Raw genomic sequence first — 140,727 nt, 5'->3', positions numbered from 1 at the left:
CCTCTGTCGTCCCCTTCTCCTTGTGCCCTCCATCTTTCCCAACATCAGGGTCGCTTCCAGGGAGTCTTCTCTTCTCCTGAGGTGGCCAAAGTCTTGGAGCCTCAGCTTCACGATCTGTCCTTCCAGTGAGCACTCAGGGCTGATTTCCTTAAGAATGGATCGGTTGGATCTTCTTGCAGTCCATGGGACTCTCAAGAGTCTCCTCCAGCACCATAATTCAAAAGCGTCAATTCTTCGGCGATCAGCCTTCTTTATGGTCCAGCTCTCACTTCCATACATCACTACTGGGAAAACCATAGCTTTGACTATACGGACCTTTGTTGGCAAGGTGATGTCTTTGCTAGCCATATTTGCTAGCCGAGGTGATATGCTAGCCATATTTTAATATCCGAAGGTCATTCCGTGGATGATGGAGGGGAGGCCTGTTTGCTGTCTGGTCCAGAGGGTAGGACCACAGATTCAAAAGGCAAGGAAGGGAAATACAGTGAGTATCTGGGAAAGCAGCGCCCTCAAATTAATACCTGGACTTTGTCTTGACTAAGTTCCGCAAAATAAATCGGGGCATGAGAATGTCAGATAAAGAGAAAAATAGAGAAGAGGAATCAAGAAAGAAACAGTTGACTGAGTTTACAACCGGACCCACGCTGAGGATGAAGGAAGTCAAATAGAAATGAACAAGAACTGAAATAGGGATGTATCTATAACATCTGCTTTGCACTTGTAGCTGTAGTATCTTTTTGTTGGTTTGTTTTGTGAGTCTATGTTGGTGTCGGTATAATAAATCAATAATAAAAAAAAGATTATTTTTTTAAAAAAAGGCAAGGAAGGAGATCTCAACTCCACATTGCGGAGAACTTTTTAACAGCCTTCAATGGCAGAACGGAGGCCTTGGGAAAGTGGAGGAGGTTTTTAAAGAGAGGTTGGACGGCTGTCTGCCAGGGATGCCTTCGTTGTGATTCGCGCATTGCAGAGGGCTGAACTCTTCCAACTCTATGATTCTACTCAATGAAAACCATAGACCGAGTCATCTCCAGAAAATGTTGCTCACCACATGTATCCACAGTGTTAATGAACCACATTATCCCGAACTCCCTGGAACTCTGCCTCTGCAACCCTGAAGCCCAGATGTTTTCTACTACAACTCCCATCAGCCCCAGTCAGCACAATCATGGGACTTGTAGTCCAGAACATGTGTGCTATTCCGACACACTGGCCCTTTAAGAACAGGCCAGCCTCTCAGCTGGTCCCGATCCTCCCTGCTGCAGGCCTGTTTTTGGTGCACCTGTGGGAGAATCGTATAAGACCGCATAAATTTAATAATAATAATAATAATTTATTTATTTATACCCCATCCATCTGACTGGGTTTCCATAGCCACTCAGGGCAGCTTCCAACAAAGTATTAAAATACAGAGGTCTGTTAAATATTAAAAGCTTCCCTAGACAGGGCTGCCTTCAGATGTCTTCTAAAAGTTTGGTAGTTGTTCTTCTCTTTGACATCTGGTGGGAGGGCGTTCCACAGGGCGGGAGCCACCACTGAGAAGGCCCTCTGCCTCGTTCCCTGTAACTTGGCTTCTCGCAGGGAGGGAACCGCCAGAAGGCCCTCGGAGCTGGACCTCAGTGTCCGGGCAGAACGATGGAGGTGGAGACGCTCCTTCAGGGATACTGGGCCAAGGCTGTTTGGGGCTTTAAAGGTCAACACCAACACTTTGAATTGTGCTCGGAAACGTACTGGGAGCCAATGTAGATCTTTCAAGACCAGTGTTATGTGGTCTTGGTGGCCGCTCCCAGTCCCAGTCCCCTACCACATTCAGTATTAGTTGTAGTTTCCGGGTCACCTTCAAAGGTAGCCCCACGTAGAGCGCATTGCAGTAGTCCAAGCGGGAGATAACCAGAGCATGCACCACTCTGGTGAGACAGTCTGCGGGCAGGGAGGGTCTCATCCTGCGTACCAAATGGAGCTGGGAGACAGATGCCCTGGACATAGAACTGACCTGCGCCTCCATGGACAGCTGTGAGTCCAAAATGACAATAGTAAAATACAACAGTCTATTAAACATTAAAAACTTCTCTAAACAGGGCTGCTTTCAGATGTCTTCTAAAAGACATTCCCGGGCAGTCCGTGGGGTGGACTGAAAAGGCGATTGGGCCGCATCCGGCCCCTGGGTCTTAGGTTGCCCACCCCTGATCTAGCCTCTTCTGGGCAGGTCTTCCTGTCTTCTCCAAGAAACAGAGAAGGTTCTTCAAAAAGGGATGTGACTTATGAGAAGTTGGGTGGGTGGTTTAGGCAAAAATGAAAGGAGAAGGGAAGGAGCTCAGGATGGTTTCATCTTCCTGAGGATTCAGGTCTCATGCTGCCTGCTTCCTGTGGAAAGATGAGCCAGGTTGGTTTTCTGGGGGTGCAGTTTCTCCCAGAAACTGATCTCCTTCCAGGAATCGGCTCCAGCGGTGGGAGAGGTTTCTCCCGACGTCTTAATGGAGCACATTGAGTCTGCCTCTGGCTACTGGGGAAACCCCTGGCACTGAGCGTTGTGCAGAGAGGCTGGGCCAAGCCAGTCTGGAAATACCCTTTTGGGAGGGAGGCAGCGCAATGCTCCCTCGGCAGGCCTGCAACATGTGCTTTCCGGGTGTCAAGGAAGCAGGGAGTGTTTTAGAAGGGGATTGCCTGCTCTGCTTCGGTCGGATGTCGCAAGGAGATGGTTTATGGCACAACAGAGCCGGGGGGGGGGGGGAGAGGAGGGAGGAGAAAAAAACCCTCCAGCTGGTGCCTGTTTGCTATGACTGACCATTTCCACAACCCAAAAAGACAGCGGTTGCCAGGATGGTTTCCCTAGGTGGCGGAAGGCAGGAAAAGGAAAACAAATCTGGTCTTGGAAAGGCGCCAGGCTGCTGGGTTGATTAAATTTCAGCGCCTTTGCAAGGGCTGAAATATCGACGCAGGCGCCTTTCAGAGATCTGGAGATATTAAGGACACCGTCACTTAAACAATGCCATAAGCAACAGGCGGCCGCCAATTAAATAGCCAGAGTTGGTCAATCGTCTGCCTAAGGAGTAATTAAAATTAAAACCGCCTTGGACATTGCTTGTGTGATGGGAATTTTGAGCTCTTAGTTATATGTTAAATGTTCATAAGTGTACCGACCAAGATCAGCACAGGAAGACTGACCTGGAACCATTTTTGATTCCCAAACTGTCCCAATGTCAAGGTCAAAGGAAAATGGAAAAGACTCCCCATTGTCTTTTCCTTCACAAAATCCTGTTTTAAGGGTATGTCTGCGTTTGAATAGGGTGTGAGCCTGTGACCTGGCTCAGGAACTAAGTATTTGTCATTACAAAAGACTGGCCAGGCTCCCCAGGGTATCCAATCAAGTGAGCATTAATAGGTAACCTGCCAGACAGGAGATAAACAACGCACTCAGATTTCTGCTGTAGACCGCCCTTTTCTGTGATGTAGGTATGATGTATCTGGGGGGTATGATGTATCTGGGGGATGTATCTTGAGCTACCCCCCTTCTGTGGGGAGTGGTCTTGGACTCCAGGGCGGGCAATTTAAAATGTCTATTTAAGGACAAGCACACCTTTGTTCTGGGTCCTGCTCCTTTCCTGCGTGTGAGGGGAGCACCCTGTTGCAACAGTTAATAAAGATCAGGCTTACTAGCTGCTTTGCTTCTCAGTATTCTCTGGTTGGCCTCTGTTATTTTCCCCGACTGATGGAGAACCTACAAAGGACTCTATAAGGGCTCTTGTGTCCCCCATAAGGGAAGAAGGGCAGATTTTTGTTTATTACAGATAGATAGATAGATAGATAGATAGATAGATAGATAGATGATAGGGTTTTTTTCAGGTGGGCACCATTGCCATTGTAAGAGAATGGGGCGGGGCATTCATGGTGAGTTCTGGTCCCTCTTTTTCTAAAAAAAATAGCACCGAATAGATATAATCATTACCGTATTTTTTGCTCTATAAGACTCACTTTTTCCCTCCTAAAAAGTAAGGGGAAATGTGTGTGCGTCTTATGGAGCGAATGCAGGCTGCGCAGCTATCCCAGAAGCCAGAACAGCAAGAGGGATCGCTGCTTTCACTGCGCAGCGATCCCTCTTGCTGTTCTGGCTTCTGGCATTCAGAATATTTTTATTCTTGTTTTCCTCCTCCAAAAACTAGGTGCGTCTTGTGGTCTGGTGTGTCTTATAGAGCGAAAAATACAGTATATAATGAGTCTGGCTGGGGCAACCCAGTGAGGTGGCCAGCTTGTAAATCATAAAATTATGCTGTTGTTGTTGTTGTTGTTGTTGTTGTTGTTGTTGTTGTTGTTGTTGTTGTTGTTAACCTGCCAATCCACTGTGCTCAGCAATACCAGTTTCATCTTCCAAACCACTTAACAGCACTCATAACTGGTGTCGCAGAGCATAGCTATGAAAGTTTGCAAAGAAATTCAAGACTGGGGAGGGGAGTCTGGAGGTTTCCCGTCGATCCGCTTCCGTTGGAGCGGGGCCATCCTAGTGACACGTTTCCAGCAGTGGCGTAGCGTGGGTTGCGCCCCCTAACCCGTGGATTTGCGCCCCCTAACCCTAACCCCCAGGTGTTGCACACGGTGCGGCCGGCCCCCCCTGCACCCCCCACGCTATGCCACTGGTTTCCAGGGGCGCAGGAGAAGGTGCCGTGGGCACCCTGGCCGCCCTTGCGACACTGCCAGAGGTCTCCCAGCCCACGCTTCCGGAACGGCGCACCGCGTCACTGGTGCCCTGAAAAACAAGGACACCTCTAATAGCCCCTCGTGGTGCTGGGCTGCTGGCCTTGAGCGGGCGGGGGTGATACCGAGAGCGAAACCCTCTGCATGATGACCAGTGACCCTTCTGCATTGCCGCTGCGTCTAAAGATAGGGCAGCGTGTTTGCTAAGGGTTTACACATTGACAGAACTCCAGGCGGGCGCAGAAAAACCAGCCGTGAAGTTGTGAGTAAGCGCCGCAGTACCGAAACCCTTATGACCCCCCCTGGTTATTCACCGTCTGAACCTGACTGTCTGTCTGCAAGCAGCAGCTGCTGTGTCTTTTACCCATTCCTAGTCCTGAGTCTTTCGGCAAATGTTCTTTTATTTTTTAAACCACAAACAGGATCTGGGACGTCCGGGGGCCGGGAAACATGGAGGCGGGCACAAGATAAGGGTTCGGCTGCTGGGAAATTATGATCTTGCTTCTTGTTATCCAGTGTCCTTGGGTTGGGACAGGTTTGTAGTCAAAATAGGGGGGTGGGAATATAAGAAAAACCACAGACTGAGCTTTGCTGTTGCTCTGTGCTTGCTAGGATGGGGTAAACAGAAGGATTCTGGGAAGTGAGAGGCCATATTGTCATGTTTGGGCCTGGTCTATGGCTGAGAAGGCCCCAGAGGATTCTGGGAAGTGAGAGGCCATATTGTCATGCTTGGGGCTGGTCTGTGGCTGAGCAGGCCCCAGAGGATTCTGGGAATTGAAGCCATATTGTCATGTTTGGGCCTGGTCTATGGCTGAGCAGGCCCCAGAGGATTCTGGGAAGTGAGAGGCCATATTGTCATGTTTGGGCCTGGTCTATGGCTGAGCAGGCCCCAGAGGATTCTGGGAAGTGAGAGGCCGTATTGTCATGTTTGGGCCTGGTCTATGGCTGAGCAGGCCCTGGAGGATTCTGGGCATTGAGGCCATATTGTCATGTTTGGGTCTGGTCTATGGCTGAGCAGGCCCCAGAGGATTCTGGGAAGTGAGAGGCCGTATTTTCATGTTTGGGTCTGGTCTATAACTGAGCAGGCCCCGGAGGATTCTGGGAAGTGAGAGGCCATATTGTCATGTTTGGGTCTGGTCTACGGCTGAGCAGGCCCCAGAGGATTCTGGGAAGTGAGAGGCCATATTGTCATGTTTGGGCCTGGTCTATGGCTGAGCAGGCCCTGGAGGATTCTGGGAAGTGAGAGGTCATATTGTCATGTTTGGGTCTGGTCCATGGCTGAGCAGGCCCCAAAGGATTCTGGGAAACGAGAAGCCACATTGTCATGTTTGGGTCTGGTCTATGGCTGAGCAGGCCCTGGAGGATTCTGGGAAATGAGAGGCCGTATTGTCATGTTTGGGTCTGGTCTGTGGCTGAGCAGGCCCCAGAGGATTCTGGGAATTGAAGCCATATTGTCATGTTTGGGCCTGGTCTATGGCTGAGCAGGCCCCAGAGGATTCTAGGAAATGAGAAGCAATATTGTCATGTTTGGGTCTGCTCTATGGCTGAGCAGGCCCCAGAGGATTCTGGGAAGTGAGAGGCCATATTGTCATGTTTGGGTCTGGTCCATGGCTGAGCAGGCCCCAAAGGATTCTGGGAAACAAGAAGCCACATTGTCATGTTTGGGTCTGGTCTATGGCTGAGCAGGCCCCAGAGGATTCTGGGAAGTGAGAGGCCATATTGTCATGTTTGGGTCTGGTCTATAACTGAACAGGCCCCGGAGGATTCTGGGAATTGAGGCCATATTGTCATGCTTGGATCTGGTCCATGGCTGAGCAGGCCCCAGAGGATTCTGGGAAATGAGAAGCAATATTGTCATGTTTGGGTCTGGTCTGTGGCTGAGCAGGCCCCAGAGGCTTCTGGGAAATGAGAAGCAACCTTAATAGTCACAAAGAATCATGGGAAAGGAAAAAGCCCTGCTGGCGACCAGGAAACGGACCCTTTCAGTTCCTTTGTGAATCCGGGCTCAGTTCTCCTTTCTGGGCACTTGCATAACGTCTTCTCAAATGTCAGCGCGGAGAGTTAGGCGAGTGGAGGAGGGAATCTCCCACAAAAGAAGTTGTTGACTTCCTCTCCGCGCTGGGAGAGGAACTTGGTCATGCGCACAGGAAATTGCGCTCGCCGCATGTGTGAGTGTGTGTGTGTGTTGTTGCCTTCAAACTTCTGCCGAATTTCAGCCACTCCCAAGCAAAACAAAACAAAACAAACAGCCCCGGAGAAGAAGTTGCGGGCAGAGTGCGCACAAGATGGGGGAGATACCGGGTTCAGATCTTACCGCTGACGCTCGCTCGCTCGGTGGCGTCAAGGCAGTTGGGCCACGCAGTCAAAACGGCACGCATGACCCCCTCAGAGCAGACCCTACAGCTGCCTGGTGCCCCCTGGACTACAACTCCCATCTTCAGCCCCCTCCTGGTTGCTGATCACCATGACAGCTAAAGAATATGCAATCGTTAACCTGTGGAACTCCCTGCCACAAGAGGGAGGCAGCGATGGCTTTAAATGAGGCTCTGTGTGAAGTAGGGAAACCAGTAGAATTAAAATAATATAACTGGAAAATGCAAGAAATTTACTGGATAATAATATCAAAATGAATTAAAAATGTATATTAGGGTTATTATTGAAGAATATTTGTAAATGAATATAGACAGGCAGCAAGAATTTGTATATATAGAAAGATTTATTTGTTTACAGACATTTAATGGGAAAAATGAAGAAGAACAGTCTTGTGGAAAATGGAGCAAGACAATGCGAAAAGTCAAAGAGGACACAAAAAAGCCAGAAGAAGGAAGGAGGGAAGTCAGCTCAGGAGAGCAAGAACAAAGGTGAAAGATAATGTATGTGTATGTACAGTATGTAACTAAAAATTTCAATAAAGATCATCTGGAAAAAATAAAAATAAAATAAAAAATGTGCATATTCCAGATTGGGGAACAGTGCTGTTATTTCTCCTTCGAAACTGAAGTGGTCAATATGGGGTGGGATTGTAATGAATTTTTTAAAAAACTGGGAAATGATATACAATGAATTTAAGAAAATGTTCCATCTAACATTTGTTTAAAAGCCTGAAGCATTTCTGTTAGGGATTGTAGGAAAAGACCTGCCAAGGAAGATGAAAAATATCTTCATGTATGCGACAACGGCGGCGAGAGTCTTAATAGCACAAGGATGGAAGAACGAGGAAAACCCGACTAAAGAACTATGGCAAGAGAAACTGATGGACTGTTCAGAACTGGCGAAATTGACACATAAACTAGGGGACAAGGATAACTGTGACTTTAAAGATGAATGGGAACCTTTTACAAAGTATTTAAAGAAGGAACAAAGTGAACTGGACTCCTTGGCAGGCTTTGAATAAACACAAACTTTTTATTGGTAATATCCAGTCAGATAAATTAAGGATTTATACGGTTTTATAACATGCAGAGAATAGCATCTAGAGAGAAACCAGAGATCAGAACTGAGGGAAGTCAGTTAAGGATGATATGTCTTAAGATAGCATGTTTTGTTTAAAGGTAAAGGTAAAGGTTCCCCTGCCCATACGGGCCAGTCTTGACAGACTCTAGGGTTGTGCGCCCATCTCACTCAAGAGGCCGGGGGCCAGCGCTGTCCGGAGACACTTCCGGGTCACGTGGCCAGCGTGACGAAGCTGCTCTGGCAAGCCAGAGCCGCACACGGAAACGCCGTTTACCTTCCCGCTGGTAAGCGGTCCCTATTTATCTACTTGCACCCGAGAGTGCTTTCGAACTGCTAGATTGGCAGGCGCTGGGACCGAACAACGGGAGCGCACCCCGCCGCAGGGATTCGAACCGCCGACCTTTCGATCGGCAAGCCCTAGGCGCTGAGGCTTTTACCCACAGCGCCACCCGCGTCCCTTCCATGTTTTGTTTAAATTCCTTCCATGTTTTGTTTAAATTCCTAATAAAAAATATTTTAAAAAAGAAAAGAAACTGAAGCGGTCAACTTCCGCACACCTTCTTAAAAATGTGGATAATGGCGATTACAGAAATAACCGGCTAGATCTGTGGAGGAGGGCAGAGGTCTCCTCAAGATGACCTTCGAAGCATGTATTCATGAACTGGGCTCAGCTCTACCTCTCTTTCAAATCAGAACCAGTGAAGGCGGTGAAGGTCCTGTGTGAGTGCCTGGAGGCAGTTGGAGGATGGATGGCGGCTTAAAGATTGAGGTTGAATCCTGACAAGACAGAAGGACTGTTTTGGGGGGACAAGGGGAGGGCGGGTGAGGGGGACTCCCTGGTCCTGAATGGGGTAATTCTGCCCCTGAAGGACCAGGTGCGCAGCCTGGGAGTCATTTTGGACTCACAGCTGTCCATGGAGGCACAGGTTAATTCTGTGTCCAGGGCAGCTTTCTACCAGCTCCATCTGGTACGCAGGATGAGACCCTACCTGCCTGCAGACTGTCTCGCCAGAGTGGTGCATGCTCTGGTTATCTCCCGCTTGGACTACTGCAATGCACTCTACATGGGGCAACCTTTGAAGGTGACCTGGAAACTGCAATTAATCCAGAATGCAGCAGCTAGACTGGGGACTGGGAGCGGCTGCCGAGACCCCATAACACCAGTCCTGAAAGACCTACATTGTCTCCCAGTCCGTTTCCGAGCACAATTCAAAGGGTTGCTGCTGACCTTGAAAGCCCTAAACGGCCTCAAAGGCCCAGTATAGCTAAAGGAGCGTCTCCACCCCCATCGTTCTGCCTGGACATTGAGGTCCAGCTCCGAGGGCCTTCTGGCAGTTCCCTCACTGCGAGAAGCCAAGTTACAGGGAACCAGGCAGAGGGCCTTCTTGGTGGTGGCACCCGCCCTGTGGAACGCCCTCCCATCAGATGTCAAAGAGATGAACAACTACCAGACTTTTAGAAGACATCTGAAGGCAGCCCTGTTTAGGGAAGCTTTTAATGTTTGATGCATTACGGTATTTTAATATTTTTTTGGAAGCCGCCCAGAGTGGCTGGGGAAGCCCAACCAGATGGGCGGGGTATAAATAATAAATTGTTGTTGTTGTTGTTGTTGTTGTTGTTGTTGTTGTTGTTGTCTTGGACAGATGCAACCCCACTCTCATGAACTGTTTGCACCTGCGAAAGTTTCGGAGGGCGGACACGATGCTCCGTTTCCAACCACGGCATGCCCCGTAACTTCCTGCTGCAACCGGGCAACTTTTTACTTACCACAAATGCTCTGAGATATTTCTGGCTTCTCTTCCGTTGTGCCACAGCGCGAGGGTGCCCCTCAGGGCGGCAATAGCACAGTTGTGTTGGGGGAACAGCACGGAACAAGAGGAACGACGTGTGGATGGTCTGGTATAAATTCTCCAGCTATGCGCTTTTATTGCACACATGGCCTGATGCAGAAGGCACCCACAGACCTCCTCCAGCACCCTGAAATCTGGAGGGTCCCTTCTATGCAGCCGGGTCCTGGGCTGGCACAGTCCGGGCTTTGGACACAGGGGGTCTCCAGCTCAAGAACAGATTACTCAGCAACTGAACTTGGCCATCGGGCCTCTTGTTTCCCAGAGTCCTCCAGGGCCCGCTCAGCCACAAGCCAGATTATACAGCCGACGCAGCTCTCTTATTCGGATTTTCAAAGATTTAGGGAATCTCTGGGTTTAGAGAGGGGAAACTGTGGGGTGGCAGTACAGTGGTACCTCAGGTTACATACGCTTCAGGTTACAGACTCTGCTAACCCAGAAATAGTGCGGGAAGCCCCATTAGCTAAAGTGGTGCTTCAGGTTAAGAACAGTTTCAGGTTAAGTACGGACCTCTGGAACGAATTAAGTACTTAACCTGAGGTACCACTGTGGTTGGAGGAGAACGCCACTTGGGCGAGGGGGAAACTAATGGAGGCACACTGGGGTTCGCAAATCACATGAAGACGAGGTGTGGACAAGCCCCTAATGGACATCATCATCATCTAATTTATTATTTATACCCCGCCCATCTGACTGGGTCTCCCCAGCCACTCTGGGCGGCTTCCAAACAAATATCAGAAACAATACAGCGTCAGACATTAAAAACTTCCCTAAACAGGTGTCTTTTAAAAGTAAAATAGTTGTTTATTGCCTTGACATCTGGTGGGAGGGTGTTCCACAGGGCGGGTGCCACCACCAAAAAGGCCCTCTGCCTGGTTCTCTGTAACCCCACTTCTCGCAGTGAGGGAACCGCCAGAAGGCCCTCGGAGCTGGACCTCAGTGTCCAGGCTGAACAATGGGGGTGGAGACACTCCCTCAGGTCTACTGGGCCTTTGAGGCCATTTAGGGCTTTCAAGGTCAGCACCAACACTTTGAATTGTGCTCGGAAACATAACTGGGAGCCAATGAAGATCTCTCAGGACCGGTGTTATATGGTCTCAGAGGCCGCCCCCAGTCCCCAGTCTAGCTGCCGCATTCTGGATTAGTTGTAGTTTCCGGGTCACCTTCAAAGGTAGCCCCACAGAGAGCGCATTGCAGTAGTCCAAGCGGGAGATAACCAGAGCATGCACCACTCTGGCATAAGAACTGGGGGGGGTGGAAAGAGAGAGAGAGAGAGAGACAGCCCCAAGTTCAGGCAAAGGAGAAGAAGTTAGGGCAAGACTGCAGAGGGACGGATGGATGTGGCTCTCCTGAAATCTATGTGATGCTGCCTGGGCGCTCCTTTGTCTAGCTGAACTCCTCCTTCTCTCAGACATTATCTGGAAGCGCTCTTCCCACACCCACAGGTCTCTCCGCGATGGGAAAGCACCCCTGCCGTGCAGATGCCAGTGTCTGGCCCTATGTGAGACATACACATCTGACTCATCCCATCCTGCTTGGCTGGGGTGACACAGGGCCAGGGCAGCCTGGGGAATTGTTTGGGGACTGTTCTGCAGATGCGCTCGGATGAGAACAAAACTGGGTGGCGGGAGGCAGAGGGAGCCAAGTTTTGGCTTTTCTAGATCCTGAAGCTGAGGCTCCAAGACTTTGGCCACCTCAGGAGAAGAGAAGACTCCCTGGAAAAGACCCTGATGTTGGGTTCCAAGTTGTTTGAGTCCCAAGGCGTTTGAGCAGGCGCAGGCAAACTCCGGCCCTCCAGATGTTTTGGAACTACAATTCCCATCCTCCCTAGCTAACAGGACCAGTGGTCAGGGATGATAGGGGTTGTAGTCTCAAAACATCTGGAGGGCCGGAGTTTGCCTATGCCTGCTTTTGAGAACGAAGGTACCACTGTATGCATTCAAGGCAAAGCCTTATATTTAAATGCAGACCCTTATATTTGCAGAGCAGTGGCAAACCTAGACAGCATCTTAAAAAGCAGAGACATCACCTTGCCAACAAAGGCCCGTATAGTCAAACCTATGGTTTTCCCAGTAGTGATGTATGGAAGTGAGAGCTAGACCTGATCGCCAAAGAATGGATGCTTTTGAATTCTGGTGCTGGAGGAGACTCTGGAGAGTCCCATGGACTGCAAGAAGATCCAACCTATCCATTCTGAAGGAAATCAGCCCTGAGTGCTCACTGGAAGGACAGATCCTGAAGCTGAGGCTACAGTACTTTGGCCACCTCATGAGAAGAGAAGACTCCCTGGAAAATACCTTGATGCTGGGAAAGATGGAGGGCAGAAGGAGAAGGGGATGACAGAGGACCAGATGGTGGGACGGTGTCCTCGAAGCTACCAGCATGAGTTTGACCAAACTGCGGGAGGCAGTGGAAGACAGGAGGGCCTGGCATGCTCTGGTCCAGGGGGTCACGAAGAGGCGGACACGACTAAACGACTCAACAACAACAACACCCCTCCGAAGGAGCCTTGGCAAGAAAACACACACATCAGAGTTGTTAAAGCCAGAGCGGACAGGAATGTGACAATCCGGGAGTAGTGCCAAGTCTCCACCATGGCCTCGAGCTAAAGTCAGGACGATGAGCCTGACCATTCCCCAATACCATACGCAATTCTTCTTCGGCGATCACTTGTAGCCGAGTTTTAACATGGTTTTAACAATGAGTCCATAAGTGACTGTGGAGGCCAATTCTGGACCCACACGTCCTTCCACAGTGGGGACATTGGTTTCCGGGTGGGAGTTGATCACAGTGTGGATTTGCCAAGCGTGCCTTCCTCTTAGCACGTTTCTCCCTTGCGTCCTGAGTTCGAGTGTCTTCAAAGCCCATGACACCTTTGGTCAAGGCTGTTCTCCAACTGGAGCGCTCGCAGGCCAGTGTTTCCCAGTTGTCAGTGTTTATACTACATTTTTAAAGATTTGCCTTGAGACAGTCTTTTAAAAAGAGTAAAAGCTTAAACACGTTGCAGGATCCCCCAAAATAGACCAGAGGCAATATTTCATCCAGCAGAGCTTTACTGAAGGCAAATGAGCATAATGGTCACAAATCCAGTGCTATCAGGATTGGCCCTGTCCATAAAAAATCCCGTTGCAGCAGACTTAAATTAAACTTACAATAACTTATAATAAGTCTAGAACCTTAACACTATATACAGAACACCAGAACAAAAGAGATATAGAAAGCGAAAGAGGGTGAGACTCAGGCTCTTTCTGGCCCTACTCTTATAGTCAGCATGACTTGCAGAAGAGATAACAGAACCAGTTTAAACCAACTGTACTAACTTCCCAGAAGGTACAACCCATGGGTAGGCAAACTAAGGCCAAGGGGCCAGATCCGGCCCAATCGCCTTCTAAATCCGGCCCATGGATCAGCATGTTTTTACATGAGTAGAATGTGTCCTTTTATTTAAAATTCATCTCTGGGTTATTTGTGGGGCATAGCAATTCGTTCATTTTTTTTTTCTTTTCAAAATATAGTTCGGCCCCCCACAAAGTCTGAGCGACAGTCGACCGGCCCCCTGCTGGAAAAGTTTGCTGACCCAAACAATCATGAACTTTCTGCTTCTTTCTCACACAGAAGCTTCCAGAACCCTCTTGAATTAATCAGAATAGGAAAGACCTCTACACATCAGATCAATACTTTCTGCACTAAGAAATGCAAACTGGCACTTCAAAGGTGTCAGGAAATAGGGGTGATTGATAGGGCTTTCAAGGTCAGCACCAACACTTTGAATTGTGCCTGGGAGCGTCCTGGGAGCCAATGTAGGTCTTTCAAGACCGGTGTTATATGGTCTCGGCGGCCGCCCCCAGTCACCAGTCTAGCTGCCGCATTCTGGATTAGTTGTACTTTCCGGGTCACCTTCAAAGGTAGCCCCACGTAGAGCGCATTGCAGTAGTCCAAGCGGGAGATAACCAGAGCATGCACCACTCTGGTGAGACAGTCTGCGGGCAGGGAGGGTCTCATCCTGTGTACCAGATGGAGCTGGTAGACAGCAGCCCTGGACACAGAATGGACCTGCGCCTCCATGGACAGCTGTGAGTCCAAAATGACTCCCAGGTTTAGCTGGGAATCTCCCTTCTTGTTGTTTGAAGCCACTGATTCGGGTCCTGCCCTCTGGAGCAGCAGAAAGCAGTGTATCTTAATGCACACACAATTCTGCCCGGACGCTGAGGTCCAGCTCCGAGGGCCTTCTGGCGGTTCCCTCCCTGCGAGAAGCCAAGCTACAGGGAACCAGGCAGAGGGCCTTCTCGGTGGTGGCGCCCTCCCTGTGGAACACCCTCCCACTAGATGTCAAGGAAATAAACAACTACCTGACATTTAGAAGACATCTGAAGGCAGCCCTGTTCAGGGAATTTTTTAATGTGTGACATTTTAAAGTATTTTTAATCTTTGTTGGAAGCCACCCAGAGTGGCTGGGGAAACTCATCCAGATGGGTACAAATTAATAATAATAATAATAATAATAATAATAATAATAATAATAATAGTTTTATTAAAGCAGCAATAACAGTCTGCCGTGAGATTGCAAGCTCCATGGGGGCAGAGCGCTGTGCTTTGCTCTCAGTGGACACTTCTACGGCAACGTTCGCCAACCCGGTGCCCTCCAGGTTGCCTGATCCAAGCGCCACCCCAATGGGGCTGCTGTGGCGAGGCCTGGGTTTCTGCAGCCCAAGGTGCGTCGAACCCTGTGCACAGAGCGTATTCGACACCAGCAACTCACGTTCCTGCGGAGACCGTGACTCGCCGGTGTGTGTGTGTGTATTTGCGCCCGCTGTCTTTGTGCTTGCGGAGGGGTGGAAAGGAGGGGTTGACTCATCCCAGCTGCTCTGAAGAACCAAACAAAGCAAAAACCGAACCTGGAATGTGCTGAGAACAGGATAAGGGTGTGCGCTTGCGGGTGACTCATAAGCGCAGAGACGTCAGGCCTGGGAAGCAGGGGTGTGCCTCTGCCAGTGTGTGCAGAAAGCACAGAGTTTGTGCAGAAAGCACCGAGTTTGCTTTTCGCAAGCTGGGATCGCCAAGCACCTTGGTTCCACCCCCCCATCCTCCGCAAATCATCTCAGAAGCAGCGCCTAATTCCCAAAATTAGGTTCCCAAGGCTCAGAGACATGGCATGTTATCATTGCTTGGTAGGTATTAGAGCTCAGCCCTGGCAGGAAAAAGAACAAGGTCAATGGATGTCAATAGTGGCTTCTGGCTTTTTAGGACACCCCCTTGGGGTCATTTGAAGTGGATTATAGTGAGAGTGTAGTTTGCTAGACCATCCACCCAGTGGAAGAAGCAGTCTGAATCTCGTCACTGACGGTTCCAGATTTGCCAGGCTCGCGACGCAAAGGTGGGTTGTCTTGAAAACGATGGCCCCAGTTTTGTATGTGTAATAAAGGAATGCTAAATCATAGGCAGGGACGCGGGTGGCGCTGTGGGTTAAAGCCTCAGTGCCTAGGGCTTGCCAATCGAAAGGTCGGCGGTTCGAATCCCTGTGGCAGGGTGCGCTCCCGCTGTTCGGTCCCAGCGCCTGCCAACCTAGCAGTTTGAAAGCACCCCCAGGTGCAAGTAGATAAATAGGGACCGCTTACCAGCGGGAAGGTCAACGGCGTTTCCGTGTGCGGCTCTGGCTTGCCAGAGCAGCGATGTCACGCTGGCCACGTGACCCAGAAGTGTCTTCGGACAGCGCTGGCCCTTGGCCTCCTTGAGTGAGATGGGCACACAACCCTAGAGTCTGGCAAGACTGGCCCGTACGGGCAGGGGTACCTTTACCTTTACCTTTAAATCATAGGCAGGAAGTGTCTGGGGTTTCCAGTCCCTGTCGAAATCTCAAATGGGGCGCAATCGTCACTATTACAGCTTTGCCCCGGGGTGAGCGGTGCCAAGCACACAGTGTGAGATTTCGGGCTGTTTCGCATGTGCTGCATTTGCTATGGCATGGCTCTGTCTTCTGAGCTGTGAGAAGCATCCAGGATTCCTACTGACCCCTTTCCTGCTTAGGTCAAACCACAGAGGCCTTTCCGAAAACAGCAACCAAACGCGAAGCCCCGACTCTCACGCCTGGCGCTGGGTTATCACTTCCCTTTCCTGACTCAGGCGTGAGTTCCCAGCACACCACTGAATCGCCAGGCTTCATTGAGCCATCGCATGCCGTAAAGGCGCATGGCAAGAGTACCTCTGAGCATGTCCACAGCCAGCACTCGGTCCTTCCAGGGCGAGGGGAGCCGGCAAAACGTCAGGCGGGAGGCCCACACATTTGGAAACGATTTGTATTTTGTAACTTAAAGGATGTCTAAATTAACCACCGCAGGAAACTCGCACCCATGTAGACACGGCGGCAAAAGCTGCCTCTCCGGTTCTGGAAAACAGCCCTCTCTAGATTATGTTATTAAGCGCGAGGATTATTATTGCTAATGGCATGTTATTAAACTGCTAATTGCCGCCGTCTTTGTCTGCGGCGCTTACATAACGGGGGCACCGGGTTCACCTTGAGAACGTGATTTCGGCCCCGGCTCTCCCACGCTGACGCATCGTGCAATCAGATCATATTAGTTGGTGTGGTTTTCTTAATCAGGAAATACAAGAGAGAAAGAACCTAGTGCCCTTTCCGTGCCACGGGCAGCACTCTCTGCACTTACTGGAACCTGTGCCAAAGGCTCCATCTGGCTAACATGCAGATCACCCATCTTTTTCTGCATGGGTGATGCAGAAAAAGATTGGAAGAAATTTAAAGACTATTTACAGAAATACTATAAAATTAATGAATGTTAGAAGGATGTTGGATTGAGGTTAAGGGATTTTTAGTAATAACGGTATGAAGGAATATGTAAAAATGGAATGTTAACAGGTTAAAATTTAGAGGTATAATATATTAAGATCAAGATAAGGATAAAGTAAAGAGGGAAAGGATTTGCTGAATAAATAAACTGAAGTGGAATACAAAGAGGGGAGGTGTGGGGAGGTCTGGGAAACAAGCAAATGCAAGATATGTTATAAAAAATTGAATTGCTTTTAATTGGGGTTGTTTTTTTTGTTTACTATTTTTGTATTTTTCCTTTTTTTCTTTTCTGATGCTATGGGAAATCTTAATAAAATATTATTTAAAAAACAAAAAAACAAAAACATGCAGATCACCCATGGGGGAGAAGCTTGCCCCATATGCAGAGTTACTACTGAGTAGACACAGATGCCTCTAGCTGCACCCTCCTTTTTAGATACGAGTGCTGCAAAACCGTGGGAAGAGAGAGGAGGAATCAGGCCCAGCACAGCCTATTCCTCACTGAGGGACGGAGGTCCATTTCCAGAGTTAAAAGTGGTTTGAGTTCTTCTGCATGCAAGAACGTTGCATCCCTCTCCTCCACCACCTTACAAGGGGACCTGTGCTGCAAATGGCTGCAAATATAGGCAGTAACACAGCAGGTGAAGCACGCTTGCTGTAGCAAGAGTCAAATACAGCAACCTTTTTCAGCTGTGGGCTGGTCCACCGTCCCTCAGACCATGTGGGGGGGCCAGACTATATTTTTTTTGGGGGGGGGGGAATGAACAAATTCCTATGCCCCACAAATAACCCAGAGATGCAGGTTAAATAAAAGAACACATTCTACTCATGTAAAAACACGCTGATTCCTGGACAGTTGGCGGGCCGGATTTAGGTGATTGGGCCGCATCTGGCCCCTGGGCCTTAGGTTGCCTAAAGGTAAAGGACCCCTGACCGTTAGGTCCAGTCGTGGCCGACTCTGGGGTTGTGGTGCTCATCTCGCTTTATCGGCTGAGGGAGCCAGCATACAGCTTCCGGGTCATGTGGCCAGCATGACTAAGCCGCTTCTAGCGAACCAGAGCAGCGCACGGAAACGCCGTTTACCTTCCCGCCGGAGTGGTACCTATTTATCTACTTGCACTTTGACGTGCTTTCGAACTGCTAGGTTGGCAGGAACTGTGACCGAGCAACGGGAGCTCACCTCGTCACGGGGATTCGAACTGCAACCTTCTGATCGGCAAGTTCTAGGCTCTGTGGTTTAACCCACAGTGCCACCCGCATCCCATTCCTGGACAGTTGGCGGGCTGGATTTAGAAGGCAACTGGGCCACATCCAGCCCCCGGGCCTTAGGTTGCCTACCCCAGGTCTAATATCTATGAATCTAAGATAAACTCTGCTGGTTCAGAGCAAATCTGCAGTCTGAGACAGGCTGACCAGGAAGGCAAAGGCCCCATTTATATACCATGAAAATGGGGGTGTCCTATTAATAATAATAATAATAATAATAATAATAACAATAATACCCTGCTCATCGGACAGGGTTGCCCCAGACATAAAAACATAATAAACATCAAACATGTGTTACAAGAATTTAAGGTTTCAAATATATAAATTAAATGTTCATAAATTTACAACGCAAACACATACACATAAGTATGTAAAGCACGTGTCTGAAATAGTACGGGAGAACAATCCTGAAACCATTTCGACTCTCCTAAATTGACCTCAAATGTTTCTCTGCAAGGAGGAAGGACATGGGAAAAGCTCTCCATTGTCTTTAGGGCATCTTTTTGTATGAATAGGGTGAGCCTGTGACCTGGATTCAGGAACCACAAGTATTTACCATCACAAAAGAATGGCCAGGCTGCCCAGGTAAAGCAATCAGTGACCATTATCAGGTATCCTGGCAAAGCAGGATTTCTGCTGTAGACCGCCTCCTTCTGTGATGTATTAATGAGGTTTTTGGGGGTGGTCTTGAGCTACAGGCTGGGCAATTTCAAGAGTCTATATAAGGGCTTGCGCACCATTGTTCTGGGTTCTCTCCTCCCTCCTGCGTATGGAGGGAGCACCCTGTTGCAACAGTTTAATAAACATCCAATGAGCATCAGAAGACAGGTTTTTTTTACCTTGTATTTTAACCCCCTCCCCGAGATCTGGTGATGAACAGCGGTATATAAATTTAATAAGTAAATAAAGAAATGGCCACCAACTGGGATGGCTTTTAAATTGTTGTTGTTTAGTCATTTAGTCGTGTCCGCCTCTTCGTGACCCCCTGGACCAGAGCATGCCAGGCACTCCTGTCTTCCACTGCCTCCCGCAGTTTGGTCAAACTCATGTTCATAGCTTCGAGAACACTGTCCCACCATCTCGTCCGCTGTCGTCCCCTTCTCCTTGTGCCCTCCATCTTTCCCAACATCAGGGTCTTTTCCAGGGAGTCTTCTCTTCTCATGAGGTGGCCAAAGTCTTGGAGTCTCAGCTTCAGGATCTGTCCTTCCAGTGAGCACTCAGGGCTGATTCCCTTCAGAATGGATCAGTTTGATCTTCTTGCAGTCCATGGGACTCTCAAGAGTCTCCTCCAGCACCATAATTCAAAAGCATCCATTCTTCAGCGATCAGCCTTCTTTATGGTCCAGCTCTCACTTCCATACATCACTACTGGGGAAACCATAGCTTTAACTATAAGGACCTTTGTTGGCAAGGGCTTTTAAATAGGATTAGAGAAATTAACGTAGGATGAAAGGGCTATTGATGGCTGCTAACTGTGATCCCACTGGATTGTGAGCGAAGGAGAAAAATATCTCTTTGCAAACTTAAAAGAGATTTCTCTCCAGGCTTCGCACTGTGAGAGCTTGTCCCCAGACTAAATAACTGGAAGAAATAAATACATAGCCCATGCTACAGGTTGGGAGCTCAGCCTTGCAGAAAACTGGCTGATTTATGAGCCACTTTTCTGGGAATTGCATACCCAAAAAGGAGCGTGTGTTATTGACGCTCAAAATAAACCGAAGACATTGTATTATTCCAAGTGCCTCCAGCTGCAAGTTCTCTGCTGGCGATGGGAGGAGTGTAAAGGAGACTTATGTGTGAGGAAAAGGAGAATCTCCTCCGAACATCTCCCAAGATGCAGAGGAAGATCATTGAGAAGAACACAAAGACACACAAAGTCACACACACACACACAGGAGAAACACAGCCAGCTCAGCACTGCCCCCTTCAGGTCAAGAGGGTACAGCAGCCTTTTTCTGGGTCAACCTGGACGGTGTGCCAGGTTCACTTCCCAGAATCCTTCGGGGCGATCAAGCCTCTTTTATTTCCCAGAATCCTTCAGGACTTGCTCAGTCAGAGACTAGGACTGAACTTTGCATGGGATATAAAAGGAAACTCTTTTCCTGTTAATCATAAACCAGACAATATTCCTACACGTTGAGACTATTAAGCTCCCGGTGATGGATATCAAGAAGATAAGCCGAGGCTGAACGAACCGTACGCTTTGAAGGTTAAACTTGTACGTGCAGCACAACACAAGTGTGCATTGCACAAGGGCGTTGCTGTATTTGCACGGGGCTCACTTACAAAACGTATCACGGCACGTAAGACCCTCCAAGTGTCCCTATTTTCCAGGGACAGCCCTGGATTCACAGAAAAACCGTCCTGGTTTCTGATTTGATCCTGTAACCTGCTTTTCCTTAGGGCAGGTACTATTTCTGGGTTAGCAGAGTCTGTAACCTGAAGCGTATGTAACCCGAGGTACCACTGTACAGCGGACTCTCGTGTCGCAAATGTGATATGTGCGGGAGGCACGTTCACAACCCGCAGCGTTCACAACCCGCACCGAGTCTGCGAATGCGCAGGTAGCAATCCGGCCCTTCTGCGCATGCGCAAAGCGCGATTTAGTGGCTCTGCGCATGCATGAGTGCCAGAACCTGGAAGTAACCATTCCAGTACTTCTGGGTTCAGCGCGGTGCGCAACCCGAAAACGCGCAACCTGAAGCACCTGTAATCCGAGGTATGACTGTATGCATAAAAACAGACATCAATTAATTAAAATACATCTTAAAATTAATTCAGACAAGTTAAAATCTGGGCAGGTGGCAATTACAGTGGTACTTCGGGTTACAGATGCTTCAGGTTACAGACGCTTCAGGTTACAGACTCCGCTAACCCAGAAATAGTATCTTGGGTTAAGAACTTTGCTTCAGGATGAGAACAGAAATCGTGCTCCGGCGGCACAGCAGGAGGCCCCATTAGCTAAAGTGGTGCTTCAGGTTAAGAACAGTTTCAGGTTAAGAACGGACCTCCAGAATGAATTAAGTTCTTAACCCGAGGTACCACTGTATCAGACTGGAGTTGAGAGTGGTTAATACTTGCCAGGACCAACTGTTTCCACTGAGCGTACAAGGACCTGTGAGCAGGTTGGGGGCCTCCTTTGGGCTTGTTTTATACAAAGGAAAGTAAGTCAAACTGCATCTTGCCCAAAGGCCTGGCAGAACAGCTCCGTCTTGCAGGCCCTGCGGAAAGATGTCAGATCCTGCAGGGCCCTAGTCTCTTGTGGGAGAGCGTTCCACCAGGTCGGGGCCATGGCCGAAAAGGCCCTGGCTCTGGTCGAGGCCAGTCTAATTTCCCTGGGGCCTGGATCTTCAAACTGTTGTTGTTAGCAGATCGTTAAGGTCCTCTGTGGGACATACCAGAAGGTCCTGTAGGTATGAGGGTTCTAGGCCAGGGGTCAGCAAACTTACCGTGCCTCGGGCCGGTTTCTCCAGCGCAGATTACGCGGCAGGCCGGAGAGCGCATGCCCAATACGTGTGCGCACGTGCTATTTCCGGCGCTCTTGCGGGTCAGAGGAGCACTGGAAATAGCTTGTGCGCATGTGCATGGGCCTCCTCCGACCCGGATGTGCACCGGAAATAGCATGTGCGCATGCGCAAATAATGCGTAAAGGTAAAGGGACCCCTGACCACTAGCTCCAGTCGCGGACGACTCTGGGGTTGCGGCGCTCATCTCGCTTTACTGGCCAAGGGAGCCGGCGTACAGCTTCCGGGTCATGTGGCCAGCAGGACTAAACCGCTTCTGGCGAACCAGAGCAGTGCACGGAAACGCCGTTTACCTTCCTGCCGGAGCGGTATCTATTTATCTAATTGCACTTTGACGTGCTTTCGAACTGCTAGGTTGGCAGGAGCAGGGACCGAGCAACGGGAGCTCACCCCATTGCGGGGATTCGAACCGCCGACCTTCTGATCGGCAAGCCCTAGGCTCAGGGGTTTAACCCACAGCACCACCCGCGTCCCTAAATAACGCTTGCGCTTGTGCACAAGCTATTTCTCGAGCTTCTCCGACCTGGAAGTGGGCAGCTTTGTGGTGCAGTGCAGCGCCGGTAAGAGCAGGCGGTGGCAGCGGGCGGCAGGGGTCACCGAGGGCCGGATAAACAAGTCCCTCAGGCCTCATCCGGCCCGCAGACCTTAGTTTGGGGACCCCTGGTTCTAGGCCGTATAGGGTTTTAAAAGCCCTCCTGAACAGCCGTCTTTTTACTGACCACGGTGGATCCCAAACAGCCCTAGAGTGGACTGACAGCAGGCTTTAATCTGGGCAGGCTCCTTTGCCCCCGTGCCAACTTGGCCGGCGATCTCGGAAGCCGCGTTTGGCACCATTTCGGGAACGAGCCGTCGGAAAGCCCAAACCAGGCTCTTTTCCCAGCTTGCTGACACAGCTCTGGCCCTGTGGCTTGGCAAGAGGTGCCTTTTTCCAATAGCTCACAGGCGCTTTTGGCTCGCGGGCCCAACGAGCTCGAAAAGGGGAGGCCAGGAAACAGGCTGAAGAGGTGCAGCCGAGCCGTTTGGGGACAAGCTGTTCCCTTGCGGTTTCCTCTGCAACCCGCGGCCAGAGACGGGTGTTGGTGGCGCAGAAGGGTGTGAGGTGGGTGGGTGGAGGAATGAGACATCACTGCAACCAGGGGGAAGGACCCAGGAGACGGCTGGCAGGCTGGACCATTTTGTCTCTTAGCAGCAAGAGGCTTTCCTTCTTGAAATATATATATATATAAAGGATCATCCAGCTGTGATGCAACAGCTGCTTTTCCGGCCACAGCTCCTGGGACTGAACGTCCCTTCTTGCTCTGCCTGCCTGCCTGGAAAAAAACTATTGCAAAACCTTCCTCCTGGGGAACTCAAAGATGGACTGGGTGGGGCAGTGAGAGCAGAGAACAGCAGAAAAGACTGTTGGAAGCTCAGCATCCTCGTTTTTCCACAAAGCAGTTGGTCCCTTACCTTTCCCGCCTTGACCTGGCCACAGTGATCCATGCGACGGTCACCTCCAGGCTTGACTACTGTAATTCGCTCTACGCAGGGCTGCCCTTGAAGCTGTCCCAGAAACTCCAGCGGGTACAGAATGCTGCAGCGAGGCTCCTTACGGGGTCTCTGCCATGGGAGCATATTCACCCAGTGCTTTTCAAGCTGCACTGGCTCCCGGGGGAGCACAGGATCAGGTTTAAGGTGCTGGTTTTGACCTTTAAAGCCCTTCACGGCCTAGGACCCTTGTACCTATGGGAATGCCTCTCCCGGTGTGCCCCACGGAGGACCTTAAGGTCCATAAATAGCAATGCCCTAGAGGTCCCGGGCCCTAAGGAAGTCAGATTAGCCTCAACCAGAGCCAGGGCCTTTTCAGTGATGGCTCTGGCCTGGTGGAACGCTCTGCCTCATGAGACCAGGGCCCTGCAGGATCTGATTTCTTTCTGCAGGGCCTGTAAGACAGAGTTGTTCCGCCTAGCCTTTGGCTTGGAATCAACTTGATCCCCTTCCCCTCTATCCTTTCTCCTTCTGTGATGGAATTCCCATTTGGGGACTTCCCTGGTTTTTTTCTGGCCCACGTAGGACCAGTCTGGATAGTTAGCCTTGGTGAAGACTTGACGTTTTCATCCCCGGAAAAGGTTTTTGATTTGAGTTTCTACTGAAATGAGGCTGCATTTTAATGTTTTAATGTTGTATTTTAATCTTGTTTTTAAGTTGCATTTCAATCAATTTGTTTTTATATAGGGTGTTAGCCGCCCTGAGCCCGGTCTTGGCTGGGGAGGGCGGGGTATAAATAAAATTTATTATTATTATTCTCCCCATGGCCAAATACCACTAAGAACTTACAAGTTCTGATAGACTCCCTCTGGACCTAGAGGTTCCATGAGAACCTAAAGAAGCTGAGGTTTGGGAACGGAAATGTGGACCTTGATGTGTAATAAGGGATGTGGAGCTCGGAATTCCCCTTCCCACCTCTCCCCTGGTCAAATACCTCAAAGAACAGGCACAGGCAAACTCGGCTCTCCAGATGTTTTGGGACTACAACTCCCATCATCCCTGGCTAACAGGACCAGTGGTCAGGGATGATGGGAATTGTAGTCTCAAAAAACATCTGGAGGGCCAAGTTTGCCTACGCCTGTCGAAGAACCTACAAGTTCAGATAGACTGCCTCTGGACCTGGAGGTTCCATAAGGACATAAGAGCCTTCTGGTTCAGGCCAGTGGCCCACCAAGTCCTGCATCCTTCATTCTCACTGTGGCCAAGCACCCCTAAGAACCTCCGGATGCAGATAGACTGCCTCAGGACCTGGAGGTTCCATAAGAGGAGTCTTGCTGCCAGATTAGGCCAGTGACCCATCTAAGGCCAGTGACCATGGCCAACTGGCTGGCCTGGGAAACCCGCAAGCAGGATTCTAACACAGGAGCCCTCTCCCGCCCTGCAACTTCCAGCAGCTGGCATTCAGAACCATTGCTGCATCAGGCTGTGTAGACAGAGCACAGCTATTGTGGCTCGCAGCCATTGATAGACTTGACTCAGGTAGGAAGCCGTGTTCGTCTGATGCAGTCGAAATATATTTTAAAAATGTCCAATAGGACCTTAGAGACCAAAGAAGTTTGTTCTGGGTATAAGCTTTGGTGTGCATGCACACTTCTTCAGATACGAATATTTTTTTTATTATTGATAGACTGAGTTAGTTGAGGTTTGGGAACAGAAATGTGGGGCTTGAAACTCCCCTTCCCACCTCTCCCCCTCTTTTTACTGCTTCAGAACATTGGCCAGACCAGCTAAATGGAACCTCCATGGACGGCAGCAGTCTACCAGGTGGAAGCCATCCCCGTCATTTGCTGCTTGTGAACTTCGGCGGTGGGTGGGTGTATCCCAGCCATTCGCTGCTGGAAACGTTAAAACAGAGGTAAATGCAGTTTGGTTTCATCCCATGAGGGCACCTGTCTCGAGAGACAATGGAGTGCGCCTCCGGGGGTGAAGTCAAATGGCTGTGTTAGCATCACAGAAGTGACCTCCCCGGGTGCAAGCTTGGGCACTGTGTAGGGAGGTATTGGGCTGCCCAGAAGACAAGACACCCCCTCCCTCGTCCTCGCTGATGTGGTCGAAAGGAAAGCAGAGCGAGACAGAACCTGACAGAGCTTGTCTTTTGCATGTAGGGGAATTCCATAACTCATCGAGGATCTGAGATGCATGGCGGCTAACAGATTGAGGTTGAATCCTGACAAGACAAAAGGACTCTTTTTGGGGTACAGGAGGCGGGCAGGTGTGAAGGACTCCCTGAATGGGGCAACTGTGCCCCTGAAGGACCAGGTGCGCAGCCTGGGAGTCATTCTGGACTCACAGCTGTCCATGGAGGCGCAGGTCCATTCTGTGTCCAGGGCAGCTGTCTCCCAGCTCCATCTGGTACGCAGGATGAGACCATATCTGCCCGCAGACTGTCTCGCCAGAGTGGTGCATGCTCTGGTTTTCTCCTGCTTGGACTACTGCCATGCGCTCTACGTGGGGCTACCTTTGAAGCTGACCCGGAAACTGCAACTAATCCAGAAGGCGGCAGCTGGACTGGTGACTGGGAGCGGCCGCCGAGACCATATAACACCGGTCCTGAAAGACCTACATTGGCTCCCAGTACGTTTCGGAGCACAATTCAAAGTGTTGGCGCTGACCTTGAAAGCTCTAAACGGCCTCAAAGGCCCAGTATCCCTGAAGGAGCGTCTCCACCCCTATCGTTCAGCCTGGACACTGAGGGCCAGCTCCGAGGGTCTTCTGCCGGTTCCCTCGCTGCGAGAAGTGTGGTTGAAGGGAACCAGGCAGAGGGCCTGCTCGGTGGTGGCGCCCGCCCTGTGGAACACCCTCCCACCAGATGTCAAAGAGAAAAACAACTCCCAGACTTTTAGAAGACATCTGAAGGCTGACCATCCCAGGGCACTCAGCCACTGCCACAATCTCCTTTCTGCTATCAGATCAAAATGAGCAGATAACAGCAAAGGTCGCTGGGTTCATAGCAGGGGCAATCAGAGTAAGGGCCACTAACTGACGACTGATTCAGGACTTTAAATTGTGCTCTTATATCAAATTCCCTTCTCTGCGTATACTGTAATGTTTTACTGTTGCTATGGCCATTGGCTAATGCGAATAAGGTTTTATCTGTCCCTATAACCCTGTGAGGTAGGTCAGGTTGAGAGGCAGCGATTGTCCAGGGTCATAGCTTCATGGCCAAGTGGAGAGTTGAACCCCAGTCTCCCAGGTCCTAGCCCAACGCTCTAACCACTATGCCACACTGGTTCTCATCAAGAAACTGGCTCTCAGCCTTGTTGAGAAATGCCTAGAGTTCCACCGGTTCCCCTGCTCTGATCTAAACAAAAGCAACTGAGCTGGGAATTAAGAGAAGCAAAATGAACACCTTTATTATTATTATTAGGAGCAAAATGAATTGAGGAAATAAATCACAAAGGAATCCTTTTCTGCTGTACAAAGTAACAGAACTGCCTTGCCTTGGTCACCAAGACTGGCAGCGTGGAAGAGAACGAAGCTCTTTGAAAAGGTTAATGGGTTGGATCCGGACCTAGTCTTACTTAGAGTAGGCCCACTGAAATCAATGGAATGTAAGCTGGTTCCGGCAAGCTTACTCTTTTTCCGCCAGGGGGTCTTCAAAGCACGACAGCTAGCGCAGAAGAGTGAACTCAGAAGGAAGTCCCACTGAAACCAGCAGGACTTACGCCCAGGTAAACCTGTGGAGGACTGCAGCCTGATGTCTGGACCCAATGCCTTTAACTTATCCTGATAACCATAAAAGGGGACACACTAGAAAACTAAAGACAGTAACTGAGAAAGTCTTCCACAACAGGGGACAGGCCAGGTCTTCTCTGCGGTGGCAAATTCTCCTTCTTGCACGAAAACAGGGAGCAAAACCAACGAGAAATGGAAAAGGACACACTCCCCCAGGGCAGAAAAAAATAAAATGGGGAGCAGAGAGAATGCAGCAATGAAAACCCAACAAGATTGCAGTCCCTCCTGGATTCATGGTGGGAGGTGTGTGAAGAAATAACTTAATCCTGCCAGGGTCACCCAATTTATGGACAGCAGGGTAGAGACAGGTTGAACTAAGGCTACTGGGTCAGATTTCTCCTTTTGTAATCGTTAGGAAAGGAAATCCACAGGCGGGAGGCCTGCACAGGAAGTCTCCTTTGCAGAATTATGCATTTGATCAATCTACAAACTTACACACACATTCGCACAGGCCCGTCTTCCAGAAAAAAAGTCAGGGTGCGAGATTTAAAGGAGGAAATCAAAAGGGACCCACAGATCCTTTCTGGGAGGGAGGTTTCTTTGTGGAGAGGACACTGGAATGGCAGGCGGAAAGGTTTGGCTAAGGAACCTGCAGAACTGTGGGGGGGTTAGGCTTGCAGATTTGCTTCTTATGAGTGGTCCTCAAGCATCTCTCTCCCGAAAGGAAGAAAAAAAGAGCAAAAATATTGACTGGCCAGCTCCAAAAAATGACCCGCAGATTGCGAGGCCCCATAGATCAGGAGAATTTACTTCCACAGCATCCTTCTCTGACAAGAGAACTATTTGTAGGCGAAAAGGTTTTTGTGCATCTGAGTTGAGCTCCTGGCGTTTCGGTTAGAAGTTTTGGAAGATGTGAAACCATCGCGGACCCAGATGGAGAAAAGTCCTCTCGGGAACCGGAACAGAGGACTCAACGTGAAGACCTGGGCAGACTGGGAGGACTTTGCAAAGGAAGGAAGGAAGGAAGCAGAAGAGGGAGGACAAGGAGGCTCCCTGCTCCTTGTCTGTCTGTGTTGACAGCACTGCCTCCTTCTGGTCATGCCGGGAACTGACTCTGGCCCAGCGGTCCAAACCAAAACGTCCGGCAGGAAGAGTTTGCAGGCGGCCCTATAGGACGCCCTGGGAGGGGGCCTTTCCCGTGATCTTGTTGGAGCACTCCAGGAGGGCGTTGTGGATGTCTTTGGCGCAAGAGATCTGGGACTTGATCATGCTGAGGTACTGGGTGTAGGGCAGGCTCTCGGCCTGGACCGCGTCCGGCTTGGTGGCCGTCGGCACCAGGGTCGGGGAGTGCTTGGCGCTGTCAAAGCTCTGGGAGAGGCACTCGTAGGCCAGGCGCTGAGGAAGGGGAGGCGGATGGGAAGGAGAGAGAGTTAGGAACTTGGCCTCGCCGGGCTGGGCTGGGTATTCCAGCAGCCTTTGTCCCCGAAACGGTGACCCAAGCAATAAAGCTTTCCCCTTGATGCCGGTCCCTGGCACTTGCTACCCAGCGGTAGACTGCCTCTGTACAGTGGTGCCCCGCAAGACGAATGCCTCGCAAGACGGAAAACCCGCTAGACGAAAGGGTTTTCCGTTTTTCGATGCGCTTCACAGGACGAATTTCCCTATGGGCTTGCTTTGCAATACGAAAATGTCTTGCGAGTCTTGAGATTTTTTTCCGCTCCCCACCCCCTTTTTCTAAGCCGCTAAACCGCTAATAGCCTTTTAGCAGCTAATCCGCTAATCCCTTAAGCCTTTAATAGCCGCTAATAGCCTTTTAGCAGCTAATCCGCTAATCCCCTAAGCCTTTAATAGCCACTAATAGCCGCTAAACTGCTAATAGCGCTAATCCGCTAAGAGGGTGGCTTCGCAAGACGAAAAAACCGCTAGACGAAGAGACTCGCGGAACGAATTAATTTTGTCTTGAGAGGCACCACTGTAGTTGGAAGACCCATTTAGTACTCAAGGATAATAGCAGCCAATCAGTCTCTCTGTCTAACCAGGGACCCAGGGGCTTCATTTAGACGGTGAGAAAAAGGTCTGGGGAAAAGCTGGGCTTTTAAGTTTTCAAAAAATGGGTAAGAACATCGCGTCAAATACCCCACAGGAATATTGGTGTGGCTGCAGGAGCAGGGAGACGTTTCCCCGCTTATGGTGGGAATGTCCCCCCCCCCGGCGTTTTGGAAGAAATATATACAGTCATACTTCGGGCTACGGACGCTTCAGGTTGTGTTTTTTTTGGGTTACGGATGTGCCGAAACCCGGAAGTACCGGAACGGGCTACTTCTGGGTTTCGGCGGTCGCGCCTGCGATCATGTTTGCAACCCAAGCGTCCACTGTAAACACATTCCCCATTCAAGCCTCCCCACAACTTTCCCTTTTGAATCAGAGAATTTTAGTGTAAGGAGGACCCCCAAAGGCCATCTAGTCCAACCCCCTGGAATGCAATTAAATTTGCGGGGCAATCAAACAGCAGCTTTCCAACCTAAGAAACTTCTTAACGTGGCTGCAACGAGTACCTTTTTGGCCCAGAAATGGAAAGCACTACAGGACTTAAAACCTCTTGCTGCGGTACGAGAACATGTAGACTCTGGCTGCTGCAGAGAAAACAACTTGCACAGAACACTCTTATGTTGCTTATGGGATCTTATTTCCTATGTGCCCAATGCAGATATGCAAAACTCTCCTGGGCCATCATGACGTTTCTTGCTCCTCTTATTTTTGCTCCTTTTATCTGCTCTCTGTTTATTTGAAAAACACAACCTCTGTACGGCTCCTCTGTTTTGTAACCTCAATTGTGGGGTCTATTTGTGCTTCTGAATTTACATCAATACAGAACTGCACAAAATAAATAAACCCAAGTCACAACCTGCAGCACCAAGCAGAGATGGATTCCGTCTCCCATCTCAGAGCCAAATCCAGACTTCAGGGCTGAAATCCAAAGCCGGATTTTTGCGCCCCACTCCCAACCCTGCTGCTTCTTTGCCTGACAAAAGAGATCTGGAGGACTTGGAAAGCCTGCTCGCTATTTTCCGGCATTGGGGTTGCTCCTAATGGCGACGCTGCCCAGCTGTGAATTTGGGATTTAATTTCTTACTGCCTGACCTTTGCTTTGTACGTGCCTGTTTGTTTGTCTTCCAGTGCTCCCGAGCGAATGAACTTGCGGCGGCGAATCTCGCCAATTAATGATGTGCCGTGCAAAAGAAAAAGGAGGGAGCGTTTCATAAGGCCTGATCCTGCTGCCAATAAGGGACATTCTTGGGACACTCACCAGGCACAACTCCAGCTGGTCACACAAGGCGTAGAATTCCTCGAGGCTCTTGTCCACTCTCTGGACGGGGCCGTCGTTGCTTTTCCTGGAAGGAGAGGAAAGCCGATCTTTGATTTGCATTTGGGGAGAGGGTGAGGAGGGGAGGGGAGGAAGAAGCAGGGCAAGGGGGTAGGGGCAAAAACTCACTGTCCGCTGTCGATGTTGGTGTTCTGGACGAAGTTCTGGGCAGCCACTTTCATCAAACTCTGCAAACGGAAGAGGCAGAGAGTACAGTATATCGGCTTACAAATCGGGGGCGATACGACAGCTGTGGCAGGAAGAGGGCACATCTACCAAAGACCCACACGCGCACCCCTCTGGAGCCTGGCCAAGTCTGCAAATATCATCGTACCATACGCTGGTGATTTCTTAAAACGGTGCAAAGTTTTGGTTTCAGCATGAAGCAAACAAACACGTTTTCAAGACCAAATGCCTGATCTGGGCTCGAAAGGGCAGTTTGCCTGGCAACTTTTCAGCGGCTCTGTGATGCTGGGAATCAAGACGGTTAGATAACCAAACCGTTAATTGGGAATGAATTAAGGCTGTGGGCCTAGCCACCTGCTCAGTGGCTCTGTGAGAGCAGCCTGAGAGGGTGTTTATTGGAATAAAGAGTGGCTATTTTGGCTGGACCCCCAACACCCAGCGTGGCCAATGGCATGGGTGGATGGGAGCAACATCTAGAGGGCCACAGGTTCTCAGCAGCGCCCCTGGACTCCCAGGTAGGGTCTGACAAGAGCAGAATAGAGCAGTGTGTTGACTTTATTATTATTATTTACTCTGTATACTGCCCTTCATCCATAGATCTCAGGGCAGTTCACAACATTTAAATACGATAAGACACCCATTAATCTGGACACTAGACTTCTGCTGATGCAGCCTAGAATTGCGTTTCCTTTTTATCTCTACTGCATCACAGTGTTGGTTCATGCTAAGTGTGTGATCTACTAAGGCCATCCCCCTGGCTAATCCTTTGGCAAGCCCTGCTGCCAAGCCAGTTGTCCCCCATCCTTTCATTTGGGCACCTGCTTATTCCTTTTGGATATCTTTTTATTATATGTATGTGACAATAGTAACATGGATGCTACTAGCCCAGAGGGGAATGGTAAACCATACTGATAGACTATGCTGAAATGGCAAAACTGACCGGAAAGCTCAGGGACCAAGAAGACAAAAACTTCCAAGAAAGAATGAGAAAAGTTTCTAATTTATTTAGGAGGCCACTGTAAGCAGTTGAAAACACGAGCAGGGTTTTAATCTCGCGCGTAATGGGACCCGGGTGGCGCTGTGGGTTAAAGCCTCAGTGCCTAGGGCTTGCCGATCGAAAGGTCGGCGGTTCGAATCCCCGCGGCGGGGTGCGCTCCCGTTGTTCGGTCCCAGTGCCTGCCAACCTAGCAGTTCGAAAGCACTCCCGGGTGCAAGTAGATAAATAGGGACCGCTTACTAGCGGGAAGGTAAACAGCGTTTCCGTGTGCGGCTCTAGCTCGCCAGATGCAGCTTCGTCATGCTGGCCACGTGACCCGGAAGTGTCTCCGGACAGCGCTGGCCCCCGGCCTCTTGAGTGAGATGGGCGCACAACCCTAGAGTCTGTCAAGACTGGCCCGTACGGGCAGGGGTACCTTTACCTTTACCTTTAATGTAACTATGGACAATATGGATAGATATAAAATATAGATTACGAAATAATATGCAGTCGAAAATGTTGACACTAGGACGCAAGGAGCGGATGGGGGGAAGTCTGGAGATTGTACTCTGAATCTTCAGGTTACAGACGCTTCAGTTTACAGACTCCGCTAACCCAGAAATAGTACCTCGGGTTAAGAACTTTGCTTCAGGATGAGAACAGAGATTGTGTGGCCCCATTAGCTAAAGTGGTGCTTCAGGTTAAGAGCAGTTTCAGGTTAAGAATGGATCTCCGGAATGAATTAAGTTCTTAACCCGAGGTACCACTGTAATCTCTTTATACGGATGTGTATTTGGTACGGTTATAAATTTATATTTGTAAAACCAAATAAAAAAAAATGTTTGTAAAAGGAAATATTTTTATTATTACGCAGCTTCCTATTATGTTCCACAGAAACCGAGCCCCAGGGCACATTAAATTCTACCCCAAGGCCACAGCGAGTCAGAAATAGCTGGCTGGGAGCAAGCCGCGATTCCGAGAGCTGCGGTTTCGTTTCCAGGACTTCGCAAGGTCAGGAAACGCGAGGGCAAGCTCAAAGGTATCAAAACAAAACACACAAAAAACCACCCAATCCTGGAAACCTGCCTGCCGACGCCTTCGGGTCCAAGGCGAAGCCTGTTCCGTTTCTCGTTCTAGGGATATTGACACAGGGATAAAGGTGCCCTCACCCCACCCCCGGGGGCTCATCCTGCCATGCTGATTCATTTACCAGAAGCCTTGGACACGAGCCCTGGGGGCGGTGAAGCATCCATTCCCCACCACGGGACTCTGGCTCTCTTCGCCCCCACGCCACACAGACCAAAGGAGGGGAGGGAAAAAAGTGACCGCTTCAGCAGTTCATCTATTTGGGCCAAGGACTGACGCTTCATTCTTTCGGAAAGAGCCAAGAGCCGTTTCAAAACGCGGGGATAAAAATAAAAATAAAAAAAGTCTGACTCGGCAAAGGGCTTTCCGGGAAAAACAAAGCCAAAAACGAAACCACACGTTTGCGAAACAGAAAGGGAAGGGAGGGCTGTGGAAGAGAGACCGGAGCAGGGGAGGCAGGAGGAGTGATGCCTAGGGGTTAGAGCTGCGGTTTCTCAAAGGTGGGCAGCTAGATGCTCTGCAGCTTAGGTTTGGCAGAGCAGATGTAGGAAGTTAGCTTTGGACCTGGGGAGGGAGAATTGAAAGGCCTTGCTGGGCTACCAGCTCACAACAGCTTCCGAAAGGGCCACTGCATTTCACGCTGCCCTACTTGCCCCACATTTGAAGAACCAGTGTGGTGCGATGGACTCAGGAGAGGGCTCAAATCCCCCACTAAGCAATGAAGATGACTGGGAGTGACCGGGAGTCACTGCCCCTCTCTGGCTAGCCAGAGATTCCATCAATGGTGTCTCCAAAAAATTTGACACGTCACTTGGGAAGACAGGCAAACTAATACCAGTGTACAGTGGTACCTCGGGTTACATATGCTTCAGGTTACATACGCTTCAGGTTACAGACTCTGCTAACCCAGAAATAGTACCTCGGGTTAAGAACTTTGCTTCAGGATGAGAACAGAAATCGTGCTCCGGCGGCGCAGTAGCAGCGGGAGGCCCCATTAGCTAAAGTAGTGCTTCAGGTTAAGAACAGTTTCAGGATAAGAACAGACCTCCGGAATGAATTAAGTTCTTAACCTGAGGTACCACTGTACTGGAAGAAGCAAAGATCACGAGTGTTGAAGCAATGATTATTCAGCATCAACTTCGTTGGACTGGTCATGTTGTGCGGATGCCTGATGATCGCCTTCCAAAGCAACTACTCTATTCCAAACTTAAAAATGGAAAGCGTAATGCTGGTGGTCAACAAAAGAGGTTTAAAGACTGTCTCAAGGCAAATCTTTAAAAATGTAGTATAAACACCAACAATTGGGAAACACTGGCCTCTGAGTGCTCCAGTTGGAGAACAGCCTTGACCAAAGGTGTCCTGGGCTTTGAAGACACTCGAACTCAGGACGCAAGGGAGAAACGTGCTAAGAGGAAGGCACGCTTGGCAAATCCACACTGTGAACAACTCCCACCCGGAAATCAATGTCTCCACCGTGGAAAGACGTGTGGGTCCAGAATTGGCCTCCACAGTCACTTAAGGACTCCTTGTTAAAACCGTGTTTATGGAAGACAATCTTACTCGGCTATGGGGGGATCACCAAAGAAGAAGAAGATGCCGCAGGGTTGTTGTGAGAATGAAACATTATGTGTGCCAGCTGGAGCAACGGAGGAACAGTGGGATATAAATGTATAATAAATAATTATAATAATGCAGCTACAGCCTGTCATACTTTTTAAAAAGTCTAAAGAACAAACCAACAGCTATTTCAGACACAGCACAGCCACCAGGCTGCCTCAGTGGGAGGAGGAGGAGGAAGCAGAAGGCTCACGCCACAAGCTTTGCCAAAAGCCTGGCTCCATCAGGCACCTCCATGCCCCCTGAACTGTGCCAGCTGGCTGTGATAAGAGCTGATTAAATCTGAGTTTGCTTTTTCCGTCCCCCGTCCCTGTGTGCCGTATTTTGCTCTTAGATTGTAAGCCATTTTGCTGTATGTAAGCCACTCAAGGAAAGCCGAAACGAGCCAGATATGAATGTTTTATATATATATATATATATATATATATATATATATATGCATATGGCAAGATTTCTCTCTCTCTCTTTTACTTGTCTAGATTTACTCTCTTGTCTCCTTTCGCTCTGACATCTCACCCGCAATTGTCAGGGCCACAGAGTAGGAGCAAAGAATGAGATGGCAAGCGGCCTTGGGAGTGAAGGAAGGTGAGGACAGGTGACCTCACCTAGGCCCAAAGTCACCCGCCACCAAAGCAGGCTCAAAGCTTCTCAAAACTTTTCAAAATCATTTTCTCAGCAGCTAAAAGGCATTAGCTAAGCATCAGAAACATTCTGCTCTGCTGTACAAAGGTAGAGAACAGTCCATTGTTTCTCAGGCCTTTCTCATGTCTTCTGGCCTTGCTAAAGAACCACATTGCAACTTGCTTTCTGTCCGGGAACCATGACAGAACAAGAGACTGAAACATATCTGAACACTCTGAAACCCCTTTCCTGGGAAGGGTGGCAAGAGTCCACAATAGTCCCAAGACAGCTTTCTGTTCATGCTCAGAGGAACTCCTGAGGGAGGAGGAAGGGGGGGGGACTGGAAAGGGGTATATATGCTTGCGCACATGATTGTGAACTTCGTGCATGCTTTTTGTGACTTATCACACTTGCTCCTTCTACCAGTTCATGGATGGTAGAAATAAAAGCCTTTTCTCCGAAAACTATTCCTTGAGTGTCTGTTGACTCCCACTTCCCTTTCCCGGGCGCAATATTTTTCCCACCCGAGGGCAAAGCCTCATAAGGCTACAGGAGGAGGATTAAAATGTTGAAAAAGCTTACTGGATGTGGCACACCAAGGACTAAATGAGTTGAGGGGAATTGCATCAGCCCTTAGAGGGCACATTCAATGGGGGCGGATGGTGGGAGTTGTAGTTCACCTAGAGCTGGAGGGCCACAGGGTTCCCCTCACCCAGACTAAACTCACTGTGCCATTGAGAGCGTGCTCACTTATGGCTTATGTGTGTGGTACGGAAGCTGTACTACCCAGGACAGGATGGGGTTGTGCAGGGTTGTGAAGGCAGCAGAGAGCATTGTTGGCTGCCCACTCTCCACCTTAGAGCAGATTTATGCCACAAGGTGTCATAGGAAGGCACTGGACATAGTAAAAGATCCATCGCATCCTGGTCACTGTCTCTTCGAGCTCTTGCCGTCGGGACGGAGATACAGGACGATGAAGACAAGAACGAGCCGTCTTAAGAACAGCTTCTTCTCCAGAGCGATCTCGGCCCTGAATGGGAAGCCCGGACTTTGAAAGCCATCTAATCTCCCTTGCTGTATTATACTGTATTGTTTAATTAGTGTTTTTATGGAGCAGTCAAGTAATTTCGTTGTCCCCGAAGGGGGCAATGACAATAAAGATATTATTATTATTATTATTATTAAACTTGGGGTCCCAGCTGTTGTTGGACGACGACTCCCATCATCCCTGACCACTGGTCCTGCTGGCTAGGCATATAAATTTAAAATACAGTGGTACCTCGGGTTAAGTACTTAATTCGTTCCGGAGGTCCGTTCTTAACCTGAAACTGTACTTAACCTGAAGCACCACTTTAGCTAATGGGGCCTCCCGCTGCCGCCGCGCAATTTCTGTTCTCATCCTGAAGCAAAGTTCTTAACCCGAGGTAATATTTCTGGGTTAGTGGAGTCTGTAACCTGAAGCGTATGTAACCCGAGGTACCACTGTACTGTACTATAAAATAAATAAGACAGTATTGTAGATGAGAGAAATAAAAATATAAATAAACACGCCACAATAAACAAACAGAAACAGAAAATAAAACTTAAACATAGAAATAAGGCTGTGACCAAAACATCCTAAAATGTTTATGATCAAACAGGCTTTGAAGATGAAACAGGAAGGGAGGGCAAAAGGTACGAGAGGCTATCATATGTGGTAGCAATGTCAAGTTATTAAGAAGGCCTGGGAAGTGACACATAAAGATTTGAAGAGAATGTTCAAAATGATTTTTGTTAAAAAAAAGCCCCAGAAGCTATGATTTTGAAAGGTACAGAACTTAATGGTGCTGGACTAAAAGAGCTGGCTCCTGTATGTGAGAGTGGATGCCAGGCCCAGACCAGTCCATCCCTACAGATTTTTTAAAAAAGGGAAATGTTTAATGCATATTTTTAAAGAGTTGTGGATAGATTTCTACATTAGTAAAACTTTTATAAGTCACTTGTATAAAGATGAATAAGGTTTCAAAATCGGATATAAAATATAAGGCTTTACATAAATAAGCATAGAACAAAAGGCTGCATCCTAATGTTTTAATGTTGTATTTTAATCCTTTTTTAAATTGTTTTTTTACGCAAGTTCTTTTTATTATTGGTTGTTAGCCGCCCTGAGCCCGGTCTTGGCTGGGGAAGGCGGGGTATAAATAAAAATTTATTATTATTATAATGGAACCATTATACGCCAGGAAGGGAAGTCCATTGGGTTAAGATTTATGATTTGAATTTTGTTATTATAAAATTAATAAATTGTATTAAAATACAGTAAAAAAAAAAAAAGTTTCCCCTCTTAGGGACTAGAAACCCACTTAAGTAAACGCACTGAGCTTAAGCCCCGCCCACCCCTTTGCCCCGAACTCCGTCTCCACGGAAACGGCCCGGCAGCCCCGCCCCTTTCTCCTGGCCCCGCCCCTCACCTGCAGGCTTTCCTTGAGCTGCGGCAGCAGGAGGCGAAAGCGCTGCACCGGGTCGAAGTCCTGCGCCTGCGCGGGAGGCTGGAGCCCGCCGGGAGCCTGGCCGACCGCTAGAGAAGCCGCTCCGGCCGCGGCCTGCGCCGAGCCGGGGTGCCCTCCTCCCGCCGCCGCTCCGCCGCCCGAGGGAGGCCCCACCTGCGCCTGCAGGAGCGTCAGCTGCGCCGCCTGCGCTTGAGGCGGCTGCTGAGGCGCCGCCATCTTGACTCCGTAGTTCCTCTCGACTACCTCTCCCGGCATGCAGCGCGGGGCGCAGGCGCGGGAGGGGTGGATCCCGGCATGCATTGCGCAGAGAGCTCTCCTGATTGGCGGCGGCGGGTGCTATATCCCCCACAGTGCATTGCGGCCAGGACTCCATTTCCCGACATGCCTTTCGGGACGGCTTCTTTCTGTGTGAGGGAAGGGCGGCTATTTCGCGCTATGGCAGTTCCCCTCACACCTGTAGGTGCCAAACAATGGATTTCCCGCGCGCATAAGCAACCTGCGACGTTTTTTCCCTCTTACCGGAAGTGGCTTGACGTAGCAGCCCGAACTACATTTCCCAGCGGGCTTCGCGGCGGAAAAGGCGGGGGTTATTAAGCCCCGCCCCCCGTTGATTGGCATAGCCTGTTGCTCCTGAGGGGGGTTCGCGATGGCGCCAACTATCCAGACTCAGGCGCAGCGGGAAGAGCCCGGGCACAGGTAGGGGTGACGTCACTGCCCTCTCCCGGACGCCTGGGTCCCCTGGGGGAGGGAAGTGGGGAGGGGTCTCCTGCTCCCTCTCCCCCCCCCGCCCCCCAAGCAGTTCTCCCCAAAGGGTCCTCAGAGGGGGAGGGGCTGAGCCCGGACTCCTGGGTCCCTCTGCCAGGCGCCTTGTTGCTCACAGTTCTTAAGTCCCTTTGAGTCGCTTCCGTTAAAAACTGAGAATTAAAGTGAGGAATAAATCAGTAAACAGAAAGTAATAGTACTTATTGTTTTAACTCGTCATAAAAACTGCTTTTAATGCTGTGTTTTGATGCTGAAAACCCCCTTGGGACCTTGGGGTAAGAGACAGGTAAGGAACAATGCCCCTCATAATATGGACAAGCTGGAAGGTGGGCAGAGAGGGGCGACCAAGACGATCAAGGGTCTGGAAACCAAGCCTGATGAGGAACGGTCGAAGGAGCTGGGTAGGTTTAGCTTAGAAAAGAGGAGATTGAGGGGAGATATTATGGCCATCTTCAAATACTCGAAAAATTAGAATATCGTGGAAAAGTTCATTGATTTCATCAGCTGTACGCCATAATCATCACAGTTATAACAAATAAAGGCTTGACATATCTCGCTTTGCATGTCATGAGTCTATCTCGTATATTAGTTTCACCTTTTAAGTTGAATTACTGAAATAAATGAACTTTTTTTACAATATTCCAATTTTTCGAGTTTCACCTGTATCTTAAGGTCTGACACCGGGAAGGTGGTGCAAACTTGTTTCCTCCTGCTTGGGGGGGGGGGAGCTAGGGCATGAACCAATGAATTTAAAAGGAGATTCTGACTAAACCGTTCCACCAAATCTCATTTCTTAGGCGCTGGCATCTCTGTACTAAAGTATCAGTAACCCCACCTCTCTGTCTCTTTTCCTTCAGGCCCAACTCCCACCGGACTCTTCCTGAGAGGTAAGGCTCGCCCCCTCGCCACCCCTCACCTCTTGCTTGGAGCGTGGCAAGTGGCCTCACCTCTCTCCTTTCCCTTTGCAGGTCAGGGGTGGTGTGTCGCGTCAAATATTGCAACAGTCTCCCCGATATCCCCTTTGACCCCAAGTTCATCACATACCCATTTGACCAGAACAGGTGAGCAGGGAGCAGATGTGGGGCTGTCATTTTCTGCATATTAGCACATCCACAGTGGATCCTCCGGGGTCTTAAACAGACCAGACTGACTTTTCTGCAGCGCATGGCGAGATAATTCGGGAGTTATATCTGCAGGATATCAGGCTGCAAAGCGTCGAATGGTTATGACCTCTTAAATCTGCATGTAAAAATAGATCATAGAAGAGTGTGGTGGAGTCTCCTTCTGTGGAGGTCTTTAAGCAGAGGCTTGACAACCATATGTCAGGAGTGCTCTGATGGTGTTTCCTGCTTGGCAGGGGGTTGGACTCGATGGCCCTTGTGGTCTATTCCAACTCTATGATTCTATTCTATGATTCTAAGTGCAATGCTTATGTGAAAAGTTACACGGAGGAAACAAAAGTGAATGGGCAATCATTTGTTGCTGAAATAGTCTTTTTATTCTACAAAAACTCTTTTAAGTTGGCGCTGTTTTATCTGCTCACATTTTTATATTGCCTTGTTTTATTCTTTTTCTATTAGTTTACTGATAGCTGCTTTAGGCATCATTTATGGGAAGCCAAGACCCGTTCAGCATTTTTGAAAGGTGTCCCCAATAAATTGGGTTGCAGATTTAAGGACTGATTATTTTTGTGGAAACTGCACATTGCCAGTTCATATTCTCTCCTGTGCCAGAGAGAAAGGTGAATGCCCCCACTAATCTCTTTCAGCTTCTGCCTTCTGGAAGAAGGTACAGGGTTATAAAGACTAGGACTAGCCACCTGAGAAACAGTTTCTATCCAAATGCGATTTTGGTTTTAAACGCAGTGTAAGATAGTCTCTATGGGAGTATATTGTATTTAATTATGGGGTATCAGAGTTTTTAGGGGGTCAACCAGGCTGGGATAGCAGGCTTGTTGGTTTCTGAATGTCTGATGTAGATTTTTTCAGTTTCGTTGTTCTGTATGGGACAATGACAATAAAGATTATCGTATTGTAAATTAGTGTTCAGAAGCACATTTCTGCAGATTAAAACTCATAATTAGAACTGCCCTTTAGCAGGAGAACAGTGCAGGCATTTTTTTATGACATACCCATGCAAAATTGGAAAATGCTTGTCATAAATTTTGAAATAATTTTCGTCCTTTGAAATTCGGCTTATGCTTTTTCTACTGCTTGACCTGCCTCTTGCTTCTGCCACCTTCCAGGTTTGTACAGTACAAAGCCACCTCTCTTGAGAAGCAGCACAAACATGACCTCCTGACGGAGCCCGACCTGGGGGTCACCATAGATCTAATCAACCCCGATACATACCGCATCGACCCCAACGGTGAGAGGAGTCGCGGGACCAGGAAATCTTAATAACCGTGCGGGACGCGGGTGGCGCTGTCGTCTAAACCACACAGCCTCTTGGGCTTGCTGATCAGAAGGTTGGCGATTCGAATCCCTGTGATGGTGTGAGCTCCCATTGCTGTTTCCCAGCTCCTGCCAACCTAGCAGTTCTAAAGCACGCCAGTGCAAGTAGATAAATAGGTTCTGCTGTGGCAGAAAGGTAAACGGTGTTTCCGTGCGCTCTGCTTTCCGTCACGGTGTCCCGTTGCTCCGGAAGTGGTTTAGTCCTGCTGGCTACATGACTTAGAAAGCTATTTGCGGACAAATGCCGGCTCCCTCAGCCTGAAAGTGAAACGAGCGCTGCAACACCATAGTCGCCTTTCACTGGACTTAACCATCCAGGGGTCCTTTACTTTTTTTACCTTTTTAATAACTGTGCACACAGGCTGCGGGTTCTGATGGTGGAGATGTGACTGATACATTTTGGATCCCCATTGCACAACCAGCTTGATGTCACACACAAATACTTTGTGTTGGCCTCCATCTGTTTCGGGAGGCAATAGAGGAGTGTGTCTTTGGGGGTGAAGTCAAAACCGTTCGAGAGTTACCTACAGCACCTAATTGGCTGTAGAGACCGAAACGGGAGAGACATGTTTTGTTGCAGCTGGGGCTGACAAAGGCATCCAGATGCACCAAAGAGTTTATTCTCTCTTTGCTTCTTCCAGCTGTCATTTCTCCTATGGTCATTACATGAGCTGACTGTCTCCAGTCACTGAGGTTGTCTGCAAGGAATTCCCAGAAGGCCTGGGTTGATGTCCATGGCAAAAAAAGCTCGCTTTAATTGCCTACGATTGGTACATCTTAATGTGACCGTGTATCAGGCTGTCATGGATGTGCTGAAGACAATCGGAACTCCAGGAAGTCTGGCCAGAGACAGCTGCCAGGGATGTGTCTGAAATAGCTAGACCAGGCTAGGTGTGTAAATAAGGGGTAACAATCTGCAGCCTCTAACCACTGCTGCACCTTCTTTGGCTTCTTGCAGTTCTTCTAGATCCCGCAGACGAGAAGTTGCTGGAGGAAGAGATCCAAGCGCCAACCAGTTCCAAGAGGTAATGATTTCACCTGGGCCGGGATTTTAAACCCCAAAGCATTCCTCCGACTGCAGACAACCCTTTTCTGCTCTCCATTGTGTCCCAGGACCCCAAATTTCCCTCGCCCTCTTGAATCTTCAGGCCGCTGTCATCTCCCTTGGGTTACTGCTCTCCTCCTTCCTCCTTCTTTGCCTTTGTATCCCACCTTGTTCTCCAAGGGACGCGGGTGGCGCTGTGGGTTAAACCACAGAGCCTAGGACTTGCTGATCAGAAGGTCAGCGGTTCGAATCCCTGCAACGGGGTGAGCTCCTGTTAGTCTGTCCCAGCTCCTGCCAACCTAGCAGTTCGAAAGCACGTCAAAGTGCAAGTAGATAAATAGGTACCACTCCGGCGGGAAGGTAAACGGCGTTTCCGTGCGCTGCTCTGGTTCACCAGAAGCGGCTCAGTCATGCTGGCCATGTGACCCGGAAGCTGTACGCCAGCTCCCTCGACCACTAAAACGAGATAAGCGCCGCAACCCCAGAGTCGGCCATGACTTGGACCTAATGGTCAGGGGTCCCTTTACCTTTACCTTGTTCTCCAAGGAGCTCAAGGTAGCTCAAGGTGGTTCTCCCCTTCCTCACAACAACCCTGCAAGGTAGGTGAGGCCGAGAGGCAGTGAGTGACCCCAGGGTCCCCCGGTGAGCTTGGCCAAGTGGCCATTTGAGCCCTGATCTCTCCCAGGTCTTGCGCCGATGCTCTTGCTAGCACACCGGCCAACCCGTTCCCTGTTTCAGGAGCATCTCTCCCATGTTTCTCCCAAGCTTTCCTGCTTTGGAGCTACCTTCCTGAAATGTCCTTCTCCTCAGCTTCCCTTTCCCTCCTCTGGGGGCTGCACAGCTCTTCTGCCCTCCAACATTTTGTGCTGTTCATCAGTTATGGGTTGGCCCCTCTCCTCCCCAGTTCCAGAGCCTCTGCCCATGTAAATGCAGATCAGTGCAGTGGGCCTCATGTTCTGAAAAGCACATTGGCACTAAGTACATTTTAAATAATGCCTGTTTTGAAGCAGGAGTCAGTATTTGGAACTTACCGTATTTTTTGCTCCATAAGACGCACCTAGTTTTTAGAGGAGGAAAACAAGAAAAAAAAATTCTGAACGAAACAGTGGATGTATGATTTTTGTGGTTTAGGCTGTGGCCACAAACATGTGATCTGATGGTGAGTTTGGGGTAGGCCAATGCAAAAATCCTGAGGATCCATGTGGATCCGTGCTTTGTAACCACGTTTTTGTGCCATTGCGGCCTCAGGAAACAGTGGGTGCTTGATTTTTTTGGTGCAGGCTGTAGCCCTGGACATGCTATGTGATCTGATGGTGAATTTGGGGTGACGCAATGCAAACATCCTGAGGCTCCATGGGCTTTTACCTCCCCCGTCCCAGGAAGCCTCCTTTATCGGTAGCATCCCTTATCTTTCTTCCGATCCCACCGATCAGCTGCTTCCTTTCAACACTCCCTTCCCTCTTGTTTGCCTTAGTGTCTTTTCCTTAGCTGGGGCAGTTTTTTGCTCCTCCTTTTCTTCTAATTTCTCTCCTCGTTGATTTAGTCTTCCTGTCTCCACCCCTTGCAAGTTTGCTGTCTTTACCTCCCCCCCTCCCAGGCAGCCTCTTTTATTGCTAGCGCCCCTTATCTTGCTTCCGATCGCTTGTGATCAGTGGCTTTGTTTCAACACCCACTTCCCTCTTTCAAAAAAAACCACAAAAACATGATCTGCTTTTCTCCCCTGGGCAATTCAGCTCCAGGGACCACACATTTGCTCCATAAGACGCACAGACATTTCCCCTTACTTCTTAGGAAGAAAAAAGTGTGTCTTATGGAGCGAAAAATACGGTATATGTTAGGTGGGGGAAATACTCTTATAGAATTCTAGAGTTGGAAGGGACCTCTGAAGGTCATCTGGCTCAACCCCCTGCAATGCAGGAATTCTGGCTGCAGGCATCCCTGGGTGGGCTTCAACCACCAACCTTCTGGTTAACAGCCAGTTGCACTGACCCGTTGCAGAGCAGGAGGGCTCTTCACTGCCAATAATAATAGTAATAATAATAATAATAAATTTTATTTATACCCCGCCCTCCCCGGCCAGAGCCAGGCTCAGGGTGGCTAACACCAGTAAAATTACAGTAAAAACGTAATAGGAAAAAAACCCAATTTAAAATACAGGTTAAAATACAATTTAAAATACAGCCCTATTTTAATAGTAGCCCATAGATCAAGACCATAAGGGGAGGGAAACATAAGGGTCCGACTGAGCCCAAACCAAAGACCAGGTGGAACAGCTCTGTCTTGCAGGCCCTGCGGAAAGATGTCAAGTCCTGCAGGACCCTAGTCTCTTGTGACAGAGTGTTCCACCAAGTCGGGGCCAGTACAGTGGTGCCCCGCAAGACGAATGCCTCGCAAGACGGAAAACCCGCTAGACGAAAGAGTTTTCTGTTTTGGAGATGCTTCACAAAACGAATTTGCTATGGGCTTGCTTCGCAAGACGAAAATGTCTTGCGAGTTGCTGCGATTTTTTTCCGCTCCCCACCCCCTTTTTCTAAGGCACTAAGCTGCTAATAGCCTTTTAGCAGCTAATCCGCTAATCCCTTAAGCCTTTAATAGCCGCTAATAGCGCTAATCGGGTTGCTTCGCAAGACGAAAAAACCGCTAGACGAAGAGACTCACGGAACGGATTCTTTTCGCCTTGCGAGGCACCACTGTACTGAAAAAGTCCTATGAAGTAGCTCAGTGATTGAAATGAAGCAACTTGTACGTTTCTGTTGCCAGTAGGAGTAGCCATGGATAACCCGGCAGCTTTTCCTTCCTAGGTCTTTCTCACAGGTGTTGCAGACTATCTTGAGGGCTAGGAACGTGGCTGTGGGAATTGGGAGGATTGCAGTACTCAGAAATGCCTCTGGAGGGAGACCCACGTGGATTCTCCCTAAAAAAAAAAAAAATCTCTCTTTGCAGATCCCAGCAGCATGCCAAGGTGGTGCCGTGGATGAGGAAGACGGAATACATCTCGACAGAGTTCAACCGTTATGGCGTCTCCAATGAGAAGCCGGAGGTTAAGTGAGTAGAAATTAAACGTATTTTTTAAAGCTGCTGTTTCAAAAAACAATAGTGATGAACGTGCTAAATCTTTGAGTTTCTAGAGCAGGCCTTCAAAGCCCCCAGAGAGATCTGTTTCAGCCAGTTTCCCAAAGCTGTTACCTGGCTAAATGACTCCTTTCTGATACATACTTCTTTCCTGATTCTCAATCAGGATTGGCGTGTCTGTCAAGCAACAGTTCACAGAGGAAGAGATCTACAAGGACAGAGATAGCCAGATTGCGGCCATCGAGAAGACCTTTGAGGATGCTCAGAAGTCGGTGAGCTGCCCGGAGTGGTACCTTTTTTTTGGGAAATGAAACCGCTGTCCTCTCACTGTTGCACTTTTGAAAAGGGGGTGGTGATGATGATTGATGGATTCACTCTGAGGTTCCAGGGCAGGTTAAGCATTAAAACACAATGAGTAAAGGTAAAGGGACCCCTGACCATTAGGTTCAGTCACGGACGACTCTGGGGTTGCGGCGCTCATCTTGCTTTATTGGCCAAGGGAGTACAGCTTCTGGGTCCTGTGGCCAGCATGACTAAGCCGCTTCTGGCGAACCAGAGCAGCGCACGAAACGCCGTTTACCTTCCCGCCAGAGCGGTACCTATTTATCTACTTGCACTTGACATGCTTTCGAACTGCTAGGTTGACAGGAGCAGGGACCGAGCAACGGGAGCTCACCCCATCGCGGGGATTCGAACCGCCGACCTTCTGATCAGCAAGCCCAAGAGGCTCTGTGGTTTAACCCACAGCGGCACTCGAATCCCTTTAATTAAAACACAATACTCAGAGCTTAAAGCTGCCCACCTGGCCAGGAAATGCAGAGGTGGGCAGCAGCATAAATATATTTGCTCTGTCCCTTTGGGAGGACAATGCTTTTCGGGGATTTGGGGGCGCAGTTCTGAGAAGCTTATTGGTGTCCTTGCCTCCGCTGGCCTCACCCACATTTCTCACTTCCAAATTCTGCCTCCAGATCGCTCAGCACTACAGCAAGCCTCGGGTCACGCCGGTGGAGGTCATGCCTGTCTTCCCTGACTTCAAGGTGAGATCGAGGGAAGGAGCAGTTGGATTTTTATTTTTATTTATTTTGATTATTATTATTCTTTATAATCACTCTTTCCTCCAGGGACGTCAAATAACTTACAAAAAAATCATTCAGTCGAAATTCTAAGTATAACGTACATCAAAACCATCCTCCTATTAGTTATGCATAACACTATATTATTTTGCCCCTACTCACTTATCCTATTTTTTCCCCTTCCTCCCTCCCCTTTACCCCCCCCAAATTGTTCTCTCTTCAAATCTTTAACCATGTGCACAGATTATTCATTCTAATTCTTGCTCTTTTCTTTCTGTTTTACTATTCCCCAGTATTCCTGAGATAAGCATTTCTCTATTGACTTCTGTCTTAACTTGAAATACATCAGAAATAACCTTTATAATCTTCTGCCAATATTCCTTTACACAAATACACTCCCACCACATATGTGCATATACCCCTAACTCTTGATTTCAGTGCCAGCACTTAGGCCTCAATCCTTTATGTATGGAGGCAGTTGGATCTAAGATGTTTGGGGCTTTGTATACAGCAGCCCGGCTCTCGCCACTAGGCCTCTCTCCACCTGCTCGGTTCCTATGGTTTTTCGACTGCGAAAATTCCTGGTTATTTGCGAAGGGTCCGTAGGCAGGGAGAGCGAGATTAGAGAGGTGGTGGGCTCTTGGCAAAGGTGGATGAACCACTGAGCGAAACAACCACTTCAAGGGAAGGGGGGAAGCCACAGAAATTTTCCATGGCCGGATTTTTAACATTTAGTGGTCACAAATTGCTCAGCTTGGCGTTCCTTTTCTCAGCCAAAGTATATTAAAAACCCCAACAGAACAACAAGGCAACAAGGCAGGCGGAATGCTTATCTCCTTTAAGTATAGAAGCAGATGGTTTTGAGGATCTGATCAAAGACTTGTGCAGTTGGAAAAAGCAGGAGAAAACTTTTCGAATACAAATAAAGCGGAAGTACACGTGTACCTTGGTTATCATACAGAATGTGTCCCGGGAGTCTTGTTTGATTTCCGGAACTGTTCGAAAACCAAGACGTGGCTTCTTGCATCCTGCAGCCAATCAGAAGCCACGCCGGACGTTCGGCTTCTGAAAATCATTCGAAAACCGGAACGCTCACTTCCGGTTTTCGATCATTCGGGAGCTGAAATGTACGAGTTCCAAGGCGTCCGGCAACCAAGGTACAACTGTATACAAAAACATTATTTTCCATGTTACTGTAGGTTTTGTCTCGTTTCGAAAAATAAAATTTTATCTTGTGGTTTATAATTGCGTATATTTTAGATTAGATATATATATGGGGGCACCAAAATATTTTAAGTGCTCAGGGCCTCTAAAGGTCTTAATCCGGGCCTCTCTGTCTAAGAGGAGAGTAAGACTCAGGGGGTGGAGTAGTGGTCGCAGAGCCCCTTCGCCCTGATCTCACACCCACTCCCTGTTTTTGCACGCAGAAGCCCCTCATTTATTCTCCTCGGATTGCACAGTCAGGCCCATTTGGGGCGAATCCTGGAGCATAGCTGTCAACTTTTCCCTTTTCTTGCGAGGAATCCTATTCGGAATAAGGGAAGTTCCCTTAAAAAATGGGAAACGTTGACAGCTATGTTGTGGAGGGGTGGGGATGAGGCACTTCTAAGGAGGCCCTGCCAGCTGTGTGCCATTTCTGGAGGGTTCTTGCCGTGCCGTAAGCTGTTCTTCCGCCCTCCGCCAGATGTGGATCAACCCCTGCGCCCAGGTCATCTTCGACTCCGACCCAGCGCCCAAGGACACCAGTGGGTCAGCCGCCCTCGAGATGATGTCCCAGGCCATGATTAGGTACGGAAATGCAGTTCTCTTTGTGGGAGATGGGAATTCTTCCAAGCCTCACTTTGAGAAGCTGTGCTGGGGGTTGACCCTGAGGCCTTCTGCATGCTGGGCAGGTGTCCTGCCACCAAACCATAGCTGTCAACTGTCCCTTATTTGGCGGGAAACTCCCTTATCCCAGCGCCGTGTCCCGCTGCTGTCCCTTATTGATGATGTCCCTTAAATTTCCCGGGTTTCAAAGGAAGCAGCTCCTCTCCCTCCCTCCCTGCCGGCCAGGGAGGAGGGAGGCTCCAACTGTGTTGCTTGGCTGCGTTGCTCACCCAATAAGGAGTCTAAGAACGACTGGGGGGTGGAGCTTGCATGCCTTGTGCCGATCAAATCGGCCGCGTTGCCTGGGGACTCGCCTTTGCTCAGCGCTTCCCAGCGGAGAGGTGACGGTGGTTTTCCTTGCTGCGTCCCCTTTGCCGGGTTGCTGCGCTGTGGGAACCACCGCTTGAGGCTTCATCTGGCTGCTGGCTGGGCTTTCTGCCTTTGGCTCGGAGGGGCTCAGAAGTTGAACATACCTGTGCTCAGAAAACCCCTTATTTTGGCTGCTGATCCCTTATTTTTGAGGCTGCTGGTTCCTTATTTTTAAATCTGGAAGTTGACAGCTATGCACCAAACTCCAGTCTCTCCATGACAAGCTGGTTTGCTACTGGATTCCATGCAAGATATAACCTTCCTCTTCCTCTTTCTCTCTCTCTCTCTCTCTCCCCCCAAATTCCAGGGGCATGATGGACGAAGAAGGGAACCAGTTTGTGGCCTACTTCCTCCCTGTGGACGACACGATGCGCAAACGCAAACGGGACCAAGACGAAGAGATGGACTACGCTCCTGAGGATGTGTACGTGTGCCAACTGGGAGGGCGTGCGGGTTGTCTGGTTAAGAAAGCAAAACTTTACGGGGAGACCTTTTATTTTAAAGAATCCCCGCACTTGGAAAACCAAAACGTCAGGCGTGTTTCCTGCCCAAGCCGTCTCCCTGACACACTACCTTTCTGCACGCGGGGACTTGTTTTCTCCTGCTCCGAAGGGCAGGGCTCAAACCCAGCGGCTTCAAGTTTAAGAAAGGAAATCCCGAATAAACATTTGGGGAGGACTTTATTTCTTTCTTTTTTTTGCGATTTTAATCCAAGTCCTTTATTATGAAAATTAACACAGCTTGCTCAAAATTCAGCTTAAAAAGAGATAAGCCTGTTTACATATTATAAGGGAGAGGGAAGATCAGTTATATATTTCATCCAAAGTGGCCAGGAAGTCTAGAGTGAACTGCAGGGTATCGTAGCTCCATGAAATGGAAGGCTCTTTTGCAGGTACAGAGATTGTGCTTGCAAATCTGTCAGAGGCATTTTCAAATACCACCAGAGGAACTCCAGTCAGGGGCGTGTGGCTCAGCCTGTGATCTTCGGGAACTTCAAAAGTCTAAAGGATCATAGGAAAAGAGCTTCTCCTTTTCTGGATAGTCTTCAGGAACCATGCTGCTGCTTTCAACTCTGTTTGCAGTTTCAGTAGCCTTTTTCATAGAAGACTTTTTTTCCCTTTGGGAAGTTTCTCTTTGTTGTTAAAGGCCTATTCAAATTTCCTAGAACCTCCCTGACAGACTGGGATGCTGCTGGATTTATGTCAGCTGTCCTTCTGACAAGTGGAGTCTTGGAGCAAGACCTTTCAGCAAAACTCTTTGACGGTGCAGATACCAATTGCACCCGACCCTTAGAAGAAGCAACCACGCCAATTTCATCATTCTCTTTTTCTATGTACCATATTTTTCTCTCTATACCAGACCATAAGACGCACCTAGTTTTTTGAGGAGGAAAACAAGAAAAAAAATATTCTGAATCTCAGAAGCCAGAACAACAAGAGGGATTACTGTGCAGTGAAAGCAGCAATCCCTCTTGCTGTTCTGGCTTCTGGGATAGCTGCGCAGCCTGCATTTGCTCCATAAGACGCACACACATTTCCCCTTACCTTTTAGGAGGGAAAAAGTGAGCCTTATAGAGCAAAAAAGACGGTCAGTTTGTGCTGCCATCACTTTGACACCCAAGGATTGCTGCCTAAAGGAATCAAAGAACACTAAAAACGATAACACCACCAACCTTGGGGAGGACCTTATGACAGCAAGGGCTGTTCAGCAGAAGAACGGCCTCCGATTCGCCTTCTTGGAGGTTTTTAAACTGAAGTTGGAGGGCCATCTGTCAGGGATTCAGTTGTGATTCCCGCATTGGACCAGATGACAGTTCTGTGCTTATATTTTGAAGGAGCCTGGCTAGAACCGCTTGCCCTCTCAGCTGATGGGATTATTGGAGGGGGACAGGAGAACACCTCGGAATGAATATGGGGGTGCCGCAAAGCCCTCACTCTTTTCTTTCTATCCCTTTCCTCCAGGTACGAGTACAAGATCGCCCGGGAGTACAACTGGAACGTCAAGAACAAAGCCAGCAAGGGCTATGAGGAAAACTACTTCTTCATCTTCCGGGAGGGCGACGGGGTCTATTACAACGAACTGGAGACCAGGTGAGGCGGAGGGAGAAGGTGAAGCCTTTGGGGGGGGGGGAGTGTTAAAGGGTCTGGGGCAATTGGGGGCACGGTGTTGGTGGTGGTGTCAGAGCCGGCTGGATCCGCCCAGCCCTTTTCCTTTCTCCACTGAGCACATGGTTAACCTGTGGAACTCCCTGCCACAGGAGACAGGGATGGCCACCAACGAAGACGGCTTTAAAAGAGGATTAGTCACTTTTATTTATGTATTTTTTGTCTTGTTTGCTCCCTTTGTATACTGCCTTTCACCTGAAGATGAAAGTTTGCGGTGTAAAAATGCAAAACAGAAGCACAAAATACGTAACGAAAACAAAGACAAAAGCAAAACAAAAACAAATTATGAAGGAAGAGAAAGATATCAGTGGCTACTTGCCATGATAGCTATAATAATAATAATAATAATAATAATAATAATAATAATAATAATAATAAATTTTATTTATATCCCGCCCTCCCCAGCTGAAGCCGGGCTCAGAGCGGCTAACAACAATAAAAGTAACACAACAGTCTAAAATCAATTTGTTTTAAAATCAATTCAGAGTCAAATTAATGGCAACCATTGGGCTAGAGTTCTGTGAAGAATTACCAAAGGAGGGGGTCAGGCTGTGCCTTGGCCCAAGGCCTGGTGGAACAGCTCCGCCTTGCAGGCCCTGCGGAAAGATGTCAAGTCCCACAGGGCCCTGGTCTCTTGTGACAGAGCATTCCACCAAGTCGGGGCCAGTACTGAGAAGGCCCTGGCTCTGGTTGAGGTCAGCCTAACCTCCCTGTGGCCCAGGACCTCCAAGATGTTTTTGTTTGAAGTCCGTAAGCTCCTCCATGGGACATACCAGGAGAGGCGGTCCTGTAGGTACGAGGGTCCTGGGCTGTATAGGGCCTCTGCCACCCTGGTCAGATAAATGCTTCTGAACGCCAGTTTCTGGAAACGGCAGGAGGGAAGAGTTGCTCCTGTACTCAAATCCTGCTTACGGGTTTCCCATCATGGGCACGTTAGGATCTCATGGAACCTCCAGGTCCAGAGGCAGTCTATCTAGACTCCTAGGTTATTTGGGGTATTTGGCCACTGTGAGACTAGCAGCCTCTTCCTATGTCCCCCCACCTTCCCTACCTGAGTCCTTTCCCCCTGTCACATTTTGGATCCGAGCTACAAGTCCTGCGTCGCAGGGGTGGGCTGGATAATAATAATAATAATAATAATAATAATAATAATAATAATAATAATTTATTTATATCCCGCACTCCCCGACCGAAGCCGGGCTCAGGGCAGCTAACAACAATAAATAGTACAACATTCTAAAATTGTTTCATTATAAAATTAATTCAACTCAAATTGATGGTAACCATTAGGCTAAAGTTCTGTAAAGATTGCTAAAGGAGGGAGTCAGGCTGTGCCCTGACCAAAGGCCAGGTGGAACAGCTCTGTCTTGCAGGCCCTGTGGAAAGATGTCAAGTCCTGCAGGGCCCTGGTCTCTTGTGACAGAGCATTCCACCAAGTTGGGGCCAGTACTGAAAAGGCCCTGGCCCTGGTTGAGGCCAGCCTAACCTCCCTGTGGCCCGGGACCTCCAAAACGTTTTTATTTGAAGACCGTAAGGTCCTCCGCGGGGCATACCAAGAGAGGTGGTCCCGTAGGTACGAGGGTCCTGGGCCTTTTAGGGCTTTAAAGGTTAAAAGCAGCACCTTAAACCTGATCCTGTACCCCACCGGGAGCCAGTGCAGCTGGTAAAGCACTGGGTGACCTTTGGGGGTCCCTTCCAATACTTTGAATTTATGAAATAAGGGCCTCCCCAGAGATACCCCATTGTGTTCCCTCTGCTGGCCACCACTGTGACCCCGCTAAGCGGCGCAGGCGGTCCTGGCATGCAACCAGCCCCTCGCCACCCCCAATTTTGTGCAACATGCCACCGGCACTCGAGGGCTGTATCCTGCCGCCAGGGCATGTGTGAATGCGCAGAGTCGGAGTCGGGCCCCTGCTCCCTCCTTAACCTCTCCCTCCCCGTCGCAGAGTGCGGCTGAGCAAGCGGCGAGCCAAGGCCGGGGTGCAGTCGGGAACCAACGCCGTTCTGGTGGTGAAGCACCGAGATATGAACGAGAAGGAGCTGGAGGCACAGGTAAGGCTGGTGTGGAGGAAGCCAGGGGACCCAGGAATCCTGGCTCTGAGCTTTCACCCAATCTCTTTTTTCTTATTTTTTTTAAATAAATTTTTAATTAATTTTTCAACATAATCATTTCCAACAATAACTAAACGTACTTTTACACCTTATACTTTTTTTTTTTACTTCCATCAATCACGTCTGAAAATTTTCCAATCTATTCATTTAATTTACATTTCTTATTTTCACTATTACATTTAGGTCTCATAACTAATATCTCTCTCCTTTCTCTTCTTTGCAATATTTCATATATTTCTCCTTACAAAACTTCTTGTAGTTCTACTAGCGTCATTTGTTGGATTACAGTTGCTCTTCAAATAATTCGTATATTTCTTCCAATCTTCTGCAAATCTCTGGTCCCGCAGGTTTCGAATCCTTCCTGTCATTTTATCCAATTCTGTGTAGCCCATTAATTTCGTCTGCCATTCTTCTTTCGTCGGAATTTCTTTTTGTTTCCATTTCTGGGCTAACAACACTCTTGCCGCAGTTGTTGCATATAAAAACAATTTAACATCTTGCCTATTAATGTCCTGACCTATAATACCAAGTAAAAATGCTTCTGGTTTTTTTAGAAATGTATATTCCAACATCTTTTTCAACTCATATATCATTTCCCAGAGGTTTTTTACTTTCTTACACTCCCACCACATATGATAAAATGTTCCTTCGAGTTTCTACCCCATCTCACTGCCCCGCTCTGGCCATTGGAGCTGGACGGATGCTGACTGGAAGCGAGGATCATTGACGGAATTAGAACCTATTCTTAGAGAGAGGAGAAGCAAACCACTGCCTATCAGCCACCACTTGTTGCTGTTTAGTCGTTTAGTCATGTCCGACTCTTCGTGACCCCCTGGACCAGAGCACGCCAGGCACTCCTGTCTTCCACTGCCTCCCGCAGTTTGGTCAAACTCATGCTGGTCTCTTCGAGAACACTGTCCCACCATCTTGTCCTCTGTCGTCCCCTTCTCCTTGTGCCCTCCATCTTTCCCAACATCAGGGTCTTTTCCAGGGAGTCTTCTCTTCTCATTAGGTGGCCAAAGTCTTGGAGCCTCAGCTTCAGGATCTGTCCTTCCAGGGAGCACTCAGGGCTGATTTCCTTCAGAATGGAGAGGTTTGATCTTCTTGCAGTCCATGGGACTCTCAAGAGTCTCCTCCAGCACCAGAATTCAAAAGCATCCATTCTTCGGTGATCAGCCTTCTTTATGGTCCAGCTCTCACTTCCATACATCACGACTGGGAAAACCAGAGCTTGAACTATACATAGCTTTAACCATAGCTTTAACTATATCGGCCAGCACTAGGGATACGGAAATCCAGTTCGGTCCTTGGCATCTGGGGCCTGGTGTACCTCAATCTCTGAAAGCCAGGCCTTCTCTTCCGGTTGAAATTCTCTGGAAAGGAGGACTTGGGGTGGTAGACGGAAGACAAAAGTCTGCCCCCTGGGAAGGAGGGTGCTTCTGCTCACTGGTACCTTTGGGGTTCCTAAGTTCCTAGAACAATTTTGGCCATGGCAGTTCCGTTGAGCCTCCATGTTCCGAAGCAGTCTATACCTTGTGGGCGGGGGGGGTCAGGAGAGAACAAGGCTTTTCCCACCTTGCTTGATAGATAGGTTCTCAGGGGCATCCCATCAGCCGCTTTTGAGGGGGCAGAGGGCTCGACCCTTCAGCTGGTCTTGGACGGGTTAGGCTAAGTCAGGGGTTGGCAAGGTTTAAATTGCCTGGGCCGGTTCACTCCAGCGTCTATCCCTCTGGGCTGGATTGCGTGTGCGCATGAGCGCGCACGCGATTTCCAAAGTCTGCGCAGATGTGATTTCCAGCGTCTTCGTCTGCGCAGACGCAATTTCTGCTGACACAAGTTCCTGCGCCATGCTGTGCCGGTTTGGCGCAGTGCGCAGGGACTCGCCGAGTAGGTAGCTTGGTTTGGGGGCGGCTCGTGGGCCAGTTAAACGACCCCCATGGGCCTTAGGTTGCTGACCCCTGGGCTAAGTGAACCCAGGACCTGGGGAAGTGTCATAATAGTAATATAACAATAATTTATTATTTATACCCCGCTCATCGGGCTGGGTTTTCCCAGCCACTCTGGGCGGCTCCCAACAGAATATTAAAAATAGAATCAAACATTAAAAGCTTCCCTAAACAGGGCTGCCTTCAGATGTCTTCTAAAAGTTTGGTACTTATTTTTCTCTTTGACATCAGGTGGGAGGGCGTTCCACAGGGCGGGTGCCACCACCGAGAAGGCCCTCTGCCTGGTTCCCTGTAACCTCACTTCTCGCAGGGAGAGAACTGCCAGAAGGCTCTCGGCGCTGGACCTCAGTGTCTGGGCAGAACGATGGGGGTGGAGACTGACTGGATGACAAGGAGTGGTGGGAGGCACCAGCCGGGGAACCCCCAAAGGAGGTCCCAGAGGAGGAAGGCTCTGAACCCCAGGGGTTGACGGAGCGGTCAGAGGGAGATTGGAAGGGGATGCTGGATACAGACGGGACAACAGGGTTTAGTGAGCCGGAGGAACCTGTGACAGGGAGCAGCTCAGACTCTGAGGCTGAAGCAGAGGAAGGGGGTCTAAAATGCTGAATTATCCAGGGTTATCTCCCTCTCCTGTTGCAAAAGTTCCTCTTTCCCCTGATCTCCAAGAACATGCAAGATAATGAGGGCAGAACAGAAGCCAGAGGTGTGCAGGTGCAACTTGAGACTGCTTGGGAAACATCTGGGAGAGGAGAAGACTTAGGTGGAAGGCCCTGCCTCTTTGTTCTGACCTGCCTCTGACTCCAGCCCTGGCAGGAATGCCAGTGGAGTTGCTGGAAGTCAGCTGGGGGCGGTTTCTCCTTCCCCAAATGCCCCCTAACTCGCGGCTCTGTCCCCTGCAGGAAGCCCGCAAAGCCCAGCTGGAGAACCACGAGCCGGAAGAGGAGGAGGAGGAGGAGATGGACCTGGGCAAAGAGGCCCAAGGCTCAGGTAGGTGCCGGCTTGGCAAAATCTCTCCCTGGTGCCCCCTCTGCTCGCTGCTGAAGATGCCTGTGTGGCCAGGCGGCCACATTGCGAAATTTGCAGCCTCTGCTTTAAAGAACTCCCCCTGCATTTTGGCACCTGGTGGAACACTCCAAAGCAGCTCCATCGCTGTTGCCTCATTGGCTGGCGCAGCGGCATACATGTTTCTTAAAGTCCTGCCTTCTATCGTGACCCTCTTCGTTTAAAGGGATGGGAACCGTATACAGTCATACCTTGAGTTACAGATGCTTCAGGGTGCGTTTTTTGGGGGGTTACGGACCGCCGAAACCCAGAAGTACCGGAACCGGTTACTTCCGGGTTTCGGCGGTCGCGCATGTGCAGAAGCGCTAAATCGCACTTTGCACATGCGCAGAAGCACCAAATTGCACTTTGTACATGTGCAGAGGCGCCAAATCACAACGCGCGTGCGCAGACGCGCCGCTGCGGGTTGCGAACGTGCATCCTGCACGGATCACGTTCGCAACCCGAACATCTGCTGCATGTTGTGTTTACAGAAATATTGTGAAGAAGTGGACTCACTAGCAGGGTTTGAGTAAACACCTAACAATTAAGAAAACAAGGAGGAAAGTCAAGATGTAACAATAGGGAAATGATAAAGGGCAAGATGTAATACGGAAAAGTACGGTACAAAAGCGCTAAGATTATAACAATATCAAATTAAAAGATTATACAGTGGTGCCTCGCAAGACGAAAAGAATCCGTTCCACGGGTCTTTTCGTCTTGCGGTTTTTTCGTCTTGCGAAGCAAGCCCATTGACGGAGAAGCGCTATTAGCGCTATTGGCTAAAAAAGGGCTAAAAACGGCTTTTTAACACTTGGGAGATTAGCGGTTTTGCTGCTAAAATGCTTTTAGCAGCTTAGCGATTCAAAATAAGGGGTTTTGGAGCGAAAAAAAATTTCCAATTTTGTTCGTCATTTTTCGTCTTGCGAAGCAAGCCCATAGGGAAATTCATCTTGCGAAGCGCCTCTGCAGACGGAAAACCCTTTCGTCTTGCAGGTTTTCCGTCTTGCGGGGCACCACTGTAAAATTAATGTAGAATAAAACAGGCAGGAGAAGTAAATAAGGAACCAGAAGAGGAAGTTGAGGGAAGTCATGGGTGAGGGGGATAGGGATTTATATATACTTTTTGTGATAAAAATGAGTGTGTTGAGTATAAAACCGTGCAACTTAATAAAAAACTATTTAAAAGATAATGAACGGATGGCCCTGGCCCGTCCTCCCGCTTTAGGGTCCCCAGATGTTGTTGGACTACAACTCCCATCATCCCTGAGCTCTGGCCTTGCTAGCTAGGGGTGATGGGAGTTGTAGTTCCACAACATCTGGGGACCCACAGGTTGAGAAAGGCTGAGCTAGAGCATTGGGCAGGGTTCAAATTCTCCCAGTTGCCCATGAAGCTTACCCTGTGGCCCCCGCGGGGGGGGGGGGAGTAGCCACTGCCTCTCTCTGCCCTTACCCTACCTCAAAGGGTTGTTGTTGTGGGATTAAATGAGGGGGAAGAGTGACGTACTGCCACCTTGAGCTCCTTCGAAAGAAACGCAATCGGTCCCCCTGAAAAGCCAAGCTTTCCCCCGTTTCCCCCCTGCCCTCCATGTGCTCACCTCTCTCTCTTTCCCGCTCGCCCTAGACGAGGAGCCGGAGAAAGGCAGCGAGAGCGAGAAGGAGGCCAGCGAGGCGGAGGAGGGCGAGGAGGAGGAGGAAGGGCGCTCGGCCAGCGAGAGCGAGCGGGAGGCCAGCGAAGGCGAGGGGGCTCCGGCCGAGGAGAGCGAGGAGGACGAGCGGGCGGCCCGAGACAAGGAGGAGATCTTCGGCAGCGACGACGACGAGGACGAGGACTCGGAGCAGGAGGGCGGCCAGCGCGAAGAAGGCGAGAGCGGCAGCGAGGAGGAGGACGACGACGAGGAGGATGAGGAAGGGGGCGGCCGGCGACAGCAGCGCCGCGCCAGCAGCCAGAGCCCCCTCCACAGCGGCAGCGAGGACCGCTCCAACCACGAGGAGGAGGAGGAGGAGGAAGGGGAGGCCAGCGCCAGCGAGGCCCCGTCCGAGTCCAGCGAGGAGGGCAGCGACAGCGACTGAGCAGGCCCTTTCGGAAGTCGGCTTCACCCATCTCCTGCGGGGAGCACACCTGGGAACGGACGGTTCTTACCTTGGTTGGCTGGCTGCTTTGTCCCAGTTAAGCCCAGAGGATTCTGGGAATTTTCTTTCCTCCCGGCAAAAGAGGCGGATCAGAGGGCTGCCTCCCCGCCACCCGTTTCTGCCAATCTTCCGCCTCCGCCAGCGAACTCTTTGCTGCAAACCTTCTGCAGAAACGACTGGCGTTTGGCGTGTGTGGTAGGACACGGACTCGCACATGTTTGGTTCTTCGGCTCCCCTTCTTGTGTTGTTCTCCCCCCTTTCCCGCTGTACATAATGCGCCACACGGCAGCTCTCTCTCTCACCCAGCCCAAAATAAAGTTTTTTGCTTCTTGAATCTCCACTCTCTCATTAATCAGGGCCACTTGGAACACCGTTGCAGCAAGTGTACTTATTTACAGCCATGCCTCATGTTACGTTTGCTTCAGGTTGAGCATTTTCAGGTTGCATCCCACGACGACCCGGAAGTACCGGAAAGGGTTACTTCCGGGTTTCGCCGCTCGCGCAAAATGACGTCACATGCGTGCGCAGAAGCGGCGAATCGTGACGCGCAGATGCGGACTGCGTTCTATTCAGGTTGCGAACGGGCCTCCGGAACGGATCCCGTTCGCAACCAGAGGTACCACACTATTTCGGAAAATAATTGCCTACCGCTTTTTCGTAAAAATTCATCAAATTGCGACACAGGAATAAAACCATCCTCTAAAACAGGCATCCCCAACCTGCGGCCCTCCAGATGTTTTGGGACTACAACTCCCATGATCCCTAGCTAACAGGACCAGTGGTCAGGGATGATGGGAGTTGTAGTCCCAAAACCTCTGGAGGGCCGAAGTTTGGGGATGCCTGCTCTAAAGTCATAAAAAGTTAAAATGCAGACAATCAGAAAACCATCGTGGAATAGAAAGGCATTCATCAGGTGTTTTAACAGTTGGCGCTGAAGGCAACTGCTGAATCTCCAGTGGCAGGGAGTTCCACAGGCCTGGGCCAACAGCACCAAAGGGTTTCTTCTTGATGTCAAGGGACTCTCGCGAACTTGGGGAATGCAAACAACACTCCTGTGGATCTCTGTGATTGAGATGGGATCTATAAGGGTTTGGGCGATCCCTGAGCACCCTGGACCTAGGTTGTTCAGGGCTTTGTAAACTTGGATGAAGGAGGGGAGGGTTGGTTGTCAAGCTTGCCCAATGGCACCGATCGGAGAGGGAGAGCTGGGAGGACTCGGGAACAGCATTCGAGATTCTTTGGGCAGGATTGGAGAACCCAGAACAAAACTTGTGGCTTCAGCTGAAATCGGTGCAAAGTTCTGCATTTGCGCTGGAAGAGTCTTGGTAGCAGCACTTGTGGAAATGATCTAGGGCAGGGGTTCTCAAAGGGTGGGGCAGGAGAGGATGGCAATGGGGCAGGAAGATTCAAGGATAATCAAGGAAACATTCAAGCATTTCCATGTTACGTGGTATAAAAATATATATATTTTCCTTTGCAGAATATGGATAGGTACTGTTTCAAAATGAAAGCAAGAGCAGGAAGTGATACTGAGGACAGCCCTAGATGAGTTTTCCAATGTATTTTCCATGAAAAAAAAATATGGTGCAAATTTTAATTCTGAAAGTTTGGCCCAGAGGGGGGAAAGTTTGAAGAACACTGATCTAGGGGTTGTTTTTTTAGAAGAGCACAATCTGAACAGGAGGAAGCAGTGTAATGCAACTAATTTCTCCGCTCTGCAAGGCCTGTATTGCATATTTTGCAAATAGCTGGAGATGTTTTGGGAACAGCTGAAGAATATTCAGAACCTGGCATTTTGGGGAAGACTTGGAAAGGGGCGAGGAGAACCAGATGGTTTCTGGCTCTATCCAGGTTCAAGTAAATATGGCTGTGTTCCTTTGACGGTGAAGACAGTCCTAGCTTTTAAGAAATTTGGTTGATTCACCTATTTACACCTTCCGTCTGCATGGAAGGAGTCCTGACGTTGCAGCCTGGTCGTTTCAAGAACTGCTTGTCCCCGCAGCAGGGCAACCCTGGAGTCCGAGGCATCTCTCCCAATTTTCCCTATGGACGATTTTGTCCGTCTTCTTTGTAAACCGCTTTGAGGGCTTTTGAATTCTATGAAATAAAAGTAAAAAATAAATCCCGCATGGGCGTGGTCTCATTTCCAGTTTTACCCTCTCCCGTCCTCTTTGTGTCTCTGCCCCGCTCTGCCATCGCAAAGAACCCCAAGGCTATGGCGCGTCGGCCTTTTGCGCTTCATGGAAAGAAAAGGTGGCGCGCGTTAAGAAGGAAGGAATTTTAAAAGGTGGTGGGTGGGGAGCAAACTGGGGATCGGGTCTCCCCCCCCCCCGGGACGGGCACGCGCCTTGGAGAGAGCCCTCGCCCCGCCCAGGCAGCCCAGAAGGACCCAGGAGTCCGGGCTGGCGGGGGACCCTTTTGGAACGCAGAGCGGCTGGACCAATTCTTGCGCCATCATCTTGGAAAGGCAGTCCGAGAAAGCGGGCTTTCCGTAGCTCAAGATGATGGCGCAAGAATTGGTCCAGCCGCTCTGCGTTCTCAAAGCGTCCCCCGCGAGCCCGGACTCCTGGGTCCTTCTGGGCTGTGTGGGCGGGGCGAGTGCGCTCTCCGAGGCGCGTGCCCGCCCGAGGTTTCTCCTGCGTCTCCTCCGGCGGCAGGTGGCGGCGCTGCGCCAGGCAGGCAGGCAGGCGGCTCTCGCTGCCTTCGCGTCTCTCGTCGCTTCCCGGACGCCACCCAGGAAGCGGTCTCGATCGGGGCAGGGCGAGCGCGCCTGGAGGCGCGGGGCTTCCGGGGAGCCGGAGATCCAGCGGCCTGGGGAGGCGGAGAGGTTCCGGGGCTCTCCGTGCGCCTCCAGAATCTCGGAAAGGAAGGAGGTTTCCGGGGTCGCCGGCCGGTAAGGGGCGCGCAGCAGAGCGCACGGTGCGCCTTGGAGAGGCCTGGGAGGTGGATGGAGGCGCGGGGGTTCCCTTTTGGGTGCGCGAGCGAGCGGGCTCTGAGCATGTGCAGAGTGCCTCCCACGGGCGAGGCCCTTGGGTGGATGGAGCGGTGAGGCGGAGATGAGGAATGCGGGGTGTGAGCAGGAAGGTGCGTCGGGTTTCGGGGTGCGCCTCTGGGGCGCCCTGCGCCAAGCCTCGCTGCTGCATTTGAAGCGCCGATCCCAGCTGCGGAAAGGCGGAGAGGGTCCGGCGCTCTGCACACGCCCAGGGGCCCGCAGGTGAGCTGCTTCCCCCAGCCTCACTCAGGTACCCTAAAGAAAGGAGTTCTGCGGCATGGAGGTTAAAGTTTCGGGTTAGGACGTCGGAGGAACCAGGGTTAAAATCCCCCCCCCTTGCCCACGGAGCTCCCTGGAAGATTTTGAGTGCCAGTCCCCCCTCGCAACCTCACAGGGTCTTTGCGGGGATAAAATGAGTGGGAGAACCGCGTTTGCTGCCTTGCGGTCCTTGGAAGAAAAGGTGTCAAATAAGGCAGCACCTGAGTTCGTTTATCCTCCCCTGTTATTTGCCTTTCCTAGCAGACCTAGAAAGCAGCCTCTTGTGAAGGCAAAAGGGGGCGAAAATCTAAGAAAGGTGGCAGGAAGGTGGTCTATAAATGGAGTGTTGAGGAGGTGGGGACACTTCCACCTGTTGCTGTCTCTTTGTTCCCAAACTGCGGTCTTCTTTCTGTCCTGCTCAGGTGCTCCGTGCGAGGAAGAAGACGCCTTTACCTGCTTCCAACACCTGGTTAATGGATGAGCCGAACAGGACAAGGAACTCCATTTGCAACCGTAAGCTCACCCCAAGTTGGGATGGTCTGATGGGGAGTAGGGGGCTGCGATGGGCAGCAGAGGGATTTCATCTCTGTTGCATTTATACCCTACCTTTCCTCCGTGGTTCTCCCCTTCCTTCCTTTAATCCCACGACGACGACCCTGTGAGGTAGGTGAGGTTGAGAAGCAACGGCTGGCCCCCAAAGTCACACCCAGTGAGTTTCATGGCTCTCCCAGGCCCTAGACCGATACTCTAAAGGTAAAGGTAAAGGGACCCTGACCATTAGGTCCAGTCATGACTGACTCTGGGGTTGCAGCGCTCATCTCGCTTTATTGGCTGAGGGAGCCGGCATACAGCTTCGGGGTCATGTGGCCAGCATGACTAAGCCGCTTCTGGCGAACCAGAGCAGCACACGGAAATGCCATTTACCTTCCCGCCGGAGCGGTACCTATTTATCTACTTGCACTTTGACATGCTTTCAAACTGCTAGGTGGCAGGAGCAGGGACCAAGCAATGGGAGCTCACACCGTCGCAGGGATTCGAACCGCTGACCTTCTGATCGGCAAGTCCTAGGCTCTGTGGTTTAACCCACAGAGCCACCTGCATCCCTAGTCCGATACTCTAGTTCCATCAAAATAAATAAATTGTCCAGTAGCACCTTAGAGACCAACTCAGTTTGTTCTTGGTATAAGCTTTTGTGTGCATGCACACTTTTTCAGATACTCTAGCCCAGGTGTAGGCAAACTCTGGCCCTCCAGATGTTGTGAGACTACAATTCCCATCATCCCTGTCCTGTTAGCTAGAGATGATGGGAATTGTAGTTCCAAAACATCTGGAGGGCAAGAGTTTGCCTATGCCTGCTCTAGCCCCGTGTTTCTCAAACATGGTTCCCCAACTGGTCTTGGACTACAGCTCCCATCATCTCTAGCTGGCAGGGCCAGCGGTCAGGGATGATGGGCATTGTAGTCCAACATCATTTGAAAACCCACACCCACTACACAATGCTGACTCTTTGGTGCAGGGAGCGGGCAGTGTTGAAATAAGCTTGAGCCGGAGAAGTTGGCAGAGGGGGAACGAAATGTGGGGCAGAAGAGAGAGAGAGACAGGTGAGCTTGTAGTTTGCATGTGTGAAGGGAAGCTGGACTCCAGCTGTGGGCTAAGGCAGCAACACCAGCCTCCTTTCAGTTGGTTGGCATGCTAGCTTTGGGTCCTGATGGGACCTGGACTCCCAACGTTGTAACAAGAGCCCTGCAGGATCCAGCCCGTGGCCCCATTTAGTCCAGCATCCTGTTTTCACAGTGTCAGTGCTGGATTAAACCCTGTGCACCAGAGATTTACAGAAGATTGGAAGAAGTATATGAACTATCTGAAGAGCAACTGCAACCAAGAAATTATGCTAGTAGGACTGCAAGAAGTTTTGTAAGGAGGAATATACAAAGTGTTGCCAAGTAGAAAAAGATAGAGATATTGGCTATGAGTTTTAAATGTAATAGGGAAAGTAAGAAATGCATACTAAGAGATTAGATTGGAAAATTTTCAGACAGGACTGATGGAAGTCAAAAATTGAATGGCCTTCTCTGTGGTGGCTCCTAAGTGGTAGGACTCCCTCCCCAGAGAGATGCACCGGGCACCTTCATTGCACAGCTTCCAGAGGATGCTGAAAGCACACCTTTTTACCCTGGCTTTTCCACCCTCAAATTGGTTGCACACTGTCTTAAACGGTTCAAAACGCAGCAGTTTTTAATGACCTTATGGTGGAGGTCAATCAATCAACTCTATCAATCGATAGGGGTCCTAGCTGACTTAATGTGGCACCAATGACCTCATGACCTCTCCAGCGTCCGAAATTCCCCAGGCGCATATCGCTACTGGCACAGGTTGTTACAACTACGTGGAGGTCTCTCTGCAATTAAAAAACCTCTGCCTTAGTCTGTAGTTAATGCCATGTCCAGTTCCACTGTGTGCTTCTCCTTCTTGCTTATTGGGAGACGTGAACTATTGTAAGAGTGAGCGACAGTCGAGCAATGCGGTTGAGAGCACAATATCACAGAATCGTAGTGTTGGAAGGCATCCTGGGAGTCATTTAGTCCAACCCGCTGGCGAATAGACATTTGTGGTGTTGTGGCGACTGTAAACTAGGTTTAAGTTTACAAGGAACCAGGCAGAGGGCCTTCTCGGTGGTGGCACCCACCCTGTGGAACGCCCTCCCACCAGATATCAAAGAGATAAACAACTACCAGACTTTTAGAAGACATCTGAAGGCAGCCCTGTTTAGGGAAGCTTTTAATGTTTGATGCATTACGGCATTTTAATATTTTGTTGGAAGCCGCCCAGAGTGGCTGGGGAAGCCCAGCCATATGGGCGGGGTATAAATAATAAATTATTATTATTATTATTATTATTATTATTATTATTATTATTAGGGTTGCCTAGCTTATATTACCCGAGTTTCTAACACAGGCTCTCTCTTCCCTTGCCCAGGTCCCGCTTCCCACATCGACGCCACCACCATGTACTTCCCTTGGCGCATCCGTGTCCACATCTCTGTGCGCCTGCAAGATGCTCCTTCCCTCTAGCTCCTCCCCCCGTGGGGCCATGTCGCAGGAGGGGGGCGCCCGGCCAAAAGCCAAGCAAGATGCGGCTCCCGGCGCCCGTCCCGCCGGCCGCTGGAGAGCCCGAGCGAGCCGATCCCTGGAGAGGCAGAGCCTTTCGCCGCCAGAAGCGGAAACAGACGGAGGAGGCTCCTCGGGGTCGCCGGAGCCCGTCAGCAAAGCGGTGGGCCGCTCCTTGCGCCAGAAGCTGCAGGCGGCCGTGGGGCAGTGCTTCCCTCTCAAGAGCGCCTCCCGCTCGCCGGACCTCTCTGCGCAGCGCAAGATCCACCTGCGGGAGCTGATGCTCGACACCTGCCCCTTCCCTCCCGGCTCGGAGCTTGCGCGCACCTGGAACCTCATCAAGCAGCACACGGCGCCCGTCTCGGAGCAAGAGGCCCTGGCGGCGCCGGCGCCGCGCTCCGACGACGAGGACGACCGCCTGCGGGAGCGGCGGCGCATCAGCATCGAGCAAGGCGTCGAGCCGCCGCCGGACGCCCTGATCCACACCTTTGAGGTGACGGCGCAGGTCAACAACCCCCTCTACAAACTGGGGCCCAAGCTGGCGCACGGCATGAGCGAGCTGGCCGGCGCCGGGTGGGCGGCGCTGGCGGCAGCGGACGAGGAGGACGAGGAGGAGGAGGAAGAGGAGGCAGCCGCGGGCTCCTCTTCCTGCGCCGCGGGGCTGCCGCCCGACGTGCGCATCCACACCCAGATCGACTACATCCACTGCCTCGTTCCGGACTTGCTGCAGCTGACGCAGCTGCCCTGCTACTGGGGCGTGATGGACCGCTACGAAGCGGAGGCTCTGCTGGACGGGAAGCCCGAGGGCACGTTCCTGCTGCGGGACTCGGCGCAGGAGGACTACCTGTTCTCAGTGAGCTTCCGCCGCTACGGCCGCTCGCTGCACGCCCGCATCGAGCAGTGGAACCACAACTTCAGCTTCGACGTGCACGACCCCAGCGTCTTCCACGCGCCCACCGTGACCGGGCTCCTGGAGCACTACAAAGACCCCAGCGTCTGCATGTTCTTCGAGCCGCTGCTCTCCGTCCCCGTCAACCGGACCTTCCCCTTCGGGCTGCAACACCTCTGCCGCGCCGTCGTCACCTGCTGCACCACCTACGACGGCATCGGCCGCCTGCCCATCCCCAGCACCCTCAAGGCCTATCTCAAGGAGTACCACTACAAACAGAGGGTGCGCGTCCGGAGGCTGGACGCCTGGTGGAGCTGACCGGGGAGCCCGTGGCTCCCATTTCCAGCTGGTTAGCTCTCTCTCTCTCTCTCCCACCACTGCCCGTTTGACTCGGATACTTCTGCCCCCCGCAGACATTTTAATCCATCCCGCTCCAGGGTTGTGAGCGTGGGCGCTTTCCTCCACGAACCGGGTTTCGTTCCCGCCGCCAAATTGCATGGCTCGAGAGATCTGGGAACCTACGGGGAGGACATCTCTTGTATCTGCAGAGGAGTGGAGAAGCCGGACTTGGGTGGCGCCGCTGCCAGCAGCTAGGAAGGGACCTTGGAAGCAGCCTTATAGAGTCTACACTGACGGCAGCAGTGGCCGGCCGAGGTTTTGGGCAGGGGGTGCTCTGAGCTGGACATAAAGGTGCCGCTTGGGATCAAACCTTCTGCAGGCAAAGCAGGTGTCCTGGCAGCTGGAGGACCCCTGCCTCCCCACCCCCGGCCTGTTCTGGCCCAAGCACCCACCCACCCTGCCCCCCAGTTTGGGTGCTGCTTTGGCGCTGGCCAGAGGTCAGTCCTTTTGCCGTTTCCTACTCCACCAAGTGTTTGTGTGTCTGTCAAGTGCATTAACCGGGTTCTGGGTGCGAACTTTGCCTTTCAAGAAACTTCCAGTCAAACACCTCCTCTTTCCCCGGGAAGCTGCGGTTCCTGCATCGCTGCGGGTTGGGCTAGATGACCCTCAGGTGTCCCTTCCACGGTTCTGTGACCCAGTTGTCTTACGCACATTCTTCTTCCCGAGCTCACACCACTGCCGAATGGGAACCGGGTGGGGTGGGTTTGAGTCAGCGACCGACCGTTGTGGGTGGCAGGGGATAAATAAAAAAAGCACAAAACTTGAAACACGAGTTGCTTCTTCCAACACAGGCTTTCGAACAAATTCCACGCAGGAGGGGAATGGACCAAGACTCTTTTATTTGGCACGAGTCCTCCTCAAGACTTGTCTTTAATCCATCCCCACAAGCCCGAATCCTGGGCTGCTGCCTTTGCCCCCAAAGTGAGGGGGGCAGAGGGGCTGAGGAATTTGGAGGTGCTGCTCTCAGGTCTTCTTTGCAGGGCCAAGGCAGCAGCTTTTGGCAAATCCAGCCAATTTGCCAGTGGATGTTTCCTCCTGCCAATGTGGATCAGCTGAGTGGCGATGCTTTTAGAAGAATGGACTGCCCAGGTGGTATTTTTTGGGTGGAGGGGCAGGTTGAATGAAATCTAGGTCTTGCACTCCCCTCTACTGCCAGAAAAGGACTGCTGCTACATTTCAATGCATTTTTAATCTTTGTTGGAAGCCGCCCAGAGTGGCTGCGGAGACGCAGCCAGATGGGCGGGGTACAAATAATAAAATTATTATTATTATTATCCAGTTGGGCATCCTGTTCCCATGGCGGGCAACCAGGTGCTGCTTCTGGGAAATCTGCGAACAGGATCCGAGCCCAAGGGAGATTCTCCCCTTCTGTGGTTTCCAGCGACTGGTACTCGGAAGCATTGCCACCTCAGACTGCATAGGCAGGGCAGAGCCATCCTGGCTAGCAGGCTGTGATGGCCCTCTCCATGAATTTGTTGGTCCCTATCACTGGGGACGCGGGTGGCGCTGTGGGTAAAAGCCTCAGCGCCTAGGGCTTGCCGATCGAAAGGTCGGCGGTTCGAATCCCCGCGGCGGGGTGCACTCCCATCGTTCGGTCCCAGCGCCTGCCAACCTAGCAGTTCGAAAGCACATCAAAGTGCAAGTAGATAAATAGGGACCGCTTACTGGCGGGAAGGTAAACGGCGTTCCGTGTGCTGCGCTGGCTCGCCAGATGCGGCTTTGTCACGCTGGCCACGTGACCCGGAAGTGTCTCCGGACAGCGCTGGCTCCCGGCCTATAGAGTGAGATGAGCGCACAACCCTAGAGTCTGGCAAGACTGGCCCGTACGGGCAGGGGTACCTTTACCTTTATCACTGTGGGAGGGAGTTCCATAGACTGTGCCAAAGCTGGGACACAGCATCTTGCAGGGAAAAGGCACCAGTGAAGGCGGTGAAGGTCCAGTGTGAGTGTCTGGAGGCGGTTGGAGGATTGATGGCGGCTAACAGATTGAGGTTGAATCCTGACAAGACAGAAGTATTGTTTTGGGGGACAGGAGGCGGGCAGGTGTGGAGGATTCCCTGGTCCTGAATGGGGTAACTGTGCCCCTGAAGGACCAGGTGCGCAGCCTGGGAGTCATTTTGGACTCACAGCTGTCCATGGAGGCACAGGTCAAATCTGTATCCAGGGCAGCTGTTTACCAGCTCCATCTGGTACGCAGGATGAGACCCTCCCTGCCCGCCGACTGTCTCGCCAGAGTGGTGCATGCTCTGGTTATCTCCCCCTTGGACTACTGCAATGCGCTCTACGTGGGGCTACCTTTGAAGGTGACCCGGAAACTACAACTAATCCAGAATGCGGCAGCTAGACTGGTGACTGGGAGCGGCCGCGGCGGCCATATAACACCGGTCTTGAAAGACCTACATTGGCTCCCAGTACGTTTCCGAGCACAATTCAAAGTGTTGGTGCTGACCTTTAAAGCCCTAAACGGCCTCGGTCCAGTATATCTGAAGGAGCGTCTCCACCCCCATCGTTCTGCCCGGACACTGAGGTCCAGCTCTGAGGGCCTTCTGGTGGTTCCCTCATTGCGAGAAGCAAAGCTACAGGGAACCAGGCAGAGGGCCTTCTCGGTAGTGGCGCCCGCCCTGTGGAACGCCCTCCCATCAGATGTCAAAGCGATAAACTACCACCTGACTTTCAGAAGACATCTGAAGGCAGCCCTGTTCAGGGAAGTTTTTAATATGTGACATTTTAGTGTATTTTTCATCTTTGTTGGAAGCCGCCCAGAGTGGCTGGGGAAACCCAGCCAGATGGGCGGGGTACAAATAATAAATTATTATTATTATTACTTGAAATGGATGCTAGAACCAACACACGCCCTGCTCTGCAGCTGTTTTAGACCCGAAGAGACCAGCTGCAGTCCTAAACATCTGGGTGGGGGGCAGCGGCTGGCAAAGGGACATGGAAGGGAAGGGGTGCTGGGGTGGAGAACAGGGGAGCATGCCAGACAGCACAGTGGCTGCCTTTGGAGCAATGGCGGGAGATGGAGAGGGCAGGCTTGGTGCGCAGAGTTTGGCGCATGGGCTCTTGCGCTTTACACGGAGTCAGAGCCTTGGCCCGGCCAGCTCAGTGCCGTCTACGCTGATTGGCAGTAGGATTTCAAGCCAGGAGTCTCTTGTTGACTCTTAACTGGAGGCACTGTCGTGGACTGAATCGGGAGCCTTCTGCAAGCTGGTCCGATGCTCCGGCGCTGAGCTGTGCCCCTCCTGCCCCATGCGTCTGTGCCAGGCTATGAAAAGACCTTGCCGGGCAAGCAAGCGTTTGAGGGCACCGTGAAGTCGCAGGGGGAGGATGAGAAGAGATGGGTTACCGTGGGGCTCTGAAGCGGCACCTGATCCGGAGGAAGCCCAGAAGCTCCCAGGCTCACGGCTCTCACAGGTGAATCAAAGGTGCACCCAAAAACCCTTTGCCCCTGTTGTGGGCGAGTCTGGAGAAGGCTGAGCACGGATGTGAGTGCCACCTCCAAACATCTGAAGGGTTGTCGCATGCAGCAAGCTTAGGACCATGAGGGTCATCCATTCCAACCCCTGCAATGCAGGAATCTGGAGCTTGAACCCACAACTCAGAGATTATGATTCTCATGCTCTACGGACAGAGCTGTTTTGATCTCTTCTGCTCCAGAGGGGAGGAACCGAACCAGTGGATTCAAGTGGCAAGGAAGGAGATTCTGACTAGCCGAATGGTTGCCATTAATTTCATAGAATCCTAGAGTTGGAAGAGACCACAAGGGCCATCGAGTCCAACCCCCTGCCAAGCAGGAAACACCGTCAGAGCAGTCCTGACATATGGTTGTCAAGCCTCTGCTTAAAGACCTCCAAAGAAGGAGACTCCACCACACTCCTTGGCAGCAAATTCCACTGTCAAACAGCTCTTACTGTCAGGAAGTTCTTCCTAATGTTTAGGTGGAATCTTCTTTCTTGTAGTTTGGATCCATTGCTCCGTGTCCGCTTCTCTGGAGCAGCAAAAACAACCTTTCTCCCTCCTCTATGTGACATCCTTTTATATATTTGAACACGGCTATCATATCGCCCCTTAACCTCCTCTTCTCCAGGCTAAACATGCCCAGCTCCCTTAGCCGTTCCTCATAAGGCATCGTTTCCAGGCCTTTGACCATTTTGGTTGCCCTCCTCTGGACACGTTCCAGTTTGTCAGTGTCCTTCTTGAACTGTGGTGCCCAGAACTGGACACAGTACTCCAGGTGAGGTCTGACCAGAGCAGAATACAGTGGCACTATTACTTCCCTTGATCTAGATGCTATACTCCTATTGATGCAGCCCAGAATTGCTTTGATTCTGATTTGATTCTGAATTGATTTTTAGAATGAATTGATTTTAGAATGTACTGTATTTTTCACTCTATAAGACGCACCAGGCCATGACGCACCTAGTTTTTGGAGGAAAACAAGAAAAAAAATATTCTGAATCCCAGAAGCCAGAACAGCAAAAGCGATCACTACGCAGTGAAAGTAGCGATCCCTCTTGCTGTTCTGGCTTCTGGGATAGCTGTGCAGCCTGCATTCGCTCCATAAGACGCACACGCATTTCCTCTTACTTTTTAGGAGGGGGAAAAGTGAGTCTTATAGAGCAAAAAATACGGTATTTCAATTAACGTGATTGTGATTTTACATAAATTGTTACTTTTACGGTTGTTAGCTGCTCTGAGCCCGGCTTCGGCTGGGGAGGGCAGGATATAAATAAAATGTTATTTTATTATTAACAGTGGAGCGCACTTCTCGGAAGGTGAACTGTTCTCTGTTGGAGGTTTTCAAGGCAGAGATGGAATTATTTGATTCCTGCATTGCAGCGGGTGGACTGGATGACTCTAGGGGCCCCTTCAATCTCTGCAATTCTGTGACTGGTGTTTTGTTCCTGATCCCACCAAGATACCTGCTGAGTTTGAGGACGCTTTGCCCCTCCACCCCCAACAACCGAACGAGAAGGTTCATTGCAACAGCATTTGCTGCTCAAACCAAGAGAAATTCTGGAGTGCGGAAGGAAACGCCGATAGTCCCTTTGACTGGGTTTTGCCCCCTTGTGAGGAGACACAGCTGCCGAGAACCAAGGGGGGAAACCCAGCCAGTTCACTCAAGTCCGTCTTCCTCCTAGAACAGCGGTTCTCAACCTGTGGGTCCCCAGACGTTGTTGGACTACAACTCCCATCATCCCTGAGCTCTGGCCTTCCTAGCTAGGGGTGATGGGAGTTGTAGTCCAACAACATCTGGGGACCCACAGGTTTAGAGACCCGCTGTCTGGAGCACGGGTAGGCCCGGGGGCCGGATCCAGCCCAATCCCCTTCTAAATCCGGCCCATGGATGGTCCAGGAATCAGTGTGTGTTTACATGAGTAGAATGTGTCCTTTTATTTAAAATGCATCTCTGGATTATTTGTGGGGCCCGCCTGGTGTTTTTACATGAGTAGAATATACGCTTTTATTTAAAATGCACCTCTGGGTTATTTGTGGGGCATAGGAATTCGTTCATTGCTATTATTTTTTCAAAATATAGACCGGCCCCTCACAAGGTCTGAGGGACAGTGGGCCGGCCCCCTGCTGAAAAAGTTTGCTGACCCCTGTTCTAGAGGGTGTGCAACCCAGCAGGAAGACCTCCCAATTTACAGGGGGTTGGAAGTCCTATCCAATCCTACGATTCCCACGAGGTCCGTTGACTATGAACGAATAGGAGTTGTGCGGATCAGGGCTGCAAGCCTTCAAGAGCCTCTGGTCGTAAGTTCTCCCAAGGGGTCTTTAAGAAGGAAGGTGTGTTTGCCTGCGTAGCCCAGCAACCCCCTCCCCAGCCTCTTCCATAGGTGCAATATGGTGCTTGGAACCCCCCCCCCCTCTTTTGACATGAACTCAACTGCAATGGTTTTAACCCTTCACCCCCGGGTCGGTGAAAAAGGCTTTGATAGTCCTGCTACCCATAAGAAGAAATTCGGGTGCCCACGCCCCCTTCCCATGTCGACCTGTCAACCCGCCGCCCTCCCCACACAAAAAAACCCCCCAAACCAAAATAAAAATAAAAAACCCAAACGTTTTAAAAGAAATTAATACAAAATAAGCACAGCTTTATCATAGAGGTTAATAAAAAAAGGGCTAATACTTAAATTCTGTATGCCTTTTACAAAGCAAAAAACTGGAAGAAGGGAAAAAAGCGGTAAAGGAGTCCAACAAAGCAATCTAAAGTCAGAATTTGGATTTTTTTTTTTGTAAAACATTTTGTGGTTTTTTTTTTTAAATAACGTATTCATGGTTACCAGCCATAGTCATAACAAAAGTTATTCATAATAAAATGTATCTAAAATAACATTTCTATCTGAAACAGGAACCTTGTCTCTCTAATTTTTTTGTTGTTTTTTTTTAAAGAAATAGTTCTCTCAGGTCTGCTCTTCTGGGTTTTTCTGTATGCTACTGTTCGGTATACTTTTTTGGGGGGGGTAGGGAGGGAAAGGCCCTTTTCCCCAATATTTAAAACAGTTCTCGGAGGGCGAGAGGGGGGAGAGGAAGAGGAGAACGATGGAAAAGGTCCTCTGTGCCTAAGAGCCTGCCAAGGTCAGCTTTTGGAGAACGGGGAAAGAGGTTGGGGTTTGGGGTTTTTTTGCCCATCATGCGAAAAACAGTGGCTTTGGGGGAGAAAGGCACACTCACACACCCAACTCGCATGCACACGCACAAACAAAGTCGGGGCGCAAGGGAAACTAGCAAGGCGACACTCCCACAGAAACACCCCCCCCCACCTGACAAGCTGCCTTGGGCATCCCGCACCTTGGAAGAGACCCCCCCTCTCTCAGCGCCAAGCGTGGATGGGGGTCTTGAAAATGCTTAGGACGTCTGTTTCACCCTCCGCCTGCATAGAAAGGCCTCCCATTAGTCGTTTTCTTATTTTAAAAAAAGAACAGCCAGCGTCTCAGAGCCTCCGAGGGCGGCGAAAATCACCCCCCCCCCCCCAGTTTTGCAGCCGTTTTGATGCAGAACGCTGACCCCAAAGGGCTGGTGGTGGGAGGTTTGGAGGTCCGGAGGGTCCCGACGCAGCCGTTTGCCCACCTGTAGTGTTTTGTGTAAATGCCAGCACAGAGGAACCGTCCACCCGCCTGGATTTAAAAAGGAGAAGCCTTCTGGTCCCGTTGGGATTCCTGCCCAGGAGGTTTTTCTGCTCCCCAACCCTGTTGGAAAGGGTGGCGGTGGGGATCTCTCAGATCCCTCAGCCGCCAATGGCCTCCCGGATCAGCGGGGGCAAGGATCTCGGCTTGGCTCCTGCAAATTCATCAGCACCGTGAACCCAACCGCCTGCACCCAGGAGTGCCGCCAGTCACTCGTAAGCACCAGAAAACCGCCGCAGTGGTCAGGGACCCACCATGGCTTTTGCTGTGACCCACTCAATCTTCCCACCCCGCCCCCCACATAAACCCGTCTCAGGGAAGACAGACAAGACCACTGTGCACCCCCAAAATGTTAGGAAAACGAACGGCCGAGCTTTCGAGACCTGCCAACAGAACTGCTCCCCCTTGTCCTCCTCTTCCACCAGCCTTCTGACATTCCCCCCCGCCTTGCAATTATGGGAGGGAGAAGAGAAAATTCACCTTGCGCCGGACACAAGGAACCCATAGCAGCTGAACCCAGAAAAGAACTTTGATCCTAAACCACGAAACTGCCGGCTGACCCCCCCAAACCCATTTGAACTGCTTCAACGCAACTAGGTCCGGCTCCCCAACCAACGCTCTGCACACCCGAGAGGCGGCCAAAGGGGTGCAAAACCCCAGCGCCCAAAGGGCCACGGCGCTCTCAATCTAGGGGTGGCGGTGGGGCGGCCCATACGTCTCTCCTCAACTGCCACCTGCTACTCTCCTGCCCAGTTCCCCAAAGACCGTCTTCTCCAACCAAGTGCGCCCTCTCGACCCGTTTCGGACGACAACTCGCGTCGGGTCGAGAGAGGGCACTTGGGTCCGGGGAAGGCCGCCCTAAGAGGTAGCATATGGACATCGTTTCAATTATATATCTATATATATATTTATATGTATGTATGTATAAAAAGAACCAGGGACAAGCCTGCAAAGCTGAGCACTCTGGTGTGGGGCTGCGCCGCCCCCCCCCCCCGCTGCATCTTGCCCTTCTTCACCTGCTCTCGGGAAAGGGGTGGGGGGAGCATTAGAGGCACTTAAAAAAACTGTGTCAGTCACCTGCAGCACCAATGCCTTCCTTCCCTCCCCACTAAGACTCTTCCTCCTCCTCCTCTTCCTCCTCCTCCAATGCCAGGTACGGAAAGCTGTCAGCTGGGTTAGCTCAGACGGAAACCAGCTCGCCCAGGTAACCCCACGATGCCCCTCCCGTGCCCTGGCCGCTGATGGGGCAGGCATCAAAAACAGCCCAAATCCAGATAGCAGGAGAGGACCAGTCTCATCACCTTGGCTGGTGAGGAGGAGAGGAAGGAGGAAGAGGAGGAAGAAGGAGAGGCGGTCGGAGGGGGGCGGGGGAGACGAGGGAAAGAGAAAACGAGAAAAACCCCAAAGGGGAAGGGGGAGACATGACCCAAATTCAGCCTCCTCCGCCCTCCTGCCAGTTAAACTTCTAGGAGCCTCCTGCCCACCTGCTCCCTTGTGCACGTTGACGTATTAAAAACCAATAGCTGAAGTTATAATAATAATAAAAAGTAGGGGGGGAAAGAATATTAGAACACAGTAAGACAGTGAGATTGTAGTGACAGCTTTTTCTCCCCCTCCGTCTCCCTTCCGGCGGCTGGGAACTGCTGGAGGTGGTTTCGTGGGGGAAGGGGTTCGCCCCCCCCCCACAGCAAACACACCCCTGGGAGATGAGGGGCTTATAACAAAAAACAAAAACAAGGGGTGGGGAAGGGGGAAAAAAATAAACAGCCACCCTAAAGCTTCTCAGGAACATCAGCAGATGCAGCTTCTTTCAAATGGTGGAAGTCTTGTCGGTGCCATCTGCAGAGAGAGACGGAAAGAGAGTGCAGAATTATAGCAGGTGGAGGAATAGATGGGAAAGTACATTGGTTCCCAGTTTCCGAGCACAATTCAAAGTGTTGGTGCTGACCTAGAAAGCCGTAAATGGCCTCAAATGCCCAGTATACCTGAAGGAGCGTCTCCACCCCCATCGTTCTGCCCGGACACTGAGGTCCAGCACCAAGGGCCTTCTGGCGGTTCCCTCACTGCGAGAGGGAACCAGGCAGAGGGCCTTCTTGGTGGTGGTGCCCGCCCTGTGGAACGCCCTCCCATCAAGGAAATAAACAACTAGAAGACATCTGGAGGCAGCCCTATTTAGGGGAGATTTTTAATGTTTGAGGTTTTATTTTAGTATTTCTAAAATACTTTAATATTAACTGTCTCAAACTATGTAAAAGGAAAGGCAAGAATCTGGATGTATTAAAAGCAGGAGCTGGTGTGGTGCAGCAGTTACCAGGGATCAGCAAACTTTTTCAGCAGGGGGCCAGTCCACTGTCCCTCAGACCTTGTGGGGGGCTCGACCATATTTAGAAAATAAATAAATAATGAATTCCTATGCCCCACAAATAACCCAGAGATGCATTTTAAATAAAAGGACACACTCTACTCATGTAAAAACATGCTGATTCCTGGACCGTCTGTGGGCTGGATTTAGAAGGGGATTGGGCCGGATCCAGCCCCCGGGCCTTAGTTTGCCTACCCATGGGTTAGAGTATTAGATCGGAGCCTGGGAGACCAGCATTCGAATCCCGCCCCCCTTGGCCATGAAGTGCCCCCTGGGTGACCTTAGAGGCGAGTCGCTGCCTCTCAGCCTAGCCTGCCCCACAGGGTTGCTGTGGGGATTGAATGAGGCATAAGCCGCCTTGAGCTCGCTGGAGAAAAAGGTGGGCTAGAAATGCAGTGAATAAATGAATGAAAGTAGAAGAAGCCCCTCACCGCCGAGTGCGTGCTCCGTCATGCTGAGACACAGGGACTCCAGCGTAGGGTTGATCTCCAGGTCTGTTCCAGGGAGCTGGCAATCTGGAGGGGGGAAACGCAATCGCAGGCGGTCATTGCCCATTCTGACCCAGGTTCACAGAATCAAAGAGTCGTAGAGCTGGGAGGGACCACGAGGGTCATCTAGCCCAACCCCCAGCAACGCAGGGATCTTTTGCCCAAAGCGGGGCTTGAACCCACAACCCTGTGATTAAGAGTCTCACGCTCAACCCCGACTCAGCTATCCAGTCTTGTTTGCTTGGTCAATGGGGAAGTCAGGGGGCAGGGATGGTGCTCCCCCTCGTATCCACAAAGATTTAAGTCAGGGGTCAGCAACCTTTTTCAGCAGGGGGCTGGACTTTATTTTGAAAAAGAAAATGAACAAATTCCTATGCCCCATAAATCACCCAGAGATGCATTTTAAAGAAAAGCACACATTCTACTCATGTAAAAACACGCTGATTCCCGGACCGTCTGCAGGCTGGATTGAGAAGGCGATTGGGCCGGATCCGGCCCCCGGGCCTTAGTTTGCCTACCCATGGTTTAAGTCCTGCAGTGAGATCTCGCAGCAGCTGCTCTATGAGCCGCCGGTAGTTACCCAGAAGCAAGGGAAAAGCACTCTGCACGTGCCCGGTGGCACTCATTGCCTGCGTTCCAGCGCTGTGCCTGTTTTGTTTGCAGCTAAATGTTTCTGAGAAGAACCAAATGGCCAAGCAAATGCCCCTTTCCTGACACTGAAGGCAAGAATCTGGCTGACTCACCCTGGGGGAACATGAGGATGGCCTGGGGGGATGTGTGGACGGGGAGCGAATGGGTCCGCTGGACAGAACTGCGACTCTGGCCCGGCATGCTGTTGCTGCCCCCGGGGTTGGCAAACCACAGGTTCTTGGAGGGAAAAAGAGAATTTGATTTAAACAGGGGGGCAAACCAGAGAAACAACACACACACAAACACACACCAAAAATCGCCCCTCCCAGTAGGTGAGTTACTGCCATGGAGCCGAGGGAGAGGGGTGAAGCCTGGCATGTCCCAAAGAAGTCTCGCCTGCAGGTTTCTGTTTCGGGCACCCAGCTGGCCAGTGCAACCCGGCTGGGCACTTCTTCTGATCTGACCACAGTGATCCACGCGACGGTCACCTCCAGGCTTGATTATTGTAACTCGCTCTACGTGGGGCTGCCCTTGAAGCTGACCCAGAAACTCCAGCGGGTGCAGAATGCCGTGGCGGGGCTCCTTATGGTGTCCTTGCCACAGGATCACATTCATCCAGTGCTTTACCAACTGCACTGGCTCCCGGTGGAGCACAGGGTCAGGTTTAAGGTGCTGGTTTTGACCTTTAAAGCCCTATATGGCCAAGGACCCTCGTACCTACGGGACCGCCTCTCCTGGTATGTCCCATGGAGGACCTTACGGTCTTCAAATAAAAACATCTTGGAGGTCCCGGGCCACAGGGAGGTTAGGCTGGCCTCAACCAGAGCCAGGGCTTTTTTGGCCGTGGCCCCGATCTGGTGGAACGCTCTGTCACAAGAGACCAGGGCCCTGCTGGACTTGACATCTTTCCGCAGGGCCTGCAAGACAGAGCTGCTCCGCCTGGCCTTTGGTTTGGACTCAGTCTGACCCTTATGTTTCCCTCCCCTTACGGTTTTGATCTATGGGCTACTTCTAAAATGAGGCTGCATTTTAAACTGTATTTTTAACCTGTATTTAATTTTTTATATATATATTTTTGTTTCTCTCCCCCCCACCCCATTGTTTTTATTGTAATTTTACTGGTGTTAGCCGTCCTAAGCCTGGCTCTGGCCCGGGTATAAATAAATAAATAAATTATTATTATTATTATTATTATTATTATTATTATTATTATTATTATTATTATCTGAAGCCACCGTCTGCACAGAATACAGTGGTGCCCCGCAAGACGAATGCCTCGCAAGACGGAAAACCCGCTAGACGAAAGGGTTTTCCGTTTTGGAGGTGCTTCGCAAAACGAATTTGCTATGGGCTTGCTTCGCAAGACGAAAATGTCTTGCGATTCCTGGGTTTTTTTCCCCCCTCTCCCCCTTTTTCCCAAGCCCCTAAGCCGCTTAACAGCTGATCGCTAAGCCGCTTAACAGCTGATCGCTAAGCCGCTTAACAGCTGATCTAAGCCGCTTATCAGCTGATCTAAGGCGCTAATAGCCTTTTAGCAGCTAATCCGCTAATCCCTTAAGCCTTTAATAGCCGCTAAACCGCTAATCCGCTAATCCGCTAATGGGCTTGCTTCGCAAGACGAAAAAAAAACGCAAGACGAAGAGACTCGCGGAACGGATTCTTTTCGTCTTGCGAGGCACCACTGTATGTAGCAATGCGAATATGGGGGCTTCTCCATCTCCCTCGTCTCTACAACGCAGCCTTCGGCAACCTGGTGCCCTCTAGGTGTCTGGGGCTACAGCTGCCGCCCGCGGGGCCACAGATAGGAAGGAGGCGAGTTGTAGTCCAAAATACCTGGGGGGCACTTGGCTAGCCACCCCTGCGATAGGCTGTCAGCCAAGCCCCTGGGGTTCCACCGGAGTGCAACACAGTCGAGGCCTTCCTTCCACAAAAATCTTTTCCGCAAGGTGCTGTCAGCAAAAGGCAACTTCACACATTTTGCTCACTGCTTATGTCCCTGTAAGATTATTTCCACAACAGAGCACGTCGCATGTCCCTGGTAAGGAATCCCGTTCTCAAAACACACCAAGCAGCACAAGTAAGGCGGCTTAGAATGTCCCCTTCTGAAGGAGCCCTCTTGGGTTAATGGAGAGGTGGCCAGGCTGCCTTTCAGAGGCATCCTGTTACCTTAAGTAAAGGTAAAGGGGCCCCTGACCATTAGGTCCAGTTGTGGCCGACTCTGGGGTTGCGGCGCTCATCTCGCCTTACTGGCCGAGGGAGCCGGCGTCCAGCTTCCGGGTCATGTGGCCAGCATGACTAAGCCGCTTCTGGCGAACCAGAGCAGCGTGCGGAAACGCCGTTTACCTTCCTGCCGGAGCGGTACCTATTTATCTACTTGCACTTTGACGTGCTTTTGAATTGCTAGGTTGGCAGGAGCAGGGACCAAGCAACAGGAGCTCACCCCGTCGTGGGGATTCGAACCAACGACCTTCTGATCGGCAAGTCCTAGGCTCTGTGGTTTAACCCACAGCGCCACCGCGTCCCTTCCTGTTACCTTAGCGCAGAGCTATAAAGGGAAGCCTCCCTCCCTCCCATCCCTTTCTTACCTGCCGCCCTTGGCTCCCAAGGTTCGGGCTGGTGAGGGCATGCCGAGGGGAGACTCCGCTGATCCCCACGGGGCTCAGGATCCCCAGGCGGCTGGGAGGAATGGCGCGGGGGGGCATCTGGAACTGCCGCTGTCCTCTGCGAGCCACCCCCACCCCCACAGATCCAGCTATGGGGAGAGAATTGGAACCAAAGGCCCATCTAGAAGGGAACCAAAGCAGGGAGTGGGGGAAAGAGAGAGAGAGACGTCAGTACCATCACTTGTGACTACAGGTAGCATTTCACAATAAGGCTGCTGTGACCCCAATCCAGGCCACAGGCTGACCACCCATACCTTAGCTTTAGTGGTCCCCAAATGTTTTCTGGCCACTAGCCAGCCCCCTTTGTTCCAGAAAATCACCCTGAGGGCCGCCTACCCCACCCTAGAAAAAGCATCATTCAGAATAGCGGTTCACATGACCCACTGATAACAACACAATAAAATTCAAAACGCTAACCATTAATTGCATATTTATTCAATACAGTGGTACCTCGGATCAAGAACTTAATTCGTTCCGGAGGTCCGTTCTTAACCCAAAATGGTTCTTAAACTGAAGCACCACTTTAGCTAATGGGGCCTCCCGCTGAGGCCGCACCACCGGAGCACGATTTCTGTTCTCATCCTGAAGCAAAGTTCTTAACCCGAGGTACTATTTCTGGGTAGCGGAGTCTGTAACCTAAAGCGTCTGTAACCCGAGGTACCACTGTACCTGATTCAAACCATTTAGTTTAATTAATTCAACAAAACTGATGAACCTGATCCAGTGATAAAAACTTCAAATCTGATCGTCATTTGCACCCCCAGTGCCTCCCTGCCTTGCAGGCCTAAGGTGGCAGGGCCCGGACCGACTCCAGCTACAAAAGCTGAGGCTGCTGAACAGACTCTCTTGGGTTGGGGTTTTCGTTGGGGAGCCAGTTGCTGCTGTTTTTTATATTATTTTTTTTGTATCTGTATTTCAAACCTTACTACGAATTATGTGGAAATTGTTTCATTTGGTTGTACACCTTCTGATGTTTCATTTATTGCAATATTGTTAGGATTGTTAGTTATTGTTTAGGAGCGCTTTTGATAGGTTTGCAATTATGTAAATCTTGTTCATGCTGTAAGCTGCCTTGAGCGTGGTTTTGTCTAAGGAAAGGCGGCATACAAACAAAATTATGTATGGATGTACCACCCACTTCGAGAACCACTGCTGTGGTATAAAGCAGCCCAGGGCACCCTGGGGAAGGGACATAGCTGAGAGGTAGAGCATCTGCCTTGCATGCAGAAGGACATGGGTTCAATCCCAGGCACCTCTTCTGGTAGGCCTGGGATAATAATAAAATAAAGTAATTCATTATTTATTATTTATACCCCGCCCATCTGGCTGGGTCTCCCCAGCCACTCTAGACTGCTCCCAACAGAATATTAAATACACGATAAAACATCAAACATTAAAAACTTCCCTAAACACGGCTGCCTTCAAATGTCCTCTATAAGTCAGATAGTTGTTTATTTCCTTGACATCTGATGGGAGGGTGTTCCACAGCGTGGGTGCCACTACCGAGAAGGCCCTCTGCCTGGTTCCCTGTAACCTCACTTCTCGCAGGGAGGGAACCACCAGAAGGCCCTCGGAGCTGGACCTCAGTGTCTGGGCTGGACGATGGGGGTGGAGACGCTCCTTCAGGGATACTGGGCCTTTGAGGCCATTTAGGGGTTTAACAGGACAGCACCAACACTTTGAATTGTGTTCGGAAACGTCCTGGGAGCCAATGTAGATCTTTCAGGACCAGTGTTATGGGGTCTCGGCGGCTGCTCCCAGTTACCAGTCTAGCTGCCGCATTCTGGATTATTTGTAGTTTCCGGGTCACCTTCAAAGGTAGCCCCACGTAGAGCGCATTGCAGCAGTCCAAGCGGGAGATAACCAGAGCATGCACCACTCTGGCGAGACAGTCTGGGAGAGACTCTCTTGCCTGAAACCCTGGAAAACCACCGCCAGTCAGTGTGGACAATACTGAGCTCAATGGACCAATGGTCTGACTCAGTTTTGTTGAGTCCTTTAGTCGTGTCCGCCTCTTCGTGACCCCCTGGACCAGAGCACGCCAGGCACTCCTGTCTTCCACTGCCTCCCGCAGTTTGGTCAAACTCATGCTGGTAGCTTTGAGAACACTGTCCCACCATCTCGTCCTCTGTCATCCCCTTCTCCTTGCACCCTCCATCTTTCCCAACATCAGGGTCTTTTCCAGGGAGTCTTCTCTTCTCATGAGGTGGCCAAAGTCTTGGAGCCTCAGCTTCAGGATCTGTCCTGACTCAGTACAAGGTCGCTTTCTTTGCTCCTCTGCTTCAACAGGCTCTCATAGTTGGGTGTGAAGAAGCACCTGTGTGGCCTGAAGAAGCCGTCTTGGATGTCTGGCTGGCTGCCCCCCTCCCACAGGAGCTGCATGATGGTCACTACGTCTCACCTGGATGGAGCTGAACATATTTCAGGGGCCTGCACCACCTGACAGGGAAGGGGTGGTGGAGTTCTGACTTAAACACGGAAACCTTCTCAAAAGGGGGAGCCCGGCGTGCCCAACGTCTTCTCGCTGCACAAAGGCTTCCTTTGGTTTGGACTCAGTCTGACCCTTCTGTTTCCCTCCCCTTACGGTTTTGATTTATGGGCTACTTTTAAAATTAGGCAGCATTTTAAATTGCATTTTAACCTGCATTTTAAATTGGTTTTTTTCCCCTATTATGTTTTTACAGTAATTTTACTGGTATTAGCCACTCTGAGCCAGGGAGGGTGGGGTATAAAAAATTTATTACTATTATTATTATTATCCCCACTCCTCACACAGACCAGAAACACACAACCCGCGCAAAAGGAAAACCGCACTCCCAAAAGACGAGCAGGCCCCAGGAGGCAGCAGAAAGCAAGCCCACGCAAACCACTCTCCTGTGTTTTGAGTAGGGTTGTCAACCGATCAATGGCTTTGATCAAAACTGTTAAAGAGCCAGGCAGTTCAGATTTACATATTGCCAACTCCACAATAGGGGATTGCTTTCATAGGATGCTGACTTAAGCGACGACAGTTTCCCTTAAACGTGAAAGGAATAATTTGACGAGATGTTGCCCCTCCTTTTCAGGCAAGGTGGAAAGTCATTTGTATTGTTTCAGAGGATTCATTAAGCGACAATGCCCCAACCCTTTTAAGCGTTCCCGAACTTCGGCAGCTGCTTCCAAGACAGCTCTGACAGTGTTGTGGCTCTATTTTCATCAGCAAGCAAGAGAAAGGTGTGTTTTGTCATAATAGCAGTTAGTACCTCAGCTGCTTGCAAGGCATTAAAGGAAAGTCATCTAAGAATTGTTTCCTTGAAGCACAAGCAGGTGACTTTCCAGGTCAGTGGAATGTTTCATACGCATTGCAGGTTACCCCTAGGGTCCCCACCAACTCTGCAATTCTGTGATTGTATGTTACATTCCTGTTCCACTTTGCCCTTCCCAAAGTTGCCAAGTAGACCTGAAGGAGCGTCTACACCCCCATCGTTCTGCCCAGACACTGAGGTCCAGCTCCGAGGGCCTTCTGGCGGTTGCCTCCCTGCGAGAAGCAAAGCTACAGGGAAGCAGGCAGAGGGCCTTCTCAGTGGTGGCACCCGCCCTGTGGAACGCCCTCCCACCAGATATCAAAGAGAAAAACAACTACCAGACTTTTAGAAGACATCTGAAGGCAGCCCTGTTTAGGGAAGCTTTTAATGTTTAACAGACCATTGTATTTTAATATTTTGTTGGAAGCCGCCCAGAGTGGCTGGGGAAGCCAAGCCAGATGGGTGGGGTATAAATAATGAATTATTATTACAGTCATACCTTGTTACATTTGCTTCAGGTTAAATATTTTCAGGTTGCGTCCCTCGGCGACCCAGAAGTACCGGAAAGGGTTACTTCCGGGTTTCGCCGCACGCACTCAAAATGACGTCATGCGCATGCACAGAAGCGGTGAAGCGTGACCCGCACATGCGCAGATTGCGTTCTGCTCATGTTGCGAACGGGGCTCCGGAACGGATCCCTTTCACAACCAGAGGTACCACTGTATTATTATTCTTATTACCGTATTTTTCGCTCTATAAGACGCACCAGACCATAAGACGCACCTAGTTTTTGGAGGAGGAAAACAAGAAAAAATAATATTCCGAATCTCAGAAGCCAGAACAGCAAGAGGGATCGCTGCGCAGTGAAAGCAGCAATCTCTCTTGCTGTTCTGGCTTCTGGGATAGCTGCGCAGCCTGCATTCGCTCCATAAGACGCACACACATTTCCCCTTACTTTTTAGGAGGGAAAAAGTGAGTCTTATAGAGCAAAAAATACGGTATGCAAGAAACAGTTTTAAAAAATAAAATTCCTGACGGGTTACATGAAGAGAACTTAACACAGAGTCAGACTACCAGTTCAGCAAGGCTCATACTGTCAACTCTGACTGCCAGCGGATCCCTAGGGCTCCTCAAGGGGAGAAAGTTTTTTCCAAGCACCTGGAGGTGCCAGGGGGTTCAATCTTGAGCCTGCCACACACACACACTACCCCCCAGGCAGACTCCCTCCCCTTCATGCCAGCTGCTTCAATCCAGAAACCTGCTCTCATAGTCACAGTCAGGCACCACCCAGCGCTTGCAGACCCAGCTTTTCCCCTTTTTTAAAGTATTATTTTAAAAGCTTCATTAGGCAATCAAAATGTTTTACATCGAGCCAAAACCAAAAACCGAGTGGTAACTAGAGATTAATTGAGAATATAAGCAGCAACAGGGGTTCGATATTGGACGTGTAAGAAGAGTGGGAAGCCAGTTTTGGAAAACTGTATTAAACTGACTTAATTCGGCAATGATTTGGAATAATTTGGAATATCAATAAAAAATAATTGGTAAATAAAACCTCAAGAAGCAACCCAAACACTGGGCGACTCGCTGGTAAAAATCCACAATGCATAGCTTCATATTGTATTGGAAGGCAGAGACAGCTAAGGGAGTCCAGAGACAGGTTAGATCCAGACAAAAATCAAGAAAATGAAATTATTCCACTGTAACAAGGATGGCAAAGAAAAAGTGACTTGTCAATCTGCAGACAGTACCAGATAAAATCAAATTTGGTGGGAACCTGCCAGCCACCAGTACGCTTCTTGATATAGGTCAAGAACATCCACCACGTAGTCAGAATTCAGTGGCCAGGTTTGAGCATGCAATATCAAGCCTGCCTCCACTGCATAGGCTGCCCATTAGGTTTTTCTGGGCCCAATTCAAAGTCCTGGTTTTGACCAAAACGCCTTAAATGGCTCGGGATCGCAATACCTCAAGGACCCCCTCTTTCCATATGAACCTACCTGAACCCTGAGATTCTCATTTGAGGTCCTTCTCCATGTGCCTCCTTCGTGCGAGGTCCAGGAGGTGGCAACATGAGAACGGGGCCTTTTCTGTAGTGGCTCCTTATTTGCTGAAGGCTCTCTCCAGGGAGCCTTCCCAGGCACCATCGTTATATGTACATGTCTAGGCACTGGGCAAAACTTTCCTCTTTCCCTCTTGTGTTTTTTTTTAATAGATTATTTTAATGGGTTTTTACAGTACTTTAATTTTACTGGTGTTAGCCGCCCTGAATTAAAAAATGTAACTATGTTTGTTTCTCTTCGTTTGCTTGCAAGCTGCTTTGAGTTGCCTTTGGCAAGAAAGAGCAACCAATAAATTTAGTAAATAGTAAGATAATAACGATGCTTTGGAATTACGGTGATATTATGGTGATTTGAATTAATAATAAAGATGCTTTTGAATTCTGGTGCTGGAGGAGACTCTTGAGAGTCCCATGGACTGCAAGAAGATCAAACCTCTCCATTCTGAAGGAAATCAGCCCTGAGTGCTCACGGGAAGGACAGATCCTGAAGCTGAGGCTCCAAGACTTTGGTCACCTCATGAGAAGAGAAGACTCACTGGAAAAGACCCTGATGTTGGGAAAGATGGAGGGCCCAAGGAGAAGGGGACAACAGAGGACGAGATGGTGGGACAGTGTTCTCGAAGGTACGAGCATGAGTTTGACCGAACTGCGGGAGGCAGTGGAAGACAGGAGTGTTGTTTTCATTATTGGTTGTTAGCCGCCCTGAGCCCGGTCTTGGCTGGGGAGGGCGGGGTAGAAATAAATAAATTATTATTATTATTATTATTATTATTATTATTATTATGTGCTCTGGTCCACAGGGTCACAAAGATTCGGACACGACTAAACAACAACAACAAGATAATCACAACAGCCGCATAAAACCCTAGCTTCCAGTCTTAGAACCCTTTGTGGCAGGGGGCTGCCCTGCCTAACCCAGGACCCTCCTGGCCTAATCCTATCCCTCAAACTCCTTGCTCCTGCCAAGACTCACCCTTTCTGCGGACGGTAGCCTTGCATGTCCAGCACGGCCTTCCTGGGGAACGTCCGGAGCAACTTTAGCACCTGCTGCTTCCAGGACAGGAGCCTCTTCTTCTGCGTCTCTGTGAAAGCCTGGAGGGAGGGCACAGGAGGGCAGGCATGAGTTGGGATGGGCAAAGCGGGCGGACATGGGGCCCGAACCCTCTCCAGGAAGCCCAGTGCCTACCTCGTGCATCAGGCATTTCTCTATCAGCTGAAGGTAGCTGGTGATGTTCTCCTCGTCCGGTCGGGAGACCAGCAACTGCGTACACACTGCAGGGGAAAGTGGAAGAAAGGAAGTGAAAACAAAACCGCTGCCGCCGTAACGGCGTTTACACAGATCTACAGGGCAACCACAACTGGAAAACTGTGTGCGGCTGCGGTCGCCTCGCCTCAAAAAGGATACTGCAGTCAGAAAAAGGTTCAGTGATCCATGTGACAGTCACCTCCAGACTGGATTACTGTAACTCACTCCACATGGGGCTGCCCTTGAGACTGACCCAGAAACTCCAGCGGGTGCAGAATGCCGCGGCAAGGCTACTTACGGGGTCCTTGCCACAGGATCACATTCATCCAGTGCTTTACCAGCTGCACTGGCTCCCCGTGGAGTACAGGGTCAGGTTTAAGGGGCTGGTTTTAACCTTTAAAGCCCTATACGGCCTAGGACCCTCGTACCTACAGGACCGCCTCTCCTGGTATGTCCCATGGAGGACCTTACAGTCATCAAATAAAAACATCTTGGAGGCTTGACAACCATATGTCAGGAGTGCTCTGATGGTGTTTCCTGCTTGGCAGGGGGTTGGACTCGATGGCCCTTGTGGTCTCTTCCAACTCTATGATTCTAGGTCCCGGGCCACAGGGATGTTAGGCTGCCTCGACCAGAGCCAGGGCTTTTTTGGCCGTGGCCCCGATCTGGTGGAACACTCTGTCACAAGAGACTAGGGCCCTGCGGGATTTGACATCTTTCCGCTGTTTTTGTTTTTGTTTTGTTTGCACCTTAAACCTGATCCTGTACTCCACCGGGAGCCAGTGCAGCTGGTATAGCACCAGGTGAATGTGATCCTGTGGCAAGGACCCCGTAAGGTGTCTAGCTGCGGCATTCTGCACCCGCTGAAGTTTCTGGGTCAGTCTCAAGGGCAGCCCCACGTAGAGCGAGTTACAATAATCCAGTCTGGAGGTGACTGTTGCGTGGATCACAGTGGCTAGGTCAGGACGAGAGAGGTAAGGAGCCCTGCTGCTAAGTTTCAGATCGCCCACCCATCGCACAGGTGGCCGCCCCCTTGGTCTTTGGAAACCGGAGGGGTCTGCATGTCCATTTAAACTTCAGGGGCCCTGGGGCAAGAGGCCCTGCAGGCCGACGGACTAAAGCAGTGTTAGCACGGAGACCCGGCCATTTCAAAAGACCAACCCTAGCCATAAACCTAAGAGGGACCGTGAGGTGGTAAGAGGGTTCACTGGGCGGCGCAAATCCTACCACTTCAGACCTGGCGGCAACCTGGAGCCCTCACCTTTGCCCATCACCCGGGTGAACTGCCCTGCAATGTCCCCCTCGGCGATGGGTGCTGCCCCCGACTCCCCGTCGCAAGGGGAGCCTGTCGGGGGCAGGAAGGTGTCGGTGGCCGGGTCCTTGTCCTCGGAGGGGTTGCCGCTCTTGTCCAGACACAGCTTGGTGGCTCCGCGCTGCTCCGCAGGCAGCTGCTGCTGCTGCTGGCTCTCCTTGGAGGCTGCCATGGCCTGCAGGGCGTGGAAGGCCTTGATGGGGGTGATGATGATCTGCTGCAGCTCCTGGAGGGCGTTCCACAAGTTCCCACCTTCCAAGATGTCCTGGGGGGGGTGAGAGAGGGAGGAGGAGGAGAGGAAAAGGAGAACTTGAAGAGGGGAATTTTTCCGCAGCTCAAGACTTGGCGGGGGAGATGGAGGAGGAGCGGCTGGAAGCATTAAGGGAAATGAGCTTTTGTCGAAGTTAATTTGAATTTTCGTACTTGTGGACTAGAGTATTGCTTAGGGACTTTTGTTGGGAAGCATATTGTTTATTAGTGTGTATACATTCGTATTGTTATTTATTGTTTTTAATATGTTTTCATTATTTTTATTATGTAGTTTGTGCTTTGAATAATGTTTATTATGTATTTTGTGCTTCATATATTGTAACTTTATGTCGTGAACCACCCTGAGACCTACCGGTATATACAAATTATTATTAGTGCTTTTTTTCTGAAACAAATGTTTAGGAGTGCTCATATTGAAATACTGCCCCCTCAATGAGGCCAAACTTAGATTCACAAAATGTTGAGGGGTATGTGTACCCCTGTATACCCCGTAAAAATCACTGATGACGGTGACGATGATTATTTTGTTACACTGTTATTCTAAATCATATTTTGGACACACTTAGCTCCTATTTTAGACACCCTGTCTTGCCCACAGCTTCAGGATACTCAAATGACAATTCTGTTCCATTTAATACAGGAAATTTGCATCCTATGAGGGGGGTTACGTTCTGGGGATGGCACATACACACAGGACCACCCCTTGGAAGAACCCCATAGCCACAAGCAAGACAGAGAGCTATTAGGGGAAAACCCTGTGCAAAAAGAGCTTTTCAGTTCTCCGCCTTCTATGCATTTAAATCTGCGTGATTTCAACCACATCAAGTTGAAATCACACGGGTTAAAATGTGCATCGGCTGTGAGTTACTGGTACCGTTAAACTTATGAGATCCTCGGAAGCCCAGCCCTGCCTCTCAGCAGCAAAGCCTCCACCTTCAACTGGCTCTCTTACCTTCTCCAGAGACTTCAGGACGCTCTGCCTTTCCCGCAGCTTCTGGATGCTCAAGGCGATTTTGTGCCTCGCTCCTTTGGTGACGTTCTGGTCAGGGAAAAGAGGGACAGCTGAAATACCCACCAGCAGAGGCAGCTGCCGCCCAGCCCTCGGAGGAAGAAGCGTGTTTGAAAATGCGCAGCAGCCCCCCAAGAATGGATGGTCTCAAGCGATATCCGCCTTTACAAAACAGCCACAGAAGCTCTAAGCATGCGTGAGCATAACAATGTCATGTTGCATGAAAAACTCCTAAGCCTCTAAGCTTTCCTTTGGGGGTGGCAGTCCTCAAAGTTGCAAGGAAAGGCTTAAAGGCATGCGGATAGTGTTTTGAACCGCCCTGAGACCTGTGGGTATGGGAAGTTATACAAATTTAATAAATAATAGTAATAATAATAATAATAATGGCTTCTCAGAAACCCAAAGGGCCCCTAGTAAGAGGTCTTCCAACAGCCTGGTGGCACAGGATCAACTCTAGACATACAGTGGTGCCCCGCAAGACGAATGCCTCGCAAGACGGAAAACCCGCTAGACGAAAGGGTTTTCCATTTTGGAGGTGCTTCGCAAATCGAATTTGCTATGGGCTTGCTTTGCAAGACGAAAATGTCTTGCGAGTTCTGCGGGGTTCCCCCCCCCCCTTTCCCCAGCCCCTAAGTCGCTTAACAGCTGTTCGCTAAGCCGCTTAACAGCTGATCTAAGCCGCTTATCAGCTCATCCACTAAGCCGCTAATAGCCTTTTAGCAGCTAATCCGCTAATCCCTTAATAGCCGCTAATCCCTTAATAGCCGCTAATAGCGCTAATCCGCTAATGGGCTTGCTTCGCAAGACGAAAAGAACGGCAAGACGAAGAGACTCGCGGAACGGATTCTTTTCGTCTTGTGAGGCACCACTGTACTTTCTTTCCCCAGTCTCCCCTGCTTGCAAAGCAGTCGCCCCCAGCTGCCCCCAGGACTCTGGTTTAAGCACCTTGTGCAGTACCTGCGACTCCAGATGTTGCTCTGTGAGGGTCATCATCTCTTCGTAGGTCATCTGGGAGAAGAGGGCTGCATATTTGTGGAGGCGAAGACTCTTCAGCCACGAGGGGACATCTGTGGAGAGCGGTCGAGAGGTAAGACACCTTTGGGGGACAGCCTTGTGAGTGAGCCAATGTCACGGAGTGTGGAATCTAGGCAAACTGTATTTGGTCAGGCCCTTGCGGCGCAACAGAAGAGAAGTTGCCTGAACCATGTGTATTAATAAAACTTATAGACCATGCCGTTTTATGTTGATTGAAAACGGAAATGTTTTTAAAATATTTTAAGGTCTTTTGGGGGGTGTTTTCTTGTGCTGAAAGCCATCTTGGTCTCCCTTTTGGGAGGAGGAGTAGAATAAACTCCCACAGGCCTCATCCTGCACGGTCAATGGTCAGGGATGACGAGACACCTGAAGGGCAACAAGTTGGGGAAGGCTGTCCAGCACAGCCGAAGAGTAGTAAAAAACTGAGTGCCAGGGAACTGTCCCAGCAATGAGACATCTCAGAATGGGGAGTGTTCTTACCGCCCTTGGTCAGGACTATGTCTATTAGCGGTGTCTTTTAAACAAAAGGACGTTTCCCAGGTAACAGGGTCTACAGGAGGGGCCAAGGCTAAGCATATGTTTGTGACTCCCATTGGGACCATCAAGTCTCTGACTACTGCAGACTCAGCTGCCTCGACCTGGGGCTGAACAGGCAAGAGGTGTGTCTGTATTGAACTCACACACACAAACGTACAGGCCAGGCAAGTGATTCCTCCAGAGCTTCCTGGGCATGAGAACATGGCAAGAGGGACTGAAGAGAATGGGCATTTGTGCCATTTTACAAAGTTTGAGGGGGGTAGGGAATGGACTGCTCCAAGATGCAGCTACACACACATGTCTGAGGACTCCTTTTGCAGAATCCTCAAATCCCATTATCAGGGCTGGTGCTCAGCAGCTCTCTCCGATATTCTGAATTACTATAACTGCATTGTTTTGATGATTTCGTGAGAATTGTTGAATTGTAGAGCTGGAAGGGACTGCAAGGGTCATTCAGTCCAACCCCCTGCAATGCAGAAGTCCTTTGCCCAACGCGGGGCTCAAACCCACGAGCCTGAGTGTCTCATGCTCTACCGGTTTGACTCTATTTCTATGTTCCTGTGTTTGATATTACAGCGGCTGCAATGTTTTTAATGCTACGGTGATTGTTGTGAGCCGCTTTGAGCTCAACATTTGCTGTTGGGAAAGCAGAATACAAATACAGTGGTGCTTCGCAAGACGAAATTAATTCGTTCCGCGAGTCTCTTCGTCTAGCGGTTTTTGCGTCTTGCGAAGCAACCCTATTAGCGGCTTAGCGGATTAGCGCTATTAGCGGTTTAGCGGCTATTAAAGGCTTAAGGGATTAGCTGCTAAAAGGCTATTAGCGGTTTAGCGGCTTAGAAAAAGGGGTTGGGGAGCGAAAAAAAATCTCAAGACTCGCAAGACATTTTCGTCTTGCGAAGCAAGCCCATAGGGAAATTCGTCCTGCGAAGCGCATCGAAAAACGGAAAACCCTTTCGTCTAGCGGGTTTTCCGTCTTGCGAGGCACCACTGTATTAAATCAAATCAAGCCGATTTGGTAGAATTGGGTTTCCTGCAGTTTGGGGACCGGCATTCATCTTTGAGACCAGTCTCTGACCCAGGAGGACAGAACCGCAGTCCACCAAAGCGGCTGTCGAGTCCAGCCGCACCCTCCCCCTCCCAAAGTACCTTTCATGCCGCTGCCCTCCTCCTGGAAGGTGTTTCGGCTGCCAGACTGCTCCTCCGTCTGCTCGCTGCCCGATGAGGCCACGCTGCTCTGGGGCGAGAGGGGAGCGTGCTCCCCGCCGGGGATGAAGGCTGGCCGGGTGCCCATCTCGTCCACGCTCATCCACTCGCTGGGGACCTGCTGGCTGGTGGGGATGAGGGACATGGAGCGCTTCAGCGGGCTGGGGTGGATTTGGCAGGGGAGAGCTGGAAGGAGGGAGAGACGGTTAGGACCTGTCGACACTGGCCCCACACTCGGCTGCAAAATCACCAGGAAGGCTTCAGCAGCTTAGGAGAGATTTCAGGATGAAGGAAAGTTTACAGATGCCGAACCTGTCGAGTGGCTGTACTACCCAGAACGTAGGTACTACCCAGAACCTGACCGGAAGGAAGTTTTAGCAGGAATACACCGAGAACCACCAATTTGTCTTCTGAGGTCCTTCTTCGTGTGCGCCCTATACGGGAGGTTCGGAGGGTGGCAGCAGCTTTTCAGTGGTGGCTCCCCATTTGTGGAATGCTCTCCCCAGGGATGCTCACCCGGCACCATCAATGTATGTCAAGCACATTGTTGGTGCTGACCTTGAAAGCCGTAAACGGCTTCAGCCCTGTATATCTGAAGGAGCGTCTCCACCCCATCATCCAGCATGGACACTGAGGTGAGGTTATGGGGAACCAGACAGAGGGCCTTCTCGGCAGTGGTGCCCTCCTGCCAGATGTCAGAGACAAACAACTATACATCTTTCAGAAGACATCTGAAGGCAGACCTGTATAGGGAAGTTTTTAATGTCTGATGTTTTATTATGTTTTCATATCTGTTGCAAGCCACCCAGATGGGTGGGGTATAATAATAATAATAATAATAATAATAATAATAATAATAATAATGTATTGAGGCACCAGGCAAATTCATTACTTTTTAACCAGGCCTTTGGTTTTTAACTGTCTATGGTCTTTTAGAGTAGGTGGAATGTTTTCATGTACAGTGGTGCCTCGCAAGACGAAAAGAATCCGTTCCGCGAGTCTTTTCGTCTTGCGGTTTCTTCGTCTTGCGAAGCAAGCCCATTAGCGGATTAGCGCTATTAGCGCTATTGACAGTTTAAGGGCTAAAAACGGCTTTTTAAGGCTTAAGGGATTAGCGGTTTTGCTGCTAAAATGCTTTTAGCAGCTTAGCGCTTCAGAAAAAGGGGTTTTGGAGCGGAAAAAAACCTCAAAAATTTTCGTCAATTTTCGTCTTGCGAAGCAAGCCCATAGGGAAATTCGTCTTGCGAAGCGCCTTTGCAAACGGAAAACCCTTTCGTCTTTCGGGTTTTCCGTCTTGCGAGGCATTCATCTTGCGGGGCACCACTGTATTTTCTTTTCTGGTAAGTTGCTTAGAGTTGACATGGCAAAACAAGCAAATAATACATACAACAACAACAACAACAACAATAATATTCAGGCAAGGAACTGGAAGAACCCAACTGGCTGACTAGGCCTCAAAGATCACCCAACCAAAGAAGTTTCGCACAGATGAGAGAGCACCCTCTGGCTCGAGACAGATAGCTCAGTTTATTTCCAAGCCGTTTCACCAAAAACTGGGAAATACTATGGTTAATTTCCAAGCTAATCAGAATTGGTTAACTCCTTTTAGAGCAGCAGAGATATTCAGAAAGGCTGATCCTAAGGGAACTGCTGCGGTGGGGCAAAAAGCTACCTTAGTGAATTGGGAAGGTCTTCTATGTCCCAAGACATAGATTTTAATTTTTTTGCAGGAAAACACCCCCACCACCACCCTCCCAAGCAAGATGGCGCCTGTTTCACAGACCCTCCTCACCCCTCCGCCCTGCCTTCCGCACCTGTGTTTGCGTTGCTCCCGATACTGTTGATGGCCGACGGCACGGATCCAGAGGAATGGAAGGACATGTGCCCGTTTTCCCGCGGCGGCTTCTCCTGCCAGCCGTGCCCCAGGTCTCCGAGGCCCGTGTCCACGGGGCCCTGCCACTCGTCCGAGCCCTGGCGCGAGTGGTAGGCCGTGTCGGGCCGCCCCCTGCCCTGGCCGGAGTAGCCGCTGGAGAGGCGCTCCTCCAGGTGGTTGAGCCACAGGGCCAGGGAGTTGCGGTCGTCCAGCGTGGTGGCCGGGTGGATGAGGGCGTAGGAGAGGAGCTGCCGGCTCTCCTCGATGAAGAGGTTGCTCTCGATGGAGTAGGCCAGCACCTTCTGCAAGAGCTTCATGTACTCGGACTTGGCGTCCGTGTTGCCAGGCTGGAGGAGAGGCAGGTGGGAGAGGAGCAGGGAGACGACTTTGTCCTTGGGCTCTTGGTGCCACTGACTGATGACAGCTGGTGGGGTAAGAGAGAGAGGCAAGTCAAGAGAATATCTGGTGCTGCTGGGCATGATTGATTGATTTCGGCTGATTTGATTGACATCCTAAAGGTAAAGGTACCCCTGCCCGTACGGGCCAGTCTTGACAGACTCTAGGGTTGTGCGCCCATCTCACTCAAGCGGCCGGGGGCCAGCGCTGTCCGAAGACACTTCCGGGTCACGTGGCCAGCGTGACATCGCTGCTCTGGCAAGCCAGAGCCGCACACGGAAATGCCGTTTACCTTCCCGCTAGTAAGCGGTCCCTATTTATCTACTTGCACCCGGGGGTGCTTTTGAACTGCTAGGTTGGCAGGCGCTGGGACCGAACAACAGGAGCGGACCCCGCCGCGGGGATTTGAGCCGCTGACCTTTCGATCGGCAAGCCCTAGGCGCTGAGGCTTTTACCCACAGCGCCACCCGCGTCTGTATTGACATCCTATGCCCTCTTAAAATGTGTTGGGGGGGTCATTGCTGTTTTCATTTTGATTATGTGCTTTGTTCCATTTTATTTATTTATTTATGCATACATACATACAGTGGTACCTCGGGTTACATACACTTCAGGTTACATACACTTCAGGTTACAGACTCTGCTAACCCAGAAATAGTGCTTCAGGTTAAGAACTTTGCTTCAGGACGAGAACAGAAATCGTGCTCCGGCGGTGCGGCAGCAGTGGGAGGCCCCATTACCTAAAGTGGTGCTTCAGGTTAAGAACAGTTTCAGGTTAGGTACGGACCTCCGGAACGAATTAAGTACTTAACCCGAGGTACCACTGTACATACATACATACATACTTTTCAAGTTTATACATTTCGCTAATTTTGACATTTCAAAACTTGACTTCCATCCCCCCCTTTCTGCGGTTCCTTAAACTTGTTTTTATTATCTTCTGCATATCCAAATTAACTTAATTTACTCATTGATTCATCTCCTTTAAATATATACTCTTATAAAGTTGCAGGTTGTTACAATGACCCTGTCAATGTTTTTATCTGTTTCTAATTTATCTGTAAATATTCAATAAACCATTTCCATTATTTTATTAAAATATTGTTATCTTGATTTTCCGGTAACTTTCTCTATTTCTGCATATTTCCATTGTATCCATTCTTCCTTTACGGGGACTTCTGCTTCTTTCCATTTTGGGGCCAGTAACAGTCTTGCTGCTGTAGTTGCATACATGAATAAGTTTCTGCAAATTTCTATACATTTTAGGTAGTTCTGTCCCTATAATTCCCAAAAGAAAAGCTTCTGGTTGTTGTTTTTTTAACAAAGGTTACTTTAAACATCCTTTTCATTTCTATATATCAGTTCCCAGAAATGAATTGATTGTGTACTTTGTGGTTTTATATTCAGATTTTAGCTTTCTTTATCTCCTGCCCTCGGGCAGAAGATATAGAAGCAGGATTAGTCGCACCAACAGGGTAAAGAACAGCTTCTACAGTGGTGCCTCGCAAGACGAAATTCATTTGTTCCGCGAGTTCTTTTGTTGAGCGAGTTTTTTCGTCTTGCGAAGCACCACTGCAGTTAAACACTAAGAACGGCGGGGAGGGGCAGGGAGAAGCAGGGCAGCTGCCGCAGCTGGTAGCTCGGACTCACCCGCGCCTTGTGGCCACCGCGCGACGCGGCTGCTGGAGGGCGGCGGGGCTCAGGAGCGCGACTCCGGCTGCAACGCTGGCTGCTGGCGGCAGCAGCTCTCAGAGGAGCGCACGAGGGTGGTGGGCAGCGGCGCGAGGCAGCCGGAAGGTCGGAGGGAGCTGGAGGAGTTGTCAGCCGGAAGGTGGGAGGGAGCCGGAGGAGCGGGGAAGCGAGCGTGCGTACGTGCAGTGACTGTCGCCATGACAGGAGAGGCAGGGCTGTTTCGTCTAGCGAAGCAAGCCCTTAGGAAAATCTGTCTTGCGAATCACCTCAAAAAACGAAAAACCCTTTCGTCTAGCGAGTTTTTCGTCTTCCGAGGCATTCGTCTTGCGGGGTACCACTGTATCTGTGGGCTGTTAGGCTGCTGAATGAAAAGAAAACAACAAGGCAACTGACTTTCGGGTTTGGTGGGTGTGCGTCAGTAAACGAGGGGAATTAAGACTAAGAGAGCTGCGGGAGAAGGAGACTGAGCAACAGTTGCTCTAGGACTAAGGAGAAACTGTGAAGCGCCCTTATTATTTTTTGCTACTGAATTCTGCACGTTGTTTAATCATTCCGATTACATTTAAGGTACAGTGGTACCTCCAGTTGCGGACGGGATCCGTTCCGGAGCTCTGGCCAGATCCCGAGGTTTCCGCAACCGGAGGGACTGCTTCTGCACATGCGCGGGGTAGAGCGCTTCTGCACATGCGCACGTGGCGAAACCCGGAAAAATACTTCCGGGTTAGCCATGTTCACATCCTGAAGGATACGCAACCGGAGGTGTGCATATCCAGAGGTACCACTGTACTGAAATGTGGGGTTTTTTAAAGTTATTATATTTTTGTTTTGCTGTGTGTAAACTTGGTTATTATTGTAATTTTGTGTTGTGAACTGCCCTGAGAAGGGTAGCATACAAATTTAATAAAGAAAACCATAATAATACAGGCAGCCCCCTGTTTACGCAGGGGTTATGTTCCGAGGCACCGAGCACGTCGGTAAAATTGTGTATAACTGAAAGCCACTGAAAAAGCCTGCAAACACCCCGTTCCGCACCCTCCCTTTCAGCGACATCTTTATGATGTTTTCGGGTCACGTCTGGGTTTGGCACAATACACACAATCACAATCATATTGAATGTGCGTAAACAAGTGGCTGCCTGTAATAAGTTTTCGTAGTGTTTGAATCATAGAATCCTAGAGTTGGAAGAGACCACAAGGGCCATCGAGTCCAACCCCCTGCCAAGCAGGAAACACCATCAGAGCACTCCTGACATATGGTTGTCAAGCCTCTGCTTAAAGACCTCCAAAGAAGGAGACTCCACCACACTCCTTGGCAGCAAATTCCACTGTCAAACAGTGTTTGTTTGAAATGCATTCCTGTTTTTTTTTTGTTGTAAGCTGCTTTGAGCACGATTTTTTTGTGTGTGGAAAGGCAGCATACAAATAAAACGAACGAATGAATCAATTTACATAGTACCACTGTGGTGTTTTTCAGATGATGCTGGGAGCCACAGGTCAGGAAAGAGCGCTTGGGTACCTGCCAGCGTGCTCCCCAATGGGGCCACTGTGAGAACAGGATGCTGAACTAGTTAGGCCATTGGCCTGATCCTGCAGGCTCATCTTACATCCTGATATTTGAACGAAAGCACCTTCAATTGTTTCTGGAGTGTGTAGACCAGGCATCCCCAAACTCAGCCCTCCAGATGTTTTGGGACTACATCATCCCTGACCACTGGTCCTGTTAGCTAGGGATGATGGGACTTGTAGTCCCGAAACATCTGGAGGGCTGAGTTTGGGGATGCCTGGTGTAGACAGAGATGCAGTTCCACAGAATAGGAGCAGCTACAGTAAAAGCCCTGTTCTCTCTCTCTCTCTTTTTAAAATAATTTTTATTAACAAACCAATCAAATCACATTACAGTGGTGCCTCGCAAGACAAAATTAATTCGTTCCGCGAGTCTCTTTGTCTAGCGGTTTTTTCGTCTTGCGAAGCAACCCTATTAGCGGCTTAGTGTATTAGCGCTATAGTGGCTATTAGCAGCTATTAAAGGCTTAAGGGATTAGCGGATTAGCTGCTAAAAGGCTATTAGCGGTTTAGCGGCTTAGAAAAGGGGGGTGGGGAGCGAAAAAAAATCTCAAGACTCGCAAGACATTTTCGTCTTGAGAAGCAAGCCCACAGGGAAATTCGTCCTGCGAAGCCCATTGAAAAACGGAAAATCCTTTCGTCTAGCGGGTTTTTCGTCTTGCGGGGCACCACTGTAGTTCCAAATTACAAAACCGAATTTTAAATTTTTATTGGGGGTACCCTCAGAAAGGGATCCCTTTATCTCTTGCTGCTGCCTTGATATTACAGTTCTGTCCAAATCGTGTTCACAATTCTGTCCACTCCTCTCTTTGTTGTTTTCCTCATCTCTTCTTGTTGTTATCGTATATTTTTCCTTTCATTGCGACCTCTGATAGTCTCCACAAGCGAGTTGAAAACAAGCACAAAAGCCCTGCTCTCAGTTACTTTGGAGCAGGCTTCTGAGATTTCCAGAACTTGAAAGCAGGCTCTTCTTAGGACCACCTTCCCCAAGTTGAAGCCCTCCAAATGTTTCCGACTACGGCTCCCAGCAGCCACCTGGCTGGGGCTGCTGGGAGTTGTAGTCCAAAGCATCTGGAGGGCTTTATCTTGGGGGGCAGGGGGAAGGTTGATTGAGGGTGCTCCGAATTGTCTCCTGGCTTTACGTCAGCAGCCTCCAAAAGAGATTCAGTGAATTCAACCTCGTTTCTCCCTTTCGCCTTAATCTTGGGATACACTATTATTAGAGAGCTGTAGGAGTTGCCTTTTGCCTCACAGATAAAAGGGAGGCCCTTGTGTGTGTCAGTTGCAAGGGTGGGGGTGGTGAAGGGGGTGCGTGTGCTTGGGGAATGGAGCTTAACTGAGTGGCATGGCGTTCTCACAGCTTAGCAAGATCCAGCCGAACTTGTGAGGACACTTGGTCCTTATCAGGCGTTCGGCAAAAGGAGGCAGATGCCACGGGCTGATCGCCCCCAAAGTGCATGCATTATGCACTCCTAATCTGCAAATTATCCGAGATTAGTTATAGGAGGTCTACTTTTCCTCAGTGTTCAGTCACGAGTAAACTGAGTGGGGGGGAGCTCCTTGACCCATTTGCAATTTTTCAGCGAGCACTTAAATGCAAAGTGTGAATCAGGGAGAACGTGCATTTGCAAACATGTGTACCGGAGAGGCCCACTCACAGAGCCGGAATTAGCTGCAGCTAAACCATATGCTCTGGGCAAACGCAGGTCTTCTATCTATCACAGTGTGCGAAGTGGTGCGAGGGGATGAATCACAGAGCTTCATGAATAAGGAATGGATACATAATTTTATCTCCTCCTTTAGTATCAGAATGCTGAGTCACCCAATAAAAAACGACTGGCAATAGGTTGCCAGAAGTACTTTTAACGCAACACACAATTAATCTATGGAATTCGCCGCTTCGAAACGGCCATTAGCCATGGGGAGTTTTCTGAAGAATTGGACCTCTTCGTTGTGAATCTGCTAAACAGCAGCTCTGAGACACCACAGCTAACTGGAGCCGTGCTCACATGAATACCAGGTGATCAGTGTTCAAAATTAGCCAGGCGCCAGGCGCGTTTTCTGACAGGTAACCGGCCTTTCACGAGGAAGTAGAGATGCCTGAACACCTGGTTAAGCGCATAACATCACCATCTGGCTGGCGACACATTTCTTCATCATTCTGCCCCTCAATCATTTTGGTTGCCCTTTTCTGAACCTTTCCCATCTCTACAAAACCCTTCTGGAGGCGAGCAACCAGAGCGTGCCCAACCCAATTAAGGACCCGTGGCAATATTGCCACATAAGCAGATGGTCTGAATCCATTCGGACTGCGAGGGAAAAAAGAGCTGACTTACCTGCACTGTTGGCCTCTGACTCCAGAACGTGGATCTCTGTGCAATCTGCCAACGAGTGCTCCAGGCACAGCTGCAGAAAGCGGGCTTGAGTGCGAGAGATGCGCTTGAGGAGAGACAGCAGGGCCACCGTCTGCTCACATTCATTCCAACCTTTGAACCAGCCAGCAAGGATGCCCACCTGGTCCCGGAACATCATGGTGGCTGGCACCTCGGGTTCGGCGGCAACTCACCCACAATGGGGTCAAGGAAGCACCAGGGTTTGGGGTGGGGTAGGGGGGGAGGACCCCTCACATGGTTTCAACCTCAAGTCTGGAGGCTCGGCAGAAGGCCACAAACCAGAACACCGGCTTTCCCGTTAGCAGAGAAGCAGAATGGCATGGAAAGGGAGGCTTTGCTGTTCCGAAGGTCTTTGGGTTCTTTGGGGATTATTCCACTTCAGCAGGATGTCTCAGAACCCCCCTGTAAGAGAGAACGAGAGTCAAAGATGAGGATCTTTGCATCCCTCCATATTTGTCTGTACCCTACAAAATTATGCTGGGCAAACAGAACCCCATGCAAAAAAAACTTTCAAAAACTCCTGTCTATCAAGACAATGTGGTGACAATGGAACACCCAGGCCCATTTGCATTTGTTTTTAAAATGATACTTTTTAATTATAGGGAAAGGCTCCCTGAGAATATTCATATCGAAGGGTGGCATAGTAGTTGGTTCCCAAAAAAAATACTGACTCAAGGAAATGTTAGGCCTGAGTCTGGTGGACCAGAGTTCAAATTCAGAAGTGTCTCTGGGAGGTAGAGTCCAAGGGCAACTGCTTTGGACAGTTCACACAAGGCTCAACATTTTGAACTATAAAATGCAGAGTGATGACGACGGCAAACTCAAGAGTGCGGAGCCCCTTTCACAGAAGTGCTGTTGGAAGGTACCCCAAGGGTCATCTAGCCCAACCCCCTGCGATGCAGGAATTACGGGTTTGGAATCGCTTCTTGCACCCTTCCCCCCCCCCCCCCATCTTGATATTTTATTAAGGATTTTCTTGTTTTACAGAAGTAAGTGTAATGCCTCGTATTTTTCCCCCCCATGTAACATTTTTACAAATCCATTTCATTTGTTGAGGCATTAGGGGGAGAGGAAAAGAAAAAAGAAAGAGGGGGGTGGAGAGAGGGAAGATGGATGGGGGTGGGGTCGGGTGGCAGTGTTTCTATTATGTTTAATGTATATAGAGTTTGGGGTCAGCGTTGCTTGTGTTGTTCACTTGTGTTCCTTTGGTGGTGAGAGAGGTTGGGGTTGGCCTAGGGTGTGATTGTTTGCTTGTGATTGGCTGCGGTGATCTTTGTTTTCGTGTGTGAGTGAGGTGGGTGGGTGTTTTGGATCAGGTTAGCCATATTGATTTGTATGCTGTTGGTGGATTATTGTCATTGTCCTCTTGGGCTGTGTATGTGATAAAGGGGAGCCATACCGGGGTGAAGGCGTCTTCTTCTGTTTGTCCCCGTGTCAGTTTCAGTTTATTAGTTGCTTCTTGCACCCTTCTAATTCAGGAAAACCAACCTAGGCCACGATCACAAAGCATTTGCTCTGGTTTGACTGGGGCGTTTTCCCACCCCTGCACTGCTCTTGCCCAGAGAAAAGCTTTTGGAGACCTCTGAGCAGAACTGGCACACCGGTTAAGTCACGGCTGGCACTGACCAAGGATACGCAGCTGGCTCTGAAGGCAACCAAGGGAAAGCCAAACAATAGTAGCCCCTCACACCCAACCACTTGTGCACGCTAATCCTACAGAAATGAGACCTCTTCCGTTTCATTCCCCCTGTACCATGGAAGTTTAAACTCGAAGATTCTCAGAGCAGAGACCCCTTCCCCCTCATTCTTGCTCATGTGAAGTACTACATACAGTGGACGCTTGGGTTGTGAACGTGATCCGTGCGGGATGCACGTTTGCAACCTGCAGTGAAGCATCTGCACACGCGCGGGTTGTGATTCAGTGCTTCTGTGCATGCACCAAGCACAATTTAGCGCTTCTGCGCATGCGCAACAGCCGAAACCTGGAAGTAACCTGTTCCAGTACTTCCAGGTTTTGGTGGGTCCGTGACCCAAAAAAACGCAACCTGAAGCGTCTGTAACCCGAGGTATGACTGTATATACTTTGATGATACTGACAGCCATACAACTTGAACACCCGAGGCAAGAAACAGCAGCACCTGAAAGTGACTTGGCCTGAAGGCCTTGAAAGGAGTCAGAAGCAAGATGAAAAGCATGGGTTACCTCAAAGACACATGTAACTCCCCCCACTAAAAACCCCCATACCTATTACATAACTGAATGCCTGGGAATTCAAAAGAATGCCAGTGTTGCTGGATAAAAGCTCCGTTAGCAGGCTCCTCTTGCTTATCAGTGCAGAGGAAAGAACCAATTATGGATAATTTTACTATCTGCCTTTCGAATGATAAAAAGCACAAGCAGAAAAATCCGACGAATTTCCTAAAAACTAACTGGCATGAACACAAAATGCTGTATCCATGAGCAGAGCGCAGCACAGCTTTCCCCACCGTCTGGGCACTGCCTCGGGTTTAAACAGTTGTGAACTCTTCGACAGAGAAGCCTGTTTCTATTAAAGCCCTTATATAAAGAGAGAGCATCTGTCTTTAAAAGAGAGAGAGAGAGAGACTGAGGAAATGGCTGTCTGGATCCCTCTATCCTCTGGACACTATAATTAGAGCCAACCAAAGCAAATGCCGTCCCCAAGAAAAGCCACCAGGAGAAGTCTGGAGGAGCAGCGAGGCAGCTGGCCCTAATTATACCTTCAGAGGAGGAAGGAGGCACATCAAATGCCACACACAGCTACGTAATGTGGAGGAGGCAGGTAGAGACCCAAAGCTGGGCAAAGGGGCTGTGCCAACAGCTGGCAAAGCCATCCGGACGCTGGTCAGGGAGCAAGACAGGTTGAACTATTCTCTGTGCTGTGACACCTTGGAGCTGGCAAATCCTGATGCCATCAAATGAAGGTGGTGGGGTTAATACTAATACTAATACTAATACTACTAATAATTTATTTATACCCCGCCTATCTGGCTGGATTTCCCCACCCACTCTGGGCAGCTTCCAACAGAACACCAAAATACAATAACCAATTAAACATTAAAAGCTTCCCTAAACAGAGTTGCCTTCAGATGTCCTCTGGTAGTTGTCTGGTAGTTGTTTTTTCTTTGACATATGGTGGGAGGGCGTTCCACAGGGCGGGTGCCACCACCGAGAAGGCCCTCTGTTGCCTGATTCCCTGTAACTTGGCTTCTTGCAGCGAGGGAACCACCAGAAGGCCCTCGGCGCTGGACCTCAGTGTCTGGGTAGAACGATGGAGGTGGAGACGCTCCTTCAGGTATACTGGACCGAGGCCATTTAGGGCTTTAAAGGTCAGCACCAATACTTTGGATTGTGCTCAGAAATGTACTGGGAGCCAGTGTAGGTCTTTCAAGACTGGTGTTATGTGGTCTCGGCGGCTGCTCCCAGTCACCAGTCTGGCTGCCGCGTTCTGGATTAGTTGTAGTTTCTGGGTCACCTTCGGAGTTAGAACGAGCAGCCTGCGTGAGGGCTTTCTGTTGATGGCAGTGGAGGGGGCAACCATCGGTAGGGATTCAGCCTGCATCACTATCATCCAGCCACGCTTCTGAACAAGAAGTTCTGTACTGGGGCAGTGGCGCTGGACTCATCTCCTGGTGCCAGGGCCGGCCCACCCATTAGCTGTTATTAGGCAGTTGCCTCAGGTGGCAGGCTGGGGAGAACTCAGAGGAGCGCACTGCTCGCCGCCTCCTGTGCTTGCTGCTTTGGATGCCACTGGCTCAGGGAAATGCTGGCAAGCGGTGGTGGGTGCCATTTTCTGTTTTGCCTCTTGTGGCGAAATGTCCGGCCCTGGCTGGTGGAGCTTCTTTTGGCCCAGGCAAAGAGAGACCTCTGCCTCGTCCAAACTACAAGAAAGAAGATTCCACCTGAACATTAGGAAGAACTTCCTGACAGTAAGAGCTGTTTGACAGTGGAATTTGCTGCCAAGGAGTGTGGTGGAGTCTCCTTCTTTGGAGGTCTTTAAGCAGAGGCTTGACAACCATATGTCAGGAGTGCTCTGATGGTGTTTCCTGCTTGGCAGGGGGTTGGACTCGATGGCCCTTGTGGTCTCTTCCAACTCTATGATTCTATGATTCTGTCCAAACCCAATGCAGTGGGTTGTGGGGCTGGAATGCAGCCCAAGAGAATGAAAGTGAAGCTGAAGCCTAATTCTACTTTGCGGCCCTCAACGGCCTCCGCCCAGTATACCCAGTATACCTGAAGGATATACTGCCATTGTTCAGCCTGGACACTGAGGTCCAGCTTTAAGGGCCGTCTGGCAGTTCCCCCACTGTGAGAAGCAAAGTTACAGGGAACCAGGCCGAGGGCCTTCTCGGCAGTGGCGCCCTCCTTGTGGAACACCCTCCCATCAATAGACATTATATAATGTCTATTGTCTATTAATGTCTATTATATAATAGACATTACAAATTTCCAGATATTGGGTTGCCTTCAGATGTTTTCTAAAAGTCAGATAGTTGTTTATCTGACTTTTAGAAGACATCTGAAGGCAATCCCGTATTGGGAAATTTTTTAATGTCTATATGTTCTACATTTTTTTATGTGCTGTAAGTCTCCCAGAGTGGCTGGGGAAACCCAGACAGATGGGCAGGGTGTGAATAATAAAATAATTGTTGTTGTTGTTGTTGTTGCAGGCACCGTCCGCCAAGAGGGAAAACATTATCAACACTCCACCAGGGCTCTGACTGGCTTTGCAAGCCAGACAGGATTCGGAAACCCCCAAAGTTTCTGAACATATGATGGCAACAGCCCCAAGCTTAAAGAACATAAGAGGGGTTTTGGTGGATCAGATTGAAAGGTCTATCTAGTTCTAGTCCAACATCCCGTTCTGGCAGTCGCCACCCAGGAACTCCAAAGGGAAGCCCAAAAAGAGGACCTGGGTGCAACAGCACTCTCATCTGCAACCCCCAGCAAATGGCATTCAGAGGCATGTTCTCTCCCTGGTCCTGGAGATCATTTGTACTAGTCATCGTGACTAGTAGCCATGGGGCTAGCTTTAGCATCCAATTTCTCCCCGAACCACAACCCTGTAGAGCAGTGGTTCCAGATTTGCTAAATACTGTGGACCGCCTGTTGTTCAAAAGCCAAGCCATGGGGCCCTCTACTTTTGAAAATGCTGGCATCTCTATGGTAGGTTTTGCTACGAGAGGAAGAGTCAGGTCTGTATTGGCACACTTCTAGCTGACCAAAACTGTGCTAAAGAATAAAGCAGTGAAGGTGAACGGCTCATTAGGAAGAAAGAACGCTGGCCTGGGAAGGGAGAATCTCCGGCACCTTGATGATTCTCCCTGCTTTACTATCCGTAGTTTGGCTAGCTTTAGTTTTCACATATTGCTCAGCCAGAAGGAGCCCCCACAAAAACAGAGCAATAAGGTTCACCCTGAATTAGGGCTCATCCACACTCTTGCTTGACTTGTCAGACCCGTGGAAAATCTGAAAAAAGCAATTCTGCTTAGCCAAGCTTCAATTCAGCAGGTAAGACTGAACTTTTGCAAGGCGCAGCCGTGGAACAACGAGAAAAGCTCTTGGACCCGGAGGAATTAATCGGTACACAATATGATCAAAATATGGTTCAAGCAAAAGTGTGGACAAGCCTTTATTTGTTCACGTGACCCTTTCCAGGTGATTTCCAGAGTGGCTGGGGCAATCCAGTCCAGTGGGCAACATGCAAATAATAAAATTATCACTATTAAATTATTACCTAGCTACCTGTGCTTTAGGAATCAAAGTCTGTTTTTTTTTAATAAAGTATTTATATACCACTTTATCGTGTAAAGAAAAATATCAAAGCGGTATACAGCAATAATACATAAAACATATAATAAATTTAAACAATTAGCCATTGTGCAAATTTATAAAGAACTCTGGGGTATCCTCCCCACAACGTTACCAGTGCCCTGGTAACCGAAAAGCTCTGCCCGAGCCTAGCCCAATACTGATATACACACACAAGCCAATTACTCTCTATGGTAGCGCATGCAAGCAAATGGCTTCACAGCTGAAGTGTGCAGAAGAAGGACAAGTGAATGGAAAGACCAAAAGATAAACAAACTTGCCAATCCCAGCCTGTCATGTAATGAAGCCTGCAAAGCAGCTCATGGAACGACAAACTGGATGATGGCCCTCAGGGCCAACGTCGTCTCATGCACTCACCCCAATTTCCAACACCCTTGCAAAACTCCCAGAAGTTAAAAGCCCAACTACCGTCTTTTTCGCTCTATAGGACGCACCCGACCATAGGACGCACCTTGTTTTAGAGGGGGAGAACAAGAAAAAAATTCTCCCCCTCTCTGCTCACCGCCCCTTCAGCGAAGTGGCAGGAGAAATGGAGCCCCTTCCATTTCTCCTCCCGCTGGGCTGAAGGGGCGCTGCGCAGCTCTCCCTCTCTGCTGAAGCCAGGAGAGTCTTGCTCTCCTGGCTTCAGCAAAAGGAACCCGAAGCCTCCAGAGCACAGCGGGAACTCGCGCTGCGCTCCGAAGGCTTCAGCGAAAGCAACGCGAAGCCTCCGGAGCGCGGAGGGAGCGCTCCCTCTGCACTTTAGAGGCTTTGCGTTGCTATCACTGAAGCCAAGGAGCCTGCATTCGCTCCACAGGACGCATACACATTTCCCCTTAATTTTTGGAGGGGAAAAAGTGCGTCCTATAGAGCGAAAAATACGGTAATTGTGAAGTGCAAAGTTTATTCCCTTTGCACTAGTTGGGTCTTCTTGCAAGCCAGGTAAGAGACACACCCACCTTAAAACAGGGTCCAGAACAAGTTTCCAATAGACAGTTCAGAATGAGATTTATGGGTAATTTTATAATCTACGGATACTCAACAGCAGCGCATCACAAAATATATTTCAAGTCAGATAAGCTTTCCCCCAAATAAAGTCTTTTGACAGGCCCTTACATATCCACAGCTGTCATGGACACAGACCACGTTACTAGTGATACAGAGCATTACAGTAACAGATGACCTCTCCTTCCAAGTTTCTTAATCTGCTTTTGCTCTCTGGTTGCAGTTTCTAGGCAGGCAGAAGAATGGCAGAATCTCAGCCTTCTTATCTCTTGTCCTGACAAATCTGGTTACAGAGTGTTAAATGCAAGATAGGAAGCCTGAGGGAAAAACACAAAGGATGGAACCACAAGCTTCAACCAACCAGTAAGGCAAAAAACTTTGGACAATAGGGTTGCCAGGATATATCATGCTTCGTGTTAATAGTTTGTACTGCCACCAGTGACTCCCACAATTGCAGACAAGGCTCCTCAAAAGGTTTACTTGTAACATGTGTAAAGAAAGAAGCATGCCTACAATTTTCAATCAAGAAAAAAAAGTGCACCCATCACCAAAAGTTTGGGAAACTTTGGCCTGGTCATACCAGTCATTAAAAGTTCCCTCTTTGCAATATTAACGTGAAGACCCGAAAATAAATGTTCTAAAAAGCACAATTACAGTACAGTACAAAAAGAGAGAGAGAGAGACTTTCTTCCATACACAAACCCTTTCCTCCAGTGATCCCAAGGTATACAAAGAAAACAGCAAGATGTGTTGGAGAGAAGTTAAGCGATTATTTCAGGAGTTAATATTTCGCACCTCAGGTGTTGCCTTCAGTTTATCTCCTTCAGGCAGGGCAAAACAGCTTTCCACTTCTATACAGAGAGACCAGCATTGTAGTTTATTGATTTAGCAACACAAATAGAAAGCTCTCTTAGAAACCATTCAGAACAAATGGCTGAAAAGAAAGATGGGAGGAAGCCTCTGTACGTTGAGCCTTGAAATTCAGAAAGCGCAAGACTCAAACTGAAAGTGTACCAGAAAATTACACCAAGCCCACCAGGGTCATGTGACCAGGAAGAGCTAAATGTGCAACTACCACAAGGTACCAATAAGCCTGCCAAATCCCACCCCCAATGTGTTCAATTCTTGCAGAGAGATGCTCAAGTTCTGCACCAATAGCACACGTTGTCCCCTCTGAGGAGTTGAAGGGTCACCATTCAGCCTAAGTCAGAGCATCCATTTATCTAAATGCCCAGAGGAAAACTGGGATTTCTATACGGTACACGTCTTCCCAACCACCTTACAGGTGTCATAAAAGCAACCAATGAGTTTTCATCTATTGAAGGGGAGGGAGAACACAAGCTTTTGGACTGGGATCATCAGGAAGCAGTCTGAACATACATTTTGCTGCAACAGTTTAAACCTTTGCCTAGGGATAAGAATGTTCCGGCTCTCTTGGAGAAGCCTTTCAAAACTCTCAGGAAACAAACTGACCTGGGAAGAAATTTCCCAATAAGACCCTTAGGTGAACAATGGGCGCAGCTGCTTCATTATGATGTGCCCATTTGGTCTAAGGAGTGGCGAGGAGAGGAGAAAATGATGAAAGGCACTTCAAGATCCTTCCAAGTTGTGTTCCAGATGAGAGAAGACAAGGGAAGCTGCTTCTGGAGGTGGGGAGGAGGCTTGCTGAATGTGGAAAGTTCCTGGGCCAGGAGAGAGGTAAAGCACTAGATAAGCGTATCATTGGCTGGATAACTGGATTAATAGTTAATGCCCAAACCAAGCGAGGGAGCCTTAAATGTTACTTACTGTAGAAAGAAGGGATTTTAAGTGCAAGGGGCTAATAATGATTATCAGCACAACTCCTGGGCTTTGGGGAGGAAAATGTGTGTGAGGAAAATGCCTAGATTTAAAGAGGGGAATGTTGACTTCTAGTCAAAAGGTGGAACTGATGATGGAATGGGGCGGGGAGAAAAGGATGGATGATCTAGGTTAGGAAGAAAGGAGGGTATTCAGTCTCACCTAAAACAAAACACCCAGTATTGGGGCTGGGGCAAAGCTAAGAATGGATACCACAAATTGAGATTGAGAGAGATGGAAATGACAGCCAGCTGTTGGGAGATGCTCTAGCGCTAGATTTGAAGCACTGAGCAAGGAGCAGGGCTAGAGCCTGTCAAAGTCCTCCCTCTAATTTCTATGACTCCAGAACTCACCTTAGGGATTGAAGGTGGAGGAATCCTAAGAGATGGAATACAAACAATGGAGGAGAAAGCACAAGAACACGGCTAGATCAGAGCAAAGGCACACCTAGCCCAGCATCCCTCAGGAAACAGGGCCTGAAAGCAACATCACCGTCACCAGCCCAACACTGCCAATCTCCAGGATCTGGTCTGTTGAAGTGCACTGAACCCTGGGCCCAGGAGGTTCCCCTTACCCATCACAGGTCCTTGGACGTTGGAATACCTCAGTTGGTGGAACATGGGACTCTTAATTTCAAGTCCATGGGTTTGAGCCCCATATTGGGCAACAGATTACTGCATTGTGGGGGTTGGACAAGATGACCCTCGTGGTCCCTTCCAACGCAACAATTCTATGATCCCCACCTCCACCCAGATATGCCCAACCTTCTCTTAAACCCAGCTTTAATATTGGGGTGGGGGGTGGGAGAGAAGAGTATTAAATATATTAAATATAAATTAAATATATTAAATTTGGGAAAGTGATGTAAAGGGTGTGCAACAGGAGCTGGAATGTGAGGGGTGGGTGACAGGCAAGGAGGGAGAACAGGGGTTCAGGCCCCCCATAGTGCGTATATATCAAATCAAATACATGCATATCTCTATACTGGGGGTGGCGAAGAGAGGAGTCTTCAACACCTTAATTTTGGAAAGGAGCGGGTGGGGGTGGTGGGGAGCTGGGGCTGGAATGTGATGGGGTGGGCAAGTGGGGAGGAGGGGAAACAGGCTCAGTACCTTCACCCCCCCACACACACCAAATTTGCACATGAATAACTCTATATGTGGGGCAAAGGGGAGGAGGATTTATACCTTAAACTGGGAAAGGGGTAGGTGGGGCTGGAATGTGATGAGGTGGGCATGTGGGGAGGAGGGGAAACGGGCTCACTACCCCCACCCCTGCCAAATTTGCACATGAATGCCTCTATATGTGGGGGCAAAGAGAAGGGGATTTAACACCTTGAACTGGGAAAGGGGTGGGTGGGGCTGATGGGGCTGGAATGTGATGAGGTGGGCAAGTGCGGAGGAGGGAAAACTGGGGTTCAGTACCCTCACCCCCCACCCAATTTGCACATATGTGGGGGGCAAAAGGGAGGAGGATTTATACCTTAATTTGGGAAGGGGACTTAACCCTTTAAACTAGGAACGGGATGGGTAGGGGTGATGGGGAGCTGGAATGTGATGAGGTGGGCAAGTGGGGAGGAGGGAAAGCTGGGGTTCAGTACCCTCACCCCCCAAAAAAATTTGCACATATGTGGGGGCAAAGGGGAGGAGGATTTATACCTTAAATTGGGAAAGGGGCTGGTGGGGGTGATGGGGAGCTGGGGCTGGAATGTGATGGGGTGGGCAAATGGAGAGGAGGGAAAACAGGGGCTCAGTACCCCCACCCAATTTGCAGATGAATGCCTCTATATGTGGGGGCAAAGAGAAGGGGATTTAACACCTTAAACTGGGAAAGGGTCGGGTGGGGGTGATGGGGAGCAGGGCCTGGGGTGTGAGAAGGAGGCCCCTCCCAGCCCCCCTAAAGTGTGTCTATTTCCACATCTTTATACTGGTGGGGTGGGTGGGGGGCTCGGGAAGGGGCGTGTCCGCCGCCCAGCCCCTCCCCCTATGGGCGGGGCCTCCTCCACCTCCTGAGGACCACTGGGGAGGGGGAGGGGCCCTCAGGGCGGGGAGGGGGTGGGGGAGGGGGCGAGGCCCGCGGCTCCCCCTCAGGGCCCGCTCCCCCTCCGCCGCCGTCGTCGTCCCCACCGCTCCCCGGCGCCTCACTCACCGTCTCCGCGGCCCACTGCGGCCCCTCCGGGGAGAGGCAGAGGGAGGCGGGCAGGCAGGGCCGGCGCAAACACGCAAACACACGCACAGCGCCAGATACCACACACTCCAGAGGGAGGCGCGCGACGTCACAACGCACGGCGACGTCAGCGCGCCCGCGCCGGGACCCGCCCTCCGTCCCCGTCCCTCTTCCCCGCTCCAGTCCGCGGCGCCGTCGCCCCGCTACGTCACCTCCTCCCCACCTCCCTCGCCTCTCCATTGGCTAGGGCTGCCGCGCGTCAAGCGCCGACGGACAGCTGCCCGAGCCAGTCAGCGGCTTCCTCACAGAGGGTCGGGCGGGGAGCGTGAACTCCCACCTCCTCCAATAGGAGAGCGGATCTTTCCAACCCCTTAATCCGAGGGAGGGAGAGAGATCAGCCCCACCCCACGCTTCTTCCGCCGCCACTGAGCGGCGGCGGAAGGCGGGCTTTGAGCTCCCGACCCGCCAATGAGCTGGCGGGAAGGGGCGGTGGGGTGGGGACGGAGGCGGGGCCTCCGAGGTAACGCTCCGCCCCCTCCGCTCGCTTTTCCCGCCCAAAGCGTCTCCTCAGGCAACGACATTCTCTCGCTTTCAATTTTCTGAGGAATTTAAACCGCCCCTCACAAATATGGATATACTCGGTCCGATAAACAATACTTTTTAGGCCCATATTCCGAACAATAGTGTATCAAGCACTACGTGCCCGTGCGTGTGTTCAATTTATATATTGAAAAAATCAATGAAATAATAGTTTTGGGTTCTGAGAGGCCAAGTGTTACCTGACATAAATTTATTCGTTCTTTTACTTCTGGAAATAAAGAAGAAACTTAAACTGCCCGTTGCCCTCAAAGGAAATAAAACCTGTTCACATATCTAGTCATCACCAGAAATTGGGAAATTTTCCACAAGTGTGCTAACAGCATAGTTTGTAAATGACTACAAGTTTATATGTATTGCATAAAACGCGCGAAACAATAAAGTGCATTTCGCCGTCAAAATAATGAGTAAAAACTAGGCATTCTGTCAGATAAAGAGTTTGTTCCCTTGAAGAATCGTAACTTTCCCCCACAAACTTCATCGTAGTTTGGCAAATGGCCTTAACTGGAAAAATCACACAAATTTAAAAATGTCCCAAGGGCCAAAAAACAACAACGAAAGAAACGTGATAATTTCTATGAGATATGGTATGGTTTTATTGTATATACAAAGAATGAAGCGCATGAAAGTGAATTACCCCCCAGTTTACGGCACAGTTTGTCGAGTATAGACCGGATAGGGTTTTATTTCATTTTATTTTCCACAGTCCATATCCTGTAACAGAGAAAGTAAACAATACAATAAAGCGAAACATGTCAACTTTAATGGAAAAGTCTATTACGGCTTGCCTGCTATTAGTACACGGCTAAGCTCCTAATATTGAAAATAGATTTTATATACAGTATTTATTTTTCGGATGAGCTCTTAGATCCTAATAACTTTCATTTGCTTCAGCTTTTCTATGCCAGAGACTCTTGTCCTTTTCCCTTTCCTGTGTTTGTTCATATTTTGAAATGCAATAAAAACACAATCTGAAATAAAAGGAAATAAAAATAGAATGCTATGATTCTATGTCCACAATGAGGAATGTAGAGGAATGTAGTATAAAGAAACCCCACAATTCTCTTTGCCAAGGCTCTTAAAAAATCCCTGTTTGACAATGGCATGAACTCTCCTTCTTTGGAGGTTTTTAAGCAAAGCTTGGATATTATTTTATTATTTATAGCCCACCCATCTGGCTGGGTTTCTCAAGCCACTCTGGGCGCCCATCTGCCATGTTGATTCCTGCATTTCAGGGGGTTGGACTGGATGACCCTCGGGGTCCCTTCCAACTCTGCTAATTTATTTATTTTTTAATAATATTTTATTAAGATTTTCCATAACATCGCAAAAAGAAAAAAGAAAAATACAAAAATAATAAAAAGAAAACAATTTAAAAACAATTCAATTTTACATAACATATCTTACATTTGCTTGTTTCCCGGACCTCCCCACACCTCCCCTCTTTGTATTCCAATTCAGTTTATTTATTCAGCAAATCCTTTCCCTCTTTACTTTATCCTTATCTTGATCTTAATATATTATACCTTTAAATTTTCACCTGTTAAAATTCCGTTTTTACATAATCCTTCGTACCGTTGTTACTAAAAACCCCTTAGCCTCAATCCAACATCATTCTAACATCCATTAATTTTATAATATTTCTGTAAGTAATCTTTAAATTTCTTCCAATCTTCCTCCACCAACTCTTCTCCCTGGTTTCGGATTCTGCCGGTCATTTCCGCCAATTCCATATAGTCCATCACCAGCTCTGCCATTTTATGATTCTGTGACCTAAGAAGTGGGAAAGGACTCAGTTCAAGGGTGTTTCCAAAATCTGTGTCCTTTAATGGAAATCAGTTATTTAGCAGCCATGGTGCACCCTGAGAATATAACAGCTGAACTAAAGCCCAGAACAAGCCCAGGCTTGCAAAAGAGGTTAAAAATAATAAGAAAATTGTTGTTTTTTTCCCCTGGCTGTGTCTGAAGCAAGAGGAAGACCATGCAAGTAGTATGTCCTCTGCATGAAGATGGAAATTTTCTATTGGGTGACAAAGAGGAGGAACTGCTCAACAGTCCAAGACGTATTAAGGGAACACCTAGTTTATTTGATAGAATTCAGATATCCAGGGCCATGTTTCCAAGGGTACCAAAGCAGCTTGCAAATGTCATCTCATAGCTTCTGTCTATAATCTTTGAGAATTCTTGGAGAATTTGGATTGGAGGTGGGCAAATGTTGTTTCCATCTTCAAAAAGTGGAGAGGGGGCGGGGGAAAGACCGAGGCAACTACAGACCCGTCAGCTTAACCTCAAAACCAGGAATAATAATAATAATAATAATAATAATAATAATAATAATTTATTTATATCCCGCCCTCCCCAGCCAAAGCCGGGCTCAGAGCGGCTAACGACAGTAAAAATAGCACAGTTTACATAAAATCACAATCAATTAATTGAAATACATTCTAAAATCAATTTATTCTAAAATCAATTGAGAATCAAATTAATGGCAACCATTGGGCTAGAGTTCTGTGAGAATTACAGAAGGAGGGGGTCCTAGCACAGAAAAATCAAACAATCAGTCTGTGAGCACTTAGAAAAAGATGCTGTGATGACTAAGAGCTAGCATGGGTTTCACAAAAACAAGTCGTACCACAGTAATCTTTTTTTTTTAGAGTTACAAGCTTAGTGGATCGGGGAATGCCATGGATGTAATGTATCTTAATTTCAGCAAGGTTTTCAGCAATGTCTTCCATTATATTCTTGCAGAGAAGCTAGTAAAATATGGTCTGGGTGATTTTATTGTTAGGTGGAATACTAGCTGGTTGACTGAGTGAACCCAAAGAGTGCTCACCAATGATTTCTTGTCTTGCAGGGTACTGCCCTGGGCCTCTTGATTTTCAACATCTTTATAAATGACTTGGATGAAGGAATTGAGGGGCTCCAGTGGTCTTAGTAAGGGACGCGGGTGGCACTGTGGGTTAAACCACAGAGCCTAGGACTTGCTGATCGGAAGGCCAGCGGTTCGAATCCCCGCGACGGGGTGAGCTCCCGTTGCTCGGTCCCAGCTCCTGCCAACCTAGCAGTTCGAAAGCGCGTCAAAGTGCAAGTAGATAAATAGGTACCGCTCCGGCGGGAAGGTAAATGACATTTCCTTGCGCTGCTCTGGTTCGCCAGAAGCGGCTTAGTCATGCTGGCCACATGACCCGGAAGCTGTACGCCGGCTCCCTCGGCCAATAAAGCGAGATGAGTGCCGCAACCCCAGAGTCGGTCACGACTGGACCTAATGGTCAGGGGTCCCTTTACCTTTACCTTTAGTGGTCTTAGTAGACTACAAGCTTAACAAGAGTCAACAGTGTGATGCAGCAGCAAAAAAGCTAATGCAATTCTAGATAAACAGAAATCTAGTGTTCAGATCAAGGGAAGTCATAGTATCACTCTGTTCTGCCTTGGTCAGAACACATCTGGATTACTGTGTCCAGTTCTGTGCACCACAATTTAAGAAGGATGTTGACAACAGGAACGTGTGCAGAGAAGAACAACAAGGATGATTAAGGGTCCGGAAAACAAGCCTTATGAGGAGCCGTTGAAGGAGCTGGGTATGTTTAGCCTGGGAAAGAGAAGACTCAGAGCGGATATTATAGCCATCTTCAAATATCTATCAAAGAGCTGTCAAATGGAAGAGGGAACAAGCTTGTTTTCTCCTGCTCTGGAGGGTAGGACTCGAACCGATGGCTTCAAATTGACAGCGGAATAGTCTTCCGCGAAAGGTTGTGGACTCTCCTTCCTTGGAGGTTTCTAAGCAGAGGTTGGGTGGCCATCTATCATGGATGCTTTATCTGAGATCCCTGCATTGCAGGTGGTTAGACTAGATGACTCTCCGTGCCCCTTCCAATTCTACGATTGTATTTCAGGTGCCATGCACTGGTAGATTCATCAAGATTGGTATGTCTCTCTTATTCAAGAAGTAGTCACTCTACCACAGTTCGAGAACTCTAGGTGAAGGTGAAATGTGATTAGCAACCATCACATTTTTCAGTAATCTCAGTGCCAGTTACCTGGAGAGAAGGTCATCACCTATGTACAATTGGGTGTTGGTACCAAAAGTGGCACTGTGGTCTAAACCACAGAGCCTAGGGCTTGCCAATCAGAAGGTCGGCGGTTCGAATCCCAGCGACGGGGTGAGCTCCCGTTGCTCGGTCCCTGCTCCTGCCAACCTAGCAGTTCGAAAGCACGTCAAAGTGCAAGTAGATAAATAAGTACCGCTCTGGCGGGAAGGTAAATGGCGTTTCCGTGCGCTGCTCTGGTTCGCCAGAAGCGGCTTAGTCCTGCTGGCCACATGACCCGGAAGCTGTACGCCGGCTCCCTCGGCCAGTAAAGCGAGATGAGTGCCGCAACCCCAGAGTTGGTCACGACTGGACCTAATGGTCAGGGTCCCTTTACCTTACCAAAGCTAGATCACTCAGTCTCCTTTGGATGTTATTAGGCTGGTAACTGAATCCCACTGTTCATACCTACTTTCTGCTTGTGTCTGTCCTTCTATTGAAAGGCCCAGCCTGCTTTGAGTCTGACCCTGAACCCTCCAGGATCTTTCTTGTCCTCTGCCTGTGGCTTCCCCTTTCGTAACTGCGAATGGAAACCTTTAACTTCTCTCTGGACTCCTCCCTACCACCAGCAATGACTTCCGCCCCAGCGGTCTTTCCTCTGCAGCTGTCAAGAGTGTGTGCCTGGCAGTGTTTCGCAAGTGCTGATGTTGAGCAGAGTGTGTCCTAACTAAAGCAAGAGCGCAGAGATCTGCACATCCTGTCAGAAGGGCCAGCGGCTGCACCCAGAGCTGCAGCGTTTCAGCTGACACGGAGATAAGGCTGGAGAGACCTAAGGCAGAATGGTTAGCTGAAACAATTCTTAACGTGGGTTGGAAACAGTGGGTAGTGGGTGGTGGGTAGATTCTGCGCCAAACTTGTGTTGAGCTGCTTTGAAAGTTTGCTTGTCGAAAATCTGACCTCTTTCCTTGCCACTCAGCCCTTCCTCCTTGTTATTATGCAAATAAGATGTCCAAAATGTAGCGTTTCTAGCCTTTTCTTCTTCCAAAATTCTGCCTCCGTCCTTGAAGCTTTTGTTGTGGCTTGGAAGCCACATCTTGACAGTTGGCAGACATGAGCTTCCTGTGTGGTGTGTGCAAGCCTGAGTGGCAGATCAACCTTTCAAAATGAAGGGACCTTCTGATGTGGCGTTTGATAGAAGAATAGACACACTTAAAACAACAGCAAAAAATATAGATTGTGGATTATGAGAAAAGGTGCTGAGCCTTGTAGGACCCCTTCAGCAATGGGAAGAGCTGCCGAAGGGCGAGACCTTGTCTCAAAATGCTTGAGAAGAGTTGGGACAAGTTTCTGTTTGGGATTGTTTTCTGTTATAAGAGACCCTGTTTGTGAAAAAGTGAGCTGAGATATGGGTGGACAGGTTGCAGGGACTTGCCGAGAGCTTTGGCTTGGAGAGCATCCTAATAGAGACCCAGAGGTTTATCCACTGTGACACCAAACTGTGTTTTGCAAGAACCATGGGAAGAAAATATGAATCCCTGTGACACAAATGTGGGGGGTAAATAACAAAAGAATCGATTGGGTGCCTCTCTCCAGCAGAGAGCCCTCAGTAGCAAAGCTTAAACTCATAAAGTTAAGCAGCACTGTGAAGTGTTAGGACTGTAGGCTGTTAAACTTTTTGCATAAGTCATTTAGTCCCTTTGCAAACTGCTTCCCTCTTTCTGCCTCTCTTGCAATGAATCGACCACACTGTTAAGCAAGTTTAAAATGCTTTACTAACAAAACATTACAAAGATCAGGTTCATGCATTTATCTAAGCAGCAGGAAAGACACAGGCAGAATACTCTTGGGTGGAAAATACAGAAAGATAGCTTCACACGTGTGCTCTAAGCTTGGAGCTTGCTTACGCACGTCTTCCTTGCTCAGTTACATCGTGCAGAGAGGGTGAGAAATGAACAGGAAGAGAAGGCTTCACTTCCTTCCTCCATCAGAGAAGAGGGGGGCATGACCTAACTGAGTCTAGGAAATGCAGCTCTATTGCCTTAACCCCTTCATGCACTGACTAGCAGTCATGCATAGTTAAGTTTGCCTGCAATTTCCCACAATTAGTTCTAGAGGAGATGAGACTATGCCATGGTCATCAGGGCAAGGAAATAACAAGGAGAATGGCCTGCTTGATTGGAGGAGAAAACCCACATTGCCTTTTCCATTGCAGTCAGATTCTCTGGTTGTGTGTGACGTGGACCCAGAGCTGAAGGAGAAACTGAAGAAGTTCCGGTTCCGGAAGGAGACTAACAATGCAGCCATAATGAGTGAGTTTACTATCCCACATGCCACCTCCCTATTTTTTTCCTAAGATTGGGGGCTATGGTATTAGGGCTTGGCACACCTGCCATAGGAACATAGGAAGCTGGAATCAGACCACCTAGCATGGTCAACTAACTGACAGCTGTCTAAACTGAGTGACAACGGTTCTTCTGGCTTTCAGGCAGTGTTCTCTCCCAGTTCTACTTGGAACTGCGATTGGCATTTAACTACTCCTAAATAAATAAATAAAGGGACGCAGGTGGCGCTGTGGGTTAAACCACTGAACCTAGGACTTGCCGATCAGAAGGTTGGCAGTTCGAATCCCTGTGACGGGGTGAGCTCCCATTGCTCGGTTACAGCTCCTGCCAACCTAGCAGTTCGAAAGCACGTCAAAGTGCAAATAGATAAATAGGTACCGCTCCGGCAGGAAGGTAAACGGCGTTTCCGTGCGCTGCTCTGGTTCGCCAGAAGCGGCTTCGTCATGCTGGCCACGTGACCTGGAAGCTGTACGCTGGCTCCCTCGGCCAGTAAAGCGAGATGAGCGCCGCAACCCCAGAGTCGGCCATGAGTGGACCTAATGGTCAGGGGTCCCTTTACCTTTACCTTTAAATAAATAAATGAATAAAAATTGGGATCTTCTGCATACACAGCAGATGCCCTGCTACTGAGCTACAGCTCTTCCTCACCCAGTGCAAAACAGATGGGCTGCCCCACATCTCACAAGTGAGGATGGCAGTCTCCTAAGCAGGCATCGTAAACAGCTCAGTACAAGGTGGTACCTAAATACTGGTGCATTTCAAGCCTTTGTGCTTCGTCAGGGAGTGCTTTAAAAAAGAAAATAGAAACGAACACAGTTCTCTGACAATGCTGTGTTTGTCTTTTCTAACCTGAGAAGCCTGAGGCATACCAGCTTGCAATGTGCTGGGGATCTGTGCACCTTGTATTAAAGTGGCTTTGATGCTGATGGAACTTCTCTTGGCAGCTGCATAGGCAATTCTTAACTGCGGTTAATCAGGTGTCACTGATAAACTAGAAGGGGGTGTGAAACGAGCTGTTGGCTGTAGTCCTTCTGCATACCATTAGGCCGCTGACTTAAGGGCCATTTCAGTCTCACCAGCAGTTCTCTGGCTCACAACTCCCCACACCTGCCCTGCAAGGTAATTTGTGAAGGCGAGGGAGCTTGGGCTTGGCTTTGATGTATTTATTTATTTAGTGCTCTTGTATCAAGCTTGTGATGTATGGAAGTGAGAGCTGGACCATAAAGAAGGCTGATCGCCGAAGAATTGACGCTTTTGAATTATGGTGCTGGAGGAAACTCTTGAGAGTCCCATGGACTGCAAGAAGTTCAAATGCATCCATTCTTAAGGAAATCAGCCCTGAGTGCTCACTGGAAAGACAGATCGTGAAGCTGAGGCTCCAATACTTTGGCCACCTCATGAGAAGAGAAGACTCCCTGGAAAAGACCCTGATGTTGGGAAAGATGGAGGGCACAAGGAGAAGGGGACGACAGAGGACGAGATGGTGGGACAGTGTTCTCGAAGCTACAAACATGAATCTGACCAAACTGTGGGTGGCAGTGGAAGACAGGAGTGCCTGGCGTGCTCTGGTCCAGGGGGTCACGAAGAGTCGGACACGACTGAACGACTAAACAACAACAACAACAACATCAAGCTTTACTCCAATACTCATGAGAAGAGAAGACTCCCTGGAAAAGACCCTGATGTTGGGAAAGATGGAGGGCACAAGGAGAAGGGGACGACAGAGGACGAGATGGTTGGATAGTGTCTTCGAAGCTACAAACATGAGTCTGACCAAACTGCGGGAGGCAGTGGAAGACAGGAGTGCCTGGCGTGCTCTAGTCCATGGGGTCACAAAGAGTCGGACACGACTAAACGACTAAACAACAACAACAACAAATCAAGCTTTAAATCACCCAAGTGACCTCAAAGCAGTTTCCATACCAACAAATAAAACAAAATCATTAAAAATTCACGGGACACAATTAAAATATCAATAACGAAACCACAAAATATCAGTGCTATAATGCAGAACAGACTCAAGGCACAAAACAGTCTAACCTATGGCTTCTGGAAGCTGGAGAAAAACAAACGACTTTTCACTAAGCAGCAGCAGCAAAAACCCATTCAGTATCACGGGAACATAGGGATATCAGACGCTGCCTTATACGGAGTCAGGCCATTGGACAGATTTCAGGACAGATGAGAGAAAGTCCTTCTTCCTTCATGCAGCATATAGTTAAACGGTGCAACTCCCTCCCACAAGAGGCGCTGATGGCCACCAATCTAAAAAGGTAAAGGTAAAGGGACCCCTGACAGTTAAGCCCAGTCGCGGACGACTCTGGGGTTGCGGCGCTCATCTCGCTTTACTGGCCAAGGAGCCGACGTTTGTCTGCAGACAGGTTTTCCGGGTCATGTGGCCAGCAGGACTAAGCCACTTCTGGCGAACCAGAGCAGCACACGGAAACGCCATTTACCTCCCCACTGGAGTGGTACCTATTTATCTACTTGCACTTTGACGTGCTTTCGAACTGCTAGGTTGGCAGGAGCAGGGACTGAGCAACAGGAGCTCACTCCATCATGGGGATTTGAACCGCCAACCTTCCGATTGGCAAGCCCTAGTTTATGTGGTTTAGACCACAGCGCCACCCGTGTCCCTAAATACCCTTTAAAGGTAAAGGTAAAGGTAACGAGACCCCTGACCATTAGGTCCAGTCACGGACGACTCTGGAGTTGTGGCACTCAGCTCACTTTACTGGCCGAGGGAGCCGGCATCCAGCTTCCGGGTCATGTGGCCAGCAGGACTAAGCCGCTTCTGGCAAACCAGAGCAGCGCACGGAAATGCCGTTTACCTTCCCGCCGGAGCGTTACCTATTTATCTACTTGCAATTTGATGTGCTTTCAAACTGCTAGATTGGCAGGAGCAGGGACCGAGCAACGGGAGCTCACCCCGTCACGGGGATTTGAACTGCCGACCTTCCGATTGGCAAGCCCAAGAGGTTCAGGGATTTAGACCACAGCACCATCCCTGGCCACCAATCTAGATGGCTTTAAAAGAGGATTGGACAAATTCATGGAGGAGAATGCTTTATGTGGCTGTTATCGACGGTGGCTGTGGTCAGCCTCTAGCAGCTGGCAGCAGTGCTTCTGAATTTACGGGTTTTCCATACAGTGGTACCTCTGGTTACGTACTTAATTCGTTCCGGAGGTCCGTTCTTAACCTGAAACTGTTCTTAACCTGAAGCACCACTTTAGCTAATGGGGCCTCTGCTGCCGCTGCGCGATTTCTGTTCTCATCCTGAAGCAAAGTTCTTAACCCGAGGTACTATTTCTGGGTTAGAGGAGTCTGTAACCTGAAGCGTCTGTAACCTAAAGTGTATGTAACCCGAGGTACCGCTGTAATGTGAATCTGGCTTGGCCAGTGTGACTAGATGGGTCCTCAGCCTGATCCAGGAGGCTTCTCTTATGTCCATCTAGCTCAGTATTTTCTACAGTGACTGGCAGTGGTTCTCCGGGGAGCTTGCACATGCAAAGCAGAGCTTTCTAAGAATGGAGAAATCCCCTTACTAGGTTTTTGTCTCCTCTTTCCTCAGTGAAGGTGGACAAAGACAGGCAACTGGTGGTGCTGGAGGAAGAATTCCAGGTATGTAGAACCTTTCCACTTCTTTTTTTCTATTTAAAATGAGAATCATTCCCCCTGCTTTTTAAGCCCCCTGATTCAGGTCAAGTTTTAAAAAATACCCCTCATTTGAATTCAGAGGCTGCAAAAGAAGGCTGATAGGCTTCAGGCTGAAGCAACACAAAGGTGTTTTTATATCGTATTTGCCTGAATATAAGCCGCATCTTTAAAATTGAAGGGCGTGGGGGAAGAAAAACCCCTCCAAATATAAGCCACCCCCTTCCTCACTGCTCCTGGCTACATGGGTGAGAGAGCTGCACTGCGTTTCCGATGGCCTTTCCCCTTCCCCGCTCTCTCTCTTCCTGGCCTCGGGGGAAAAGATGGCGCCGCTTCCCCACGCTCCTGGTGCTGTTTGCCCTGTGCTCCTAGCTACATACTGTAATGCGGCGAATATAGGTAAAGGTAAAGGGACCCCTGACCATTAGGTCCAGTCGTGGCCGACTCTGGGATTGCAGCACTCATTTCGCTTTATTGGCCAAGGGAGCCGGCATACAGCTTCCGGGTCATGTGGCCAGCATGACTAAGCCACTTCTGGCGAACCAGAGCAGCACACGGAAACACCGTTTACCTTCCCGCCAGAGCGGCACCTATTTATCTACTTGCACTTTGACGTGCTTTTGAACTGCTAGGTGGGCAGGAGCAGGGACCGAGCAACAGGAGCTCACCCCGTCGCGGGGATTCGAACCGCCGACCTTCTGATCGGCAAGTCCTAGACTCTGTGGTTTAACCCACAGCGCCACCTGCGTCCCGTTGTGGTGAAGATAAGCTGCACTTTAACTTTTCATGGTCAGAATTTGGGGGGAAAGTGCAGCTTATATTCAGGCCAATACGGTATATATGCTGTGCACACACACACACACAAATTGCAGCCTTCCCTAACCTGGTGCCTTCCAGATTCCAAACATATTGGACTTCAGTGTGCTGACTGAGGCAGATGGGAGTTGTGGTCCAAAACATCTGGAAGGCACGGGGTTGAGGAAGGCTGGTGTGCTACGCCCCCATGGCAGGTGTTCTGTTGCACAGACCAAAGCAAATGGCTCCAGGTGACTCATATATGTGACGCCCAACCACACAGTGTAGGGAAAGGTAAGCAACCCTCTGAGGTCACACGCAGGCTTACATGAACTGAGGAAAGTTCTCCCTAGCTCCAGGTGTGGCGATCAGTTAGATTCTGACTGTGGGGAGGAGGCTTCAGATTTCATCGCAACACTTATCTAATCGTTTACCTGCAGTGTTCGTACGCTGTATAAAAACAGCAGATTTCCCCCCCCTACAAAGCCAGCAAGTGATTGAGCTGCAGACTTTGTTGTGACTATAAAGTGAAGGCATTACAGAGTGGGGTTTTTTTTCTGGAGAAAAGCGTAATTGTCTCCACTACAGGCAAATGTAAGGCTTGAACAAGCTGCTCTGCCCAATCATAGTCTTGTTGTTGGGAGGAGGTGGAAAGCAGAGATGTTGAACACTAAACAAAGACAGTGCAGAAGCAGAAACCTGCTTTTTTATATTGCAGGAGAGTGGAACTGTAATCAACCGGTTCTCTCACACATACATGTGTGCACACACTTACTTTTCACTTCACTTCACTTCAGCCTGCGACAGCAACTGAGTTCCCAACTCTTCCAGCAACTGCCTGGAATCTGACATGGAGAGACATCTCCTTTCCCCCAAAGAAATTGCATCAGCTCCTCCATTCCACCTTCCTGCATTCTTGACATGAATTTTGTCGGTACATTACAAATTACGAGGCTGGGTTAAAAGCAAATTGAATTTCAGATCAAGTTTAATATCTCAGGGGAGCAATGTGCTGATGGCGTCATTTGCTTTCATATTTAATTCAACACGTTATGCAAGAACCCTCACACGCGTTAGCGAAATGTTAATCAAATGGCAGCGCGGAATATCCACTCCGCTGTGTTTTAGGGAAGCAGGAAAACTAGCGGCGGGGGTTTCAAGGGAAGATCTCTTCCCATTTCCTAAAATACGAAACGACGGGCAAGTTTTGCTTGTCAAAATAGAAGCCCAGCTGAACACATTTTCCAGACAGGAACTGATGCATAATAACATTCCTCTGAAATAACCCAGGATGGTCCTAGCCTGGGAATGGAAGCTTCTAAACAGAGCCAGCTTGTTAGGGGATCCTAGAGCCACAGCTTGCTGAAAACAATGGAGTGGAGGGTGAGTTTGTCCAAATGTCAATTAGTGCTCCATTCTCAGTTCACATCACTTAATTCTTGTGCCTGCTGGCATCATCTGGCGGCGCTTCCAGATGGATGCTGTTTGGGGTAGGATCCAGTGACGTCATCAGGGCCACCTTAAGCATGTCTGGCGCTGCTTCAGAGCTGCATGGCGGAGGCGGGCAAGGGCGGTGAGCTGATGCTGGGAGGGGCCCGTCCAGCCTCCGCCTCTTCCCTGGCGCCCTCCAGAACTTGGCGCCCCGGCGCCCCATGCCACTAGCCTCTATGGGTAAGACGCCCCTGGACATCATGAGAAAACCAGGGTGCTCAATTACAGTTGACTTGGCACCTTTGCACAGCAAACTCCCTCCTTCCCCCTTGGCCCCCAAACCAGACTTTTTGTGATAAGGAAAGTTAAAGAGAATTGCCTGGGATAACAATTGCTTGGTGCAGCTATATGGTCATACCTCATGTTACGTTTGCTTCAGATTGCGCGTTTTCAGCTTGCATCCCATGGCGACCCAGAAGTGCCAGAAAGGGTTACTTCCGGGTTTCACTGCTTGCGCATGCGCAGACACGCAAAATGACATCATGCACAGAAGCTGCGGAACGTGACCCACGCATGCGCAGACCTGGGTTGCATTCCTTTCAGGTTGCGAACGGGGCTCCGGAACGGATCCCGTTCGCAACCAGAGGTACCACTTTACTCGCCCCACAAACAAATAAGAACAAACACTCAATAAATAGCCAACTTCACTTAACCTTCCTGCACCCTTTGTGCAAACAAATAAGGATGAATAAGGCTCAATCAACAGGCCGCCAACAAGTGACTTTACCCTTAGCTTTTCAGGCTCTGAGGAGGCCTCGTTTACATCCACCTTCCGGCCTTGCCCTCCATCTCGCTGCTCTAGAGCACCGAAGTCTGCAATCTCACACACCAGGAGTGTGGAACCCGTTGCTCTCTAGAAGGTGCTGGACTTCAATGCCTACCAGCCCCGGTTAGCACGGCTTGGGGTGAAGAATGGTGGGAGATGTAGTCCTGCAACATCTGGAGGGCCACAGATTTCCCCATCCCTGCTATATTCATTTATCTGGAAACAAATTGAATTCAATGGGATTTCTGAGTGTGCATGCATAGGATTATTCACAAGGCTGGTGAAGGAGGGCCAGCTTCTTCACCTTTAACAAGCGCACTTCCAGTCGCCCCTTGGGCCACCTGCTTCAATTTCTTCCCCTTGGTACAAGGTGCCCAAGACTCGGCTGCATCAAAGGGCACAGCGGTCTTGAACAGGAAGGCTGTCGATCCTTCCAGCCATCTTGTTTGTACGTATGCGGCAGCAAGCTCTGCTAAATTCTGCTCCTTTGCCAGTTCATTACAGGGCTTGTGGTGCCTGCTTGGCTGCAGCAAAGAGGATTAGATAATGGGCTAATTCAGAAGAAAAGATCTTGTGAGCCCTTCCTCCCTTTAGCAGCAGAGATGAAAAGGCAGTGGGAAGCAGCAGTCTTCAGTGAGGGAGGTGGTGCATGCTCCTTGCTTTTCTAATAATAATAATAATAATAATAATAATAATAATAATAATAATAATTTATTTGTATCCCGCCCATCTGGCTGGGTTTCCCCAGCCACTCTGGGCGGCTTCCAACAAAAATTAAAAATACATCAAAATAATACATCAATCCCTAAGCCCAGTTTCAAACCCACACAAGAAAGAAGATTCCACCTAAACATTAGGAAGAACTTCCTGACAGTAAGAGCTGTTTGACAGTGGAATTTGCTGCCAAGGAGTGTGGTGGAGTCTCCTTCTTTGGAGGTCTTTAAGCAGAGGCTTGACAACCATATGTCAGGAGTGCTCTGATGGTGTTTCCTGCTTGGCAGGGGGTTGGACTCGATGGCCCTTGTGGTCTCTTCCAACTCTATGATTCTATGATTCTAGGACACCTTGCGGGACCGTTCCTCTCCCATACACCCAGATAGAGGACAGAAACCTTTCAGCTACCGCTGAGCCACAGAGCCATACACCTTTGTGCAATGTCAGAAGTGACAAGCAGAATTCAGCATCGCGGGGGGGGGGGGGGCAACCTGGGTGCAGCTGCCTGGAATGCTGGGTGGGAGCAAGGACTAAGCAGAGTGCCACCCTTGGCATTCGATGCCAGACACACCTTTCAGCCTGCACACAGGCATAGCATCTGAGCTCCACCCTTGACAGGGAATAGCCAGAGAGCAATGGCGGAGGAGATGTTGCACTGCATAGACCTGGGTTCAAATCCATACTCTTCTGCAAAGCTCATTGAACACTACCCCCCTGGACTTTTCCAGATGACCTATTTATTCAGCATTCATCCTTAAGTGTCTTATTGTTTCCCAAGGGTTTATATACACCACTTGATTGTAATGAAAGCTCAAAGAGGCGCTGACAGAAAGAATAAAACAAAATAATTATCAGTAATAAATAGTTAAAAACAATGATTTGATCCATTCCAAACAGAACTGAAATCAACGATAAGCTAAAAGCTGGATTAAAACAAACACCAGCATTCTGTATCTGGATTTTGTTGTTGTTTAGTCGTGTCCAACTCTTTGTGTCCCCATGGACCAGAGCACACCAGGCACTCCTGTCTTCCACTGCCTCCCGCAGTTTGGTCAAACTCATGCTGGTAGCTTCGAGAACACTGTCCCACCATCTCGTCCTCCGTCGTCCCCTTCTCCTTGTGCCCTCCATCTTTCCCAACATCAGGGTCTTTTCCAGGGAGTCTTCTCTTCTCATGAGGTAGCCAAAGTCTTGGAGCCTCGGCTTCAGGATCTGTCCTTCCAGTGAGCACTCAGGGCTGATTTCCTTCAGAATGGATAGGTTTGATCTTCTTGCAGTCCATGGGACTCTCAAGAGTCTCCTCCAGCACCAGAATTCAAAAGCATCCATTCTTGGGCGATCAGCCTTCTTTATGGTCCAGCTCTCACTTCCATACATCACTACCGGGAAAACCAGAGCTTGAACTATACGGAGCTTTGTTGGCAAGGTAGGCTTGCTTAAACAAAAATGTTTAATTTTTTGGCATCTGTTTTGGCAGGCGCCCAAATGAGTACAGTGCCTGGTGACGACAGGCAGGGAGTTCCAAACTGTGGGTGCCACACTAAAATATCAATGTATTAGAAGTGCAGAATGAGTACTATGTGACACTTGTAACAGTGCCAGTTCCTTGGATCCATTGGTGCCAACTCCCTGGGGCCCTGAGTGCCCGAGCACTCACAAATTTGGTGCCAGGGCCATGCAGCGTGCATGGCACCCACAGTCCCGGTGCCAAGCTGGCACTCCTGCATGGATCAATGAGCTGAAGTGGGCACATATAGGATAAATTGATCTCCTCTGAAGGAGCTTGTGAGTCCTTCTGGATCCCTTGCTGTTACTTGAGACTCAGGTGGCCTCAGTGGTGTGGAGCGCCTTCCATCAGCTTCAGCTGGTGGCCCATCTGCGCCCTTATCTGTTGTCTATGCTCGACTTCTGTTGTCTATGCTCTAGGTTAGATTACTGCAATGCATTATATGTGGGGTTGCTTCTGAAGAGTTCGGAAACTTCAGCTAGTGCAGCCTGGTTGCTCACTGGGGCAAGATGGACTGAGCATATCACACCGATCCTGGCTCCGACTGCACTGGCTGCTGATTAGTTTCTGGGCCCAATTCAAAGTGTTGGTTTTGCCCTATAAGGCAGCGGTAGGCAACCTAAGGCTCATGGGTCACAAGCGGCCCCCGGGGTCGTTTAACTGGCCCACAACCCGCCCCCGAATTGAGCCACCCGCTCAGCGAGCCCCCATGCACTGCACTAAACTGGTGCAGCACGGCACGGGGACTCGCTTCCGCAGCACCAGAAATCATATCTGCGCAGACACTGGAAATCACAGGCATGCGCGCTCACACACACACGCAATCCGGCCCACAGAGGGATCTCTGCTGGAGTGAACCGGCCCAGGCAAGGCAAAGCTTGCTGACCCCTGCTACAAGCCCTTAAACGACTCAGGACTGCAATACTTCAAGAACTGCCTTTCCTTATGTGAACCAACCTTGGACCCTGCAATCGTCATCTGAAGCCCTTCTTCGTGTGCCTCCACAACAGGTCTGGAGGATGGTAAAATGAGAAGGGGCCTTTTCTGTGGTGGCTCCCTGCTTGTGGAGTGTTCTCCCCGTGGAGGCTCACCTGGCGCCATCATTACATACCTTTAGGCGCCGGGCTGAAATGTCTTGCTTCAACCAGACAACCAGACCTTGGCCTGATTGACATTCACCCTGATAGATTTGTGGGGAGTTTATTTCCCTTCCTGTTAATCACTCGCTCGTCCTACACTATTCAATTTGCCCATCACTTTCCAAACTGCAAACAGCCACAGTTTTTGAAAAACGGATTTGTTGTGCAGGGGGTGGGGGTGGGATCTCATCCCTTCCTACGCAGCTACTCCCCTTGGGAAGACCCTTGTCTACAAAACTGATGCCTGTTTTTGTGCTCTTCTTTAGGACATCTCTCCAGAGGAGCTGAGAAGCGAACTGCCAGAACGCCAGCCTCGATATCCTAGTGTTGTTTGAGTGTGTTTGTGAGAGGGGAGGGGACAACCTGATTCGGCCCATACACGCTTCCATGCTCAGCTATAGTTTTGAGGAGGTGGACAGAGAAAGGGTTTCCAATGGATTTCGGGACAGGCAAGCGGAAGCCTAGTTTGTTTATAGAATTTTCTGCCAGAAGATTCTGTGATGGATGGGATGGGTAAAAGTTAAAGGTAAAGGGACCCCTGACCATTAGGTCCAGTCGCGGATGACTCTGGGGTTGCGGCGCTCATCTCGCTTTGCTGGCCAAGGGAGCTGGTGTACAGCTTCCCGGTCATGTGGCCAGCATGACTAAGCCACTTCTGGCGAACCAGAGCAGCACACGGAAACGCCGTTTACCTTCCCGCCGGAGTGGTGCCTATTTATCTACTTGGACGTGCTTTCGAACTGCTAGGTTGGCAGGAGCAGGGACCGAGCAACGGGAGCTCACCCCGTCGCGGGGATTTGAACTGCCGACCTTCTGATTGGCAAGTCCTAGGCTCTGTAGTTTAACCCACAGTGCCACCCGCGTCCCCTGGATGGGATGGGGGACAACTGCAATTCCTTTTTCATTCAAAGGCATAATACCCTTTTTGAGGGGAGGCGACTGAAACGCAGTATCCCCAATGCGGTTGCATGATATAATTCACACGCAACTGGAGCAGGAACCAAAGATGCTTTTGGACTAATAAGGCCAGTCCTGGATGACTTGGGCCCTTTTTCACACATAGTATGGACACAAACCTTTTACGACTGGGCTTTCAACAGCTACTAGCTGTGATGGCTCTGCTCTGCCACCAGAGTCGGAGGTAGCAATGCTGGGACCCACAGGAGGGGAGAGTTGCTCTTGTGCTCATGTTCTGCTCCCTGGATTCCCACGGGTGACCACATTGAGAACAGGGTGCTGGGTTACATGGGCCATTAGCCTGATCCAGCAGGCTCTTCTTATGTCCTTATCCTGCATTCTTAGGACAGGAAGTAGCTCAGTGCCTACTGGGAAAATAATAATAATAATGAAAATGATAATAATAAATAAATTTATTTATACCCCACCCTCCCTGGCCAGAGCCGGGCTCAGGGCAGCTAACACCAATAAAATCACAGTAAAAAACATGATAGGGGGGAAAAAACAACAACCCAATTTAAAATACAGGTTAAAATGCAATTTAAAATGCAGCCTCATTTTAAAAGCAGCCCATAGATCAAAACCGTAAGGGGAGGGAAATGTAAGGGTCAGACAGTCCAAACCAAAGGCCAGGCGGAACAACTCTGCCTTGCAGGTCCTGCGGGAAGATGTCAAGTCCCCTGGTCTCTTGTGACAGAGCTTTCCACCACGTCGGGGCCAGTACTGAAAAGGCCCTGGCCCTAGTTGAGGCCAATCTAACCACCTTGCGACCTGGGATCTCCAAAATGTTGTCATTTGTGGCCCTTAAGGTCCTCCGTGGGACATATCGGGAGAGGCGGTCCCGTAGGTACGAGGGTCCTAGGCTTCATAGGGCTTTAAAGGTCAAAACCAGCACCTTAAACCTGACCCTGTACTCCACCGGGAGCCAGTGCAGTTGATACGCACTGGATGAAAACGAGAGAGAGAGAGAGAGAGAGAGAGAGAGAGAGAGAAAAGAAAAGAAAAGGGGGGGGGGACATTGGGGAATGAGATTTGTGGGTTTCCGCATCCAGGGAGCTCCAGAGCCTAAGGTGTCCTCACAGAGGAAGCTCTCTTCCACCCTTTTGCCAGTTGGAGACAAGCTGGCCCAGTTCCTCCCCCCCCCCAATGTCTACCTTGCCATGAGATGCCCCGTTGCTTCCTTGACTGTGCCTGTGTGTGTTTACATTTCTGGTTTACAGCTATAAATACGTCCACGATGATGGCCGGGTCTCGTACCCTCTCTGCTTCATCTTCTCCAGCCCAGTCGGTGAGAACCAGTGACTTCCTCAACGGAGGGTGGCCAAGCGGGTGGGATTCTCGGCTTCCTGTCCCAAGAGTTGAGCTTGGTGTATGTTGAGAACAAATGCGAAGTTTGAGGACAGTGGCGGGGAGGCCTGTAGGGTTCGATTCTGAGTTGGTGCCAGGTTTCAGGGCCCTGGGCCTCCCCGTAACAACAGCCAAGCTTATGGGCGTTGTAACCCGAAAGGTTCTGAATGGGGCCAGGTTGGGGGAAGCGATTATAACTGGCATTACTGTGATAATGGCCGTGTTCACACCATGCATTTTTAATAAAAGCTGTTATTAAAATTTGTAAGGACAAAAAGGGGAAACCTTTGCACAGAAACAATAGGAAATCTTGGGGGGAAAGCAATAATAATAATAATAATAATAATAATAATAATAATAATAATACCCCGCCCTCCCTGGCCAGAGACGGGCTCAGGGTGGCTAACGCCAGTAAAATTACAGTAAAAACATGTTGTTGTTGTTTAGTCGTGTCTGCCTCTTCGTGACCCCCTGGACCAGAGCACGCCAGGCACTCCTGTCTTCCACTGCCTCCCGCAGTTTGGTCAAACTCATGCTGGTCGCTTCGAGAACACTGTCCAACCATCTCATCCTCTGTCGTCCCCTTCTCCTTGTGCCCTCCAACTTTCCCAACATCAGGGTCTTTTCTTCTCATGAGGTGGCCAAAGTCTTGGAGCCTCAGCTTCAGGATCTGTCCTTCCAGTGAGCACTCAGGGCTGATTTCCTTCAGAATGGATCGGTTTGATCTTCTTGCAGTCCATGGGACTCTCCAGAGTCTCCTCCAGCACCAGAATTCAAAAGCATCCATTCTTCGGCGATCAGCCTTCTTTATGGTCCAGCTCTCACTTCCATACATCACTACTGGGAAAACCATAGCTTTGACTATATGGACCTTTATTGGCAAGGTGATGTCTCTGCTTTTTAAGATGCTGTCTAGGTTTGTCATTGCTTTTCTCCCAAGAAGCAGGCGCCTTTTAATTTCGTGACTGCTGTCACCATCTGAGTAAAAGCATAGGGGGGGGGGGGTCAATTTAAAATATAGGTTAAAATGCCATTTAAAATGCCTCCTCATTTTAAAAGTAGCCCATAGATCAAAACCATAAGGGTCAGACAGAATCCAAACCAAAGGCCAGGCGGAACAGCTCTGTAACATGAGGTTCAGCAGGAGGAGATGAAGCAATGGCCATATTTCCCATGTGAGTGGGAACTTAGGAATTCACGTACAGGTTTGCCACATGAAAAATTAAAGGAATGAGAGATAGCTCAGTCGTGGGTTCGAGTCCCATATTGGGCAAAAGATTACTGCATTGCGGTGGGTTGGACTACATCACGCTCATGGAACTTTCCAACTCTGGTTCTATGATCATAGATTCCCTTGCTTCCTAGTTTGTTGTAGTCCAGGAGAAATACAACAATAAAGAGCATCCATCTATCTAAACATACTTTTGCAAAGTCTACACCTTGGAACAAACAGGATGGACCATACGGCCATGGGCTTCTTCATTTTGAAACAAAATCATGCCATATTGCAAAACCATCGGCACGGAGAGTTGTTAGGAGACCCCAATTCCCTTCCCAGAGCGGTTTAATACTTAGCCCCTCTTCGCAGGGAACAGAATTGCAGTCCTGGGAGCGCAACAGGGGGCTCCTCTTAGCACCCTCAAAAAACCCCCCCAAAAACCTACAGCTCTCAGAAATTCTCTGGGGGACGTCATCTCTGTTTAAAGTTGTATACTGGTGCTTCAAATGTACGGTGTGATCACGGCAAATGTCTTTGAACATTCCAAAGTGCTATAAAAACAAGTCATTTGAATGATTGAACGCTAGTCATTTGTTAGGTTCCCCCCACCCCACCCTACTGGTGGAAAAACCCAAGAAATTCCACTTCTGTCGCAGAGAGATAAGGCAGTGCCCTTCAGCACCTGTCTGCCTTGGGTTCAAGTCCCAACGTCGCCGTAGCAGGAGCTTGTTTTGTGGCCTCGGGGAAGTCCGCCTCTCTCCACCTCAGCCAGTCCTTAACTCCCTGACCCGCTGTGGATCACAGCGCCCATTGTGAACGAGATAATGAGCAGTCATTGCAACTAAAGGAGCTGCTTTCTCCTTTACCCTCACAGGGTGCAAGCCGGAGCAGCAGATGATGTACGCCGGGAGCAAAAACAGACTGGTGCAGGCAGCTGAGCTCACCAAGGTATTCCAGGCACACTTCTTACCTCTGGTTTTGTCCATAGCTGTCAAGCGTCCCTTATTTGGCGGGACAGTCCCTTATCCCAGCGCCATGTCCGGCTGCTGTCTCTTATTGATGATGTCCCTTAAATAAGCTACTGAAGGTAATGGGGCCCTTTCTATATCCAGCTGACCTTTGTCAACAACAAATTGTTGCTGTTTTTTTGTGTTGAATATATGTTATACGGTAATTTATGGACCTAATAGGTATCTAAAGCCATTTCCACCAACAAAATATGCATTTTATCAAAGTAATTGTTGATCCCTTATTTTGGCTGCTGATCCCTTATTTTCGAGGCTGCTGGTCCCTTATTTTCAAATCTGTAAGTTGACAGCTATGGTTTTGTCCCTGATCGCCTTGGCATTGTTTTTGGCCTTTCTTCCTGCCTCTTGGGATTCTAGAGAGCAGCCTGGTTGCCTGGCGCAACCCGGAGAACGTGCATGAAACCTTAAACCCCCAGGAGAAGTGGAAGAGGATGAGGCAACGGTGCTTTCTCCCTTACATCTTTCTCTCCCCCTTTCCCCATGCCTGTAGGTGGCTTTTATGGTCTTGGGCAGCGGGGGGATTCTTGTTTTGGGTGCCAGAACCGGGGTTTGATTCCTAGACCAGGGGTAGGCAACCTAAGGCCCAGGGGCCGGATGTGGCCCAATCGCCTTCTCAATCCAGCCTGAGGACGGTCCGGGAATCAGCGTGTTTTTACATGAGTAGAATGTGTGCTTTTATTTAAAATCCATCTCTGGGTTATTTGTGGGGCCTGCCTGGTGTTTTGACATGAGTAGAATGTGTGCTTTTATTTAAAATGCATAATAATAATAGTAGTAATAATAATAATAATAATAATAATAATAATAATAATAATTTATTATTTATACCCCGCCCATCTGGCTGAGTTTCCCCAGCCACTCTGGGCAGCTCCCAATCGAGTGTTAAAAACAATACAGCATTAAATATTAAAAAAATTCCTAAACAGGGCTGCCTTCAGATGTCTTTTAAAAACAAGATAGCTGCTTATTTCCTTGACATCTGATGGGAGGGTGTTCCACAGGGTGGGCGCCACTACCGAGAAGGCCCTCTGCCTGGTTCCCTGTAACTTGGCTTCTCGCAGTGAGGGAACCGCCAGAAGGCCCTTGGAGCTGGACCTCAGTGTCTGGGCAGAACGATGGGGGTGGAGATACTCCTTCAGGTATACTGGACCGAGGCTGTTTAGGGCTTTAAAGGTCAGCACCAAGGCTTTGAATTGTGCTCGGAAACGTACTGGGAGCCAATGCAGGTCTTTCAAACCCAGTGTTATGTGGTCCCGGTGGCCACTCCCAGTGCATCTTGTGGGGCATTGGAATTCATTCATATAAAATATAGTCTGCCCCCCCTACATGGTCTGAGGGACGGTGGGCCAGCCCACGGCTGAAAAAGGTTGCTGACCCCTGATCTAGGCCAACCCTTGAAGCCAAGGAAAGAGAGACTGCCACGTCTTTCAAAATGTGTGATATATTAAATAATAAAATCCTCACATTAGCCCGGTGGTAGGGCACCTGCTTTGCATGCAGAAGGCATAGAAACATAGAACTGTAGAGCTAGAAGGGACTCCCAAGGGTCATCTAGTCCAACTCCCCCCCCCCCAATGCAGAAATCACAGCCCCAGGTTCAGCTCCCAGCTTCTCTGAGTAGGACTGTGAAGAGACCTCTGCCTGAAGCCTGGAAAAGCTGCTGTTACTCAGCATTGACATTAATGGTCGGACTGGGTGTAAGGTAGAATTATGTCCCTACTCTGCCCCAGCCAGCTCCTTAGCTACCTGGGAAAGGCAGGGAAGGATGCTTGGCCACATTCTCAGCCTAGGCAGACCGCCTTCTCCACCTGACTGCTGCTCTGTTTCCCCCCAGGTCTTTGAGATTCGGTCCACAGACGACCTGACGGAGCAATGGCTCAAAGAGCGCCTGGCCTTTTTCCGCTGATTGGTAGGGTAATCCTGGAGGGCTGGACCTTCAGTAAACTCCCCACTCATAGCAAGCCCTGTAATCTCACTCCCCCTCCATTTCACCCTAGAGATACCACTGCACAGTGGGTGTATGTGGAATATAGGGAAATGTAGCTGACCTATTGTCTCCATGACCAGCACCACTGGCTTTCCCCCGCAGAGGAATTAAAATGAAATAAAGCGATTGGACCTAATTCTCCTTTTCTTTTTGCATTGCGCTGAGCCTGTGTTCTTTATGCTTGAATTGTGATCTTCTAGGGAGGGACATCTGGCCGCTAGCTACCCTTGGGCCTCCTCCAGGATCATTGAGCATTTATGCTGATTTGCTTGCACAAAGCTTACCCAGAGGTCGGACAATGCCTGGTTTTCAGCTGAGCATTTCTTCTGATTTGCTCACAGGGAGGTTATACAACAATGAGCATTTGTCTTGGTTGCATCCTTACTTGCTTGTGTGGAGGTTATATGTTTTCCTGTTAACCAGTCATTCAACTTATACTTTTAGTGCATTTTTTAAAAAAACACTGGCTCAAGCAACAGAGCACTTTAATCCATTGCACATACCTAAATTTTTGGTATGCAACTGAATGCCTCCCACAAAATACTGACAGGTTTATCTCGTTTTGGTCATGTGCACACCACACATTAAAGCACATTTATAGCAGTCATGGCTTCCCCTAAAGAATCCCAGCTCACCCCTTAGAGCTGCAGTTGACAGCACTCTTAATAAACTACACTTCCCAGGATCCTTTGGGGCACAGCCATGTGCTTCAAATGCACTTTAAATGCATAGCTTGCGTTTCTCCCCCACCACAGTGCAACCTTTCGCCACCTGGTGGCGCCTTCTGTCCATCAGATGGGTGCCGGGTGGGACAGTCAGATGTTTCCTGTCAAGTTCTATTATATCAGGGGTCGCCAGGCTTTCAATATGAGGTCTCACATCTCAAATAGCTGGGGAAATGGATGGCGTCCACAAGTGTAGCTTTTCAAATTGCAGAAGGGCTGTGGCGGCAGAAACTGCACACCTGCTGAGAGGATTTCACCACAGGCTTGCCACTTCGTCACAGAAGCATCAAAGCAGTTCCTACAGCACTAAAGCACCACCTTATCGCCACCCACCCAAATCTCTGTCTTACTTGATGTATTTTCTGCCCAGTGGAGAGGTAAGATAGAAGGTGCTTTTTAGAAGCTGTGTAATGAAATGATCTTACACATATCAGTTTGTCTTGTGTGATTGTCCTCACAGCGGCTAAATTAGGTGACTGCATGGCCAAAGTGCTGGAAAAATGCAAATACATTTCCTTCTCTTGACTTTGTAGTTAATTCATGTGTTACTTTAAACCATCAGAGGGCATGATTTTGTCTAGTAATATAGCCAGCTCTTGCTTGTAACCTCTCTATCTAAGCTAGCTCCAACCCTAAAACAGGAGCCATTATGTTTGCTGTTCTCTCTGGAGAAGATGTCTGCTGTTTTCTTTTTATCATCTCCATTCATTCTGGTAAATAGTTCCTGCATGAATAAAGCCTTTGAACTCCAGAAACTGTAAGTAATCATTCCAATCTAATTCACCCAAACTGCAAGATCTGATAACCCAAAGTAGGTCCAGAAAAAGGCAACTGAAAGAACAACTACATTTTAAACATACCTTTTAAAAAAGCTTGCTTGGAACTGTCCAATTCCTCCCCACCACCAGAAAAAGTGGCTGCTTGGACCATCTGACCTGGATCAGGGCTGTGTGGAGGGGTGTGTGAAAGCCTTTCTGCCCTGCATGATCTCCCCACTCCAAAGTCACCTCCCCAGCTGCCCTGGGCCCCTAAAGGTGCTATTTCCAATAACTTCTTCTTGGTCAGACTTGGCTGGGAAGCCATCCATTCTGCCTGAGCCTGCTCCTTCTGGCTCTCTCTGCTTGCCTCCTTCCCTCTTTCTTAGTCTCGCAGGACTTCCCCATCGCCCCCAGTCCCGGGTCTCATCCTGCTCCCTGCACCTTCCGCCGGCTCAGCATCTTGGCGACACCTTCCAGCCGTGCCATGAAGCTGATAGCTGATACGGCAAATAAAAAGGAAAACACTTCTTTTATTTCATGCGCCATTAATTCAGGGAATTCATCGCTGCAAGATACGGCTGTGGCAACAAGCCTAGATTAGGCCTATTCATAGAGGTGCCGAGGTCTCCCAATGCCTATTAACCTTGATGGCTAAGTTTAGACACACATTCCCCTTCAATAAGGAACCGTGCGCTGCTCAAAAGCTTCGGAGGGACATCTCATTGACCACTGCACCGATGATGCGCGCTGGACCAGGTCAGCTTCTCCTGGAAATGAGGAGAGGAGCTGAGCGGGGGGAGAAGGGAAAAGAGCAAAGAAGATGAGTCGAAGGAGAAAGGTTTTAAGGAGAAATATTAGACTGGTGAGAGATATTAAACCACTGTAGTGCTATTACTACCCCCAAAAGATGGGAGACGGATTGTCCCCGGCAGGAAAACACTGCATTTCAGAGATATATCACCCCCTGGAGACCTCCATGAGGGAGAGCGATGGCCTCCCCCCCCCCCCAAGGGATTCATATCCTCCAGAGATCGGGGGTAATTATTGCTTCATTTATATAGATGGAACGAGCTTCCCTCCATCTACCCGCCAAATTAATCTGGAAGGCGATTAAGCAGCCTGCCATGGGTAGTGCTTTCTGCTGAGCGGTTTGCTCTTCGAAGGACAAAAGGATGGAAGAGGAGAAAAGGGGGGGGGGTATGATTGTGTGTAAGTAACATTACTTAACATTGATCTGCGGTCTGGCTGATCAGCCGTTGGGTGAGGACCTGAGCCGACGGTGACTTGCTCCAGGAAGCCGGGTCTGGATATTTGCACGCTGTTCACAAGCGGCATCGCCTTCGCCCGAGGGAAAGAAGCAAGTTTCTGGACCTGGGAGGTGTGGAGCACAGCTTCTGAAAGCCATGTGGGTTGCAAAAAGCTGAGAGTGCCAGAAGGACTGCCCATGACAATGCCGGATTCTGCATGCGACCAGTACATAGCTGTCAACTTTCAGATTTGAAAATAAGGGATCAGCACAGTGGCGTAGCGTGGGGGGTGCAGGGGGGGCCGGCCGCACCGGGCGCAACATTTGGGGGGTAGGGTTAGGGGGCGCAAATCCACGGGTTAGGGGGTGCAAATTACTTGCCTTGCCCCGGGTGCTGACAACCCACGCTACACCACTGGATCAGCAGACTCACCTGTCCTGGGGACAGTCTACGGGATATCTAGCAATCCGGGATAGCAGCGGGAAATGGCGCTGGAATAAGGGAATTTCCCGCAAAAAAGGGGAAGGTTGACAGCTATGGACCAGTATAAAGTAAGCAGCACATAAGCGGCACACAAAACACTAAAAAAAACCAACAATTCTACATTCTGTTGCTGTTGTTGTTGAGTCGTCGTTTAGTCATGTCCGCCTCTTCGTGACCCCCTGGACCAGAGCACGCCAGGCCCTCCTGTCTTCCACTGCTTCCCGCAGTTTGGTCAAACTCATGCTGGTAGCTTCGAGAACACTGTCCCACCATCTCGTCCTCTGTCGTCCCCTTCTCCTTGCGCCCTCCATCTTTCCCAACATCAGGGTCTTTTCCAGGGAGTCTTCTCTTCTCATGAGGTGGCCAAAGTCTTGGAGCCTCAGCTTCAGGATCTGTCCTTCCAGTGAGCACTCAGGGCTGATTTCCTTAAGAATGGAGAGGTTTGATCTTCTTGCAGCCCATGGGACCCTCAAGATTCTACGTTCTAAATCTTATATTAATCCAAAAATTGAGAGAGCTATGTACAAGATCTACTACAAAAGCCACAAACAGAAAACTCATCCAAATTGTGTCCAAAAGGAAGATACGGTCTTTAAATGTTCCTTTAGCCAGGCGCCTGTAGATATCAACAAAGGTAAGCTGGATCAAACAGAGTGCCGGTGATGTTATGCTCAAGGGTTAAATATCAACGAGGATAAGTTGGATCAAACGAAGTGTCGGTGATGTTGAGCACAATTCTGTATATGAGCTGCAGGGCCTGGGGACAATTTGGACCGTAATACTGGCTGCCTCAGCTGCCAATTTAGTGAGAAAGAAAACGAAAAGAAGGCTGTATGAATAGCTTGCTGGATCAGGGCAGTAGCCGACTCTGGGGTTGCAGTGCTCATCTCGCTTTACTGGCCGATGGAGCCGGCGTACAGCTTCCGGGTCATGTGGCCAGCATGACTAAGCCGCTTCTGGCGAACCAGAACAGAGCATGGAAACGCTGTTTACCTTCCCGCCGGAGCGGTACCTATTTATCTACTTGCACTTTGACTTGCTTTCGAACTGCTAGGTTGGCAGGAGCAGGGACCGAGCAACGGGAGCTCACCCAGTCGCGGGGATTCGAACCGCCAACCTTCTGATCGGCAAGTCCTAGGCTCTGTGGTTTAACCCACAGCGCCAGCAAGTAGCCATCGATAGCCCTCTCCTCCACGAATTTGTCCAATAACCTTCTTTTAAATTCATCCTAGTTGTGGGGCCATCGCTGCCTCCTGGGGGAGCGACTTAAACTTCAGGGACGTCCTTTGTTTTATCTGCCCTGCATCTTCCAACATCCAGCTTCTCTGGAAGTCCACCAAAATCCTTCTTTCTCATTTTTTCTCTCCACCCTGCAAGGAACTCTTCCATTAATTTATCCCTGGCAATGTCAGCTTGGATCAAGTCACTGTCATCTCGTGTGAAGTCTTTATGTCAAACCATGTGAACCATGGAGAGCGGCAGATCTGATGAGCCTCATACCCGCGCGAAGATGACAGTCGGGTTATTGGATGTGGGGCCAAAAGGAGGGGGCATGTTTGATTTACAGTGCAACCATCAGGCAACATGACGCTTCTGAACATTTTTAACCTCTTCAAAATACATACTTTCTAATTGTTATTTGTCCTTCAGGGTGGGATGCAGTAAAAATTTCCTTTAAAACTCTTTGAGTAGGCAGTAACAGGGAGCAGGAATGCCAGCATGGCACCGTGACCATGGGTGCCCAGGGCTGTGGGTGCCATGCAGCGTGCATGGCCCTGGCACCAAAATTTGTGGGTGCCCGGCCCCTTCATGGGGAATTTTGTGGGTGCTCGGGCACCCAGGGCCCCTGGGAGTTGGCACCTATGATGGCGAGAGCAGATACAATAGAGACAGCAATCTGGGGTGACTGCATACATCAGTCTCAGCAACCCATAACATGCAAGTGCCTGAGGGGATGACCAAAGGTGACCATGGCCAGAAGCATTTAAGCTTCTGAAACGCCAGCTCCTGGGAATCACAAGTCGGGAGAGTGTTATTGCACTCAGGTCCTGCTTAGAATCATAGAGTTGGAAGAGACCACAAGGGCCATCAAGTCCAACACCCTGCCAAGCAGGAAACACCATCAGAGCACTCCTGACATATGGTTGTCCAGCCTCTGCTTAAAGACCTCCAAAGAAGGAGACTCCACCACACTCCTTGGCAGCAAATTCCACTGTCAAACAGCTCTTACTGTCAGGAAGTTCTTCCTAATGTTTAGGTGGAATCTTCTTTCTTGTAGTTTGGATCCATTGCTCCGTGTCCGCTTCTCTGGAGCAGCAGAAAACAACCTTTCTCCCTCCTCCATGTGACATCCCTTCATATATTTGAACATGGCTATCATATCACCCCTTAACCTCCTCTTCTCCAGGCTAAACATGCCCAGCTCCCTTAGCCGTTCCTCATAAGGCATCGTTTCCAGGCCTTTGACCATTTTGGTTGCCCTCCTCTGGACACGTTCCAGTTTGTCAGTGTCCTTCTTGAACTGTGGTGCCCAGAACTGGACACAGTACTCCAGGTGAGGTCTGACCAGAGCAGAGCTTAGGAACATCAGAAGAACTTGCTGGATCGGGCCCACCTGGTCCAGCACCCAGTTCTCTTTTATATATATATATATATATATAATTTTTTATTAGTTTTTTTAACATATCATTTTCAACATGAAACAAGCATACTTTTATATTAAAGCAGAGACATCACCTTGCCAACGAAGGTCCGTATAGTTAAAGCCATGGTTTTCCCAGTAGTGATGTATGGAAGCGAGAGCTGGGCCATTAAGAAGGCTGATCTTCTTGCTTCCAGTCCAGCATCCTGTTCTCACTGTGGCTAGCCGGATGCCTATGAGAAACCCAGGATTCATCGCTGCCTCCGACCGTGGAAGGCAGAGCACCTCCATGATTTCTCCTCCATGAATTTGTCCAATCCTCTTTTAAAGCCATCCGATTTGGTGACCATCACTGCCTCCTGCAGCAGGGAATTCCACAGTTTAAACATACTGAGACTGATGGACACCCAGGGATGGGGACCCAGCAGGGCCCTGCAGAGATGGTTGGACTACAACTCCCAGCATCCCTCTGACCACGAACTATGCTGGCTGAGGATGTTGGGAGTTGGAGCCCAGCAAATGTGGAGGGAGAAAAGCAATGACAAACCTAGACAGCATCTTAAAAAGCAGAGACATCACCTTGCCAACAAAGGTCCGTATAATAAAAGCTATGGTTTTCCCAGTAGTGATGTATGGAAGTGAGAGCTGGACCATCAAGAAGGCTGATCGCGGAAGAATGGATGCTTTTGAATTCTGGTGCTGGAGGAGACTCTTGAGAGTCCCATGGACTGCAAGAAGATCAGACCTCTCCATTCTGAAGAAAATCAGCCCTGAGTGCTCACTGGAAGGACAGATCCTGAAGCTGAGGCTCCAAGACTTTGGCCAGCTCATGAGAAGAGAAGACTCCCTGGAAAAGACCCTGATGTTGAGAAAGATGGAGGGCACAAGGAGAAGGGGACGACGGAGGACGAGATGGTGGGACAGTGTTCTCAAAGCTACCAGCATGAGTTTGACCAAACTTCGGGAGGCAGTGGAAGACAGGAGTGCCTGGTGTGCTCTGGTTCAGGGGGTCACAAAGAGGCGGACACGACTCCTGCCCGGAAACCAATGTCCCCACTGTGGAATCCAGAATCAGCCTCCACAGTCACTTACAGACCCACTGTTAAAAGCGTGTTTATGGAAGACAATCTTACTCGGCTACGAGGGACAGCCAAAGAAGAAGAAGATTTTTGGGGTCAGAGAATTTCACAGGTCAGCTGGTCCTAAGTTGTTATGGGTTTCATATACTAATGGTAACACCTTGAACTTGGTTATGTAGCAAACCGGCAGGTGGCGCAGATCTTTGAGCCCAGGAGTTATACGCTGCAGCTCTCAAATGCAGAGTTCAGGCCGGCCAGTGTGGAGCCAGCCGAGCCAAAGACTCCTTGGAGAGATCTAAAAGGGCAGGCCTCACCTTCCCTCCCAGCAAAGGCAGGCAGAAAACAGAGCCGCCTCTCTCTGCAGAAGGGAACCGGGGACTTGCAGTTTGGGCCTGCGGGCAGCAGGGGGCATGGTTACCCAGCCCATGGCTTTGCAGGGAAGAGGGGCTGGGTTTTCTGTTGATTAGGATTACTGTTTGTCAACGTGGAAGGAGGGAAAAAGGGAATTAAGGGTGATTTATTTATTTATTTTGCTAGCTGCAGGAGCTAATGCCTAGAGGAGGAGGAGGGGTGCCAGAGATCCCTTTCTAAAAAGGAAAGCTGTCGGCATTGCTCAGGCCTGCTGGAAGGATATGGAACAAGGAATGCTATTACTATTATTATTATTATTATTATTATTATTAATTTATATTATGTCTACACTTCTATTGGTACGTGGGTGGTGCTGTGGTCTATACCACTGAGCCTAGGGCTTGCCGATCAGAAGGTCGGCGGTTCGAATCCCCGTGACGGGGTGAGCTCCCATTCATAGCTGTCAACTGTCCCTTATTTGGCGGGAAAGTCCCTTATCCCAGCGCTGTGTCCCACTGCTGTCCCTTATTGATGATGTCCCTTAAATTTCCCGGGTTTCAAAGGAAGCAGCTCCTCTCCCTCCCTCCCTGCCGGCCAGGGAGGAGGGAGGTTCCAACTGTGTTGCTTGGCTGTGTTGCTCACCCAATAAGGAGTCTAAGAACGACTGGGGGGGTGGAGCTTGCATGCCTTGTACCCATCAAATCGGCCGCCTTGCCTGGGGACTCGCCTTTGCTCAGCGCTTCCCAGCGGAGAGGTTACGGTGGTTTTCCTTGCTGCATCCCCTTTGTGGGGTGTCTGTGCTGTGGGAACCACCGCTTGAGGCTTCGTTTGGCTGCTGGCTGGGCTTTCTGCCTTTGGCTTGGAGGGGCTCAGAAGTCGAACATACCTATGCTAGGAAAATCTCTTATTTTGGCTGCTGATCCCTTATTTTTGAGGCTGCTGGCCCCTTATTTTCAAATCTGTAAGTTGACAGCTATGCTCCCATTGCTCAGTCCCTGCTCCTGCCCACCTAGCAGTTCGAAAGCATGTCAAAGTGCAAGTAGATAAATAGGTACTGCTCCGGCGGGAAGGTAAACAGCGT

General features: G+C 49.6%; 5 protein-coding genes, 1 long non-coding RNA gene and 1 pseudogene across 9 annotated transcripts; 4 read left to right on the top strand and 3 right to left on the bottom strand.

The window, feature by feature from the left end:
• Positions 1-26,435: 26,435 nt before the first annotated feature.
• MED29 (mediator complex subunit 29) lies at positions 26,436-37,422 on the bottom strand (the record flags this gene model as incomplete). Its single annotated transcript, XM_083456100.1, has 4 exons — positions 26,436-28,178; positions 30,091-30,175; positions 30,277-30,335; positions 37,084-37,422. 4 exons carry the CDS (start codon positions 37,420-37,422, stop codon positions 27,951-27,953), a joined length of 711 nt encoding a protein of 236 aa, XP_083312226.1. The 3' UTR covers positions 26,436-27,950.
• A 276-nt stretch (positions 37,423-37,698) lies between these two features.
• Positions 37,699-57,493, top strand: PAF1 (PAF1 homolog, Paf1/RNA polymerase II complex component). Its single transcript, XM_083455441.1, has 14 exons — positions 37,699-37,818; positions 38,742-38,771; positions 38,853-38,945; positions 40,130-40,251; positions 41,296-41,362; positions 44,326-44,427; positions 44,621-44,726; positions 45,423-45,491; positions 47,212-47,315; positions 48,070-48,186; positions 49,724-49,852; positions 51,874-51,979; positions 54,885-54,972; positions 56,651-57,493. The coding sequence occupies exons 1-14, from the start codon at positions 37,769-37,771 to the stop codon at positions 57,097-57,099; spliced, it is 1,632 nt and encodes a 543-aa protein (XP_083311567.1). The 5' UTR covers positions 37,699-37,768; the 3' UTR covers positions 57,100-57,493.
• On the top strand, positions 38,964-39,916 carry LOC310684951. Its single transcript, XR_014515000.1, has 2 exons — positions 38,964-39,152; positions 39,306-39,916. It is a non-coding gene; the product is annotated as an uncharacterized lncRNA (long non-coding RNA).
• On the bottom strand, positions 48,196-49,367 carry LOC310683501 (securin-like; annotated as a pseudogene). Its single transcript has 2 exons — positions 49,349-49,367; positions 48,196-49,112 (listed from the first exon to the last, which is right to left on the bottom strand). The product of its transcript is annotated as a securin-like (transcript).
• A 2,286-nt stretch (positions 57,494-59,779) lies between the features above and the next one.
• LOC310684435 (suppressor of cytokine signaling 5-like) lies at positions 59,780-65,571 on the top strand. Of its 2 annotated transcripts, none has more exons than XM_083455590.1 (3): positions 59,780-60,052; positions 60,832-60,922; positions 63,386-65,571. In XM_083455590.1, exons 2-3 carry the CDS (start codon positions 60,887-60,889, stop codon positions 64,721-64,723), a joined length of 1,374 nt encoding a protein of 457 aa, XP_083311716.1. In that variant the 5' UTR covers positions 59,780-60,052; positions 60,832-60,886; the 3' UTR covers positions 64,724-65,571. The 2 variants fall into 2 exon arrangements, with proteins under 2 accessions (XP_083311716.1, XP_083311717.1); XM_083455591.1 differs by lacking the exon at positions 59,780-60,052 and adding an exon at positions 60,096-60,373.
• Positions 65,572-73,458: 7,887 nt separating this feature from the next.
• On the bottom strand, positions 73,459-108,993 carry SAMD4B (sterile alpha motif domain containing 4B). 2 transcript variants are annotated; one of them, XM_083455192.1, is made up of 13 exons: positions 108,776-108,993; positions 97,898-98,356; positions 91,853-92,335; positions 89,982-90,224; positions 88,206-88,327; positions 87,204-87,290; positions 85,931-86,246; positions 84,610-84,695; positions 84,397-84,515; positions 78,000-78,198; positions 75,528-75,651; positions 74,728-74,811; positions 73,459-73,773 (listed from the first exon to the last, which is right to left on the bottom strand). In XM_083455192.1, the coding sequence occupies exons 2-13, from the start codon at positions 98,091-98,093 to the stop codon at positions 73,745-73,747; spliced, it is 2,088 nt and encodes a 695-aa protein (XP_083311318.1). In that variant the 5' UTR covers positions 98,094-98,356; positions 108,776-108,993; the 3' UTR covers positions 73,459-73,744. The 2 variants fall into 2 exon arrangements, with proteins under 2 accessions (XP_083311318.1, XP_083311319.1); XM_083455193.1 differs by having other exon boundaries at positions 88,218-88,327; positions 108,776-108,969.
• Positions 108,994-109,986: 993 nt separating this feature from the next.
• GMFG (glia maturation factor gamma) lies at positions 109,987-132,498 on the top strand. Its single transcript, XM_083456414.1, has 8 exons — positions 109,987-110,650; positions 111,128-111,453; positions 115,628-115,724; positions 119,330-119,379; positions 126,091-126,148; positions 127,995-128,069; positions 130,222-130,295; positions 132,210-132,498. Exons 2-8 carry the CDS (start codon positions 111,394-111,396, stop codon positions 132,279-132,281), a joined length of 486 nt encoding a protein of 161 aa, XP_083312540.1. The 5' UTR covers positions 109,987-110,650; positions 111,128-111,393; the 3' UTR covers positions 132,282-132,498.
• The last annotated feature ends 8,229 nt before the right edge of the window (positions 132,499-140,727 follow it).

Source organism: Podarcis tiliguerta (genome assembly GCF_965153285.1).
Source record: "Podarcis tiliguerta genome assembly, chromosome: 8".
In the NCBI taxonomy this organism is placed as follows: Eukaryota; Metazoa; Chordata; class Lepidosauria; order Squamata; family Lacertidae; genus Podarcis; species Podarcis tiliguerta.
Note: the sequence above shows the minus strand (reverse complement) of the source record. Positions and strands in the feature narration are given on the sequence as shown.

Coding starts and splice junctions, on each gene's coding strand:
- GMFG (XM_083456414.1), top strand. CDS start 111,394: ATGAAGATGGAAATTTTCTATTGGGTGACAAAGAGGAGGAACTGCTCA. Junction 115,725..119,329: donor TAACAATGCAGCCATAATGA/GTGAGTTTACTA, acceptor CTCTTTCCTCAG/TGAAGGTGGACAAAGACAGG. Junction 119,380..126,090: donor TGCTGGAGGAAGAATTCCAG/GTATGTAGAACC, acceptor GCTCTTCTTTAG/GACATCTCTCCAGAGGAGCT.
- SAMD4B (XM_083455192.1), bottom strand. CDS start 98,093: ATGATGTTCCGGGACCAGGTGGGCATCCTTGCTGGCTGGTTCAAAGGT. Junction 87,291..88,205: donor AGTCGCAGGTACTGCACAAG/GTGCTTAAACCA, acceptor TTCCCTGACCAG/AACGTCACCAAAGGAGCGAG. Junction 74,812..75,527: donor CATCCTCATGTTCCCCCAGG/GTGAGTCAGCCA, acceptor TCCCCCCTCCAG/ATTGCCAGCTCCCTGGAACA.
- LOC310684435 (XM_083455590.1), top strand. CDS start 60,887: ATGAGCCGAACAGGACAAGGAACTCCATTTGCAACC. Junction 60,923..63,385: donor AAGGAACTCCATTTGCAACC/GTAAGCTCACCC, acceptor TCCCTTGCCCAG/GTCCCGCTTCCCACATCGAC.
- PAF1 (XM_083455441.1), top strand. CDS start 37,769: ATGGCGCCAACTATCCAGACTCAGGCGCAGCGGGAAGAGCCCGGGCAC. Junction 48,187..49,723: donor GACTACGCTCCTGAGGATGT/GTACGTGTGCCA, acceptor CCTTTCCTCCAG/GTACGAGTACAAGATCGCCC. Junction 51,980..54,884: donor AGAAGGAGCTGGAGGCACAG/GTAAGGCTGGTG, acceptor TGTCCCCTGCAG/GAAGCCCGCAAAGCCCAGCT.